Below are 113,910 nucleotides of genomic sequence, written 5' to 3'. Positions count from 1 at the left end.
ATATTAGTGCTATTAATAATTGGACCAAACTACCCCCACTTACAATATTTAAAAAAAGATAAATTTAATACGAGTATATCATTTGATTATATTTATATAATTGTATAAAAATAAAACTAAACCTGGTTGTTCAATATGTAATGTAAAATATATATATAATTTTTTAAACTTTATAATTTAGAATTTACGGAATTCCCAGGTTATATATTAAATGTATAAACAAAGATTTTTTTTAATAAACTGGGAATTAAATATATGTATTAAATACTTATTACATATCATATATATATATATATATATATATATATATATATATATATATATATATATGTACACAACAACATTCCTTAATAATCAATACACAAATAGGCAAACTTTATTGATAAAAAAATAAAATTAAAAAATCATCTCCCTAATTTTAGTATTTAGTTCAAAGTAACCTCAACAATAATCACTTTTTTATTTTGAAATTAAAAATAATAATAATAATAAATTTATATGTAAAGTTAAAAGTACCTTCCTTAATAATCACTTTTTTGGGGAGTAAGTGCAAAAAACACCCTTCTATTTTTAAAAATGTGCAAATAACACCTCTATTGTTCAAACTTCACCCCTCTAGTTTCAAAAAGTTGCAAATAAGGGCTTTTTGTCAGAGGAGTAGGTAAAAATACGAAAATACCCCCCAATATTCTTTATTCAATAATAATTAAAAAAAAAAAAAAATTTGGAGAAGTTAAAATTACCTAAATAGACATTGACCTAAACTACATCGTTTTAGGTAATGAAACAAAGCACAATTACAAACTACGTCGTTTAGTCATTCTCATTATACTATCATCTATCAACCATGCTTCATCACCACCACTGCTCACCCCCTTTCTCGCTGTTAACGTTATTGTCTCATCGGCCGTGCTCATCAATCCAGCCAACATCAAACATAGAACCTGTGTATGAGGGTGTGTACATGTATATACACGACCATATAACAAAGCAAAAAAGACCCAATTGGAAAATCGTAGAAAAACCAACTAGGTCGAAAGATGAAATGAGAATTAGATGTACCAACACGAAATTGTTCTCGCAACCACGCTTCTTTGGATTCAAATCGTCGTCACGAATGGTGATTGTAGCAGAATAGTTGAAGATAAGTACAATCACTGCACAATGTCCATTGAAGTCGACGAAGCTTTGTTTGCGCATCTTCATTGAATCCGGGAAGCATTTGTCAACGCCAAGTTTGGTTGCGCAATCGATGGTGGTGGTGTTGGGTTTCAATTAAGTTTTGTAAACAATTCAAATTAGTGACGGTGGTGGTGTTGGGTTTGATTAAGGCTTTGTAAGTTGTCTGCGATGATGGTGATGGTTTGATTTGGGGTTCCTGTTGGGTACGATTGGGTTCGTCATGGATCCGATTGGGTGGTGATGATGGTGGTAGAAATAGTGATATGTATATATATATAAATCCCGGCCCATACTAATACTCGCACTGTTTCCCTGTCCGCATCGCGCTTTTTTCGCCCCCTGAATCAATCTGGTTATGGGGCTTGATCGAAGTGACATTGCCTACAATTCAAGTGTTAGTGCACTTGGGCAAGCAAGAAAATTTGTAGACCGACAATCTTGGAAACAAACTAGACAAAAAATGAGATTTTGATAATTGTATATATATAGAGAGAGAGAGATCGGACTGCTCCGGCAATGGCTTCCTTTATCAAAACGGTGAAAGCCCATAATCTCCTAAATCGGACAAACTGGTGAAGATTCAGGAACCAAACCGGCAAGGATTTTCAATAACTCAACCGGCAATACGTCCATGACTTCTTCTATGTCCATCAAGCACATGAGCTTTACTTGTGTTCCTGCATATCAGACCTCACTTGTGTTCCTACATATCAGTGTTTGTATATATACATATATATTAGGCTGTTCATCCTCATATTGATTATGATTTTTATACTTTAGATAATTCAATTGATTCAAACCCAAATGCATTTTCTATTGTTCCTCAATAGAACTGATTTTAGAGAGAGAAAACAATTGATTTTAGAGAGAAGGTATTGGAGGAGAATGCTTGAAAAAGGAGAAAAAGGGTAGCGCAAAAGTGTGCAAAAAACCCTTGTATTTTCAAAGGTGTATTTTGGGTAGTGTAAAAGGGTATTTTTGATATTAAAGGTTAACTTTTGCTCACATGCACGACATATGCCAAATTTGTTAGTCAGAAGCCCTTATTTACAACTTTTTGAATATAGAGGGGTGAAGTTTGAACAACAGTGGTGTTATTTGCACATTTTAAAAAATAGAGGGGTGTTTTTTGCACTTACCCCTTTTTTTTGTTTCCCCTTGTGTTTTTCAAAAATATATAGCTTTTTTTGCAGTCTATTTTTCCTTTTCATATTTTAAAAGGGAAAGAAAATACAACTAAAGTTGTCCCTGGGGCACAATGAATGGAAATTTAGCTACGATTTTTGTTGGGTTTGTGGTTTGAAATTCGTGTACGAAAATTGATTTACTTTCTCATTTGGAACTTTTTAAAGGGCCTGGGCTTATGAAGAAAATTATTTCTCATTGGACTGCTTTATTTTATTGTTGTGATTGATGTAGTAATTATTTATTGGCAAGTTGTGGAATTCTTGTTCAACCATGTATTGTGTTTGAAGACTATAAATATAGTTGGGTTTGGGTAGAGAGATAGAAAGAAAAGATGTATAGAAAGAAAAAATGTCAAGAGCTGAAAAGGTGAGTGTTGTAAAGAGAGGATGTAGTGTATTTAATTACAGTGCTATGGCCTAAGAAGAAAGGGGTTCTGGTGTTTTTAGTTCGAAAAAAGAACAGTGAGTTGAAAATGAAAGGAGCGATAGAATGTGTGGGGTTTTAACATTCGTTGTTGTATGTTCTCTTGCTTGATATATGATAATGAAATCTCTCTCTCTATGGACCGTGTAAAATATTATGTAGTGTGTTAATGTATATGATTGTTATCTCCGTGTACGTTTGTGTGATGATTATGCTTCCACTATGTGTGATGAATGAGATATTTAACTCTTAACAACAGCGAACCGTAGGGTGGGTTAAAGAAAGTTGATGTGAGTCGATGGTAGGTCAAAGCCTGTGGTTGGTTCTAAATATCAAAGTCAAAGATTGGTGTGAAGTTTGTCAAAGCAAAAGGTTAATCATGGGTGCATGCTATGGAGATTCAATCAGAGTTAGATGATGACACAAAGAAAATGGTGTGATAAGACAAAGCCATGAGGAATAAGTTTTAGGGACAATCCAAATAATGGGTGCTAGTTCTCAAAATGGGACGAGTATGGTGTAAATAGTATGAATATGAGGCTTTGTTGCTTTGAGCCATAAAAGTCGTGTCGGTGAGTTACCTTGCGAGAGTAATTATGCACCGGTAAGTAAAAGTAGTATTGGTGGGTTGTCATGCGTGAGCAATTATGCACCAATGAGATGGAAAGAAGAAATATGGAGGAAGAAGAGGTTTGTTCGAGGTGGAGCTATGAAGGAGCGCGCAAAGACCAAATTTGAGCCAATGTGGAGATTGTTGAGTTTGTGGCTTGAAATTCTTGTGCGAAAATTTATTTTTTTTAATTTTTTTTTTTCATTTGAGACTTTCTAAGGGGTCAAGAAAATTATTTCTCATTGGAATTGTTATATTTTAGAGTTGTGATTGATATGGTAACCCCTTGTAGGCAAGTTGTTGAATTACTGTCCAACCAGAAATTGAGTTTGAAGACTCTATAAAGAGTGTTTGGATTGGGTAGAGAGATAGAGAGAGAAAAGATGTAAGGGACTGAAAGTGCGAGTGTTGTGAGGAGATGAGAGAGTATATTTAATTCACGTGGATGTAGCCAGAAAAGAAAGTGATTCCAGTGTTCTTAGCAAGAAAAAGAACAGAAGAGTGAAAATAAAAGAGTGATAGAGTGTGTGGCGTTTTGACATTCATGGTTGTATGTTTTTTATTTTTTATTTATCATGGATATAACTCTAGATTTTGGTCAAGCATAACACATTGCAAGTTAGGTCGTGACGAATATGTACCTTTTATTCCATTTGGTTGGAAAGATGGAAAAATAGGTGGAAAAATAGGTGGGGAGGGATAGATGAGGCATCTTCAAGGAAGAGAAGTTGTCTCCTTCACTTTTTGTTTGGTTGGATGGAATGAATAAGACAAATAATGGATGGGATGACATTTTTTTGTGTCTGGTTGAAAAGAAGAGAAATATAATTTTTATATATTTTTTTTACCAATATACCCTCATTATTAACATCTCACTGGGTAAAGTGATTTTTTTCAAAAGGTTAAAAATGAAAATTAAAAATTATTAGTTATTACGGTGCTTTCACTCTCCTCTTCCCTTCAAAATTGGGTGGATAACAAAATACAAAGAAAAGAGAGGTGAAGTATCACTCCTTACTTTCTCTTAATTTTTTCTTCCCTTCAACCAAGCACAAAAAAAAAAAAAAAAAAAAAAAAAAAAAAACTTTTTGAATCTCTCTTCTTATCCATCCCTCCTCAATCATTCCCTCCAACCAAACATAAAGTTAGTCTTTATCAATCTCATAAGATAGCACAAAACATATTACTTGACCAAATTTAAAGGGCTTAATGAGAAGGAATTATATGAATCATTAGCGAACTGTACTGCAACTCGAATAATTTGAAGTGAAATCATACCTTACACAACACGATTCTAATGGTATGTAGTATGTTACTGAATAATTGTATTACACATAAGGAAGCATAAATCATTATTTTTATTTTATTTTTATTTTTATTTTTTGTGTGTTTATGTGTGATAGATCATAAACCAATGCTCAACTACTTGCTAACTATGGAATATGAATCTCAAGAGTTATTGTCACCCACGATGGACCACCTAACTTTGATTGTTTAAGTAGTTATAAGTTTGGTCTGGTTAAGATAAATAAAAAAATAATAATAATTAATTGGTCTGGTTGATGAGTAAATTTAAAAAATTATATGTGATTAAATCAGTGGCCAAGCAAACCTCTAGGGAATATTAAATGAGAATGAACTGTAATAATAATTTCATGACAATTTTAGAAGAGTATAAAATACCAAAAGATATGCATGATTGCAGATGAAATGATTTGTAGTGTTACTATTATACTTGTTTTAAACACACGCTAACTTTTACTATAACACCGTGATTAAAATTACAATATTATAATAGGATTTTTATTTTTATTTTTATTTTTATTTTTATGGCACTATTTTTATTTTACTTTTCAATCATGTCAAGTTGTCATGTATTTATTTTGTCATTACTGGACTTAAAAGATGTAGAGTAATTCTATGATTGAAAATTGGAAGATACCACTTGCTGTCTTCAATTATAATTAATGACAAAAATTTTGACACGAAAATAAATATGCAACAATTCTAATAATATTCTGGCATGACTTTGGCATATAATGGAACAAATTTAATATAAAACCAATTAAAACAATGCTCAACCACGTGATTTTGTAAGGTGCTGATAATATTATTGCTTGAAATTGAGATTTTATAAAATGTTGATAATATTTTTTGAAAGAAATTTTTATCTAATTGCATATAAGGTCTATCCATAACAAAGACTTCCTTAATAAGAAAAGTTATTATTATTATTATTATTTTTCATATACATATGATTTTCAATATAAAAGTTAACGCTTACTATATGACCACTTCAATTAGAAAATGATCATCAAAGTTAAAGAAATTGAATTATTTAATAATTATTTTACATTTCCTTTCACTTTTTTTAATCATATTTTTTTGTTAATTATTTCATTAAATATAATTATTTTTAATTTTTAAATATTATATCTTGATTTTATTACAAAGATTATATATATATTTTTTAACCTAATAACTTAACACACTCGGTTCGACTTCCTGATTATTTTAGTTAAGTTTACCCAAAGTATGATGATACAATAATTCTTCACATGTTATTTACACATGAAGTAAATAAACAGATAAATCCACAAAAGACCATCTAGAAAATTGTGGAGTGTTGTACGAGGGAAGAGGAAGTCTAAAATATTGGAGAATTTGTATCTTGAATATATTCTAGAAAGTATACAAATATATTCTAGAAGAATATAAAGTTTAGTCGGTAACTATGAAGATATTTTGACGAAGAATTTCAAAATTGTGGAGTGTTCTAAGAGGATTAGAAAGTCTAAATTATTATAGAATTTGTATAACTTTGTATATTGAAAATATTTTAGAAAAATATAAAGTTTAGTTGATAAATATGAAGATATTTTGGTGGAGAATTCTAAAAAGTATATCTCAGCCATTAATTATAATCCATTCTATCTCTCAATTTGAGAAAAATTAAGATTATATATATTAGGAGGTTATAACATACAATGACAATATTTAAGAGGGGATGGATTGATGGGAGGTCTATATATAGACAAGGGTTACACCTATTAAAAAGATATGAAATTTAAGTATCATATTTAACAATATGTCCTCTCCTGTGATCAAATTTTTGCTCATTGCATCTCTATGGAAATAATTACCAAAGATGTTTAGTTATCTTGTGTATCCCAAATGTGTTAATCTCATTAATAATAATTTCACCAACTCAATTTTTGTTTGTGTGTGATATGATAAAAATAAAATAAACTTGTTTACTTCTTATCATGTGTTAATTTAATCAATAATTTGTGCCACGCTCATTATAATCTCAAAAAATACGACACTAAGTTTTTTTTTTTTCTTTTTTTTCTTTCAAAACGATTAGAATAATAAGAATTATTGATATGAAAACAAGCAATAGCATCAATAAAAATATAATTAAATAACATTAAGCCAAACATATTACCAAACTAAACAACGCTCGACATGTATAATGCACACATCAGCAGATTTTCGGAACTTGACCGTGATTAAAGTTTGGGAACAATTATGGATTCTGTGAGGGAGCTTCCTGACCCTCAAAAAGTCTAAATCCATGTCTGGTTACACATATGTAAATGATTTTTTCGAAAAACAATTGGTTATTTCAGATAAGTAAGAAAATGTTGCTTTTGAAATCTCTTTTAAGAACAAATTTTTTTTTAAGATAAAGTTTACTTTTTTACCAATTTACCCGTGTAATTTTCATATATTGACAATATTGTCCTTTATTATTTATTGGTCCTTCATTCTACCACTGTCACCTTCTACCACCGCCACCTTCCACCATCACCACCATTGCCACTGCCACCTTCCAACTCCGTCGCCATAACCTTGCACCACCACCTCCACCATCAACCTTGTACCACCACCGCCACCAACCACCGACGCCACGTACTGTACGTGACCTATTACCACTATCGTCATCGCCACCTTCCACCACTACCACCCTCAACTGCGACCTTCCACCACTGCCACCAACGCCGACATCATTACATTCTACTACCACCACCCTCAACAGCCACCTTCCACCACCACCATCACAATTGCCTTCTGCCACCACCACCACCACCACCAACATTGCCATCGCCTTCCACCATTGTTGTTTTCACACTTTTTATTGGAGGCATGCAATAATTGTTAAGGATAAAAGATATTATTGTCAACAGAAAAATAATCTAAAAGTTAATGTAAATATAAAAAATGTACTCGCAAACGTATGGATTCTTTCCAACAAAATTCCTTTCACAAAGGCTTATTAATGAAGGATTTTTAATATCAGAAAACTCCCCTAAACAGGGCCATGTTCTTTCAACCAAAGGGCTTTCACTCCCTACCTATTTTCAACCATTTATACATGTAGGAGTGCAACCAAATTCCATCCATAAACCTTACACAAATTACATCTTTTTGTACCATTTCACAACAACATAATCATGCAACGTCTATATAAGAAAATCAAAAGATACACATTTTCTCTTCCAAACAAGATTAATTTGATCTCATCTATTTGTGTGTATATATATATAAATAGAATAAATCATCAAACTTGTGTTGAATAACTCTATAAGATAAAATGCACTATTTAATAAGCCTTACTCTCATTGACCAACCATTTTATACGCTCCATTCCAGAGTTTGTAAACTGAGTTTTCTTTCTTTTATTATCTTATTATGTCAAACAATTTGACAACCTTGGATCTGATTTTAAGGCAAATTCAAAATATAAAGTGATGTGTCTTGGTCTAATTTATAAGTGAATTCAAAACATAAAGTGTTTGTAATTGATGTGAAAAGAATATATAAAGTCGCAAACACCTTTGTCATTCAAGCGATAGGGTCGCTCTCATTGTTCTTGTAAAGTCTTGGGTCATTGAGTGACAAGCAACTCAAGAGGAGGTCGATATTGTAATAATTTAATTGTATGGCTCTTCATATTATTTTATTTTATTTAAAATAATAACCTACTAAATCATATTTTCATGTCACAAGTACACAGATAGTTGTACCTGAACTATAACAGGAGAACCTAACTATCCACCTCCATCAAAAAGAGGAATAGGCCAACCTGCGTATATGATGACCCTCTCTGATCGAGAGTCGCTTCTGGAACGACCAATACAATGCTATTAGAAGCATTTTTGAAGATATAAAGGAGGCAAAATAGTAAAAAAGTCCCGGGTGAGAGAATCCATGCATATTTGTTTGCTCATGGCAATCCACTTGAATACTTTATCGAGTAATTGGATGAAAAATACATATTAATAGACTGGATTGCGTGACTTCCATGCCCTGTAAAAGGCTAAGCAATTTTCATTTATGTAGAAACGAGTTCTTAAAAATCCATTGTCTTCAAAATGCTAAACCCTGTTTTAACTATAGTCATGCACACAACTTATATAAGATTTGGGTTTTTGACGAGTTCGAAGCCCCCCGGCGTGATTTGACGAGTCCGAAGGGGGGACGAATTCAATCCTTTATTTTATTTTAAAAAATTTAAAAATATTAACAAGAATTATATATTTTTTATTTTTATATTTCAAAATTATCAGTTCTAGACATTATGGAGGATACCAGAGAATGACGTTGCTCATGAAAGGTATTAAGAAACTTAGAATTATTGAATTTCACTTGAATAATGAAAATAGAATGTGTTAAGTAGCAATAAGCTGTTGAAAGTGTTTGGTGCCTTTTATATTTTTAATATGTTTTTTTTTTATTTTTTATAATCCTGGCAATAAGAAAAATGCCATATGGCATCTACAAACGCTGCCATAAATGGCTATATAGAAGCAAACAAATCATGAAGCAACAAAAGAAAAAAACTGAAGAACAGACTCCAAATTTGTTGAGAAACAAGCCAACACGCAACAACGGAAACCACAAAGGGAGGAAGAGCAGCAACGGGAGTGACCTAAAGGTCAGGCCATCATCAAGGCAACAACTCCAAGGTTGCATCCACAAGGTGCCGTTGTCTGGGGGAAAAACCACACAACATCGCACAAGAAGGCAGAAACAACAAAACTCAACATAGATCAGATATCTAGTTGGAGATAAAATAACAGATCCACCCCGTCTAGCTAGAAAACCAGCTAAACATGAGCAGATCTAGCAAAACAACAGCAAAACGGCGTGAAACCACCCACCAAGCAAACTTATTACAACACGCCGAGTTTTATTAAGCAGTGCATGGCAAGGGTCAATACCTCCCCACTCCCATCGAAGGGAGTGGGGAGCAAACAAAAGGGAGATAACGAAGGGGCGGCGACTGAAGGGTTAGAGAGAGGCGAAAGAAAAAGTTAGAAAGAGAAGATGTTTTTTATTCTTTTTTTTTAATCTGTAATATATACACATACATTGTGTTTATACTCCAATAGTTCAGTTCCTTTCATTGGGGCTATTTAGATTATTGTTATTGAAAAACCTACCTAATAAAACAATATGGGTAAAATAAAAATAAAAAATTACAAACAAACAAAACTCTTGAACTATCAACTATTAATAATAATAAAAATAAGGGATCAAATCACATAACTCTCCTCCATTTTTAAATTTGTGCAAAAAAACCTCCCTAAAATTTAACAACTCCCTCAACTAAAAAACGTATCACATTGCCCCCATTTCCGTTAAACTTCCGTTCAAAGTGAGCACATGATAGCACCAACACCTTGTTATGCTCCTGTTTAATCATTTTTTGCCGAAAATGTCCCTCAAACCACCAACACCTTGTTATGCTCTTTATATATGCCGAAAATGCCCTCACATATTAACATATACTCTCTATAGGCTCTCTCTCCCCTTATGTGTTTCTTTCAACTCAGTCATCATCGATTAGTAATAGTATTTAGTAGTCCTTACATATGGAAGATAAATACGTAGAGTGTGGTCAAGACCATTCAGATCGATTTATATCAGCTAGCAGTAGTTGTTCTCGTGACGAAAAAGAAGAAGAGGCAGAGATGCCCTGCTTCTTCAATTCTTGGCCCGATCTACCTGACGATATGATAGTTGATATCCTTTATCGATTACCGAAAAAACCTATAATTAGATTAAAATGCATCTCTAAAGTTTGTAGGGGTGCACACGGTTCCGGTTCTCACGGTTCCGGCCGGAACCGTTCATGATGGTTCCTTGAAAACGGAACCGGGTCTGGAACCGTGAAGCATGGAACCGGAACAGGAACTGAATCGTAGAACCGGTTCGGTTCCATGAGAACCGTTAACTGTTTGATTTTTTTCCTTTTTGCAGTGTTGTAAGTTGTAACACTGAAATGTTTCCTGAATTTTTAACACTGAAATGTTGTAACTTGGAACTCAGTAGTAGTGTTTCATAACTTGCATTACTTATCATAACTTGCATTACTTAACAGAATACAAATTAGACAATATCAAAAATATAAATATAAATAAATACAAATACAGAAAATAAAAATGATACTTAAACTACTTAAGTCTGATAATCTTAATTATATAATATTACATTCCATACTGATATCTGAATAACCTTTCAAAATAAAAAACTGATAGTTTGAAATTCTAAATACTAAATTACAAAAATAAAATACTAAATTACAGAAATAGACTATTAGTGCACTTCTGCATAAACTGAAAAAAAAGCATTATGCTGCTGAGTGCTGGCCTGCTGCTAAGAGCTAGCTTTTAACTTCAAAAGTTCAAACTTCCAGTAGCCACATCTACAAAAGCCAAAATAACATAAGTTAGCTCACTTAGCATATGTTGTTGCTGTTGCTGCTGCTGCTAAGTGACTGTTCGACTCCCAGTAGCCACATCTACAAAATCCAAAATAACACAAGTTACACAACTTTCATAATAATTTCAATAAAAGCAAAAACTTAAAAATAAATTTTATATAAAATGAATTGTACCAGATTCAATTGCTTCAATTTCAGCCATAGTTTCTTCCACTTGAATTGGGACTGGTGAAGAACGCAACCAATCTTGTCCACAAATTAAGCATTCCACAAATTTGGGACTAAGAGAACTACGAAATTGATCAAGAACACGACCTCCCGTACTAAATGCGGACTCGTAAGCAACAGTAGAGACGAGAATGGCTAAAACAACCCTTGCAACTTGAGAAAGAATTGGTAACCTCACACTATTTACCTTCCACCAATTCAAAATATCAAAGTTTAAACTAATCTTTTCACAAGATTCCTCCAAATATTTGTCCACTTCAGTTTTGCCTTTAACATTTTCTTCTTGTTCCAAATGTTTTTCAAACATTGACAGTGAGACCACATCACCTGGTTTGTATTGGTCAATCTCCATAGTCTCAAAATTTATAATTTGAGATGAAAATGAACCAACCAACTCAACCTTTTCAAACTCAGCAAAAAGACGATTCAGGGTATCTATTATCTTTCTCATCAGCACATTTACCTTGGTTGGATCATGAATTTTGGAGAAACAAAACCTCAAATACTTCAATTTACAACGAGGGTCTAATACATTTGCAACAAATACCAATACATTCAACTTCTCAATGTTTCCTCAATACTTATCAAACTTAATCTTCATTTTTCTTGCTATTTCACATATAAAAGGATCCAAACTTTTGGATCATTCTACCAAGCTAGCTTCAATGCCACAAATTTCACTGAAAAACAAATTAGAAGTGACATACAATGAAACAGACAAACGAACAGTGGCATCATAGAATTTTTGCAAGATTTGAGTAAAAAAGCGAGCATCATCCCAATCCTTAGGTGTAGGAATTCTATCATTACTAGAAAGTTCTAATTTGAATTGATCTTCATATCCTAGCCTTTCAAATACTTTTTGGAATTTGATTGCAGCCTCTAGCATTAGATATGTGGAGTTCCACCTAGTTGGAACATCTAGGCACAAAAAGCTTTTACTTGTTATCTTCTCCTTCTCTACACATGTTTTAAAACATTGTTCTTTTTGTGGGGAACTCCTAACATATTTAACAGCCCCACGAATTCGAACTATTGAACCTTTTAGTTCATTTAACCCATCTTTCACAATTAAATTGAGAATATGAGCACAACATCTAATATGAAAAAACTCAGCACCCAATATAAAAGTTTTATTATTCTCATAAATTGTGTGCTTCAAATATCCAACAGCAACATCATTTGAACTCGCATTATCAACGGTAATAGTACCTAACTTCTCAATACCCCATCCCATTAAACATTCTTCCACGGCTTAACCAATTGCCTCACCTTTGTGACTAAAAAGTGTACAAAAGTTTATTATTCTTTTATGCAAATTCCAATCACTATCAATAAAGTGAGCTGTAATGCACATATAAGACAAGTTTTGCAATGAGGTCCATGCATCTGTAGTGATGCAAATCCTTTGGTTTGGCTTCAACAACAAATCTTTCAAATTTTGTTTCTCATTAAGATACAATGCAAGACAATCCCTTACCACGATAGTGCGTGACACAATTTTGAAATTAGGTTGCAATACACTACAAAAGTAACGAAAACCTTCATGTTCTACAAATTTGAAAGGCAACTCATCTATAATTACCATTTTAGCAAGAGCTAGCCTACATTTTTCTTGGTCAAAGTTCCAAACACCAAGGCTACTGCTATCTTTATGTGTCCTCGAATGAAACGACAAAATCTTTTGTTTCTTGTCTTTGCTATATTTGGGACAACCTTTATTAATATGCTTTTTTAAAGCACTAGTCCCATTCTCACTCACCCACTTAAATTTTGTCTCCCAATACTTGCATCTAGCACCATCTGTATTCCCATTTTTATCAAATTCTTTAGTAAAATGTTGCCACATAGGAGACTCCCGACGCTTTTTTTTTAGAAGGTTTTTTAACTTTTTTAAATACCTTTTTAGAAGAAGTGCCAATGGGTTGAGGATCATCATGAGTATGCTCACTGGAGGAGTTACTTGACAGAGACACTGTTGACATCTGCAGAAGGTAAAAATAAAGCAAAAGTTTGATTAGAAATTTAGTTTCAAATGAAGATACACTGTAAATCTGTAAATTTAGTTTCAAGTAAATTTAGTTTGATTCAACAAGGATACACTGCAAAATGTAAATCTGAAACCTAATTATGTTATCAAAACAGGTGCAAATGAAAATATATGGAACAAACAAAAGAATGAACACTGTAAAATGTAAATCTGAAACCTAATTATGTTATCAAAATAGGTGCAAATGAAAATATATGGAACAAATAAAGAATGAACACTGTAAAATGTAAATCTGAAACCTATTTTCATAAACAACCTGATGCAAATATATGGAACAAATAAAAGAATGAACTCTTGCACCTTAGATTGATATATGCCGTACATGAACATCAATTTTAGACTCTTAATATTGGAACATACTTAACAATTTGTTTATGTTTCACTTAAATTTAAGAAAAAAAATTCGATGGGACACACTTCTACGGTTCTGCCTATGCATGAATTTATGTTGACATTGGAAATGTATTGGATGATCCCAAATTTAAGTGTCAGAAAAATTTAATATCCATATGGTTTACTTTTCTAAAATCTAACTCTCAAGAGTCAAGAATTCAAAAAAAAAAAAAAAAAAAAAATTGTTTACAACCAACTATAAAAATAATTTTTTAGCTGAACTTTCATAAAATATATATATTTTTAAAAATAACAACAAATAACTTTTTGTTAATTACTGGAAAAAAAGAAAAAGAAAAATTACCTTCACAAGCTTGATCGAGGAAGATGATGAAGCTGGAGAAGTCGTGTCGCTGACTGAGATGGTGCGTGGGTGATCGGAGAAGCCGTGCGACCATGTCGCTGTCTGAGAAGTTTGGAGAATTCACTTGACTCAGAAATCTGAGATGGGAGTGAGGATGAATGAGTGATGAGAAATCTGAGATGGGAGTGACAGATCGATCAAGGACTTACCAAGTAATCTCAGATCGGAGACGATTAATGATGAAATTTGAGATGGCTAGGACGACGAGGACTGCATCGACGAGAAAGCTTCAGAGTTCAGATAAGACTTGAGAGGAGGCGACTCAGTCACTCAGGCGAGGGCGATGAAGACTGAGGAGATGAGAGCCTGAGAAGGCTGAAAGGAGACGACTGAAGTGAAGGTGATGAACGCTTAGGGTTCGTCAATCGTCACTTCGTCTGTAATTCTGTATAGATGAGAAATAATGAGATTGGGATTTGAGAGAGTGAGATATTTACTGATTTAGGGCAAAATAAATGTTTACGTGTCTATTGTCTAAGCCACACGGTGATTACGGTCCAGCCAGCCTTATCTCTTTAGGCTTTACTTTTTTTTTTTAATTATAAAATTAAATATATAATACATATATTATGTATATATATATATATATATACACACACACACATATATATATACGTTTTTGGTTCCTACCGGTTCCCACGAACCGGAACCGGAACCGTATGTATACGGTTCCTAAATTCGGAACCTGAACCGGAATCGTGAAAAACGGTTCCGGTTCTCACGGTTCCAATTCTCGATCCACGGTTCCGATTCTTTTGTGCACCCCTAAAAGTTTGGTGCTGTTTGATTTCTTACATTTGTGTTTCGACGCCTCTCCCCAACTTTCTCTTTGAAGTATCCAGCCTTTTGGATCCCGATCGGAATCATTTTATGAAGTATTCTCTATACCAGTCGTGACAACAAATGATGGTGTTGAATTTGTGAAGTCGTATTCAGATGTTTTGTCGTTTCAGCCTACTCCGTTAGATATTCAGGTGTTGTAACGGGCTGTTACTATTCATTTTGACGTCTTATGTTCCTAAAAAGTAACGTTTGTAATCTGGTGATGAAACAGTATGTGGGGATTCCAATAGACCTGACCCACCTATAACCTATATGGCGATTCTGACAGGCTCGACCCACTTAGAACCCATGTTTGTTGCATTGAGTTTTGACCCAATCGAGTCCATTTGTCAATTATAAGACCGTTCACGTTGCTTAATCGGCTCTATTTTCATCCATCTATAACCTCCCAAAGCTGCATATTTGTTTGTTTGTATTTCACAAATGGAACCAATTTATCAGAAAAAGAACATATCTGTTTACTTTCAAGAACAGAACTGAATATTAACATGAAGGCGAAACTAACACCAATTTTTTGTTCGTCTAGGAATAAATATAGAGAAAACTTGAAGACGAAGGCTCTGGAAGATGAATCACCATTCATTTTTTGCAATTTGAGCGGGGTTTTTATAGAAAAAAAGGGAAAAATTGTTTTGACGCCTTACCAATTAGTTGAATGGACCTCCCAAAGTTATAATTGTAATTTGTAAAATAATAATTAATACGTTTTTAAATTTCACATTACATAATAAGGTTAAATTTGTCAATTTACACCGATTTAGCAGATTCAGACGGAAATGGGGATAATGTGATAATTTTTTTAGTTGAAGGAGTTGTTTAATTTTATTGGGGTTTTTTTTTGCACAAATTTAAAAGTAGAAGGGCTTATGTGATTTTACCCCTTAAAATAAAACCCTAAACTGTTGATAAAAGAAACTATAAACTATATAAAAGATAATATTCCCCTAGTATTATTCTATTAAAAGCGTAATAGAAATTTGTTATGTGCATTGCGCATGACTAATATTTCAGCTTTTGTGACTATTACATGCTTCACCCCATTGTAATGCTCTAATATTATAAGGGGTACAAAAAAAAAAAAAAATGAACTATTAAGTTTATGCAACAAAAAACCCTTAAAACTATAAAAAAAATCATTAGTCCATAGGTGTTATCTGAATATTAAATTATTGATTTACTTATTAATTAAATAAAGTTATACTGATCTCTTTGTGATAACTCATTAATCTTATCCATACCAACCCCTTGTGTCTGGTGGTAATTCTTCACCTTCTAATATAAAAGGTTGTAATTTGGAAATGTTTAACCGATTAAAAGGTCGTGTGTCCTTTTTATTTTTGTTTTTTAATTTTATATACTTATGATACAATGGACCCAATATTACTTTACGGGAGATTATAACATCACATTAAGAAAAAAATTCAAGGATGTTTTATGGGCTATTTGGAGATGATGAGATATCCAATGACAATGTAGGTGCGATGTTAGCTCAGGGGTAGAGCGTGTATTTGTTTGGGATTTTTGGTTCATGTTCGTAACCCACCGGTATCATTTTCCCTCCACCTTTAACATCTAAACTCCCTAACTCTACTAACATCTAAACTCTCTAACCATTGCCAAGTCAATATATATATATATATATATATATATATATATATATATATATATCCAATGACAATGGTTACAAATATATATTATATATCCAATGACAATGGTTACAAATATATATTTTTATTTTATTTTTTTCTCTCAATTTTTTAATTGCAGTTCTATATATATATATATATATATAATTTATATATATATCCAATGACAATGGTTACAAATATATATTTTTATTTTATTTTTTTCTCTCAATTTTTTAATTGCAGTTCCCTATCAAAATTTTGCAGTCCAAACCCTAAATTTAGGGATTAATTATATGGAACTGATATTGATACCCAATGCAATGGACCTTTCTTTTTAGAAGTAACGACCCTAGCAAAATTGGCCTCTGACTCATAGCTTTGGGGACTGCAATGAGCCTGATTTAAAATGCTGACCCTGGATGGCGCGGCCATTGAATTGCACTACTCTACAAGAAAACAATTGTTGTGTTAATTCTTTGGGTAACTCGGGCTCTAAAACTCTATATTAAATCATAAAAATTAGTAATTCAATAGTATTTTTTTACTTTCTAAATAGAAAGTCGGAGGACATCAAAGTGTTCTTTGGCCAACCAGGGGGCTGTGAATTTTTTTATGGTTTAATACAATTCTGAGCCCCCTGGTTGGCCAAAGAACACTTTGATGTCCTCCGACTTTCTATTTAGAAAGTAAAAAAATACTATTGAATTACTAATTTTTATGATTTAATATAGAGTTTTAGAGCCCGAGTTACCCAAAGAGGAATTTTTTTTTTTCTTCATCAAATATTATTATTTAGTACAGTAATACTTATTACCTTCTAAAGTAGAAAGTTGAGAGTTGGGAAGGCAAAGTTGAGAGTTGGGAAGGCAAAGTTTGAGACGACTCACCAATATGACACGAGTTAACTAGGTTTGAATTGACCTTAAATTGGTTCGGATCATAAACGGGTCGACATGATTAACCCGTTTAATTAATTTTGTTGTGTTTGGGTTGAAAGTTCAACTTGAGTAACCCGTTTATACCCATTTAACTATAAGTATCATAAACAAATTTTTATTTAACTTCCAAAATAATATCTTATAATTTATTCTTTTGTAAATTATAAATTGTTTAGTAATTTGGTTGGATTGAAATTTATTATTATTAATAATTTAAATAATATAATATTTTATTTTATTAAATAGGTTATTAAACGGGTTACACCTTTAACCTGTTTAATAAACAAGCTGAGTTAGTGTTGAAGGTATCTGATACGATTATTAAATGGATCGGTTCGGATTGAACTCTTTAATATAATACTCTTAAATCAATACGACAGTATCTGACACGATCATTAAATGAATCGGTTCGGATTGAACTCTTTAATACAATACTCTTAAATCAATACAACACGATTATGACTTATGAACACGAATTGTCCCCCAGCCCCGCATTAATTCAAAATAACTTACAAAAATTAGGGTTAATTATGCGGACCCTTCTTAATTTGCAATAATTGATAAAAGTTTGACAGCATCTGTCAGAATTGGATCCAAACAAAGCCTTAAAAAAGTGAAATATCTTATTTACCCTTTAATATCTTATTAGTTTTTGAAATAAAATATCATAAGATTGTTTCCAGCCATACCCTTGTTTTTTTTAACCTTAATCACCCATACGTCAGTAACGTGTTAAAACTGGATTAAAACACGAGGAAACGCAATACTTTTTACATAGCCTACACACACTAATATTTTCCGAATCTTAGATTTAAATATCTATATATAAATCGACGTGTTAGGTGACAGAGACTGCTGTTGACCCATTCACTTTCTGGATCTAGGGTTTTTTTACTCGAGACAACTGGTTCATCGTCACCCCAACAACCCTAGCCAGAACTGTTTCGGATTATCATCAATTCCAATCGACTCAGCAATCCATCATCGTCGAAGCTTTTTCATTCATAGATCTATAAAACCCTAATTTTTCTTTCTCAACAACAGATCAGTAGTACTGTATAAATCTGCAAAAATAGACGACGAATTCAACAGAAATTTAACCGGAAACAAATCATAGATCTGTACACGTTGATTCCGAAACAAAAATCAAAAGAAAGAGATTTGACTTTTTTTTCAGAGAAAATATGTATGAATCGGTTGTGTATGAAGGGAATAAACTAGTTGGAGAAGTAGAGATTTATCCTCAAGATCAGAATCAGAACGGTGGTGTTGTTGACATGAGGGTCAGAGAAATTCGGGTCTCTCACTTCTCGCAACCGAGTGAGAGGTGTCCACCACTTGCTGTGCTTCACACTGTTACCTCCTCTGGTGTTTGCTTCAAAATGGAGTCCAAAGCGCTACCTCAAGACTCGCAGCTGTACCTCTTGCACTCATCATGCTTTAGAGAGAACAAGGTATTGCCCAACTCCAACCACAAAAGTAAGAAGGAAGAAAAAGAAAAAAAAAAAAAAAAAAACCAAATTTCAACTGAAAAAACTTAAATTTAACTTTCAGAAACTGGAAAACAGTAACAGAGGACTCTGGACATTTAAATGAACATATTTCAGTGAACCCTAAGATTATAGCGCAAATCTGGACTGAAAAATATGATACTTTGGACATCTTAATTTTGTAGTGAATTTTGTCTGTGAACCCTAATGTTATAGCATAATACTGAAAATTTGATACTTTGGACATCTTAACCCTTATTGTTATAGCACAAATCCGGACTGAGATTATGATACTTTCTTTGGACACCTTCGGAAGTGAACCTTAATGTTATAGCACAAATCTGACTGAAAATATGGTACTTTTGGACAATATTAATTTTACAGTGAAATTTGGAAGTGAACCCTAATGTTTTAGTACAAATCTGGACTGAAAATATGATACTTTGTAAATCTTAATTTTGCTGTGAATTTTGGAAGTGAACCCTGATGGTTATAGCACAAATCTGGACTGAAAATATGATACTTTGGAAATCTTAATTTTGCTGTGAATTTTGGAAGTGAACCATAATGTTATAGCACAAATCTGGACTGAAAATATGATACTTAGGACAAATTAGTTTTGCGGTGAAATTTGGAAGTGAACCCTAATGTTATAGCACAAATCTGGACTGGAAATATGATACTTTGCACATCTTAATTTGCCATGGTTATGATCTTCAAGAATATATGTAGAATAAAAATAGTGTATTTAAGAAGCCCTAAAAATTTGTTTAAATAATTTTATCCTCACGTTGCGGGGAAAAAAAAAAACTGGAAATGGAATTCGAGAAGATTGTCTCAACAATATTTCTTGGGTTTGATTCAGAAAGATTTTGCACAATTTAGTTTTTTTTATTACTCCACCAAAATGTACCCAAATTCGTGGTTCAAGAATAAGCTTGTGTAACTTGTATTACCTTGATATTTGGGGCATTAGAATATAAATTCTTCAATTATTCTTTTTACATTTTTTTTTTTTTTTTGCATTTCTGATCTTTTACCTTTCCTTTCCTCAATAGCTTGTCATATGTAACATGCACATCTGCAGACATCAATATGAATCGATAATCTTTTATTCACTTATTCATACTAGCTTACACACTTGGTACCGATAATTCTGCCAAACTTCTGTGGTGATATTGATATCTGTGTGTGCAGACTGCAGTAATGTCACTAGGCGGGGAGGAGCTCCATTTGGTTGCCATGCCTTCTAGGAAGAATGGTGAACACGCCCCATGTTTCTGGGGATTCATAGTTGCATTGGGGCTTTACAATTCTTGTCTTGCATTGCTCAACCTTAGATGTCTTGGCATTGTATTTGATCTCGATGAAACACTCATAGTTGCAAACACAATGCGCTCATTTGAGGATAGAATTGATGCCTTGCAGCGAAAAATTAACACTGAGACAGATCCACAACGAATTTCTGGTATACTAGCAGAGGTTAAGCGTTATCAGGATGACAAGATCATACTGAAGCAATATGCGGAAAACGATCAGGTAGTTGAAAATGGGAAGGTGATGAATTCTCAGCATGAGGTTGTTCCAGCTTTGTCTGACAATCATCAACCTATTGTCCGCCCAGTCATAAGATTACAGGACAGAAACATTATCCTGACTCGCATTAATCCGCTGGTATGTATATGTAACAGGTTTTGAATTTCCCTTGTTAGATCCTAGTTAAGTTCTATAACATATATATAACTTTTATGTCTCCTTAGATTCGTGATACAAGTGTTCTTGTGAGATTGAGACCCGCTTGGGAGGACCTACGGAGCTACCTGACTGCAAGAGGTCGAAAGCGTTTTGAGGTCTATGTTTGCACAATGGCTGAAAGAGATTATGCTTTAGAAATGTGGAGGCTTCTTGATCCTGACTCAAACTTGATAAACTCAAAAGCACTATTGGATCGTATTGTTTGTGTCAAAGCTGGTAAGTTTGAAGATAAATGTGTGTACTTTCTTGGTTAATCTGTTAGATATCTTCCACTTTCCTGCATCAGATAAATGAGAGCTGAAAAAATGTGTTCCTATGATCTTTTGCTTGTCATAAACCTTTTATCTACGCTGGTCTGAAATAATGTATCCTAAGTATTGATTTTACCTATTCCCTCTTTCTAATAGGCTCAAGAAAATCATTGTTCAACGTGTTTCAAGATGGAATCTGCCATCCTAAGATGGCGTTGGTAATTGATGATCGTTTGAAAGTGTGGGATGAGAAAGATCAGCCTCGGGTGCATGTTGTTCCTGCATTTGCTCCATATTATGCTCCTGAAGCTGAAGTATGTACTGCGTGCATTTGGTTATGTTATTGCATTATTCTTCAACTGAGAATGGGTTATTCTTTTGTTCTTTTTCAAAGGTATAACCATTTCATTAATGACATGTTATTCATCATAAGTTTATTTTGTTTTGTAGGCAAATAATGCTGTTCCTGTATTGCGTGTTGCGAGAAATGTTGCGTGTGATGTTAGAGGTGGTTTTTTCAAGTAAGAAAAACACTAAAAAGTTAGCACACAAATATACACACTGGGACATCACTGACCACTATTGGAGTTATTCTCGAGTTTTTGTTAGTCAAGTTTATTCTTTTGTCATGATATGACATGTTTTGGTACAGAGAATTCGATGAAGTTCTCTTACAAAAGATTCCAGAAGTTTCTTATGAAGATGATATCGGACATATCCCTTCTCCTCCAGATGTGAGCAACTATTTGATTTCAGAGGTTAGCAAGGACAAAAATTTGGTTCCTTTGGCTACTCTTAGAGTTGCAGTGGAAGTGTCAAAGTTGTTAATACCTGATGCTTATCATGTCCATGTGCAATGAATTTTTTTGGGTGTAAATAGATTGTTGACTGTATATTCTGTTACAATTTCACTTGTATATATATATTTTGGTGTGATATAATTTTTTTGCTGCTCAGGATGACGCTTCAGCTATGACTGGGAACAAGGGTTCTCTTTGTTTTGATGGCATGGCAGATTTTGAGGTTGAAAGAAGATTAAAGGTAAATTATTTTGTTAATCAATGTCCTCATACTCTTGGTTGATGTTTAAATTTAAGGATACCTTAGGGATTTAATAAATAGAGGTCAAAAGGTATGTGTAAGGCTCAGGGGATTCTTAATTTTCAACCCAAAATTGTTGTTACATGCTTTGTCTTTTATATACGATCTATAAGTTAAAAGATCTTGCATCTACATGTGCATGTAAGGTGATATCAGTTTCACTTTTTATCAACTTGGTCATTCAGGATGCAATTTTAGCTTCGTCAACGGCCTCTTTAACAGTCAGTAATATGGATCCAAGAATTGCTCCTCCTATTCAGTATACAGTAGCATCGTCTTCTATCTCAATTGCACCGTCAACATTGCAAGGCTCAATCATGCCTTTCTCCAATAAACAGTTAACTCAGGTGACTTCAGTAGTCAAGCCATTCGGTCAAGTTGGCGCTCCAGAAGCAAGCTTGCAAAGTTCCCCTGCTAGAGAAGAGGGTGAGGTACCAGAATCTGAATTAGATCCTGATACAAGGAGGCGGCTTCTTATTTTGCAACATGGGCAAGACACAAGAGATCATGCATTGAGTGAACCTCAATTTCCGGCAAGACCCCCAATAGAAGTTCCAGTTCCACGGGTGCAAGCACATGGAAGCTGGTTTCCAGTCGAAGAAAAGATGAGCCCAGGACAACTTAACCGAGTACCACGAAAGGAATTTCCTTCAAATTCAGAGGCAATGAATATTGAGAAACACCGACCTCATCATCTGCCTTTTCTTCGTAAGATGGATAGTTCTATTCCATCTGATAGAATTCTTCTTGAAAACCAGAGATTGCCAAAGGAGGTAATTGGTATTTCGTGTTGGTTTGACCTTATGGCCTTGAGAGTATTTATGCTGAAAGGTGAAAAGCATAATTGTGACTGAAAAGCGTATTGATCTTATTGTCATATTTTGCAGGTTCTTCAAAGAGATGACCGATTGAGATTTAACCATTCAATGCCTAGTTATCATTCATTCCCAGGTGAGCAGTAAAGTATGTATAATTGCTTATTGAGTTCGCATGTATAATGGATAGTTCCATGGAGAAGTCAACGATAAGAGTAATATACCTCCTTTAAATTTTTTGTTTCCTTTTGGTCTATTGTGGGTTCTTTAGCATCAGTAAAACAGTTTTCTTTAGATTTTTTTAATGCTTTGGTAGGAATGATCTTTTGGGCCAGAGCTGAATCACACAATTTTTCACTGGTGTAGGTTTTTTTTTCTTTTTCTTTTTCTTGATAAGTAGGATTGTATTAGAAAGCGTTCCATCCGGCAAGAGCTACACAAGGCCAAAAGATTTGTATTTGCATTAAAAGTACCTTTTTTTTTGTTCCCAAAGATTTGATAATCATCCTCATGTATTTGCATGAGAGCTTTTATTTATTTATTTTTGGCATTAATGGATTTGGAAATGGTCTTTTTCTTTCTTTATTTGCTCAAAATTTTGATGAAGCATAAATAATTTAGTCATAAGTTGTATCAGGTGTAATGGTTCATAGGTGGAAAAAGTTTGTTTTGCCAGTGTGGGCATGTGTTCTTGTGCATGTTTATGTCGTTATGTGCTTATGTGATTACATTGGAATAACCATTTCTCCCATTTTCTATGTTAAGATTTTGCCATCATGATCTCAAGTTGTATAATATGGGTATGAGTGTTGGCATACATCATGAGTATGACAAGTTGGATTTGGCTAAAACTCTTAACACTGTAATTTATGAACTAAGGCAAGTTTTGGAATATGTTTTTGTTTGTCTAAAGTAAACTACAATATAGAAGTAATTATGTGATAATTTTAATTTTGTCACAAAATTTCTTGACTTGAGAAGACTTGACTAAAGATAAATAGAAATAATAGCGAAGAAGAATTAAGTTTTTTGATGCTCTGGATATTAATATTATTATTTTGGTAAGTTGTTTCATTAAAGAGCACTCAAAAGGGGAGCACATGGCACATGCCAAAGACAAAAACAGATGCTCTGGATTAATAACAACTGACTCTTTTTGTTTTTTTTTTTTAATGAAGAAAAATTAAATTTTTAGCTTCGGATCCTTAGAAGGGTTTACATCAGAATTATAGGAGTATAATGAGGAAATTTAAAATCACATCTACCAAATGTATACTAATATTACAAGTGAGAAAGCTTTTTTGTCTCCAACTTGTTTTCTTTATTATTAGATTAGTTAAATGTTCTTCATCTAAAGAAGCTAAGCCAATAAAAGGTTGAAATAATCATTAAGTTTTGATGATGCCACTTCAGCCCACAAACAACACCCCCACCCCCCGCCCCCCCCCCCCCCCCCCGGGCGCGAGTCCCACTCCTTAATTTGTTGTCTCTCCAGATGAGCTACAGCTTATGCAGTACTGGTGTAGCTTTAACCTTCTACCATAAAAGGAAAATTAAGAATCTATCCCCTATTTAATCTTGTTTTGTTAAAGAACATAATAATACTTATTTTTTTGTAAATAAAATATTGTGATGCGATGCGCCAAATTTGATTCCCCCCCCTCCCTCCCTCCCTCCCCAACACACGCACACAAATTTATGGAGATACGGAAAAAACTTGCCGCATTTTTCACCAACTTGATGTGGATCCTAGTATTCTAGGATTGTCCTGTTTTAGTGGATGGGGGAGGTATTCAAGAGATGGCTGCATGGGCTGTTGAGAACCAAGATGGGCCTTTATGGGCCAACACACAAGATAGCCTTAGTAAGCCAAGTGCATGCTGGTTTTGTCTCTAGTTGTAGTATGTAGAAATATTTTCCGTTGGATAACGTCTATAATCTCTACTATTAATCCTTTGTGTACCTTGGCATCCCTAATTATCTACTCATTTTTTCTCAATCCGCCATTATAGTAATTCATGTATGGTAAAAAATTGGTAAAAACTCCATATAGATGATCTTTTGAATGACACATATGTAGGGGTGGTATTTGCAGATGTTGTTGTAACAACATCTGATGGTCCAGTTCCATTTAATTTGCAAACACTTACTAGTAACTGAGTGATGCGTGATAATTTTTTTTTCCCAAGATGTTAGATTAGAGGTTAGAGGGGGAGGGTTGTAGGCGGCTCGAAACGAGGCTCACACACCAAACCGTGGAGCTTCTTACCAACTGGGACACAAAGCACACCTAAATAATAAATTGCTATTACCTTTTCAATAAATGATGTGATATGATTAAGAGAGAGTTTTATTTAAACTCTATTTTAGAAGGAATTAAGGAAATAACTTATTAGGTTGATGGGTGGCAAGCTGCTGGCCCCACCATATGCGTGGAAGCAAATCAAGAAGTTAAAGGCAAGGTTCGGTCTACCTGCCTGATACCAAAAAGATAAATAGATAATAAATAATAAGAATTGACTTTGATATTATCTATGAATATATTAAATAGAATTGACTTTAATTTTCTCTATGAATATATTATATAGAATCCTAAGAAGGATAAGTAGAAACAAAAGGATTACTATTTACACTCGCAAATCTAATTTGAGAAACAAAATGATCTTTTTGTTCTGGGAAACAAGACAATATTCATACACAAATCTATTGTATCATTTCATTGTCATGGGACACAACCATGTTGATTTGATGCCTTATTACAAAATCCTAATCGTGTTGAGTTCAGCAACCTGTTTGGCTCGTAGATCCAATTTTTCGAGAAGCAACCCAGTTTTTGAATTTTTTCATTTTAACATCTTACACAGCTTAGGTTGTGCCTGCATGAATTTGGGCACCATGCACGTGTTTGTGTAGTTATACAATGTGAATCATGCCTGTTTCCTCTCTTTTTTTGCAAAGACCTGTAGGTAAACAACATTACATTGTTATGTTCATTAATCTTTCATCAGTAAATTTGTGGTATTGTATTGTATTCTTGAAACTATATTATGAATTAGATGTGATTAACGTCCCATCTCTGGTGGTGCTTGACTAATCAAGATGTATGTCAGTGACATGACCCGTGAATCGTTTTTGGGGAACTGAAAGGTGGTATGGCCCACACTACATGGTGGGGATGCGTTAATGATACTTCTAAATGGGAGTAACATATAATTAATAAGCATATGATTAATAAATTATGGTAGAATTAAAATGTACAAGTGATTTTTTCACATTTGGAAATTGTTTTATTGGAAAAACCATGTATAAATGCAGAATTTAGACTTTCCTATACAAGTTGAATTATTGGAGTATTATGGCTTTCCCTAAATCTTCCTATCCAAACATCTTCTTAGATTTCATTTTTTATTTTGACGATTATTTTAGACAAAAGAAAATTAATGGTATTTTTGGTAGGAAAGGAGAGGAGAGGAGGAGGAGAGAAATTTTTAGAATTTCTTCAGTTTCTCTTCTCAATCAAACAAAGAAATATATACATTTTCTCTTCCATTTTTTTCGCTTTTATTTTCCTTCTCTTCACTTTTCTTTTTCCTCTACTACCAAAAAGTAGAAGAGAAAATCTAATAAATCATGCACTCACTCTTACATTTTCTCTTCTCAACAAACAATAGAAAATAATATTTTTCGCCTTCTTTTTCCTTCCTTTTCCCTGTTTTTGTCCCATTAACAATCATAGGTAAGGGGAGAAAAAAGAAAAAAAAGAAAATTGAAACAGTAAATTTACAATTCTTGTAAATGTACCATGTTTTGGAATTTGTTCCCGACATGCATAATGCATATTAGCAATTTCTAGTAACTGTGATCAGGTAACGGTTAACTTAGATTCATGCTTTTTCTATAAGTTGTATTTTCTTTTTCTAGAATTTCCTAAAGGACAATACTTACCTACTCACCGGTGAGTGGGTCTACTAACAGCTGATGTGGTCTAATCTTATACCAACACATTACCTGTAGTTATTAATTAAAAAAGTTGAAAAATAAAGGATTGGAAGCGGGTCAATCTGGGTTCATTTTCCTTATTTATTACTTTCCTAATTTTGTAAAGGATATGTGTGCATTTGTGATTGGACAACATCAACTGTTAGTACGGAGTACCTACTCACGTATTGTCCTTTCCTAAATTTAACCCTCCATTCCTGTTGTATGCTTTGATTGCTGTATCTGCATTAGTGCAACATAGTCAATTCCCCCACCTATATCGAAGACACATTATAAGATACATTATGCCTATGGCCCTATACTGATGCTACATTTTCTACTAGGCCTTGCTGTTGATGATGTTGTTCATAGGGATCATCAGCCGGTGCAGTACTGCAGCTTAATCGAAACATTTTCCTGTGTATTTTCTGATAAATGTGAGATTTATAGATCCAAGTCATGGAGGATGGGAGTAAGGAATGCAGAAAAGAAGAGTGTTAAATGAAGAATCATTAATGGATGCTTTATGAAACTTCCCACACTAATCATAGAGACTAGAAAGCAACTTTAGTTGTCCTGTAGAACAGAACATTTTGCCTTTGGACTATGGCTTAGAGTTGAGCAGCATATTTAGATTAACAAACCAAATATTACTTTCTACGTGGTTCTTCAGCTTTTATGACCTTCTTTTGGTGTCATATTCACATCATATTGAAATTATTCGGTTATTGGCTTTCCCTGCTGATCGATTTATTTGTATGAACTTATGGAGACGTTAAAATATATTTTGGAGCATTTTTCTTGGTGATCCTTGTCGTCTTAAAATATTAAGCATATTCAGTGTCTATTAATCCATTTTTTGATGTTATATTGGGATATGCGTACTATATACTTCTTGTTTTATTTTGAAGATGATGATGTTCCCTTGAGTCGATCATCCTCCAGCAACAGGGATCTTGATGTTGAACTTGGACCAATTGACCCATATGCTGAGTCACCTGCTGGAGCTTTACAGGATATTGCAATTAACTGTGGAACCAAGGTATTTATAATAATTCTTTTCTTCCTTCCTTTCCCTTAAGGTGGGTGAAAATAACAAGGTTTTATAGTATCTGAATAGTAATCTCAGCATTATATATTTTTGTTATAGTTTTCTTATATTTAACTTAAGTTCTATCACATGCCTATTATGAATACTTGTAGGTGGAGTTCAGGTCAGCTTTGGTTTCAAGCATGGCGCTGCAATTCTCTGTTGAGGTTGTATAAACTTTCATTTGATATTTGTTTCTTCTACAGAGTTCTACAACAGTTTCAGTACTGTGGAAATTTCTGTAGCCCTAGTCATAATTAGAGTTGATTTGCACCTTTTCACAATTGTTTTATGAATCCTCTAATTATGTGACTCTGTTAGAAATAGAATTCATGATAATCTCTGCAGTCTGATTTTGTTGCCAATCTTTTTTTTTTTTTACTAGTTGGTACTCACACACACACGTCTCCACTGAGGCTCGAACCCCTGACCTCTCTTTGAGAAGTAGGGGCTTGGTACCGCTAGACCAATATCTGTAGTTAGAATTACGTGCTTCAATGAGCTCAAGCTATATTGCTGTATTTGCTGACTATTCTTTTTGCAGGTCTGGTTTGCAGGAAAGAAAATTGGTGAAGGAATTGGTAGGACAAGAAGGGAGGCCCAGCATCAGGCTGCTGAGGGATCTCTTATGAATTTGGCTGGTAAGTGCTTTTCTTGTTGTCTTTATTGGCACTGTTTTTCTCGGCCGGTAAGATTTTCCAGTGCATTCCGTTATTGCCTATGATTCAAACTATTTGCTGTCTTAAATTTCACTCTGTGGGCACGTCATTCTTTCTGCTCATTATGTTTTAGGGAAGTGGCTTGTGATTTCTTTCTTGCTGGCAATTCTTTAGATGAACGAACCGAGTATTATACTCGTTTAATATAAAACTTTGAGGTGACGCTCCATTCATTTGGAACATTTGCTAAGGGTTGAGGGTTATATTTGTAATTCTGAACATATCAATTGAAGTTTCAATTCGACTCTGTGGAGGATACCATGGTCAAGTAGAAGCATTTACTTCAGGATTTAGGAAGAGTCAATTATGAGAGAATTTTTGAAGTTCTAGTGATTTTATTGCATGAAGAAGGCCAAAATGTAAGCTATCCTGCAAATGCAATTATGGAAGGAGTTACCCCTTCCTTTTGTGAAATTGGCTTTGGAACGAAGTGCTTCCAGAAAGTCTTCTTACGCTACTGATTCCAAAATTGAAGCATGTCCTTATGTAGGGATCCATACTCTTTTGGGGCTTCAATGGGTAAAAATGGGCATTTTTTTTAGTTGAGAAAATTTAATTTGAAGCAGCATGAAATGTTCCCCATGTATAGAAATAATTTTTTTTCGACATTCTTAGATGAGTCAAGCTTCTTCTTACCTGAGCTTATGCCCCAAATTGCAGTCCTAATTTGGGCTAATTTTAATTATACTTTACTTTTTCCTTAATAAAATTCCCAATTTGGCACATTTTTATATGGTAATTTTTTGAGATGGTCTCCTTTGATTTTAATTTTCTTCTCACTCCCTGCTCTTTGGGTGATTGCAATGATTCTGGACTATGTTTTTGCAGATAAATATCTGTCACATCTTAAGCCTGGTTCTAGCTCTCTGCATGGGGATGAGAGTAGGTTTTCTAGTGCAAATGACATCGGTTTTATTGGTGATGCTAATTCTTTGGGGTATCAGCCAATGCTCGAGGAGGAGTCTCTGTCATGTTCAAATGCATCAGAGCCACTGAGGGTTTTTGATCCAAGGCTGGAGAGCTCCAAGAAACCAATGGGTTCAGTCTCTGCATATAAAGAATTTGTAAGATCTCACTAACTTGAATAATGTTGTTTTGCATGTTTATACCTTCTTGCTGTTGTGATTGAGGTTCCTGGTATTTGCGTGTTGTGGATCTCTACTTCCCATTTTTAAGTGCATGATTGAGGGACTTGGTGTAGCTTTCCAACCTCAGCCTCCATTTTCAAGAAGATTCTATACATATAAATATTGATGATAAAGTTTGAGAATTCATTGTTCTTAATTACTCATGATCTAACATTCAGGTTTAATTTGAACACCTAACCCAAAACCCTTCTCCCCATCCCCCGACCTCCCGGATTTGTCTGCTAAAGAAAACTCAATTCAGTAAAAAAGCTTCAGACACCATATTCTGTCAACATTGTGCTATTTAAAAGCTAATTTTTTTTCCTTGACAGAATGAAATAATTTTCCTGGATTTTGTACCGCGTACTTTGTTCGGCTATGTATGCTCTACGTCATTTTGGTGGTGAGATGTCTTTGGATGAATAATCCAAGGGCCAACTTTGTGTAAAAGGTTTTTAGAACATGATGTGACAAATAGATTCTCTAATGTTTCATAACTTTGATCTTAAGCAGATTGCTTCCTGGCAGGGCTTTTAAGAATGACATCATCTAAATGTCGTGGGTTATTTATATGATATTTAAGGAGTCAATTTTCCCATTCATTTTGTTAATTATTCTGTTTGGCATCGTGTTTTAGGTTGAAATAGATGGGCATGTGTTGAGTAAGGGAATTGGTTTAACATGGGATGAGGCTCAGATGCAGGTATTGTTTTGCCTTCTACTTTTATGAAAGTTCTGTCTTTCTTCTTTTCATGGTCCATGCACTTCATTCTTTCGTAAGTACTTTGTGTTCTGAGAACTGAAACATGTTTTTTCCTTAGCCTGCAGAAAAGGCTCTGGGTAGTCTAAAATCCATGCATGGTCAATATTCTCAGAAACGTCAGGGTTCTCCAAGGTGAGTGCTTCCACTGGTTGCTAGTGTTTGGTAGTAGATTGTTTCTTAATGGCCGTGCTACACAATGGGGATAGCCCTCCTGCTGGCAATAAACTTTCCCAACTCGTGTGATGGCTGCATTGGGTCCTCGAATCCTGGTACAACCATGTAGAAGTTTTACAAATCAGGCTAGTTGACACCTTTGGACTCTTGCAGCTCATATGGTTGCTTTTATTGGGGAAAAAGAGAAAGGAAATACATACACGCGCGCACGCACACACAAACACAGAGAGGCACAAGAGATTTCAGATTTTTTCTGAAGCTTTTTTTTTTTTTTTTTTTTTCGCTTTTCATTCTTAAAAAAAATAAATAAAGGTCAGGTTCCCATGTCTTCATTGCTAAAAGAGGTTTCCAATGTTCCATTATGTTTAATTCAATTCATTGTTCTGTGGTTAAATTATTTTATTGCGGTTCAGGTCATTGCAAGGAATTCCAAGTAAAAGACTGAAGCCAGAATTTTCCCGAGTTCTGCAACGAATGCCATCTTCTGCAAGATATCCAAAGAATGCTTCTCCTTTTCCCTGAAAAGCGAGTACATACCTTTTTGTCCTCATTTTCTGGTGTTGAATCTGTTAAGATAGATCTTTTTCATTTCCAAGGAAGCAGCAGCTATTGCAAACCAGTCCTGCCAGTTGATGGCTTGTCTTTGAGACTCTGTACACCAATTCCATCAATCGTATTGACCTAATTTTAAAAAATTCAGAAGCGAGAGACATGCCTGGCCTGCAATTCCTGTTCCAAGATGTTCATTCTTCGGAACATCTGGGGAAAGTTGTATCAGTTTTCCGCTTCTCAAATGCTTAAAAACATTGCAAGGCAATTAGAGACGCATGCAGGCCCCAATTTTTCCGTGGGTAATGGCATGAGTCCTAGGATTTTTAGGAAAACTAGCAGGCATTTAGTTTAGTTTCGAAGTTTTGCTGTATATTCAGGCTGAAACAACAGAATATGGTGTTGAATGTATATTAGCAGTCGGCAGTTTTTACTTCGTTCGGTTGACTAGATCTCTTCTTTCTCTTGTGAGAAGATCAGAATTTTGTCAAAGTGAAATCTGTGGTAATCAAAATTTGTGTAGTGCCATCGTTTATGTTGAGCTGATGAATATCAGTTTCTCATTTGAATGATCTGTAAGTTGGAAGTTGGAATGTGTTAAATAGGAAGAAAACCAAATGAATGACTGTTTAATGGGGTGTGGAATGGTTTCTAAAGCCACTGTTTTATGTAAAGGAAAAGATAAATTGAAAAGCTGCAACAGGGGCCATCTCAATTGGGAATTAATAACTCTACTGACCTATTTCTAAGAAGGTATTATTCTTGCCCTATTTTTACTTGAAAATTTTACAAAGACTACTTGAAAAATGAGTCATGCCACTTAAAATGGAAATACTATGTCCGGTTATATGGAATTGACGCCTTAAAATTAGAATTGGTGGAATTAAAGAAAATTTTGGTTCAAAGTTAGAGAAAATTGAACTAAAATTTTATTTAATAACACCAAATCCAATTTGAAAGTTCTAATTCTATGCGGTCGAACATAACTAAAAGAAAAACACTAATTGACGAGAAGAACATTGGGTTTCACTGAATTCATCTCCTGCACACTTCGATTAAATATTTTCATTTTAAAAAATATTTTTGTTTGTGGCAATGACACACTTTGGTTCAGCTTGGTTTCAAGAAATATTTTTGTTTAAAAGTACAAGACCACCAAGCTCTGTCAAATAAGAAACATAATACAATTTTGTTCATTGATAAAATTAATAGCTTTTTATTTTTTTTAAAGTATGACTTCTTGCAGGTAAGTTTTTTGAACTCATTATTGAATTTTTGTGGGTAAGATTTTTCTAGATTGAATTTAAATTAAATTAGTTATATAATTTAACTTCAGAATATAATATTCATTGAAACTTAAAAAAATATAGAAAAAATTCAAAACTAATATTCATTGGAAGTCTTATACCATTAGTCATATATCTTCTCTCTCACTCTTTTTCTTTTCATGTATGTAATAACATAAATATAACGATAAATTATGATTTTAATACATAAATGTAGTGTGAATTTTTAGACCTTTTAGAGAGAGAGAGAGAGAGAGAGAGAGAACTTGAATGGGATCTACATTCTTGTGAAAAATAAAACTTATTTATATTATTTAAAATCTAATAAGATTTTTTTGGTGTTAAAAACTAAATAAATGAAAGGAAAAAAGGAGAGGAAAAAGTGGGATCTGTCAAAAATTTTAAATTAGCGCCATGGTTGGATGTTTTTCAAAGCAAAAGAAAAACGCGACGAGGCAAGACGTTGACAGAATTAAAAAGTCCCCAGACAGTTGGAATCTGGTCCTTGTCTCCAAGCGCCCAATCACCAAAACCCTAACCTAATTCAGTGTATTATAGTAGTGAAAGAGACCCAAAATTCCAAGTCCGATTCCTTAATCCACTAACCCCACCAAAAGCATCCCTCCAATCTCTCTCTTCCCTCTCTACACCATCACTTTCTCTCTCAACAGTGGCTCCTGTCGCTCTCACTTGCGACTTTCCTACCACTTCCTTTACTCTTTCTCTCTCTATCTTTCTGTATTATATATAAATTAAGCTTTTTGTCTATATTATTCGGATGAATCAATCCTCTGGTGCTAAGGACTCTGAAGAAGAGTCTCCAGTCAATTCTTCGGCGGCTCTCGAAGTGGCCAAAGGGGAGGAGACGGTTGAAGCGGGAGGAGGAGGAGGCGGCGGCGAAGAAGAGGAGGAGGAGGAGGCGGAGGAGGAGAAGGCGGACGATCCGATGGAGGAGGATTCGGTGAATCCGGCCACTGTTTTCTGTATTAGGCTCAAGCAGCCGAGTTCCAATTTGCAGCACAAAATGAGTGTTCCCGAACTCTGTAGGAATTTCAGGTAACTCTATCTAGTATTGAACGAGGGAAATTTGATGTGTTTTGCTCAATTGTTGGATTTTGATTATAGCTTAGGTTGCTTGATTATCCAGTTCTCGCATCTCTATGGTGCCCTAAAACGGTTTGACTGCCATATAATCTGTAATTCTTGTTTTGTTTCTAAAATTTAATAAATTTTTTGGTTTTAACTGAAAGCGAAATTGGAAAGAGAAGGTTGATGGATAGTTGAACACATGGCTTCACACCAGTGGTAGACATGGGGCATAGTTCCCATCTAACACTAGCTTACTTTTGAATCGTGATGATCCTACATAGCTTCTAGAGGGATTTGTTCAATATTTTATGTTTATACATCGTGTCTTAAATTAAATTTCAAGTCACCAACTGAAAAATGCTTTTGGTATAGTTCCCATTCAATAGCTAATTAGTTGAAACGCCTCTAATATGAGATTCCCTAATGATATGTTTGCAAGCTGATTCCAATTTATTTTTAACTGGGTTGTGTTATCTTAACCCAAACCAACTTTAAGCTAATTGGCTGGAATAGGGTTGAGTTAATAGGTTCAGTTTTTAGGACATACCAGGATTGGTTGCTTATAGTTCTATTTTTGCATGGTCGGGCTTATACTTCATTTTCATCCTGGTTACTGTCACCAGAACCTTAAGTGATCATGCTTGAGGCTGTATGTCTTTAGTTTGTGCAGTTGTTTTGGGCCGTGCCACCTGCTTTTTAATGAAATTTTACTTATATATAAAAAACCACCCTTAAGTGATCACTGCTCCTTCATGTGTGAATATGAACACATCTAATGGTCGCTACTTGCACGTCCTACAGTGTGTGAGTTGGTCGCTCTTGAACGAGGAGTTTAAGATTGGTTTCATTTAGTATATTAATAGCAAGGAGATAAAGTAATATTAAGAAATTAGAATCAGCCTCATGAATATTCTATAAGACCTAATCAATTCAGATAAGTTAGATAGGGATTGCAGTTTCGTAGAGAGTTCCATGATTGGGAGCTTGCGGAGGTTGTTGAGTTTTTGGTCTTGCTGTACAGGTAGGAGGTGGAGGGTGCAGGGATGGATGAGATAGTGTGGGTGGGCTCACCGAGGGGACTGTTTAAGGTCAGGGTGTTCTATCATTTTCTGTGGGTGATCCCAGGTTATTCCTTCCCTTGGAAAGCGATTGGAGGTCGATAGCTCCCTTGAAGGTGGCTTATTTGCTTGGTGTGCAGCCCACGGTAGCATTCTCACCCTTGACAATCTTAGAAGGAGAGGACAAATCGTGGTTAATTGGTGTTGTATGTGCAAGAAGACGGAGGAATCAATGAATCATCTCCTTATTCACTGCCCGGTGGCAAGGGATGTTTGGTGTATGTTTTCGGTTGCTTTTGGCATGTTTTGGGTGATTCCTATAACCATGGTGGATCTGATTGAGGTTTGGAAAGGGTGTCTAGTGGAGAGCCGAGCCAAGGTTGTCTGGAGGGCCACTCCCCTTTGTCTTTGATGGGGTTTGTGGCACGAGAGAAATATGAGACATTTTGAGGGCAAGGAGACTCCTATTTGGTCTCTCAAATACACTATATTGCACACTTTATTCTTTTGGGTCAACGGGCGGAATTGTAAATCTTTGGGGGATCTTTTGGATTTTGTGGATAGTTTAAAGCTTTAGTTGTCGCCTTTGGCGTTTTGTGTATTCCTTTGGGAGCGCTCCCCTCTTGAGCGTCTTTCTATGAAATTTTTACTTACCAAAAAAAAAAAAAAAGTTAGATAGGATCACAGGGACCATTCTATCCAACCCTGGAAGCCAATGCTTTTCCTCAAGTTGGGGATTGATCTCATCAACTTCCTTTGCCCACATATTTCAATCAACCAAAGGTTTTCTCCTTGGATCATCTTAGTGGCCTCATGCAGTTTGGCTAAAATTACTTGTCAAAATGGGTGATCAGTTATCTCATGAAGTTCAGTCTTCTCATGTTCTGGGGCTTTGAAGAGCATTAGAAAGGATAAGAGGAGTTAAACAAGCCATATTAGACTCATGGTGTAAATGGATAAAGGGTGAGACTGTAGCATTGCTATTTGTGCAAGGATGGCCAGTTAAAAGTTCCTATATCATATCTATTCAGGACTGTAATGGATAAGGAGACACCAGTAGTTGATTATGTCAGTTTTTCAAATTGTAGTACAGGATCCTCGTTTAGGACACTACAGCATTAGGAGTTGGAAATAGTGGAGGCTTTTTTGGTGTATGGAAGGGACGGACACAAAAACTCAAGTAAGGGGGGGCAGTACAGATTTTTTTATTTATTTATTTTTTTAATATATTTTTATAAGTAAAGATTGTATAAAGAAGCGTTCAAAAGGGGAACGCATCCCTCAGAAAATACATAAGGCTTAATAGGGTCTCTAAACCCTCAGAGAGTCCAAAAAATCAACTATCTCCCCCACGGATTTACAATATCTCCCTAAAAGCCAACAAAAAAGAGTGCTAATAATAGAGAATTTTGACTCCCCCATAGGAGTCTCCTTTCCTTCGAAGGACCTCCTATTTCTTTCAAGCCATAAACACCACCAAATGCAAAGAGGCGTAACTCTCCAAAAATCACAGACTTGGGCCCCCACTATACAACCTCGCCAAGCCTCAATCAAATTTCTGGGGTATCTGGGCATAACCCACTGAACCCCAAACAAACTCAACATTAAGACCCAGCAATCCCAAGCCATGGGGCAATGCAAAAGAAGGCGATCAACCGTTTCCCCATCTCTCTTACACATGTAACACCAATTGACAAAAATAGTGGGGCATAATAGTTAAAAAAAAAATCAAGGGGGGCAATTGCCGCCACCCCCCCCCCCCCCCCCCCCCCCCCCCCCCCAAGTACAACATAGGTCCGTCCCTGGTGTATGGTATGCCTGCTCTATACATAATGGATGGAGGATTGTTTGAGGTGGGCTACATTTGAATTGAAGGAAGTACAAGGTGCACTTTTGTTAGAGGTAACAGGGTGTTGAGGTGTGGTGGTTCCTCGGTTTGCCTTGGAAGGTTACTTCATGCCCCTGAGTTCTTTTGAAGGAAGCTTTGACTGGTAATTTTGGTGAGAGGAGTAGAATCTTTTGAATCGGCATTCTACATCAAAGGGGTATAGATACTGTCAATCATCAAATGCTTTAATTCATGGTGCCTATGGAGTTGGAATCCCTTTTTTTTTTTTTGGTCGATTTGGTTAGATGGAAACTAATTGTGGAAAGTGTAAGGAAAAGAAAGAGAAGTGAGTAGAAGGAAAATATAATTTTCAACATATTAGCTTGAATTTTTTTCAAGTAAGTTATGAGAAATTACCATTTCATGATTTGGAATGCATGAAACTTACATGACAAGAGAGGTCATTTTTGTAACTTCATAATTTTTTTTTAAGAAATCAAAATTTGCATGTCATTTTATTAGGAGTCTTTTTTGGAAAGTTAAATGGTTATGGGAAATTACTTATCCTCAAAATTTTCCGGTTCCTGTTATCCAAACTCCTAAAGTGTTTAAAAAATTCGTTTCTTTGCCTTTCATACTATTTCCATCTAATCAAACATCGTGTTTGGGATTCTTTGGGTTATTAGTAGATCAATTCTGGAGTAGAGCTCTTATTGACTACGTAATTTTCACATTAGGGGTAGCCTCAATGACAAAGCACATCATCGTCTCTCAACTTGGCTATAAAGAAGTGCATCTTGTTGTACCCGGGATCCTTGTTATTATTTCTAGACTCAAGAAAGAGGAGTATAGATTTTTTATTTTCAAAATTGCAGGCAAGGTTAAATCTTGGACCGAAAGAGCTCTATTCTATGCAGGAAGAGTTTTCAACTCGTAATGCCAGTCTTTGTTGCATTCAAACCTATTAGTCAACTATGCTCATCTTTTTATAAGAAAGTCACAAAGACCATTGAACAAACTTTGAGAGCCTTCCTTTGGAAGGGCCCCGACCTAAAGACCACTAGTGTCAAAGTTGCTTTCTAATACAATCTTACTTATAAAAAAAAAAAAAGTTGCTTGTCATTCTACGTGACTTGAAAGAAAAACGCGGCGAAGTAAAAAATACAAGTGAGTGGAACACGTCTTTAATTGTGAAGCAACATGGAATGCCATGCAAAATGATAATTAAATCATTTGGACCACGGGGGTGAAAAGTGAACCTATCTTATTTCAGGACTAACTTTTGTAATTCAAAAACCCCTGGTAATTGTACTTGGGCTTGGAGAAAAATATTTAAGCCGTGAGATAAGGCCAGAATTATATTTAAGCATATCATAGGATATGACACTAGTTATAAATTGATAATCTTTTTGGTTTCTTTCTAAATTTTAACTGTACAGTGTTTAGTGATAAGTGAAGTCTTATTCACTTAAAATTTTACTTCATTTTAAGTGACACTTATTATTTTAAGTGATATCAGTAATGCATCATCAAACACACTTAATTGCATAACATAAAGCACTTAATTTATTCAGAATTAAGCACAAAATTGAGTTATCGAACAACACCTATATCCAATTCTTGGCTTCAGCTGGAGTTGAGCTTCCCTGATTCTATTTCCTCTAATCCTTTATCTAAAGCTATGAATTCTCTTATTTTGCTGCACTCTTCTGTTTTTGCCTCAGTATTTTTACTGCCTTTTGTATAGTTTCCCAGTAATTTTGAGCTCTATAGCTATACTTTTGTTAGGCATATGGGTCATGCATTGGGGATTTCCTACTCAAAACTTGGGTTGTAATGTGTTGAAGTGTTTTAAGCCATTTGAGTACCACCTGTGAAGACAAGGCGGACACAAATTTTCAAAGAACACAAATAGAAATCTGCATCCTAGATCATGTCTCTAGCGCATTGGTTAAGTGACCTTAGAAATGATCTAGATTGATCTTGGAGAAGCTCAAAGTTCTATTTTAAATGTGTTTTTTAAAAATGCTTTTCCTAAGGTAAGGATTTTAGACAATTTTCAAAACTATCTTTTTAATAAACAATAGAATGCATCGATTGATAATGCAAATTTCAAAGAGCATTGATCTATAGGTTGATGGATTGAGGGAGGTCTGATTTGCAGGATTGAATTATTGAGAGCGTCAATCGAATTGTTGATTGGTTGAAGCAATTCCTGAGGGATTTGATAGAAGGCTCGATCGATGGACTTGTTACATATATATATTTGGAAACTCTACCAAAACAGAATCTTACAAAGATTCAACTTACTAAATGTATGGGATACCTATATTGGCTATAAATATGGGTTTTATAGTCAGTCAAGGTATGGAATTGAAGCTTCTGATCATCTAGAGAGAGAGAAAGTCCTTGAGATAGTAGAATTTTCCATTGCTCAACCTAGGGTTTCATTGGACACAATTATGTGATTTAGTGTTCATCAAGGAGAAATTCATTGATATAGTTCTAATCAACCGATTAGATTTCAGTGCAAATGGGTGAACAATCACTAGAGAAGTGGATCAGAAGAGCTGAAGTCTGTTGATAAGAGAACAGACGGCCTGAAGACTTGAGTAGAGAGTTAGGCATCGTCTATGTCAAGAGGTATCTAGGAAATCTAGGGAGTGGAAACTGTCAACCTGGTTGTAGTTTCTTTCTCGTATAGTGGATTGGCCTTTCTAGACTAGATCCCATGGTTTTTATGGTTTAGTTTTTCACGTAAAAATTTGTGTATGCCATACTTCACTTTATTTTTCTATTGATGTATGATTGTGGAAATGATGGATGCAAATTGAAAATTAACAGTTATAAACAAATTTCAAATCTCAATCATCCATAACTAATTAACTGAATTTTAAACAAGGATTAATGGTAATTTTAAAACTTAGTTGCAAAATAATATCCGTAAGACCTATTTAGCCCCCTCTAGGCCTAGTTCACCGCTACACATCAGAGCCTAGAGTAACGTTCTCATGAACTATCAACTCGGCTTCTCTCTCTCTTCAGCAGCTTGTATGTTACAGCACTCTGTTTTCTTATCGTGATCAGCTTTAGTATTGGCAGGGTTCTGCTCTAAGTGGGGAATCCTTCCTGCAGTCTGCCTACTACTGATGTCCATTTTTCGTCTTTTTTTTTGGAATTATTATTCTACCGCCCTTCTCTTTCTCTGGCCTTTCCAATTCTGTTGGCTTCCTTTCCCATATCTTTGCCCTGTATATTAAATGTGAGCTGCTGCTCAAACTTCAAAGCCTGTTGTTTTATCCTTCGTCTTTTCTCTTAAGCTGCTTGCGAGGCCCTCCTCGATGCTTTTGGCCATTTGTCATGCTCTTCTACTACATATGCCTAATGTGAACTGCCAGATTGTACTTGCTGTTGTTCCCTGTCTGTTCTTTTGCTTGCTGTTGTTGCAGGCTTGCAGCAATGCTTGTTGATGTCCATTCTCTGTTGTGGTGAAGGATTATGTGCATAGGAGACTTTTTAATTTTCCCTTTGCTTAGTTTGTTCTTCTCCATATAGGTTTGTTAGCCGTCTTGCTGTTGTTAAGATGGCTACCTTTCCTGTTTCCATTGTCTTGTACGGAGCATGCTGTCCGGCTTCTTGTATTCTTTCTTTGGTTTCAATTAATTCTCAATTACCATGAAAAGAATTATGCAGTACAGTGTGAAAGAAATTCTGATTTGTGTGGCAAGTAGCCCCGTTTTGCTTTTGGCATGTACTTGGAAGAGAGGAATGAAAACATTTGATGGGATGGTGCTGTTGATTGTCATTTAAACATAGGATGTGTCACCCTAAACTTTTGGCTTATAGGGAGGTCCCCGAGTTCATTAATTTTTTTAAAAAAATAATTTTTAAATATTTATATTTAAATATATTTTTTCATTTCTTGATTCAATTGTGTATACAGCATGTGTAAATGGGATGTGCGCCCTCTGGCGCTTTTGTCTGGATTGCTTTCACCTATAAAAAAATGCTTTCCAACATCTGTGGATGTATAGTCATCTTGGGAAAATTATAGGCATTCCTTTGTGGAGGTGGCTAGCTTCATTTAGATTTAGAGATTGGTGTACTATGTGGCACAGGCTGTTTGGCCTGGAGTGGAGTGATCATAGAGTAAGAATTTACAGGGAACCTTTCTCTTGCTGTTACTCCTTTAGTTGGGTGGCCTTTTCTTTCTTTCTTTCTTTCCTTCTTCATTTTTTCTTTTTTCCTTCCAATGGTGGGGACTTGGGAATACAGGGCATTATTTTTCTTTAGCTGATTATTTCTTATTTGTTTATAGATGGACATTCTGTCCTATTTTTTCTTTGTTCCCTTTCCGTTTTTAATTCAATTTATATCTGTATTTTAGATATACTAATAATTGTAGTACTCAACAGACAACTATCTTAATGTGCCCTTGTCATAGGTATTGGCATGCTCAGTTCTTGCGCAATGAGAACCTGTCTTGCAGATACCCTCTCATCTCACCTGTAGGGCAACATCTCATGCATGGTGTGATATCTACCACTCCATGTCGTGTTTTCACCGTTTAACATTTTGGACACCTAAACCATTTTAGTTGTGTACATACCAATGCAACCCTGATATCAGACTGTGTAGCCGGACAATTACTTACAAACATCACACCGGTTATCTATATGGAGATTGAACCTAGCCATGCGAACAAAAAACTGAGGGGATGTGTAACCTATGAGATTTCTTGCTTAAAAACTCTAATTATCCATTTTTTTTTTCTTTCCCTAGTTGGTACTCACACATACATGCCTCCACTGAGGTTCGAACCCCTGACCTCTCTTTGAGAAGTAGGGGCTTGGTATCGCTAAGCCACTGGCCTGTTGGTTTATAATTATCCATTTCCTTTGATCATATGTGAATATGTGATATTCCTAACTTAAAGTGATGCTATCTTATCTTTATAATTGTGTGCATTCTTCTTCTTACATTTCTAAGAAACTATTGATTTTTTTTTCTTTCTCATTCCATGTTTTTTCCCTTTTTTTACTCATTTGTGCAGTGCTGTTGCTTGGTGTGGAAAGCTAAATGCTATAGCATGTGCATCAGAAACTTGTGCAAGGATTCCAAGGTGAGTATGTCACATTTAGGTACCCTTTGTTTTCAGCAAAGCACAGTGAGTGCAATGAATTAGATTTATAGACAAGATAATTTCGTTGAATAATGCAGGTTTGAGTGTATGTTGGTATAAAGGAGCTGATTTTGTTGAGTCTTTAATGGTGGTTGTTACCTGATGAACTTTTTCATTTTGTATAGAAAATTTACGCAGCTGCTTGTTTCGCTTTGTAAATACTGAAGCTTGTTAAGTAATATGATTTATTACTGATAAATGTAATATTGTTCTTGTTCTGTCTCTTCTTCTTGTAGTTCTAATGCAAACCCACCATTTTGGATCCCTATACATATTGTGATCCCGGAGCGACCTACTGAGTGTGCAGTGTTCAATGTCATAGCTGGTATTATTACTGAAACTTGCTGGTCTTATCACATCATTTGGTTGCGGAACTTTTGTCTTGTTGACAGTGTAGATCATTTTTAATTGGTGTCTCGAATAGCAAGTGTCCTATCATGGTAGGTAGAATTCCAACTTTCTACGCCAATAAAAATTGCATACTCAAAGATACTGATCATCTGTGCTCTGTGTAGCAAAGTAGTTTCTCCTATCTGGCTTATGCTTATTTTATTTATTTCAACTGTATTTTTTTTCCTTTTTCATTTTGTTTTGGGACTCAGAAAAATGTCAGCAATTCACCAGTACTTCTGATCGGCATTTTAAAGCTTTGAGAAAGGAGGGTTGTGTCAGGACAGCTGACAAGAACCTCTTAGTCAAATCTTATGCATTAAACAAAAAATGATAATGTAAGAAGCTAATTCTTATTGCAAAGACAACCTACCCTGTCAAGAGAGCCTTGACTACCTTAAATAGTTTCCTTTACGTGCACTATCACGGCATGTAACTGGGGCAATAAATTGATTAACCACATCTGCTGTAACAAATTAAAAATCCCAGACCAGTCTTGAACTCGAGTTCTCAGACCCCTATAGCCTTATTGTAAGACATTTGGCTTGGAAATTAAAATAGCATCTACTGCTATAAGGTTGCTTTAAGATTTATGAGTTCTAAGTGGGGCCCAAGTTTGTGATTTCTGGAGGGTTTTGCCTTTGTGCATCTGGTGGTGTTTATGGCTTGAGAGAAATAGGAGATCCTTCGAAGGAAAGGAGAATCCTATTGGGACGCTGAAGTTCTCCATTTTTAGTCACCTTTTTTTTTTTTTTGGGTTCTAGGGAGAAATAATAGGAGTTTGTAGATTTGTTGGGATCTTTGAGGGTTTAGAGGCTCTATTTGGCCTTGTGTAGCTTTTGAGGGACGTGTTCCCCTTTTGCATGCTCTTCATACAATCTTTACTTATATGAAAAATAATTGTTGGCCCAGTGAGAGTCAGTATTTCATCGGAAATTTTTTCTTATGAATTTTCTATGCTTGGACTTCTTTTCAGCAACTAATAACATACAGAACATGAGTTAGTAACTACCATCACAAAATATCTTCCATCTGTTCCTAGAAATGGTTCGGGTGGTGATCATATGTGGATAAGGTACAAAAGGGATCAAAGAAGGATACTCTATTTGGAAATTTAAGGCCCTAGCTGGCTTCCTATGCACATGGAGTTCATACTTATTGTTGGGGAGGGTGTTGCGTGAGGAAACTAATGCTGCGTTTGGTGTGCAGTAATGGAATGGAATACCCATTCCAACCATTCCTTTGTTTGGTATTGCAATTGAAAGTGGGAATGGTCATTCTACTTATCAAAAAAAAAAAAAAAAAAAAAAAAAATGGGAATGGTCATTCCATTGGAATGAAAATCCATTCCACAACTAAACTTATGGAATGGCCATTCCATTCCCAAGTAAATTTTTTTTTTTAAAAACCAAGCTCCCAAAAAATCTTCATGTTCTAAGTCCAAAAACCGCCACCACCGTCTTCCACCACCGCCACCACCTTCCACCACAACCGCCACCGCCTTTCACCACCGTCACCTCTATTGCCTTTCACCACTGTCACTGCCACCACCACCATTGTTGCTGCCTTCAGCCACCACACTGCTGCTGCCTCCATTTCTTTTCAGCACAGCCACTACCTTTGACCACCACCGCTTTCACCACCACCACCACAACCACTGCCGCCTCCATTGCCTTTCGCCACCGCCACCGTCACCGCCACCGCCACCGCCACCGCCAACATTGTTGCTGCCTTCAGCTACCACACTGCCGCCGCCTCCACTGCCTTCCACCATACCCACCAACTTTCGCCATTGGTCCATTACCCATTCGACCACTGCAACCTCCATTGCCTTCCACCGCCGTCACCGCCACCTTCTACCACCACAACCTGCACCACTGGCGCCTTGCACCACCATACCACCGCCGCCTCCACTGCCTTACACTAGGCCTGTTAATGGATCGGATTCGGATCGGATTGGATCGATCAAATCCATATCCGATTTGTTAAGCAAACGGATTATCGGATTTGGATCACTAACGGGTTCTAGGATTGAATGTCCATTTCCTATTTAACTCGGATCGAATCGAATCGAATCGAATCGGATTCGAATTCGGATTAAAATATTTACTAACATATATAATTATAAAGTTTGATGAAGCAGAGAATTGCTAATATACAGAATGCTACATAATATAACTATGCAACCAAATGAATATAATGATAAATAATTAATATATATAAATTTAGTAATATATAACTAATATATAAAACATTGATATATAGTATATTGTAAATCATTTACTCTTTGTTAATGAATAAAGAGTATGATATTATTAGTATGTATATTAAGAGATTTATTAGCATATGGATGAGAACACCACACTATTGTATATATAACATTATAATTTTTTTTTTTAATTTGGGATTTTTGGGTTACCTCTAATACAATTTTAATAGGAGTATTAATATATATATATATATATATATATATATATATATATATATATATATATGTAAAGTTATTAATAAATAATTATATATAATTTTAATCGAATTGGATCGGATTATTAACGGATCGGATCAGCATAATTCATATCCGATTTGTTAAGCTAACGGATTATCGGATTCGGATCATAATCGGATTATCGAATTTTTTGTTCATTCCATATCCGACTAATTAGATCGGATTCGGATCTGGATCCGCTCCATTGACAACTCTACCTTACACCACCACTGCTTTTCACCATCATCGCCTACCTCACTAACACCTTCCACCACTACCACCACTGCTTCCTCCACTGCCACCATCTTCCACCAACACCATTGCCGTACGCCACCGCCGCCTTCCACCATTGCCACCACCATCGCCTTCCATCACCACCGCCCACACTACTATCGCTTTCCCCCTCCATCACCATCTTCACTGTCATCCAACACCACCACCACCACCAAATCTTTTATAAAAAAATTATAGAAGAATTTTATTTTGTTAATTTAATTTATTTGTCACTAAGGGGTATTTTGGAGAATTCAATTTAAATTCATTCTATTCTAAATTTTAAGTTGGTCTAACCAAATACTAGAATGGTCATTAATCATTATCATTCCATTCCTACACATTTCATATTTGCCACCAAACAATAGAATGAGAATGACCATTCCATTCCATTCCCATTCTCATTCCTTTCCCACTTGCATTCCATTCCATTCCATTCCTGAACGCCAAACACAAAATAAATGTTCCAACATCTGATTCCTTCAGTTAAGTAGTAATATTTCCAAAAAAATCCTCATCAGCTCAGCAAATGCATGCAATTGCAGATTTTATTAGTCTTCTAAAAAATTGATTGGTAGTGCCTGATTATTCTGGCCTTTATGATGTGCAGTGATTTCCTTCATTGCATGCTGTGAAACCAAGACTCATTGATGCGCTGTTGGCATGAGGGCTGGGATGGAGCACCCTACCCTACCTTGCTCCATCATCATCCCAACCCTGCCCCATAACTGTGAAGGTTCTGCTTTCCAGTCCCATACCCTCTTAGATAATTATTCTGAAGTCTATGCCCTCCCTGTGTGTATGTGTATATATTTGCACAGAGGGAGAGAAAATATGTAGTACTTAAAAGCATGATGATACTATAAATTTGTAAGGCTATATAAAATGCAGTGGGTTGTGTTACCTTTGGGCGATCACATGCAAGAATGAAGTAGAGATGATTATATTTTGTAAGATCAAGAAAGCGTACCTATGAGATTGACGGCATTGTGGGATGAGGCGACGCAGGGTTAAGGTTAGCTGTGGAGAGAAGAGTGGTTAAAGAGTAACTGAATTGGAATACTTATCTTGTATATTATACCTATATATGAGGGTTATCTAGTAGTTTTTTTTTGGTCCTAAAATTTGAGGGCTATTTTATTTAATTACATATATATTAGTGCAGGGTGAGGTAGAGGCCTCTTAAACCATCCCGACCCGAAGCGACATGGGATTAGACCTCCTCCCTCCGCATCTGCCCCAGCCCTGTTTTATTTAATTAATATTTGAAGTACAGAAAATTCCAGAACAGGTTGAAATTTTCGGATAAAGCACTTTTCTATGTTATAAAATAAGTGAACGAGTCTCACTATTAAGTCCTCTGAGTTGGCCTAGAAGTGGTTAGCAAAGCTTTGGAAAGGTCAATTACCTACTTTGTCTAAGAAAAGAAAGTCTCCTAATTAGTTCTGGTGTACTTTGTTAACTATTGGTTAGCTTTTATTTTCTGGTGGAACTATGCTGAATTACAATGATTTGGGACTTTTAACACGAGGCTTTAAAACATTCATTTTTATCTTATTTTATTTATTTATTTTGGTTGTTTGGTGGTGACTGGTGATGTAAAACTTAATCAATATCTTGATATTTGTTTGTTTTAATTTTGTTTTTTGATAAGTGATATTTGGTAATTTTAATGCCTGAGGGCCTGGGCGGTTTAGTTTACAAGCGTTCACTATAAATTTAATTTCTTTACAATCACATGTGGTGTGGGATGGGAAACGACTAACACATGGAAAATGTGCTTACCAACCGACCTAAGATGACAATTTATGGATCTGTGGGTCTCTATTAATCTATTAAGCCATTGACGTTGTATCTCTCTTTTTTTTTTTTTTTTTTTGTGATTATAATTATTAGTTTTATTTGAGGCCAAATCAGAGTCGGGTTTCAGTTCTCAGCTATGCCTTAATTTGATGAGCAGCCTGTGATAATTCACAGCAAATTATTTATTTAGTCAATTTTTCCATAATTTTTGTATAATCTTGTTATCATCACGGTTATTTCTATATTTGTTGTTTTTGGGATTATTGTGGCATGGAGCCCTTGGATGAATTGAAGATTAAGATTTTCATAGCAATCTATTTTGCAATGCTTTATAATGATTACTCTTATATTCACATTGGTTTCTAGTTCTTCATATTATGATCAGTTGCATTGGTCACCTTTGGTAGATTCTCCTCGCGATTCTGTTCAGTTCATTGAATGGTCCCCTACTTCTTGCCCTCGTGCCTTGCTAATAGCTAATTTCCATGGGCGGATAACTGTCTGGACTCAGCCTTCTCAAGTAAGCTAGGTTTCTGGACTAATCTCTCCAAGTATTTCAATAGTGGCCTTTGTTTCTTTTGTGCATCTGTTGATTCACCATAGCAGAAGTCCTTAACATGGCTTTCCTATTCAATCCAATGAAATATATTGGCTCATACACTGACTGCTTTTTCATCCTTTTTCTGGCATTTTCCCATAAGCTAAAGAACTCCACTGAAATAATCACTTTTGCAAGATTATTAAATATGCTTATTGAGCTTTCCTTTTGGTCTGACTATTCAGGGGCCGGCAAACCTGGTCAGAGATTCTAGTTGCTGGCAGCGTGAGCATGAGTGGCGGCAGGATATTGCAGTTGTTACAAAGTGGCTATCAGGGGTGTCTCCAGTATGCAATTATTTATCTCTTCTGGTTACTTGAATTTGAAAACTTCTTCATTGTCAATATTCACTTATTTCTTTTGTTCTACTTCTAAAAATTAGTATAGGTGGCTTACATCAAGATCCATTGGTTCCACAAACTCAAAGTCAACTTTTGAGGAAAAGTTTCTTTCACAGCAGCCTCAAGCTCCAGGTTTGTTCTCGTGTCTGGTTATTAAGAAAGGCCATTAGCTGTTGTTTGTCCTAACGCTGCTTGCTGCTAAGGGGGGTGGACTGTATATAATCTGTATATCTAACAGGCATTATTTATATGTTTTGGCCGTCCTTATACTAAACCTTCTTTTCCAAGCTTGGCACTTGATTAAGTGTTAACGATTACCCAGCCCAGCAGCTGGTCAAGTTTTATTTTTGCTTATATTATTAACTGCTGGTCTCTAATTGTTCTTGCATGGTTTTGCAAACAATTATATTGTTTTTTTTTTTTTTTTTTTTTTTTAACACGGGGAACTAATTGGTCAAATTAAATGCAAGTTAAGATTATGCAGTATTAGATCCATTTATATGCTGCTGATTTAGCTGTGTGGATGGTTACTAATCTGCTTTTGGGAGTTATGTAGAGGACCTGGGATGGATAATCTTATTATTGGCACATCATGATCAGCCTAATTTGTTCTTTGTTTGGCTGAGCACAACGGGTACACGAGGGGGAGTTGTCTGCAATTGTAGGCCTTGTGGCTCATGGGAAGGAAAGGGGAAAGGGAAGATGCGGAAGGATTACTTGGGATGTGCGTTTTCGGTGACACTTCATGATTGGGAATTGGACGATGTTTCTGACTTTCTTGATCTGCTGTATAGACAGATGCTGGATGGCAGAGGTCCGGACTCCCTTTATTGGGTGCGGACTCCCTTTATTGGGTGCCTTCTACTCAGGAGATTTGAGGTTCGGTCCTTTTTCTGTTGCCTCTGGGGTTTCTCGGGTTGATTTCCCTTGGAAGACGGTGTGGCGATTAAAGGCTCCCCTCAAAGTGGCATTTTTTATTTGGACTGCAGCTTGGGGTAAGATTCTGACACTTGATAACCTCATAAGGAGAAGAAGGCAGGTTACAGTTAATTGGTGTTGCATGTGCAAAAAGGATGGTGAGGCAGTGGATCACTCGCTGTTGCATTGCCCTGTCGCTCACGACTGCTGGAGTATGATCTTTGGCTTGTTTGGCGTGCAGTGGGTTATGCCCCAGACGGCGAGAGGTTTGATTGACTCTTGGAGAGGGTGTGGGGCGGGTTCACACGCTTGTCTCTTTTGGAGGGTAGCTCCCCTATATGTTTGGTGGTGCATTTGGTAGGAGAGGAATAGCAGATCTTTTGATGGGGATGAGTCTCCTACAGGAACTTTGAAATTCTGCATTATTGGCTTCATTTTTTGTTGGGGTATGGGCAGATATTGTACATCTATTGAGGAGATTGTCGAATTTCTGGCCTCTTTGGGTCCTTAGGACCCTCTTTTGGCTTTGGCTTTGGCCTCTGTGTATTCTTGGGACGCGTTCCCCTTTTGAATGCTTTCTATACTACTTTACTTATCAAAAAGAAAAGAAAGGGAAGATGCTACCATTGGTTAATGTGTCACTGTTGGGTTCTGTTGATAATTGATTCTTGAAGAATTGAGCAATTATTTTAGGAAGCAATGCAATTTTCCACTTGATAGAAACATGGATGGAATATTTGAAGAAGGCATTGAGGTTGAATCGTGGTAGTGTAAGGATAAAAAAAGGAATTATCCTATTATGTATTTATGCTCCCTGGCATAGGCCACCTGTGCTTTCATTTTTACTTCATCTTGCTATGTAGACAGAAATATGCTTGTAGTTTGGAATGATAGGTCTTTCCTGTTCACCCTGGTGATTTCTTTTTTAGTTGGCAGGTCTCAGCTCTTGTCCTTAGGGCTAGATTTTGATTCTGGAGGCTTGATCCTTTCACTACTGTTTAAAAAATTGAAGCAACGAATCAACACAGTTTCTCATGTTGAGCATTTTGATGTTATTTACTCTTGTCAAGAATTAAGTATTGTTTGGTTGGTTTCTTCAATCACTATGTTTTTTCTGCGTGTGTGTGTTTTGTTTTTTTGTTTGTTTGGTTGGGGGGGGGGGGGGGGGGGGGGGTTTATTTCGGTTGTCTTTGGATTGTATGCCTTACCTGTTTAAGGGTGGTGGAGAACCTGAAATATTGACCTTCGCAGTTTCTTTCATGGGCTATACTGCTATGCTGACTGATCTTGATATGAATTAAAAGTGGAGCTGTATCCCTGTACATTGTGTATCGATTTACCTGAGGAGTTATGGCCATAATTAGGTTTGGAAGTTGATGGGTGTTTTACCAATCGCATGGTCAAGGGTTCAAGAACAGGTGTTCCCTGACTGGCCCATCACCAAATAGAATTAGGCCTCTGTGATGGCCGAGGATCTTTGCAGGCATAGACTGTGGTGGGCTTAGCTTGGATCAACATGAGCTTGTAATCTCCTTGGCTCAATTTTTTCCATTCCTTCAGAACATGTGAAGTTTGCTGGTTCCAATAACTCAGAATGGGTGTATAGTTTGGGATGCGTTCCCCTTTTGAACGCTCTTTAATACATTTTACTTATCCAAAAAAAAAAAAACTCAGAATGGGTGATTCTAAATCGTTGCCATTTAGAGTCCAAGTTGATTCATGTAGCCAGTTGAGAATATTGTTTCTTTTGTTTTCATCAATTAGAAATTACCCCATAGGTTTCCCCTTTCTTCTGAATTAATTTTCTGTCAAATTCAAGCATCACAATATAGTCATCTGATGCAATCTTTGGTTTTTGGTTTCAGCTGGATGGCCAAATTTTCTGTGTGTTTGCTCCGTTTTCTCTTCAGGCTCCGTGCAACTCCACTGGTCGCAATGGCCTCCTGATCAGAGTGGTGCAGCATCAAAATGGTTTTGCACGAGCAAAGGGCTCTTGGGAGCTGGGCCTAGTGGGATCATGGCTGCTGATGCTATCATAACAGATACCGGTGCTTTGCATGTGGCAGGTGTTCCAATTGTAAATCCATCAACTGTAGTTGTTTGGGAGGTCACACCTGGTCCTGGAAATGGATTTCAGGCAACTCCAAAGGCAAGTGCTAGCAACGGAGTACCACCTTCACTCAATCCTCCTTGGGATGGTTTTGCTCCTCTGGCTGCGTATTTATTTAGCTGGCAAGAATATTTGCTATTAGAAGCAAAGCAAGGGAGAAAGCATTCATATCAATATTATAGCGACACAGTATTACTTCATTGTTCACCAGTGTCAAATTTTTCTGCATATGTGAGTCCTGAGTCTGCAGCTCAATCAGCAGCAACCACTACCTGGGGTTCTGGAGTTACTGCAGTTGCTTTTGATCCAACTCGTGGCGGGTCTGTGATAGCTGTTGTGATAGTTGAGGGTACTGATTTCTACTTCCACTTGGAGCAGAATTTTTTAAAAATGATTTTCTTTAATAATATGCTGAGATTCTGAGAAAGCAATTGTTCTCTTGCCTTAACATTTATATTGTGCAGCATGCATGCGTTTGCAGAGCTTCGTCAAGATAGACAGTGAAAGTTTGTCGATTTATCCTTTATGTGCAATTAGTTATCACAATTTCATGCAATGCACTGTTGTAGATGTTTTAATTTCGTCATATGTTTTGCACTATGGGTTTCGTCTTTAAAAACCTTTTAAAAATGTAAAGTTGACCTTGTGAAGTTAGTAGTTGTGGTCGTAGATTTTGCGAAGCTCACTTCACTATCTTATCTGCCAAAATTCGTTAAAAAATGTATAACCAAACCAAGTCACTTTCTCTCATGCATTTCCACACTTGTCCTGCCCATTTTGGATTATTACATCTTATTTAATATTAAGGCGCTGGAAGATTTGTTTATTTCACCTTTCTTTTTAAAAAAAGGTTTGTTATTAGGTCTGTACATGTTTCTTTAGTTTTGTAAACTTGTTTTGTATGTTGTGGCATGTTGTAGCTACTATACATTGATTTGACTACTATGAAGTTACTGCAAAGACGCGTTTCAGTTGTTCTTCCACATAAGCATATAATCACATTGACATAAATGAAAGACAATCTATTTTTGTTCTTCACTAAACCGTTACAAACTCATTTAATAGATACGGCTTTGATGTTGACTTTGGGAGTTTGAAACTGTCAAGTGTCAATTGCTTTTTCTGATTGTTACTTTTCTAGAAGTTAATCATGTATTGATTTTATTTATGCAGGGCAGTACATGTCCCCATATGATCCAGATGAGGGACCTTCAATCACAGGATTGAGAGTTCAACGCTGGGAATCATCTCTGCAGCCTGTTGTCCTCCACCAGATATTTGGAAACCCAACTTCCAGTTTTGGTGGGCAGCCACCTGTGCAGACTGTTTGGGTGACCAAAGTGAATAAATGCATTCCACCAACTAATGATTTTAAAAGTCACCTAGCAGCTTTGGCTGGACTAACCTCTGATGCCCGAAAGACATCTGATTCTGGTGTTGAGAAGGCAAAAAGGGTCAGTTTTGATCCCTTTGATCTGCCAAGTGATGTTAGAACTCTCGCTCGAATTGTGTATTCTGCTAATGGTGGTGAGATTGCTGTTTCATTTCTACGTGGTGGGGTCCACATTTTTTCTGGAGCAAGCTTTACTCCTGTTGATAGCTACCATATCAATGTTGGTTCTGCGATTGCTGTTCCTGCCTTCTCTTCTACAAGCTGTTGTTCAGCATCTGTTTGGCATGATACCGGGAAGGATCGTACTATATTGAAGATAATTCGTGTTCTTCCTCCTGCTGTTCCGAGTAGTCAAGTGAAAGCAAACTCGTCAACTTGGGAACGTGCAATTGCAGAAAGGTATTCCGTAAATGTGGTTCTGTATACCTGTCAGGAGTAACTTTTGTATTCCAGGTAGCAATGTTAATTAATGTTGCCATGTCAATGTTACTGACATGCGTCTGGTGGGAGTTGTTTGGTGTTTTTTGTGATGATGCTTTTTTTAAAAATGAATATTTATTGAACATCTTGTTTTGTCAAAGCAGGTTTTGGTGGAGCCTTTTGGTCGGAGTTGATTGGTGGGATGCTGTTGGCTGTACGCAGAGTGCTGCTGAGGACGGCATTGGTAAGATTTCTTAAATTAATTGATATGGTTGTGTGATTTATGAATCGATGATATTGCGTTAAACAAATTCTCTTAATCTTAGTGTTTACCCAACATTGAGCTCAATAGAGTGAAGATCAAAATGTTTCAGGTATAGATACTTATCATCTTTAAGGTTTCAATCTCAATGGCTTTATAAGAATATACAACTCAGAAGAGTGTTTGACCTCATTTACCACCTCCAAGAAGCTTACTGCTTTCCGATCTTATCATGATTAGAACTTTTGAATATACAATTTGGGGTATTTTCTTCCAATAGGTAGTTAGTCTACCACCATAGATTAAAATTTTGGCTGTGACATGATGTAACCGTCTCCAATCCCTCCGAGTTGATTACATTCTGATTTATAAGTGTGTAAAATTCACGGCATTATGTTTATGTAATGGTTATGGCTGTTATGTAATGGCCATAACAGCTGGTATATAACAATATCGATCCTAACAGTAATTTTTACATGTGTAATGACTAGAAATGATTAAAGAAGAGATTTTTGGGCAAACCCAACCTCTTTTTTCCCCATCCTTTCTTCAGATTTTATTCTTTTTTGCTCTCTTCTAAGGATCTCAAACTCATATTGGAGGCTACATCTACTGCTTTGGGGGATAGAACAACAAGATCTTATCTAAGCTATCAGCTTAATCAATTCTGTCATATGAGGTGCTCTTTGAGGTTTAGTTTTAGATGTTTATTTAGGACGGTGATTAGGATTGTCAAGACCCCACTTCTTTTGATGGTGGAGTGGAAGTCATGAATCAATAGGGTATTCACATATTTGGTTATCTTTTTTTATTTTTTATTTTTTATGTTTTTTATGATCGATTACTTATAGTTGCCTTTTAAATTATATTTCTTGTGTTGGTGAAATGTTCTTCATAGAAGATGGTTTTTTGTGTTAGTGAAATGTTCTTCATAGAAGTCCAATGTAATAAATAAAACAACTTTCTAGGTGTCATATCATTGACAAGAATAATTAGAACGATATAAATATGATAATATGCTGTCAAAACAAGTGTAACATTGATGTTTTAGTGGGTTGCTATAGTTACAAAAAATGCATCGTCGGGCTAACAAGCGTGAGATTCGAGTTTTAGTGACAAAGTGCTCACTTTGGCCAAAATAATGCCAAAATTTAAGTCTATCCCTACTCTCTCCTCCCAGCACCTTGCACAGGAGGGAGCGGAACATATATTGGGTAATTGCCTTTTGTAGTCTACCAATTCTTATTGCGCATTGCCCGAGGCTTTTCATACTGTTACTTTACAATCAGGACTCTTGCATAACTGGTACTGTGATCTGAAACTGTTCTACTGGTTATAAATATATAAAAGATAGAGAGGTTATAGTTTTTGTGCATCTTATAACGTACAAAGTTGTGCTGAACTTCTATATTGTTGCCTCTTGAGTATTCTTTAGCAAGATCATCTTCTTAATTGCTTCTTCCAAATAGTGTTGGTCTAATACGAGGAATGAGGGATAGTGTTGGTGCTCTTTTAGGTTTGCCCGCAGTCACTAGATCTTATTTCATCTGTGTATATTTCCAATTTGAAAATCTTTGGTCAATATTGACCATCCTTTGTTTTATGTAGTTTATTTGGAGGATTTGAGCTCAATGCTCGATGATGTATCTTTTTTAAGTGTTATATAGAATTTTAGGGAAGAGATAATATTTTTGTGAAAATCTGTATATTACTATATTAGTGAAATGAGGACGAAGATAGAATTTATAACCACATGCTGGTGATCATGGATCCAGAAAATTGCACATAAACAAAATCTCTTCGTATTTTCATTCATATATACCCTTGGTTCGAGATGAACTTCACCACTTGATGATAAGAGTGTTTTTGTTTTGTTTCAGTTTCACTGAACAGTGTTATCGCAGTGTTGGATGCGGATTTCCATTCTCTTCCTTCCACTCCGCATAGACAACAGTATGGTCCTGTATGTTTCCTCGAACTCTTGCCATCTCCATGTTCCATGGTGTTTATGTTGAAATAATTAGCTTCATTATAGAAATTTGATTATATATACTATTTATATTATGGACACTGGTTTGTAGAGTTTCTTCTTTTATGTTATACTTGTAAATTTCTTTTTCTATAAATAACATGCGGCGTGCTTAAGTGATTAGTTACTTGCAACAGTTATCAGTAATCTAGGCTGAGCCAAGTCTAACCTTACCTTCCAAAGGAAAATGTTCTGGCCTAGGGTACATAAAGCTGGAGTGAGGGCGAGAAAGCATCTGTTTTCAAAATGTGCCTTAGTCCAGAGAATTAGAGCATCTTTGGATTTGCATTTATAGATTTTTAGTTTTTGTTTTGAAGGTCAATGCGGGCCTATAATATCTATATAACACATATCTATAATGTTTGTAATACTTATGAAGTTCCTCAACTCTGTTGTCTCAAGGGCGAGGAATTTATGCAAAGGTATAAGGTAGATTATAGTGTGTGCATACATATAGTTTTTATTTGGAATCTCATGTCTCTTGGTTTAATTAAAAATTTCCTTAATAGTATACATGAGGTTACAGTATGCATATTATTGATGCATATTATGTGTATTGTGGAAAGGTAATGGATTTAGTTTTTCGCTTAACATTGTCATGAATCAGTTGAGGGCCATAGTATAAGATGGTTGTTACAATATTGAGGTGCTATGTTTAAGACTGTACAGCAGGAAAGGTGACCAAAATAACATGAAATTGCTCCAATCTGCCATCAAGGCATTGAGCTTGAATAGTAAGATTGTGGATTTGTGGGATTTCTTTCACAATCTGCTAATCTGTAGGATGGTGGCAGAATTCAAGCCTACCCCCAACGGATTAGGTATCTAGGTTCTAATCCATCCAAAAATTATTGCTTAGGGTTAAGTGCACTAAATCCCCCTAAACTATGACCCAATTGCAAGAAACCCCCCTAAAGTAAGTAAAACCTCCTTGACCTATCATTTTGTTGCACTCTGTGACCAACCGTCAAGTAGCTGTTAACAGAAAAACGAAATTACCATTTAGCCCTTTTTTTGAAGGACTTCATATTAGTAGATTTTTGTTGTTGAGATGTTGATTTGGATATTGTAATTTCTATGTCCAATAAAAATTGGACAACTCAGAATTATTTTGCTGAAGTGGACAAAAATATTCTCCATCAATAAGAGAATGACAACTCACTGAATGGAGAATTATATATATATATTTAAGATCAGCAGCCATGTCCATCCGGCCACCACCACCCCTCCTCTCTCTCTCCACCCCTCCTCTTCCCCTCACTAATATTTCTTGGTACCAACAAGACATTGAAGTAGATGAAAGGAAATTGTGAAATTATACCATCAAAATACCAAAATGGGTTCCAATTTGAACATGTTGTATATTGGGGTTAATTGGATTTGGTCCGTAATGGGTCTCTCTCCATTGATGGCATCATATGCTGAAAACAAACCCAAATATTGCAAGCCAGAACTTGGTCTTTAAGTTTGGCAGAGAAAATAATGTTGGGGTTGATTGGAATCAAGATGCTGTTTTGTTGTAAAAGAAGACGATGATGGAAGGAACGGAATTACAAGCAGGCATGGTGGATTTTGTTTTTATTTTTTTCTAATCATAACATGAATTGGGTGAAGTTATTTTTACAGGATATGGGTTTTAAAACCCTAGGCATTGCCACACTTTCGCAATGGATTGGAGGTTGACGAATCTCGCCAGCAAAAGAAAATCTCAGGATTGGAGGTGGCGGCCATGGATGTTAAGGTGGTTGGAGAGAGAGAAAGGAGGGATGTATATGTAATTATGTATATGTATTTGTATATATAGTATTATGCTTGGCAAGGGTGAGTCGTGTGCTGAACAAGATGAACAGTGAGCATAAGGCTGTGTTTGGGCATAACTCATAAGCTTATGCTTGGCAAGGGTAATAATGCCTTTTAAAAGATTAGTTGGTCACATGACTTGCACAGTCTGTTTACTGTCGTTGAATTAACAGAAAATTAACGGAATGTGATTTTTTGCAACAAACAAAATAGTTTAGGGGGTTAAGGGTCATAACTATAGTACAGGGGGGTTTCTTGGGAGAGAGAAAATTGTTCAGGGGGGTTTAATGCACTTAACCCTTATTGCTTATTTTGTAACAAAGGTGTTCTATGCTGATTTACTGAAAAAAATGTGTTCTATGCTTCCCCTGTTGGAGAATAAAATATAGAAGTACTATATATTTCTATATTTTTCACCCTATGTGTAATTTAATATGGTTTCATGCTAAAATGTCATCTGATGTCATATTATGATCTTGTCATTGTGGAAGTTATGGTTCCATCATAGTCCAACTTTTTCCTCACAGCTGAATGATCTCACAGCACCATGAATATCATCACGACTTGTCTCAAACAAGAAAAAGAAACAAGCTTGAACCGCTAACCATCTTTCGGCTAACCTAGCCTCCTCCATCCCTCGGGACCAACAATGAGTAGTACAGGAATATTCAACTGTTGTCCATCGACTACGCCTTGGCCTGCTTCATGCTATCTAAGCATTGAAAGTATCCATATGAAAACCAAGTCATGCTGACAATTCGACATTGCAACTCACCCCACCTTTCAAATGCAAAATTTGAGTTAGATTGCTTACTATGCTTTGATTTGGTTTACTTGATACCCACTACCTTATCTGATAGGTTTTTCAGAACCTTAGGCGTGACTAGGGCTGGCTAAAGCATATGACTGAAAAATTCAGAAGTTTGAAACTTTTTGGTTGGAAGATCTGTTTAAACCTTATGATGTTTTCTCCTATGTAAGGGGCTGATGGGGTGAGGACTGATCCCTAGGCTTTGATGGAGAGTTAGTGCAATGTTGCGACCTTGACCTAGAGGGGGGTGAATAGATTTTGTTCAATTTTAAAAAATTGGATTTTAACTTATGTCAATTATATTTAGTCACACAACAATGTCATTTATTGAAATATTGAGAGCAGAAATAATTAATCAAGTGACCACACATTACCACATGATTTTTCAATGGACAATCCCAAAGGAGAAAACCACGAGACTTGGACCTAGTCCACACAAATCAAATCCACTTTAGGTGAAAGAAGTGTTGACAGTTCTCAAATCCCAGAACCTCCTAGATACCTCTTGACACAGAGTCACAAACTTGTCAACCAAACTCACGCATTAAGTCTCCAGGCACACAACCTGTTCTGTTAACAAATCTGCTCCTCACACGATCAGTTTGCCATAATCACTTTGATCTATTTGGTTAGTCATTCAGGTGTTGTGTTTGTAGTGCAAAAACACTTTGGTCCTCTGTGTAGCACAAGGATTTTGATGATAAAAAATAGTTCACCATCTAATACAAAATACTAGATAATGAAAATAAAAATATGCTCTCTAAATAATGTATAGAGATCTGTCTATTTATGTATGTGTATGTGTTATGAGAGCCTAGAGGGTGTTTATATAGTGCTTGAGTCCAAAGGAGTTAGGGTTTATTAGTTATAATTAGAGAAAGAAATCTAAACTGATTTAGAGAAGTTTTCAAAAATGATTCGTTTACAGGTTGATCAAATTGAGCTATCAAAGGACAACTATAGTCCAGGGTTGATCCATCGAGATATTTTGGACTTCAATAAATGTTTTCGTGAAATTGTCATCGATTGATGCTTATTGTTTTTGTAAGAAATTTCTTCTTTAAATATATTATTCCAAAAACAACTTCATGCATTCAGAATATATTTTTCATGAATCAAATTGTGTATGCTGTCCCCTAAAATGGGTCATGAAGAGAATGCATGATTATGAACCCTAATTGGTGAGTGAGTTGTTTAAGAGGTAATTTTAACATTTTGCCCTTTATTTATCTTTAATTCCTATTCTACCCTTGGGCATATGTACCACCACAAACTAACTAAACTAACTTTTGAAAATAAAACATAAGTTGCAGACTCTGCTTTTTGTTACGGAATCTACCAACACTAAGTTCAAAGCCTATCAGGGGCCAAAAACTTGTGAAATATTCAAGAAAGTTCACTTGAGCCTGTAAATTTTCTTCCGTTGCTGGCCCTTGGAGCCTTTGCAATAGAAACAGGAGGTATCTGGAGATTCTGGACCAGGCTGGCCTGCTATCTGATGCTCAGATGCTGCCTATTGTTTTCTTAATTGTTCATATTTTCTGTGGGCAGAGCCGCACCCTGATGGGGTGGGGTGGCTGTGTTGGATGCTTTATGTTAACCCAAAGGTCCCCGACTCATCTTTTGTGCCTAACTTTTGTCGATGATCAGTCTTGGTTGTCTTTTTCCCATTCATATAGGTTCCCTCCAACTTTACAAGGCTGCAACAACACACACACACAGTGTCACTTAAACATGTGTTAACGAAAGTACTTTCTTACAGCTCTGTTTCTGCTCTACTAAACTTGATTCTGTTCATCTCAGAGTCTAGACCGGATAAAGTGCCGGCTGTTGGAAGGTACTAATGCCCAAGAGGTTAGGGCAATGGTCCTAGACATGCAAGCAAGGTTGTTGCTGGATATGCTGGGAAAAGGAATTGAATCAGCTCTGATAAATCCTTCAGCTTTGGTTGCTGAGCCATGGCAAGCATCTGGTGAAACCTTATCTGGCATTGATCCTGAATCAATGGCTGTTGAACCAGCACTAGTTTTAAGCATCCAGGTTTCCTTTTGGCTCATTTTTCATTTTATTTTTACTTACTGTTTCCCCTGTATAATTCTTTCGTTTCTTTTTAACATAAAATTTGAAATATATTACCTTTCAAAAAAACAAAAACAAAATTCAAAATATATGATGTCTTGTGTCATTCTTTAATTTTTAAAACAATTAAACGCAGGCTTATGTTGATGCGGTCCTTGATCTAGCATCACATTTCATCACACGTTTGCGACGTTATGCAAGTTTCTGCCGTACTTTGGCAAGTCATGCTGTTACTGCAGGCACAGGTGGCAACCGGAGTATGGTGGCTAGTCCTACCCAAAATTCTGGATCGACTGCAACGAGTCAGGGTCTGTGCACGTCTTCTGATTTTATAATGTTAAAGGGTTTCTTTTACAGTGCCAGTTTGATTTCCATTAATTCACATCAATACAATTTCCTTTCAACTAGTGGAATATTGTACTATTCTTTACCTTTTCTCCACTTTTTCTTATCATGAATGTGCCATTTAACTCATTTTTTTCAAACAATGACTACTGTGATTGCCCAGGAGGTCAAGGTGGTACAGCTAGTTCCACTGGAAGCACTCAGATGCAAGCTTGGGTACAAGGAGCTATTGCAAAAATTAGTAGCACTGCTGATGGTGTTTCCAATTCCACCCCAAATCCTATTAGTGGTCCTCCGTCCTTTATGCCAATAAGCATTAATACAGGAACATTTCCAGGAACTCCAGCTGTTAGGCTTATTGGGGACTGCCATTTCCTACATAGATTGTGCCAACTTTTGCTTTTCTGCTTCTTCTTCCGTCGAACACAGTTGCCCCGCTTTATTGGAGGTTCTCAGAGAAATGCTGATACAACTACGCAGAAACATCCGTCTAGTGTTCCGGGAAAGGTAGAAGAGATCAATCCTATGCCTACAAAATCAACATCAACTATGGTTAGGTCAGAGGAAGTCCAGGCAGCTCGGGCTGGTCAAGTCATCTCTGGAACTAAAGGACCCGAAGAAGGTCCTGTTAGCCGGTCAAGATTAGGTTCTGGCAATGCTGGTCAAGGTTACACATTCGAGGAGGTAAAACCTGCTCCCGTTATGATTGAACTTCGGACTTTGCAATAATATAAGTACCTTCAATAACTTTTCAGTTTCATTATGTGGCTAAAGGCTTTTGTTCAGTTCATAAAACTCGCTCTGAGACAATGATACACCAGCAAAAGGGGAAAAAAAGTGGGGTTGGTGGGGGAGGGGTGCTTGGGGTGTGGAAAATCCTAGGCACTTGTGGTGATCATATCCTTTAAACAATTAGTGAGGACAGCCTAGTTTTGCACTGGGGTTCTAATACGATTGGTCTTGCTGCTATGCAGGTGAAGGTCCTTTTCCTCATACTTATGGATCTCTGTCGACGAACCGCGGGCTTAGCACATCCCTTGCCAGTTTCTCAGGTGGGGAGCAGCAATATCCAGGTTCGCCTGCATTACATTGATGGAAACTATACCGTCTTACCAGAGGTTGTGGAAGCATCACTCGGCCCACATATGCAGGTAACTACCATCAGCCATCACTCATCAGCAATAAACTTTGTGGTAGACGACTCTTACTGGGAGCATTATACTACATGTCAGTCACACTTGCAGCGTGGAATTTTTTCATTTGCTTTTTTTAGCTTTCAGCTTTTTCTTTTTAATCTGCTTGCTATATTATCAGACCACACAAAGATTTATTCTTTGTAAATTGAAAGTGGTTAGCCGATAACCACTTTGTGGGTATTTTTCAATTGCAGTCAGGTGATATTCTTGTAAAATGCATACCTTGGATCTGTACATCTCTCTTTTTAAATCTGTAATTGTATCCGGAATTATTAGATGGATCTGGAGAAACTCTGATGATCTACCTGCTTTCTGTAAGAAAAAAGAGGAAATTATTCTACCTGCTTTCTGTAAGAATCTTATATTGCCATTCAGTGGTTGGATACTTGGATATGTAATGGAATTTTTCATGCATTGGCATTAGATGTTGTGACTTGATATTGACCTAGTCCTGACTCATGGTTTATCTAAACTGCCTTAAATCTATGTTTGAAATTTTAATGTCACATTTTGTTGGTATGGAATGCATCAGCTTTTGAAATTTTCTTTCCTTTGGCTAATGGGCTTTCCATACAGAATATGCCCCGGCCTCGTGGTGCAGATGCTGCTGGACTGTTACTTCGTGAGTTAGAACTACATCCTCCGGCTGAAGAATGGCACAGGCGGAATATGTTCGGTGGGCCCTGGTCTGATTCAGAGGATATGAGTCCTATGGATGACACTTCCAGGTTTACCTCTTTAACTGACCCACAGGAGCTGAACTATTCAGAAAATTGTGATGTAAATCATGGAGCCCATGGCTTGTGGCCAAGGAAGCGCAGGATGTCTGAAAGAGATGCAGCTTTTGGCTTGAACACTACGGTGGGTCTGGGAGCATATCTTGGTATAATGGGATCTCGAAGGGATGTTATAACTGCTGTGTGGAAGACTGGTCTTGAAGGAGTCTGGTTCAAGGTTTGATATAAACTCTGCTACTACTTTTTTTGTTGGTTTCTCTGGCCTCATTGTCAGTAGTTCATTATTTTATTTGCTTTCATCTGTTTGATGATTACTGATTAAATGCTTACAAACATGGGAGAAATTTCGAAACCTGTCTCTCGGAGGATATTGTATTGGTTTGCTTTGTCTAGTTTTCTGAGAAATGAAAAACAGAAAAAAGTTTGAGCAATTTGTTTGCTGTGGACTTTCAATATCTTTGTTTGAACAAATACTGCAGTGAGCTGTTCACTTTGCGAGGCAATGAGTTAAGTAATTATCAATTTCATTCAGTTGATTTTCTGAACTACAATATGTGTTGAGGCAATTAATATTTCCTGGATTGTTTCTATCATGCATTGGAAGTCATGTTACTTTAGTTGTGATGTTACTTTAGTTGGAAGTCATGTTACTTTAGTTGTTATTATTTGGCAGCATGTAAAATGTTTGGCATGGGAGGCTCCTCGCTAGACCTAGATTATAAGTAGACATGGTAGGTTTATTATACAAGCAAAGAGCCTCAATGCTCTCCCCCCCCCACCCCCCCACCCCCCCCCCCCCCCCCCCCCCCCCCCCCCCCCACACACACACACACACACACACACACACACACACCCACACCCACCCACCCACCCCTACACTGAAAAATAGGAGGGAGAGACGGGGGGGCTCAATGTTTCTCTGATTTATTTAAAATTCTTGGCCTGAAATCTACATCAGCAAGGTGTTTCTGTTCTTATTGGCTTCTTGTTTGTTGTTTGTCTGAAACCTGCTACAATTATTCCAACACTTGGAAATTTTGCTGAAGTTAAACTGGTCTTTGGAAAATCAGCAAGGTGTCTTACTGCTTGCATTGCTTGCTTTACGCCAGTTCTCTTTTGGTTGAAATTTTGTCTTTTTGTCTTTGCATTCTCCTCCCTTTCTAATTCTGTGTAGTTTTGACCTTTTTGTAATGCAGTGCATAAGATGTTTACGGCAGAGTTCAGCTTTCGCTTCACCAGGTACCAACAATCCACCTAATCAGAATGACAGGGAGAGTTGGTGGATCAGCCGCTGGGCTTATGGCTGTCCGATGTGTGGTGGAACATGGGTTCGAGTTGTATAGAGGATTACATCGTGTCTTTTCTGTTAAAGGTGGGTTCGCAGCACTCACTTGAGGAAAAGTCCTGAGCTGGACATTTATATAGTAGACCAGAAAATGGTATAAGAAAGACGAAGTATATCTGCAATGAAGTTATTTCTGCGGAAATTGATGTCATGCACTTAAAGGTCTTATCCCTTCTTTACTTGCATACATACTGGTGCAGTAATTCTCAGACTAGAGATTCTCTCCTGTTCATCTGGTGATACCTTATATTGCCTTTTTACAGTGTATGAAAGGACTATTTTTCTTGTTCCATAAATTTTGTGGTCTTTTCCTACTTTTTAGAGTTTTTAATTCTGTAGCATAATGACTAACCGAACTCCATACTTTGATGTGGCACTGCGTTATTGGTTACAGATGAACTAAGGGGGAGATTGATCTTCATTATAGTCAATACTTTGTGGCTTCTTAGGAGCTACGACATGATGGTCGGGCCTTTAAAGCACATAATCCAATGACATTACTGCTACTCTCCGATGGATCTTGATTTCTAGTCACAGGAGAGGAGAAAAAATGACATTAGTATTCTTCCTTTAGCTTTACCATAGAAAATTTGAAAAGTAAGTTTGTTTGGGAACTTCTAGAAATAACATCATAGGTCATACTTAAATTTGATATTAGTATTCTTTCCTTGTTCTCAAAGGTAGCTACTACCAGTTGTACATCACATTGGTTACTGAGATTGTCTTGGAGAACGAAATAACAAAGTTTAGCTGAATTTACATGCACGAGCAATATAGGTCATTCTTGCCCCTACTTTGTGAGAACTCTAATTTTCACTTTCACCTCGAGGAAAACTCTGGATCTTGATTATGTTCCTATTTCCCTGCTTAAAGGTCTTCATAATGTTTTGCAACTGATCCAGTGTGAATTATTGCCTTTTGCTGAACCTATATTGTCAACATTGCAGGTTGTATATTCCTGTGCATAAGTTTAATGGATTGATTCTGGTCACCACATGCCTGATAAATCAAATGGATATGTTCCGCTTAGCAGTTGCTGGTTGAAGCTAATTTACTACTACAATCAGAAGCATGATAGAAGTTCCTGAAAATTCTTCCGAAGACAAAGTATTGCATAAACACTGACATTGCGCTGCTGCTCAACCCTGCAGATTCCTGTGGGGCTCGTTTTGATAGGTTTGATGCGTTGACAAGAGGCTGCTTTCTGAAGTTGTGGAAGCCCTTGAGATCATGCCATGACAGAACTGTATGCTCACTTCTGTTAGTTGTCGGGAGATTTTCTTCACTAGCTATAACTTGTAAGGAGGTAGAGCAGTTGTACATTATGAGATACTATACCTTAGCATGATCAAGTGAATGCTGGTTTTGAATATATTATCCCATTCAATATTAGTCTCGCTTATAATATAGTTCAACAAAGTAATTGCTCTCACGTTTTGAACCAGTATCCTCCAATGCTATCTGTAGTCAGGTTTTTTTTTCGGTGCATCAAATGTGAAATATTTACTCGGATAACATTAAAAAGCTTGTTATTAAAATATGGATTGGACTAAAAACCATAAGCCCAAGTCAATATTGACTTAGGCGCAGTGTTATCTCTCACATCTGAAGAATGCCGGTTGACTCATATACATGGTTTAACATATTGGTCTATCAAAACCAGTCGACTGCTGAATGTTTCTAACAGCTATTTTTCAAAATGGACTATAATTACTCCTCATATGGATAATTTACTAGGGAGATTTACTACTTATTCTGTTTCGTAGCTAGTACTTATATACATGTCTCCACTGATGTTTGAATCTCTAACATCTCTTTAGGAGTTAAGGATCTGATACTGTTAGGCCACTGGCACTCAATGAGATATACCACTTATGCATACACTTGATCATATCTTATTGGTAGACACTAGATAAGCATTGAGCTTAAAAGATGAAACTGTGAACTAATCACTTGAATATCATTCTTATCATTCATGGTAGTTTTGAGAATACTCTTGAAGATCATTCTTATCATTCGAAGTAGTTTTGAGAATCCTCTAGGCATCTTGAGGCGTGGATGTAGACTTTAACTATATGTCATACTAAGCCAAGTAACATAAAAGACATGTTAAAATTAATGTCTTGCTTTAATTATTATTCATGTATCTTTAATCACTTCTACTTGTGTGTATGATCAATCTTACTCCACCCAATTAATCATTAAATCACAAACATATGAATCAACCTAAGCACCCCTTACAATTTCAGGAGGAGTGCTAATTGTAGTCACGCAAGCGATTGCCTATTACAGTCACAGTTAGGATTGGTTAGTTTAAAATGCATTAATTACTTTGAATTTCTATTTTTATGAGACTCTACTAACATTACTTTTTAGACAAAAATACCCTTTTAAATTATGTCTTTCTTCATCTCTCCTCTTTTAATCGATTGATATAGAGATGTGTGCGTAATATATAATAATAACTAGTAAATTAGTTTTATATACAGATATATTTCTTTTTTGGTGAAATTTTTTTTTCCTTTTCTTTTATTTCTATTTTTTGTTAAATCCATTTATACAAGGATAGTTGTAAAAAAAAAAAGTAAAAACAAAAAGAAACACACACATATATAATATATATATATGAAAAAAAACAAAAAAGGAAGAAATATATAATCGATTTTTTTTTACCTTTCTTTTTTATTTTTTTTGGATTTTTTTTTCTTTTATTTTTTTCCGAATCCATCCATCTCTTGTGAATGAATTATCCTATCTATATTTTTTTTTCTTTTTAGATAATTTAAAAGGGTATTTTTGTCTAAAAAATAATGTTAGTAGAGTCTCGTAAAAATAGAAACTCAAAGTAATTAATGTATTCAAAACTAACTGAGATTGTGAATGCAATTAGCTTATTAGGACTGAATGTATTATGATATTTTTTCTATTACGACGTTGTTTATACTCTCGTTAGATATTCATTCAAATTTTAATAGACATTTCAAAATTATCAAAAAGGGGATAATTTAAAATATCATACACGGTAGGTTATTTTGTATGAGTTGGAATCTTCTCTGTTACTTTTGAATATATATAAATCATGTTTAACACATTTGTTAAATATTTCAAAACAATTTTCATGGAACAAATGTATGAAACAGCATGTAAATGCTTAAAACTATAAATAATGACACATTCGTTCCAAATTGCAACCCATGTCCTATTGAATAGAGATAGAGCAAATGTGTTGGGAATAGAATTGCGCTGGAAATTTTTACCCTACCATTGGAACAACCGACTCCGTATTGGTCCCATCCCAATTAATTGACCAAAATCCAAATTGGTATGGTCAATACTCAATGGTGGTATATCTGTGCGTGCAAGTTCAAATGAACTTTGAGCGCACTCATCTATGTTCAATTTAGTGGATATATAGTGTGTGTGTGTGTGTGTGTGTGAGAGAGAGAGAGAGAGAGAGAGATGAGCAGCACGCCAGGTCCGCACTCGTTGGCCTTCCGGGTGATGAGACTATGCAGACCGGCGCTTCACGTTGAAACGCCTCTGCTGTTCGATCCCTGCGATCTCATCGCCGGCGAGGACCTCTTCGACGACGACGTCGCCGCCGCACACCTTCCTCGTCTCCTCAGCACTCAGAACGTCAACACCAAATCCAACGACTCAGATCTCACTTACCGCGCCAGATTCCTCCTCCATGATCCTTCCGACGCCATGGGCCTCCCTGGCCTCCTCGTTCTCCCCCAAGCCTTCGGGTGGGTCCCCTCCCTCTCTCTCTATATACATATATATACACATTTATATGTCATATATATATATATATATATGTTGATGAATCTGATTGTGATTTGATCTGTGTTGTTGGTTGGCAGGGCAATTCATCTGGGGGAGACATTTTGCAGCTACATTAGTATCAACAACAGTTCCAATTTTGAAGTCAGGGACGTTATAATTAAGGTGATTACTCAGATACATTGTTGAAATAGTACTATTTAACTGATTAATACGAATTCTTTGTGGAGAATTTAACTGAAATTAACTTCCGAAGTTCTTTGAATTGGGAATTATGATACCCATTGAGTAAGACATTGATAAAACACAATACATTCTTTATTTTTTACTTTTAATATGAGTAAGAATAAAGTGGTGGTGTAATGTTAAAAAACATGAAATTGTTAACACTAAAAATATGTTGATAGCATATTTGAAGCATGAGTCACTGCGTATTGTAGCATCGTTGGTCTGGTACTTAATAATGGCTTTTAGTAGCTTCAGATGACTATTATAAACCCCTTGACTTCTATTTATTGCCACCATTGGCTATGACAAAGCATGCAAGGTGATTGATTGCGCTATTGGTTTCCTTCCAGTTGTGGTACTTATACATTGTGTTGTTGAGCTTGACCCTGGGATTTCTACTGCACTATGGCCTTCATATAAGCCTTTTTGTTGGCACTTATGCTATTTAATTTAGCGTAATTTTAGTATCTCAATGTGTCATGTTTACATTTTTCTAGTAAAAATTTAATCTTTATAATAATTACAAAAAGGAAATATAAAGATTGTAAGAAATTAGACAGAATAGACAAATAAAGAATAAAAACAAGGAGAGAAGTTTATAAATGTAAGAAAATATATATATATATATATATATATATATATATATATATATATATATATATATATATATATTGTTTAGTTTCTACAAGTTAGTGTCAAAATGGAAGTCTATCCTATTACACAATTCATTCTACCCTCTAAAACCATAAGAAATTCAAGAGAAAAAACTTATCTTAGTCTCCATATGTACATGGATTGTACTTGCATGTGTTGGAAAAAAGGTAGTTTGTTACTATTTGTTTGCTAGCATAAATTTAGATTCCTTTGATACAAACACAACACTTGAGCAGTGAGTTGTCGATTTATTGCAGGCAGAAATTCAAACAGAAAGACAGAGAATAATGCTTTTAGATACATCAAAATCACCCGTTGAATCAATACGTGCAGGAGGACGTTATGATTTTATTGTTGAACATGATGTGAAAGAACTTGGTGCACACACGTAAGTTATATATCACTAGCTTCTCAAGATTTTTCTCTTTCTTGTCTCCTTTTATTCGTAAAACAACTGTATTGTAATCTGACCATGTTCTGTTGCTCGACCATCTTTAGGCTGGTCTGCACTGCTTTGTATAATGATGGGGATGCTGAGCGTAAATATCTTCCGCAATTCTTCAAGTTCATCGTTTCGAATCCACTTTCAGTCAGGACAAAGGTATCACCCTATGAGCTAGGAACAAGCCAAACAAATTTTATGTTAAAACGAATTTATTTTTATAGATATGACTGTCTATAACTAATGCCGGTGGAATGTTTTCTGTCTGGTAAACATATTTTATTCACATCATTGTTTTGTGTTTTATTTGTTTTTTACTAACATGATATTTATTTCTTTAACTTGTGCAGGTCCGCGCTGTCAAGGTAGGTTGATGATGGTTAAATTTTTTTGGGTGTAAGTCCATTAATCTTGCCTAGATATACATGAGGTATATTGGATTTCCAAAAGTGAAATGGGAAGCTTTCATGGCCTTTAAACTTTTGGAATTAGTACTTCAGAATTTGGGTAGGAGATGGGTTGCCTGCTTGCAACATTATTGTAGGCCATAGAAGAAGGTGTCCTGATATTTCCATGTTCAATATTTAAAGGTTGACTGAACATTTATACTCTTGCTCTGAGCATGATAAAAGACTTTCTCAGCTGCTTGGATTTCTATTTGATCCTTTTGTTTGTGCTTGAAACTTTCACTTCAGTGATACCTTGTTTCGTGTATACATTTCAGCATGTCCAATAGGCTAAGTGAAAATTCTTGTGAAAATTATTTAAATGGTTTTTACTGTTTCCATCTTTTATTGTTTGTTTTGTTTTGGAAATTATGTTTTTTAAGACAGCAAGTCCATAGTAAATGTTCGCTGAATGGTCAGTTTAAATTTCATATGTACTTTGCTGTAAGGGATTGAAGCTTTGAAATTAATTATGGCGCCTTTGAAGACTTATCCGTTCTATGATAGGCTTGATAGCCACATCCCCTTTCATCTCAGGAAACTACATTTTTGGAGGCTTGCATTGAAAATCATACAAAATCGAACCTTTATATGGACCAAGTTGAGTTTGAGCCAGCTCAGCATTGGAGTGCAACAATACTTAAAGCTGATGATCACCATTCAGTGACTGATAAGCCTAGGTGGTGCGACTGATATACTATTCAACTATTATGTATATTACAGCTTTATTTTCATTAGAAACGTGCTATGCAACTTGGTTTTTGTGTACTACCTCTATTCTTATTAATTTTTATTTGACGTTAATTTGTTTTGGCAGAGAAATATTCAAGCCACCTGTTCTCATCAAATCTGGGGGAGGGATTCACAACTATCTCTATCAGTTGAAGTTGTCTTCGCTTGGGTCTGCACAAATGAAAGTTGAGGGAAGTAATATCCTCGGTAAACTTCAGATAACATGGCGCACAAATTTGGGTGAACCTGGGCGGCTGCAGACACAGCAGATTCTTGGTAGTGTAAGTGATCGTTCTTATATACAATCTGAGAGAGGAAAGCTTCATTTTACTGATTGTTGGCATATTCAAACAATTTCCTTTCTGCATTTCTGATATATTATTAAAATAAAAAAAATTGAAAGAAAAAGTTATCACTGTATTGTTCATGTGATTTGTCTTTTTGTGTTTGTGCGTGCTTGCGGTCCTACAAGCTTAAAGACAGAACCTGAGGAAGTGGGACGGTCATAACATTGCTGAAGATTGTTGTGAATTGTAGCTGGTCATATGGTAGACAATCTCTCATAATTTTAGATTGAAGTCATGGAGTTTTAGGTTGCAACTGGAATCATATTGCAATAACTTAACTCCTAGAGATGTGTGTGCATGTATTTACACATTCCTGCAAATTTAGAAGAGGCAATCTTTTCTTTTCTCTCTCTCTCTCTCTTTTTTTTTTTTGGGGGGGGGGATATGAAGAGGTAGAAGGGTATTCTGAATTTGTAATCCTCTCTCTCTCTCTCTCCAGAATATACAGAATACCTGAAGAAAGGCCAAAACCAACCTCTCACCAAAGCTCACTTACATTTCTGTTCAATTGAACTCTTTGAAAAACCTCTCTCATTGGAGGAACACTGGTGAAAACTAAGTTAAAAATATTTTGAGCACTGCTCTCAACAGTGTTGGGTCACAAGTTGCCAAGATCCCTCTGTAGAATCTTTGAATCATTGCCTGCTCAACTTTGTGGCCTATTACAAGCTGACTTGCATGTTCTTATCTGCTCATTTGGATAATGTAATTGAATTCAAGATATATTACTCTCTCTGAGAATTTTCGAACCACCACTTTTTAAGTTTGTTGCTTATTACGAGCTGTTTAGTCCTTTCTCATCTGTTGTTTAGAGCTGTTTGGAGAATATTTGAGCTATTGGTGCTCTACTTTGTGGCTCACTACAAGCTGATTTGTGCTTTCCTGTCTGCTTCTTAAAAATGCAACTCAAATTCCCACCTTATCTTCCTTCACCATTCTCTCTCCTCGTTAGTTTTCCCCTTAATGCATTAGCGAGGTGGGATCAAAGGGCGGCAGTAGAAGAAACTAACATCTTTCCTTCTTTCAGTTAGGAAAATTAAGGTAAGTGAGCCACTTGGTTCATGGAATTGCTAACCTTCTCCAAATGTGAAGTCCTTCTGTAAGATTATTTTTGGCACATATGCATGTTAAATGGATATCTTGTTTAGCATCTGATATATTTCTTTCCTGCAGCCCATCACAAACAAAGAGATTGAGTTGCAGGTGGTGGAGGCACCATCTGTAATCATATTGCAAAAGCCTTTCTTGGTAAGTTTGATTTATTTATTGCCTTCATAGAAGAATCACAAATTACTACTACGTATAAGCAAAAAATTAAGAAGCAACTTAAGTGAAGAAATACCTTTCTACATGTTTGAACTATGATGCTCCTTTTACTTTGATCTTTATTTTATATTTTTCTATGGGGGCAAATAACCACAATCCTAATTCGATGGTCAATGGCCATATTATTTGTTTAGTCAGTACGGTTGTTTAAAGATAGATCTTTTTCATTAAATTTTGTTATGATAATGTTATTTTAATAGTTATGCATATGACAGTAAGAACATTTGCGGTTTGTAATAGAATAGAGTGGAAAAGGAGAATTCATGTGGCCAACTCCATTCGTTTGGGATAAAGGTGGTGATGATATTTGCAAGGCTTTTGTTTGATCTTGAAAAAGAGCTGCAATGCCTAAAACAGCAAGATATAGAGCAAAGTAATTATGGTATAAGTCTGCATTTGGCAAGTCAAAGAAATCTTGCCCTGAAACTGTGGAAAGCAATTTAATTTAAAAGCATTTAAATAACTTGTAGAAGTGAACCAGAAATATCAACTGAAAACCCCTTTTGGCCTTCTTGTTTTTTCTATTCATCATCTCTCAAGCTTGAACTTGGTCTTTTTAACTGCATCTGAACCTTTGACCATGATAACCCTTTACTTGTCACTTAGTGGTTAGGGTCCTTGACTCCTTGTGTTTCAACTTCCAGGCTATTTGCCAGCTCTCAACTCCTCACTAGATCGATAGAAGGAAAGCGACTTCACTTAAATATTTTTTTATAGCATTCCTTTTTTCTTTGACTAATAACATATGCTGATATCTGCAGTCATCCTGATTGGGGATAGTTTTCAGTTAAAAATTATTTTTTTCAGACCTCCACAATAGCAAATACGATTTTGGAAGTTCATAAAACTTGTAACCTGTTAGAAAATACGATTTTGGAAGTTCATAAAATTTGTAACCTGTTCTTTGTATTTAATATTTAAATCTCCTTTTACTTGCACCACAATTGTACTCATCCTTAAGTTTCAATTTTTTTTTTTTTTTTTGGTTCATGCATTTTTCATTTATTAATATCTTGGACTATGAAATGCTTGACTTTTGCTGGTGGCTCAAATAGATGCTGAAAGTTGTAATTATTAGGGTTCAACAAAGTCATGTAATTATTGGTTTTCCCAGCATCATGTAATTGTCAAATTACTTTGAGCTTGAATAAATCTTGTGGAAAATGTTCCAGTTTATTATTTGGAAATACATGTTCATTTTTTAATTTTAATTGCTTGGTACCTATCATACTTGAGAATGCAACTTTGTGTAGATAATGCTAAGGTTAGGTGTAATGGGCTGGCCACTTGCCATCCGACCCAAAAGGATGGTGCTGCCTACCCACCCTTATAAGCCCAAGACTCCTTGTCTGTACCCGACGTAGGACAAGACTTCTTTGGCATTCTTTCCCACCCCAACTCGTTTCACCCTCGTCGCAGTAGGGGCACCCGGTAACGACCTTGACACGACCTGCACATCTTGTCTGGGCCCTTGGTGTGAAACCAGACAAGGGACTGGACTAGCTCTAATACCACTTGTGACGGGCCGGGCGCTTGCTTTCCAATCCAATAGTTTTAGCTGTTAGGTGGTGATGCCTTCCCGTTCTTATAAGCCCAAGACCCTCCCGATCCGTACCAGATGTGGGACAAGACCCCTATGACATTAGGCCTCTACCTAATTTGTCTTCCAAGTATTCTCAACTAATAGGTACTATAGTGTGGAGAGCTAGGAGAAGGGTTTTACTTCATTCCCTTTCATATAGATTTCTAATTGTGTAACTTTTTGTGCACACAATTTTCTGGGACATTACTGCTGAAGTGGTATGGACAACATCTGCTCTTCTCAAAAGAAGTTGAAACAGTCCATCTTTGAGACTTCACGAGGAGTATTCCCTTCTAAGAGATTCCCCACACTACATTGAGTTTATTGTACAATTTAATAGGACATCACGTTTTAAGTGCTTCCTAGAAAAATAGATGCCAATTTACTTACTGATCGGAGCCAAAATAATCTATTCCTGAGGTTGCAAAAGAGTTTTTTGCGTCTATGCATTTCCAGGCAGTGTTACCTTGACTACTTATGGTGAAAGACATGAACACTAAAAATAGAACACTTCTTCCTCACAAAAACTAATGTTGAAGCAGAACAATGTTTGTTGATCAAATACCCTACTATGTCTTAAAATGATAGTGATTGTGATTAGTGATAGAAAGATTTGCAACAATGAGGCTAAATATACTCTACATTTTGTTCTTTTTATTGTTATTCTTTAATCGTGAATTTTAACATCTGTTTAGTGCCATTGTAATTGACTTAGATGGTTTTGTGCTTCTGTAGGTACGCTTGAACCTTACAAACCAGACTGATAGGATAATGGGCCCCTTTGAAGTTTGGTTATCGCAAACTGATTCACGTGATGAGAAGGTCGTTATGGTTAACGGGCTGCAGACAACTGTAAGGCATTTAAGTGGCTTTCAATCATTATCTGTATTTTCTAAATCTATCCTAGTTGCTAGTTGTCTGGTAAGGCTTTTATGTTGTAACAGAGGTTTTATTTGGCACATGGCTCAGTATTGCTAAATTTATCACCCACTAGCTCAGACATTTCTTGTGTCATAACTGCTGGTGGCAATATTCTTTTAATAACATTGGGGTTGCATATATCTCTGGCAAGTAGCTTGCCTAGTTTCTCTTTAAAGCCACAATGAACTTGTGCTCTTAAGGTTGCTTCCATGTGCTAACTGTGATCTTCAAAGACAACCCCCGTGACTTACATGGAATTGACATGATGAGACATACTTAAAACCTGGAAACAATATAATTGAGATGCATCTTTTAGTCTTCCCCTTTCTCATGCTCATTGAAAGTTATTTAAGTAGCTGATGTACTTATTTGACACCCACTTACAGGCTTTACCACGGGTGGAGGCACTTGGCTCTACGGAATTCCAGATGGTATGTATAATGTTTCTAAAATATACATATTAATCCATTTTGTTTTTCAGAGAAAGTTTCTGTGAAATTTTCAGCCTATTGTAATCTAAATTATAACATAATTGTAGTGTTTTTGGGGAAAAAATGAGTTTATATGGAAACATTTTGTCTACATATATTTTGCTGCAGTTCGCATACTTTGGTTGCCTAGGTAACAGAAATTCTCTTGTGGAAACTAGTGAGATTTTCACACTAACTTTTTTTTTCCTAGTTGGTACTCACCCCCCCTCCAAGGAATTGTTTGCACCCAAGAGGAGTCTAACGTTAGACATGATGCTATTTTCACACTTCCTTTGCAATACTAGGACTTGTCATATCACGTATGCCTGTCAAATAGTAGTGGCTTGCGGCAAAAATCTGTATAATATCATCATAATATGTACTGCGGATTACTTTGAATAAATGTTTACTTCATTGCTCGTTGCATTTTCAGTTTGTGATTCCTCAGTGGTGGCTTTGCTTTTGCAGAATCTGATTGCTACAGAAGTTGGGGTTCAAAAAATTACTGGCATAACAGTATTTGACACAAGAGAGAAGAAAACTCATGAACCTTTGCCAGATTTGGAGGTTAATTTTCTGTATTTAGCTTGTAGCCAACTGGCTTTTCAAATGCTTTATTTCATTGTTTCTTAAATCAAGTTCAACAATTTTTGATCCCTTTAGAGGAGTGATTTTGCTCGAATAGCCCAAAAGTGATCCTAACCAATCCATATATGAATAGCTTTTTGTGTTGTCTTCCCCTTTCAAATCTCGAATCACGAGTTAAATGTTGGATTGCCATTCTGATCAATTGTTCCCGTGTAATGCAGATATTTGTTGATTCGGACTGATTTGTTGGCTAGTGTGACTAGATTGCTCTGCTGAGGCTGATTTGCTTCCTATTCTGCCTGGGGATCGATCATTCGTTGAGCGATACAGGTCACATGATATGCCCCGTCTATTATTATGGGCTATCAGTAGATTATGCTTGTCAGAGCCAGTGGATTATTGTTTCTTCACTTGACAGATCTCTGCACCCAAATACAACCGTGACTGGTGCTAACCCAAACCAGTCACCGATCATTTTCATGAAACTGTCCTGGAAAGCAGAAAAATGTCATCCAAATTATACAAAACTACATGATATTGTCTTATAGGATTCTTTTGCATTCCAATAAATAGTTTTTGTGATTGATGGCATCTTTGTTTCTATTGCATTAGCGTTTCTTAGGTTGAATCAACCTCCATCACATGTTAAACTATTGCTCGAATGACTATCCATTTTGAATATGAAATGGAAATGTTCTTGTCCATGCATGAGCTCTCAGCATTTGCAATGCTTATGTACATCTATTGGTGAAAAAGATGATTGTAATCTTTGTTTCTAGTGTAATTATAACAAGATTGTTTGTTTCATGTCATTGTAAAATGTCACTATTGCAAACTCTCGAGTGGTTCGTTCTGGAGATTGATATTTCACCAACAAATTGCTGCTTATTGTCATAGAACTCAGATTTTTACAGCATTCATAGTCATCAAGTCCATGTCACAAGGCTCTACCACAACCTATTGAGTGCGTGATATAACAACATTGTCACTACTACTCCAACAATGAAGGCTAACAAATGAGATTTATCACAGTGGTTTGTGCGCGATTGCGTTACGTTTGTCTTTGCTTTAGCCATCTTTTCTTCTGGAGGATCAATTGTTGGCTCTTTCACTTCTATTGTTGGCTCTTTCACTTCTAACCCTCTTCGACGCAGGTTGTTCGGCTCTTTTAACCCCTTTGTCACCTCCGTTTGGGACAAATAACGACGGTTTACGTCTTCTGGATTCTCAGTAACCTGCCTATTACAGTCCTGCCAAGAAATATTTATGTCAACATTTTAAGTCCAGCAAAAACAATGCAGAGTTTCAATTTTTGCACATTGGTCTGTAAGTAATAATTCATTAAAATGTTCACAATCCTCACCAATAGTCCAATATTGACTAGACTAGACTAGACCAAATGCATGAGATGCAACCATATGAGATGATGGTTGATATATAGGACATGCATGTCCATGCCTTTGTATGCAATTAAAAGAATAATTAAAAATTTAATCCTAAATGTAGTAATCAAAATTAAATTATTTGGTGCATAGAAGTTTCTTCATCTGATTTGTAGTGAAGGCCAACATGATGAGTTTGATGACAAGAAAGTTATACAAAGATATCTCATGCTTTCAGAAATAGGCAGTTCAATAAGGATTGCAAAATTGCAACTATTGAAGTGTGCCTTAGTTGTGACATAACACTAATCCAAACCGAACCATGATAATTTTGTGTAGCAATTGGAGAGATTGCAAGCAGAGATTTTGTGTGCTTGGGGTGCACATGAATTCATGATTTAAACTAATTTGAAATGTATTAATTACTTCGGTTTAAAGTGGGACTTAAAAAGTGTCTCACAGGTCATCAATGACCTTAATTGTTTCACTTTGAAAAGTAGACCTAATAAGTGGGTCTGAATATCATTACTCTTTCAAAAATAGTGGAACTGTTAGTAGTGTGGTTTGGTTAACGATTTAAGAATCAAAAAAATATGATGAACTAATCCAAACTGAATCAGATTTATATATTTCCTTTCATTTGGTCGGTTGGTAACCTAGGTAACCAACTTGCAATTGATTTGTGCCACAGGAAATGGAAACTTCTTATATTTTTCCTCTAAATTAACAAAATGAAATCGAAATTATACAAAAAAAAAAAAAAAAAAAAACGAAAAGAAAAGAAAAGAGTGAAACAACACAAGGCAAGTAAACAAAACACTAATGCAAGACCAAAAGACAGCAAAAAGAATGTGCAGGTGGTTTGGTGATGTGAAGTCCCATTTCAAAATTGAAGATGAATAAAGTTCAAGCTAGAGGTCCCCAAGTAGCCCAATTGGCTTCACTTCCAACCCTTGGCATGCTGCTATTGACTATCTTTGAACAGGTATCAACCTTGAAGTTGGCTCCACACATCACTCCCTCGCTATCTATCCTTGGCATTGCCTTCAATTTGTTCATCGGATACTCAAAGCTCATCAGCCCTCCTTTGCTATGGTGCATGCACCCTGTATTCACCCAATTTTAAGGACACTATATCTATAGATATATATATATATAGCTTATATGTGAATGAATATGTTTACATGTATGTACACAATTTTATTACTCCTATATTGTTCGGTGCTTGGCATAAGAGTAAGGTTGCTCCATGTGATCTGGAAGTCATGGATTTGAAACCTGATCCGCCCCACACCCCGATATAAATCTCATGCACTGGGCCAACCCTTTTATATTTTTCACTAAAATACATGTTTTTAGTCTCCGAACACCATTCTTTTCCTTTATGAGGTATATTTGTAAGTTTCATTTTGTTAACTATAATATTGCATTTGGCATGCTAAAGGGGCTTGTATGTGAATATATTTACATGCACACAACATCCTAATATTGTAACCATAATCAAACCAATGTGCCTAATATTGATTGTAAGTCAATATTGTATATTAAAAAATTAACATGCCTAATATTCAATCACCACACCATTCTTTAATCAAACATGTCTAATATTCTCTGTGTCTGCCCCTAAAATGAAATCCTGACTCCGTCCCTGGACCCAAGTGAGTTTCATTATGTCGAATGTGCATTTGCCTACCCTCCAAACATCACACATTTTCCTCCCAACGGACCTTAACTAGTGAGAACCAAGTAGGTAAAATGGCTTTTTGTGTAGCTTTGATATATATGTATGTATATATATATATATATATCACTTGGTAATTTGTTGTTATATATGAACTTGTTTAACAAAAACAAAAGATAACATACCAATTGGGAAAGGTGCAAATGATTTAGCACAGCTTGCTTTTATGACCTCCAAATTGTCACAAATAACCACTGAGCCATCAGCACCTATACCCCAAAAGAGTTTCACTCCTTCATCAGAACCCTGTCAATCCAAATTGGTCAATTGTTAGTGAATGAAAATGAAGTTACAAAAAGCTCCCTACAAATTTATACATTTTTACAATATATATATATTTAGGGTCTTAGAGAGAGAGAGAGAGAACTTACCAGTGCGGTGAAGACAGTTCCAACCTTGGTATCATAGACCACAAATCCAAAGCTGCCATCCAGGTCATTGAGGACCTGATGGGCCGGGTATGGGCCTCGATCGCGGAGGGTCCGGTATGCCTCAATCACAAACATTGCCTCATTGGCACTCTTTGACAGTCCATATTGCTTGTTTAGAGCAGATAGGTTGTTTAAGTCCCCCAAAAAGATGCAGTATATGTCATCCATGCCACAAAATAACCTGCATCATAATTTGTTTATTTTATAAAAGATAAAAGAAAGAGCTTCAACTAAAAAAAAATAAAAAATTCTTAAAGATATTAGGTCAAATTGCACTAAACCTCCCTCTACTATCAAAAGTTAAAGTTTTATTTATTTATTTATTTATTTGTCAATAAACACCTTCAATTTATCAAAAGTGATAAATCACTCCCTTGTGGCAGCGAAAAGTTAGACTTATGGTGTTAAAATGGTCATGTCCAATGCACATAGGTGATTGTTTAGACAAAAACACACGAATGCAACAAAACCCTTAATTTCTTATCTGTAAAATTAATTGTGAAGGGTAAGTGTACATATATAAAGGTATTTTCGTCAAAACAATCTATCCATGTTGGTGCTCATTCAAGTTTCATGCATACACATAAACACGTGTGAGTGATGAGATCCGCGGTAATATTCTAAGATGAGATCCATCTCATAATATTACATATTATATATATATATATATATATATATATATATATATATATATTACATATTACATATTAGTGATTGTGATTACCTGTGATGACTTGAGAGTGATGGGTCAGGTGGGGCAAAAGCAAGCAAGGCCTTGTCTTCAAAACCAACAGAGAAGCTGTTAGTGGGATGAGAAGATAAGAAATCTTTCAGAGTGTCTTCAGGAATTTTGGGCTCAACGGAGGGCTGCAATGAAGCTGGGCTATTCAGCTCTTCTGGTGGATCAACCAAACCCTTCTTGAATATGCCCAACATCTTCTCTCTCTCTCTCTCTCTCTCTCTCTTTCTTTCTATTATCTTCCACAACAAAACTTATTTCTCAAAAACGCTATTTGTAAAAAGACATGGAAACACTGCTTAATTGGTGAAAAAAATTTGTAACTCACTCCCCTATGTCACATCACATGTTGGTTATATATATATATATACATACCTTGGGAGGGAGAGAGAGATAGAGAGAGAGAGTTATCCAAATTTGTTAGTGGATGGATTTTAGAGAGAGAGAGACAAGGGCACAAGACACAACTTAGTTATGAATCTGTTATTATTATATAAAAAGGGAGCGACTTACATTCCTAGACATGAAATGTGATCTTTTTATAGGTATGTAATATATAGAGTAGTACTATATTTGGGGAGTGGATATTGGAGTAGCAAGAATTGGTCACCATCAAGTTTTTCCACAACTAACGGATGGTGACATTGAATTTTCTTCATTTCTCCAAATAAAATGATGGTGACATTGAATTTTCTTAATTTCTTCGATTCAAATAGGCAAAGTAATAGTAGTAGTATTTTTCTTGGCTTCCGAATAACACGTGTCGTTGCATACTGGAGAGTTTCAATACACCATAAATGATGGTTATTCCCCCCATCAAGTGAGGTTTATCACGACCCATCACGGTGGTATTAATTATCACCATTGATTGTTGTATCGGACATCTCCTAGGACCCATCACAACATTGTGGTGGTATCAATTACCACCATTGGTTGTTGTATTGGACATCTCCAATCTCTCTAGAGATTATAGAAAATAGGGTTAAGTGCAAAACAATCATCACTAATTATGAATATAGTACAAAATAATTTCTATGCGGTATAAAATCTCCTATGCTATTAATTTGGGAGGAATGCTAAGGACAATCGCTAAGGCAACTGTCCATTCACAGTCACTATTCTTATTGGTCAGTAAAATTGTAATTAATGAAAACATTAATTACAAGTTTTTAACTTTTTATGCAATGTTAAAACTATATATATTTTTTTATAGACAAAACTGCCCTTTTAAGCCTTTCATCTCTCTCCTCCGTTCTCACTTTTCAAACATTGAATTGAACCTCACTTGATGAGGTTTACATATATAGATATATGCATATATACATACACACACACACATATATATATAAAGCATTGCTTTTCTTTTCTTTTCTTTTTTTCTTTTTTTTTTCCTTGCTAGTTGATATATATATATATATATGCAATCCTCTCAACCATAAATTCATATATATATATATATATATATATATATATATATATATATATAAAGGTTAAACGACACAATTAAAAATAAAAGAGAAGAAAGAATATACTCCCATATTATTAGCTATATATATATATAAAGCTGTATATATGCATATATCTATATATACATATAAAAAGAGAGGAAAGTAATGCTTTATATATATATATATATGTAAACCTCATCAAGTGAGGTTCAATTCAATTGCGTAAGTTTGGAGTTTGAAAAGTAAGAACTGAGGAGAGGGATGAAAGGCTTAAAAGGGCTGTTTTGTCCAAAAAAAAAAAAAAAAATAGTTTTAACATTCCATAGAAAGTTAAAAATTTGTAATTAATGTCTTCATTAATTACAATTTTACTGACCAATAAGAATAGTGACTGTGAATGGGCAGTTGCCTTAGCGACTATCCTTAACATTTCTCTTAATTTGGTGCAATTACTCCCCTGTTTGCATAAAAAGACATTAATACCCTCTCTAATATAAATTTCTGGGTTAAGTGCAAAAAAATCCCCCTTATATAGGGCTTGTGCAGAAATAATCTTTACTTTTTAAAAATGTGCATTTTAGTTCATAAAATTAAAAAAAAAAAAAAAAAAAAAAAAGTGCAAATAAGCCCCTCTGATAACTTTTTGGTCAAAATTCACATAAAATAAATTCAAAAACCATATTTTGCCCTTTTCTTTTCCGATTCTACCCTTCTCTCCTACGCTCCACCGCCTCTGCCCCTTCCTCTCCCTCCATCACCCCTACAAGCACCACAGCTTTTAAAGCCGCCACCACCTTTGGGGCCTTCGGGGCTTCTTTCTCCTCTAAAGCCCCTTCCTCCTTTCCCTCTATCACCTCTACCACAACCGCCTTTGCCCCTTCCTCTCCCTCCGTCACCTCTACCGCCACCTCTACCGCCACCACGACTTTTAAAGTTGCCACCGCCTCTAGGGCCTCTGAGACTTCTTCCTCCTCCGAAGCCCCTTCCCCCTCTCCCTCCATCACCTTGGCCGTCTCTGAACCTTCCACCACCACAACCTATAAATCAATCAACCAAATACAAAAGAAAAAAAGAATAAATTATTTAAAATGGTAATTTTTATATTGCCTAATTTTAATATTATTTCATTTATATTAGAGAGTGTATTAAGGTCTTTTTATGCAAATATGGGGTAATTGTACCAAATTGATAGTATAGAGGGGTAGTAGATGTCTCGATAGTCAAGTGGTTAGTGTCTCCGGTGGATTTTTAGAGTGTTGTACTTTGACTCTTTGCACTTACTAATCTAACTTTTAACCTTTCTTGCCTTGTAAAAAAAAAAAAAAAAATAGTATACAGGGGTTTTATACCACATAGGGATTGTTTTGCACTATATCGATAGTAGAAGGGGATTTATTTGCACTTTTTTTTTTTTTTTTTTTTTTTTTTTTTTTTTTTTTTTTTTTTTTTTGAAATGCACATTTTCAAAGAGTATGGACTATTTCTGCACAAACCCTATATATTGTTTTTTTTTACACTTAACCCGAGATAATATATCATTTGAAAATATGTTTTGCTAAGGGTTAAAGACTTACAATTCAGCTTAGCTCAAAATAAATTTAAAGAAGTTTTAAAGTTCATGATTTCTAAATATATATATATATTGAACTTTAATAAAAAAAATAAAAAAAAATAAAAATAATAATAATAAAAAAGGCAAAAGAGCAAAAAAAACCCTTCAAACTATCTCATTGTTACATAATTTCCCTGAACTATTTTTAGAAGCAAGTTAACTCTTCAACTATCAAAAGTAAGCAAAATACCCCCTTAAAGGCCACCGGAAGCTAATTTCCGACCAACTGAAGAACACAATTACTAATTTACCCTTACTTTTAATTTATTATGAAAAATCAAAATATATGTTATTATGGAATGACCACTTTGCCTCATTTGCAAAGTGGTCATTTCATAACAACATATATTTTGATTTTTTATAATAAATTAAAAGTAAGTTTAAATTAGTAATTGTGTTGAAACTAGCTACCGGTGGCGTTTAAGGAAGCATTTTGCTTACCACACAAAAAAATAAAAAATTAATAACGCAAAAGTTACAAGTTTAATTCCCGAGAATTGAGACACTTCTGAACTGTGTATCCTACTCCTTGGCAATGATGATTATTCTCGTATTGGCAATGATGTACTTGTTGCATGAGATCACACAATAATGTATAAAAATAAGATTCATCCACCAAATATATCCATTAAGTTAATTAAAAACACCTCTATTATAATTCTTCTGTTACATTGATAATTATAACATGTGAAATACCACAGTTCTTTCAAAAAAGACAGAAAAGGTTTATTTGAAAGAACAGATCTAAATTAACACGAAAATGTTATCCATTCAATTACAAGCATTCAAAATTGTACATTTGGATTCTTAACCAAAATAAAAGTAGTAATGGCAGGGTGCATGTGTTTTATGCACCATAATCACACTTGTAATATCTTTCTTCTGGGTAGTAGACGGCAGTCACAATATTGCTTCCGAATTTCCTGCCACTTAGTGCATCCCTAGCTTTAGCACAGCTACCGGCATCAGAGTACTCCAAGAACACCTGCAATTTGAACAAATAATTTAGCTACTTCGACCACATCAAAAAACAAATAGACTTGAATCCCACGTACTCTGTTGCCACAGTTTCGTTTCCTAGAACAAATAGACTTAAATCCTTCATGAATCAATTTAGTAACTTGAATCATTCATATAGTGTGTTGCCACAGCTCCACTGCGAGCAAGGGATAATACAAATGTAATGGAACATAAATTAAGCAAAAAGTTTATCACCCTGTTTAGGACATTCATGATGTAACAAGATTTCACAATGTCATTCAAATGCAGTAACATGGGTATTGAACAGTATACCGTCTTACTTAACCCTTCCTACTTGATTTACAGGCAAACCATTGTCTCTTTCCAACATGCAGTCAAGGAAACTTGCATGGCCTTTAGGTTGCTATTGTATGACTAGTACAGTATTCAAAAAACAGTGACCAATCAAACAAGCGGAAACGTAGAGCAGGGAAATGATTTACCCTTGGACATCTCATGCAACATGAATACCTGCACAACACTTCTTACAGCTTGAGGTTGTGTAGATTGTATCAGCAGATGACGCTTTAATTTTGTATTTTATATATATGTATATAAAGAGAAGAGGAGCTCCTGATCCAGTGTAGTAACAATCAATCAAAAAACCTAAACCTTTAAGACACTGGAATAGAAACTTACCTTCCCAACACCTAAAACCTGCTCTCCATTTGGATCTGGGCGGGGAATAACAACATTCTTCAAGTGTCCTACAATATCAAGCCAAGTATGAGAAGTTCTTGTCAGATTAGTTTGGAAATGTTGAAATACACAACCCAGATAAAGAATATAAGAGTGACTATCATGAGTTTAGTGGGACCAAAGAAAATTCTGTGCATATAGAAATCCTGTAGCAGTAAACACTATTCTTGTTCTAACCATTATAAGAAACATACATTGTTTTAGGATTGTATAATTACTGCTGTTATAATGGAATCAAATTCAAATTATCTAAAATAATGGCTGTTATTACTATTATTATTTTAATAATAATAATAATGATATTTCTAATAGCAGTTGATAAATGTCAAGCTTTTGAAATTGGTGTGCTAAATCCGGCATGTGGAGCAGAAGATATGACTAAGCTTTGGTTTTGTCAAAAGCTTCTTGTTACAACTAATAAATGCCCAAGCTCTACAAAGTTATGATTAATGATAGTGGTAACTTAAGCATTCAAAACAAATTTGCTTTCCTTATTTTCACTTAAGCTAATGAAAACGGAGACTAAATGATATGCGATGAAAATGTTGGAGAGAGAGGAAACTTCACAATTTAAAGGACAAGCATAAACACAACCGGTTATTAATGGATGAAAAATGTATACCAAACTTCTCGCATTCTTCTCTCATATCCTCTACTATTTCTTCGTACTCTTGATCATCCATTAGTTCATCAGCATTAATCACCTTCATGATACTCAAAACATGAGCAAGAATGAAATCTATCTACTGAAATCAAGCAAAGAAGTTAAAAAGAAAGAAAAAGGTTTGACGCTAACCATACCTCGGTCAAGCATAAAATGTTGGTTGGAGCCTCCATAGTTGTGATAGATCCTCCTAATATATCCATTCCAGGAAGATTCAAACCACTGGCTTGCAATGCCATCTTCTACAAAGTAAGGAATATAGATGAATAAGCCCAGTAATGGTCCAAACATACAGGGTGCTAGGAGGGGAAAAAAAGTTTAAAATATAGATGAATGATGAACACAACCAGACAAAGTTAACTAGGAAGGGAAACAGAGTTTTTACCTGCATTGCTACATGCTGTTGTGCCTGTGCTAATATATGTTCCTGCTCTGGTTTTACCTGCCCACTGCTGTAAATACAAATTGACAAGAAGTCAGAAACTGTAAATGAGCTCATATCTACCAAACAAGCATACTAAGTTTTTGTAAAGCCTATTTCATGCCTCATAGACTATAAAAATATTACCATAAATGCCACTAAATCAAGCAATATATCTGCAAACAAAACACCCATCACCTACATAGCATAAGCCAAAAGATTCTGACCATATTGCCAAACTTTAAGATTGGCCCTCTAAGGAAACCCCATCTTTTCTGGTTACCCAGCCAAAGTGGTTCTTGATGTATCTTCATTATTTCACTTATCAAAAAAAAAATGTATCTTCATTATTTAATCCAATAAATCCATCTATTGGAATTTTAAAGTCCCCAGAAATTTAAGTAACTATGAAATCGATGAGCTCATTCCTTAGTACATTCGTTTTTTTCTCTTCATCTTTATGGAAATAACTTCTCTCTTGGGTAGGTCAAGATTGCAACACTATTCTTTGGGGATCTGGTGGCTATTGAAGTTGGGGTTAAAAGCCAAGCGATGTGGATGATTGCTAGACCGGCTATTCTTTGGTTTATATTGGGGTGAAAGGAAGGCTGGAATTTTCGAGAAGCAACAAAAACAGGAAGTTGGGGGAACAAGAGTTTTGAAAATTCTATTTGGGTCCCAGTTACCAAATAGTGTGTCAGAGTTCCTTTGAGCTTTATTCTTTTAGATTGGAAATCAGTGTAACCTGGTAGTACCTTTAAGTCAAGCCTTTACCCTAATATAGGATCCCCAATTAGAGAAAAATTGAAACTTAATTTTGATCGCCTCTCTTGGAAACCCTGACCTATTGGGGAACCGGGAACATATAGAGACCACAACAGCAACACCATTCTCGCTCTTTGACGTCGCCTCTGCAGTCAAAGCTGAGATATTGGCATATTGCTTGAGGGGCTTCATGAAGCGCACATTACAATGTTAAACTGGCTACTAGCAAAAGGAAACACCTAGGTTCTCTGTTTGGTGGTTGGAAACGCCTATAATCAATTCATTCTGGACGTTAGGAGTATAGCCATTTATTTAGAAGCGGATTTCAAATGGATTTTTAGAAAGAATCACTCCTTTAATTTAAAGGGTCGCTAATCACTATTACTCCCTGTAAAATGGTCTCAAGGGGTGTCTCACGAGTAGCATTCATTTATTTTGTATTGTTAGTGGTTTATGGGGTCTCAAGGAGTGTCTCACAAGTAGCATTCTTTTATTTTATATTGTTAGTGGTTTTCTTGTCTTTCTTTGACGGATCTCCATCCTTTCCTTCATAGAATTCCTCATTTTCTATAGCAAAAAATAAAAATAAAAATAAAAAACTAAACAATACAAAACAAAAAAGAAGAAAAAGAAAAATGACAAGCTTTTTGTACCCATAAAGCATCTTTTATTATCTATCAAACAAATTACGCATTTGTTGCAGCAATAGATCATACGGATTTATCAAAATATTATTAAAACCCCAAATAACAATTTATTTGTATCGTAGAATGCCATCACCTAGTGTTGGTTCCCATTGATCGCGTGTGCAGGTAGGGCTAGAATCGCTAGATTAGGTATAAACATGATACTCGGCATTCTTCACATCAAAAGCTGCCCTTAGTCTCAAACCTACTTTCTCTGACGCTTAACAAAGACTAAAAACAGAATGGAAATTTAATACTAAAAACCTCATGTTTCTGATACCAATATATCTCTCAGAAGATTCATTATCTATGCTTTAGAATAGCAAAATTCTGACACAACTTCAAATTTTAATGATTTTGCAATCTTGTTCTCAAACTCAAATTAATAACTATCAGAAGCTCTGTTAGATTATGAAAATTACATCATACACATCTCATAACAGTTTCCAGAATGCTGGAAGGAGAGACATCAACATGTTATGACCCGTCTCCATCTTCTTCCCTACTCGAAATATAGTATCTACTCAAATTTTGCTGTCCAAAGAGAAACCTTCAGTCTTGTGACAGAAGTTCCAACCAGACTTTCTGTGCCTAGTAGCTAGAAGACTAACTTAAAGGATAGATAATGAAAATTACATCATTAGTATGAAAACATCATGGCAGTTTCCAGAATGCTGAAAGGAGAGGCGTCGACATGTTATGACTCGAAATTTAACATCTACTTTTTAGGTATATGTGTTGACATATTCGTACTTGAAACTAGTTTTAAAATTTGTCAAAGTGTCTTGAGTCGTTCGAATACATCTATTGAAGACAAGGACAACACAGAACTGCGAAGAAGATGCCAGGAATCACTTTAGACTCAATCACATATCTAGGGTAAGGTAAGTTAAGACCATAGAGACCAATTATGACCTAGGTTTGATCTTTAAAAGACTCAAAATATTGTCTTAGTCCTATTTATCAAAATTGGGGTTTCTGATATATTGATTTTCAAAACAGGAATTTTTGCCAAATAGTACCTTGACCAAAAGGTCTATTGATCGTGATTTTTGCAGAAAATATTTTGAAATCCAGAATGCCTCGAGCAATATCAATCGATTGAAGCTTGTCTAGTAGTGCTTGATCGAAGGGCTCGATCGACCAACCCTGCAGGCTTAAATTTTTGGAAACTCCCCTCTAGGTCTCAATCACCGCTCATACTCAAACACATAAGAACCTTGGGTTGGTCCCACAGAACTTCCAACTGGTATTCGAGAGTTGCTAATATAGAGTTGATTTTTAGGGAGAATTATGGATATTTAAAATCTTGACTCGATTTTATTAACTCCGATGATTGTTCTTTCTTTGATAATTTGTTGCACGATAATAATTCTAGTTTATCTGATACTTTTGATATTGATTGTGAAGGCATATAAATTTGCTTAAAGAAGATTATTTTATTTTTTTGATGCCTCTGTTCGGGTTTTCATGTAAAAAATTATTTTGTTTTTTTTTATAAGTAAAGATTGTATAAAGAAGCGTTCAAAAGGGAAACGCATGATGTAAAAATTAGTGTCTCTCAGCTTTATTTTATTTATTGCTCTATGAGTTTACATGATGATAAATGATACGTGATTAACTAATCAACTGATTTTGAAATAAGGATCAATAATTACTTAAGAAAGTTAAGTCACAAAATACTATTCCCAAGACCTATTTACTCCCAAGGCTCTAACGTCTCAGTGCCTTGGGAAGCAGTACCCAAAACTTTCGCTACTGATACTTTATCCAACGAGAGAACCTTCACAATTGTGACAGAATTTCCAGCTAAACTTGTCCCTACTAGCTAGAAGACTAACTTATAGGAACTGAATACAACAAATATTTTGGAATCAAGTTATCAAGAAAAGATGACAGCGTGATGGGGTGAAATAAAAAATGATGGTTTTCCCCATTAATTCAGGTTTTTCATTGAAGAATACCAACCTGATTGTAGCACGCCTGACAGTTAGTGTTTTATCACCCATTTTTAATCCATTAAGAGCAGCACAAGCAACGTCTATTGCGGCGGGATCCTGAAGTCAACATATGCCAGATAATTAAAATCTTATAATATAAACAGATATTAAAGATTGACAAAGCAACGATGAAGTTGCGGAGTATCAAATCAAAAGCAGAAAATACGAAAAGTTTTAGATACTAGGAGAAAAGTTGCCTCAGCTTGTAACTTCGCACCAATCATGGCATTGTTATGTTTTTTTAGTAAGTAAATATCATTGAAAGAGTGTTCAAAAAGTGAGCGCATCCCATAACAAACACCAATCATGGCTTTATTAGAGTTCAAATACGATAAATTAATTACAATCCCGGGGAAAAAATTGAAAACCAAGAGCTTTAACTGCATCTCTGACAGCAGCCCAAGGTAAAAAGTAATCTCTCTAGCCTTAGCTTTATTCACCTTATAGATGCAGAAACCATATCCTTTAGAGTTTCCTGTGTCTCTGTCCCTAACGAGGTCAAACCCATGCAGAGGTCTGCAACAAGCCAAATACTATATCAATAAAACATGTAATACCGTAATTGACAACATAACTAAGACAGGAAACATAGATCCTGTTAACTCATATAAAGCATGGGTCATTCATTAGTGCAGAAAGAAACATGAGAAAAGGAATTAAAGATTCAAGAAGAACAAGAAGAAGCTTTAACAATAGAATGACTACCCAAAAGACTCGAGCAATTCTCGAATCTGTGCTTCAGTAAAGTAGTATGGCAATCCACCAACAAATATACGGTCTGGACCCTCAGCTCCACCAATCGCACTATCAATGAGATCCAAAATCAGCACACCAGAGAAAAAAGACAACACGAAAAATCATATAAATCCTAAAGCAAATGGTTATAACAATGATGAATGATGATCTTGTGAAGAAAGAAGAATAGAAAGCAAATAAAAAATACAATCATCCGTCGTAAGGTCAGTTTTAATCCAATGAAACCCGAGACAACTATTGAGATAGCATGCACAAACATGATGGCAAGGTGAAGCAGTGGAGGAAGAGAGTAACTGAAGACATCATTGCAGGTCTCTCAGATGTTTAAATCTAATTTTTAGAGAAAATTAGAATTTTGAGATATTAGTCCTCTAAATCTCCTGTGTAAGGAGCATTGCTCAATTTGAAAATTCTTCTTATTTTCCATTTGCAGAGATTAGGCACTCCCCTCGTGATATTCCTTCTCTTAATTGACTCATAAACTGAGGTAAACTGCCGGGTTGTCCATGGAACTAATCCAATGTGTTGAAGGTAGTTGATCTTATTTAACTACCAAAATGGATGCTATAATTCCCAGTGGTTTTTCTTGGGAATGATATCCACTGCATTTAATCGCTGGCCGCGCGCGCGCCGGGGGGGGGGGGGGGGGGGGGGGTCGGGGGGCAGCGAATCCGCCCCTTGTTTCTCATCATTTCTAGTCTGGAGGAACAATTGGAGAAACTCTAGTCCTCGTGTAGTTTATACCTCCTATTACTAGTATCCGAATAAAACAAAAATACAAATAAATACAAAGCAACAGAACAGAGCATCCAATTATTACTCAACTCAAAAACTTAACAGTTAAATTAAATGTCCATTAATCAAAACTTGCTTTTGAGCTATAAATTTTAGAAGTATATCATCTTGGCAAAGTGAATCATATTGCAAAGTTTGAGGGAAAGAGATGTAATGTCAATTTACCCAGGTGTAAGTCCAACAGCAGCCAAGTTAAGGTGAGGACTTGCTTGGCTAGGACCAAGTGCTGCAGCTAACGAAGGGTTGTAGTCTGTAGGCCTTCGTACCCTCACAGAAACACCCTAGCAAGATTGAAAGAAACAAAAAAGAAAAGAAAAGAAGAAATCAGACAAAAGATCACCTATGCTTTGCACAGGTAAATTAATCCTCGTGCCAAAAAATTGAGCTACAAAACTAAGTTACAAGTTCCATAAAAATTTAACCAAGGTAATATAAAACGTGTGAAAACTCTGATTACTCAAACCCAACACTCAGTGAAATGGCCATCACGCATGCACTAATGGCATATCCAGCAAGTCAAGATTTTTGAAATTTCAGCAAAAACACAAGTCATTGTAACTGCCATAAATGAACAATGGAGTCATAAATGTTTCTTCAATTATACCATGAAACCGTCTGTATTGATACAGGTTCCTAATGTTAAGCTTTTATTATAATATTGGAGACAAGATGGAATGGTCTAAGTACAATATTATGGAAGTTATAATTGCAGCCTCAATGTGCATACTTTCATTCTCGCCATTTTCTCCAATCACACCTTTAATCATCAGAGAGAGAGAGAGAGAGAGAGAGAGAGAGAATTGAGCTTGCCTCAAACACAATCCCATCTAGAGCCATTGCATTACTTGCTTCTTCAACAGTTCTCATCTCCACAAATGCAAACTTCTTTTCATGATTAATGTACACATTTACAACCGCATCACCTATAATTAAAAATATAGAATCATTTATGATCTAACAGTAAACCAAGGGAAAAGGAGGGACAATGGGAAACATAAAAATAAAAATAAAAAATTATACTTGAAAGAGAAGAGTAAACTGACCAGGACAGGCAGAATTTCCTCCAATTGCAGTCATAACACCGCTAAAAAATGTTGCAATACTCTGCTTTCAGAAGAAAAAGGAAGAAAAAAGGCCGGGGGGAAGGCATCTTTGGTGAGAGTTCAAAAATCAAAACAGTTGCTAGAATAACTGCAACCAGTAAATCATGAAATAGCTTAGAACAAAAAATATGTTTACTCCATAACTGAATATTAATTTTGATGCTAGGATTTGAATCCCTGAAATCAATAAGACATTTGGCATGCTAAGTGAACTAAAGATGAGTATAAGATTGCTTATCACAGGTTTCAGAAGCCAGAGGAACCAATAATCTGTAGTGTCCGAGATGATAGGTTCCATGCCAACTTTGGCTACATTAATTTCTCAAAGAATCTTCTAGACACATTACTTGGGAAGAAATTATGTGCAGATAAAAGATGGAAAGATTTGTGTCCTGAAACTGAAGGTAGTGTGCCTGCAACACTTACGATTATAACATCATTTTAGTGCATTTTAAAAGAAAATCCCAAGACAAACAGCAGATATATTACTTGGGAAGAAAAAGCATATATCAGTGCTCAATAGTGGGTGCAGAAGACTATATTCTGAATTAGGTTACAATCCCCTTTGTTCGTGGTCTCATATGTGTAACCTACAAATAGGTGTGTATAAAGACTAGATTACAAATACAAAGTAACAACTTATAACAAACTTGTAAACCCAATAATGTCAAACTACGTTATAATTGAAAAAGGAGTCAACTTATATAAAAGGGAAAGGAAACAAACGAAAGAAAGATTAAACATACAGTACCTGAATCTAAAAATATCAGAACTACGAATTGATACAAAAAAACAAGTAAATATGAAAACGTCAACCCATGTCAATTATGTGGAACACAGCATATTTGGGAACAGAAATATATTGACACTAAAAAACCAAAAATAAATAATAACCATAGTGTTCCTAACAAGGAAAAAAATCCCAGTTTACAACCTGCTCATTAGCCAGAGGAGGAAGACCACCAACATATACACGACGTGCATGCCTTGTAGCCTGATAGAGAAAGGAGCACAAATACATCACTGGAACAATTTCAAACATAACTAACAGCATAAGTTTGAAAATTAATAATAATAATAATTATAATAATAATAGTCTTTTACCTGCTGAGTCATGGCTTGGGCTGGCATCAGTGGAAGAGCTCCAAACTGATTAACCTATAAAAATGCATTTAAGTTAGCAATGCTAGAATAGAAACAGTGAAAACGAAAACCGTCAGAATAAGTCATGAACTGGTTCCTTTGAATACCAATACCTGTGTTGTCTCAAAAGGTAACATATTTTGGAACATTCCTGGCATTGTTTGAGGACCACCTAGTTGTCCTGCATATTTAACCATAAGAAATCAGGTGAAGAAGGAATGAGGCATCAAATGACAAAAATAAAAACGTGTTGCTGCTACATGTTGAGAAGCAACACTTCCAGAAGCCTAAAACTATCTAATTATCAGAACACTAATGCATTATAAATAACACAAATAAAAAATATTTCGTACCTAAAATGACAATCATTCAGGTAATAAAATAAGAAATAAATATCATCACTGCAGATGCTGAGGAATTATTTGTAAGTCTACCAAATAACAACAGTTGCCGGTTGAAGGCGAACCAGATCCAGCTAATCGTGCATTGACTCCTCTGAACAATAAATCTACAGTGGTCACGTCCATGGGTAGCACAGTGGGACATGTAGCCCAACATTGCCGTCTTACCCAATGATAGACAAAAACACAAACAAACAACCACACCACAGCCAACAACACAACAATGGTTCTCAGTTCCGATAATAAACAATTAGATAAGAAAAATAACCAAAATTGAACAGAAAAGTAATCAAAAACAATTACCAAACTCAAATGCTACAATCTTCCTACATAATGATGCGGCACAACTGAATGCTAATGGGAACCTAGTTTACATATATACAGAAGAAAGACTAGATGCTAACCTGAAACTGCACCACCAGTCATCAGGGAAGCAACAGCTGGGGCCATGTCAAATCCACTTGTCCGCTTGCTGTAGACAAAGATACATGTGCAACAAGATAACTTCTGATAAAATAGTTTTCAAATCCAGAATAAAAATAGCATCATTCATCTTCCAATGTAAGTTTCATCAAATTAGTTATACGAAAATAGAACATAACTTTGTGTCAAATTAGAAAATAGGGATTCAACAAACTTACTATAACAAAAGCTACATATTAAAGAAAACATGATTATTTACAGGAAGAGATACAAGGAAATGAAGACTTAAAAATCAGAACAAAAAATCATTACATGGGTGGAACTATTTCGAGACCCCCACCCAAAAAAAAAAAAATTTGAAATCTCCCTATTTATAGGGTCCTAAAATAGTTAAAATTTAAAATACTAAAAGGAATTACTCACTAAAAAAATATTAGCCCCCACCCCCAAATAAATAAAAAAAAATTGTAAAATCCTATTTAGTAGGGCCCTATAATAGTTTAATTTAAAATATATTAAAAAGATTTACTTACCCAAAAAAATTACTACATTAACAAGTAAACTCCACAAAGCTAATAAATAATCTCAATTTGGAATGTTTTAAGTTTTATTTTTGAAAATCCGCACACGCACACATGCATATATATATAACCCATACTTTTCTTTTTCTCCTTGTTTTACCATTTTGTAACTTAAATTCTTTTGTCCATTTATATATTTATATTATACTTCTTTTGTCCATTTATATTATATATGCCCAAATTAGACATATTTATATATGGGTTATGAAATAATTTTTATTTACACATCATCTATCTTACTTTATTTTTATGTAAAAAAGTAGATGACTTCTATGTATATCATAATAAATTATAGTTTATTTATTTGTATATATATATATATATATATATATATATAATTTTCATACACTAGTCCCGCCCCCTACCCTCCCCCCCCCCCCCCACATATATATATATAATTTTCATACACTAGTCCCGCCCCCTACTCCCCCCCCCACACACACAAGTATAAGTTTCTGGATTTGCCCCTGATCATACAATAAGAACGCCAACTAGGAAGCACAAACACGCCTTGGCGAAGAATCCATGTCGGACACACCAAAAACCGTGTCTAGAATTTTTTTATTTTTTTAAATTTTCGGACACAGCACGGACACTCCGCGGACACACGTGTCTAGAATTTTTTTTAATTTTAATTTTTAATGCTAATATGTTTTGTTTTTTGTTTTGTACTACCCTTTTGTTATTGTAAATAGTAAAAGTCCTAGGTCAAATGATGGATGGGAATAGATGATAGTACACTGACTTATTTTTGTATCTTTTTTGGGGACTAGCTTTAGGTTTTTGTGAATGTTAAGTGCTAACAGTAAAGTCCTAAATGTTAAACAGTCATGAATGTCTATGCTTTTGTATTTGGAGTAAAGTTGCAATGATGATTAAATGATACAAGTTATTATTCTAATGTCTTGTTTTTTATTTGATTTTATAACTATGCAACATTGTTCTTTTATAGTATATTAGTTATGAGTTATGATTTGTGTTTTTTTTTCATTGTGAGGTTGATGAAAAATAGTAACACTCAGTAATTTTTAAAGTACTACATCATATATATATATATATATATATATATATATATATATATACTATTCGCCGTGTCCCCACCGTGTCCGTGTCCTAATTTTTTTGGATTTGTCGAGTTGCCGTGTCCGCATCGTGTCGTATCCGTGTCTTGTATCCGTGTCCATGTCCGTGCTTCTTAAAACGCCAACCTACGGTGGAGCATACAGACTCCCTATTTTTCAGATTCGCCATGTCAGAAACAGCAACACAGAAGCAAATAGAAAATTTCAGGCAGATAAATGACAGATTATTGGGTCATCAATCATCATGCTGTCTTGCCACCATGCTGGACAGTGGACAGTTGGACACTTGCCATTATGTCAGCATCCTCACTATATAGCTTCACGCTTCTATCTTTTCTAGGCAAATGAAGAGCCTAAGATTCCCAGAACTTGAGAAGGGGCTCACGCCATTTCTGCAAGCCAGCCAGAGTGCCAGACCTTGGCGAAAGGATTGGCAAATTTTTTAATTTTTCTCCCCTTTGAGGAAAGACAGGTTATACCATTGGGCTATAATGGCCCATTGATACAAGAATTGGCAAATTTAAGCACAATAAATGGAGGAAACTTACCATAAAAGCATCAACTTTATTTAGCAATATCAAAGCGCGCGCACACACACACACTCACATATATATTTCTATCCATCTAAATATATATCTATCAATCTATCCACATATATACTATATAAATGGAATAGAAATTTTACTTTCTAGTGAATAATTAATCTCTTTCAATATCTATTGGTCTATTTTACTGTTTTATTTGCATTTTCATAACCTTCTCTCCACTCGAGAATTTTAAATCAACAAAAACTCATTAATGAAAGACTTTTCGGTATACTAATCCATTTCCATCCATAACCAAAACTAATTAATGAATGGCTTTTTAGTTTACTAACTTGTTTCATCCACAACAAAACTAATCAATGAAAAACTTTGAAGTCTAATAACATCTCTAGCCACAATTCTATTCTACTAGTAAAATTCATGTGCAATGGACGTTTTAAGGGGGGAAAAAAATGACTAAAGAGAAATTCAGCGAAATCTATGAAGAAAATAAAAAAGGACTAGCCTGCCCCAAAAAAGCAGTGAGCATGTGTACCAGGGCGGATCTTTATGAATGATTTCTTTACTGTAGTCACGTCCTCATAAATAGTTCTATCCGATAGGCTAATTGCAGTCTCTTAGGTGACAGCGGACCTTTTCCGTGGGGAAGCCACCTAACTGCACGAAGCTCCTGCCATTGTGGCATTTGGGAGGGTCACATATACGCAACCTTACCTCGGTATTCGAAGAGGCTATTTCTCATTTCGAACACATGGCCTCCAAGTCACAATGGAGCAACCTTAACGTTGCGCCAAGACCCGCCCTCAATCTTTGAAATAAATCAGAAAACTTATTAAAATAGATCTACCAATATATGGTCAGAAAACAAAGCAAGAAAAGAAGATGCCTAATGGGTAAGAATGACAACAACGGTTTCAATTGTAAATTAATGGGGGATTTTTTGGATTTTGTGGATAGCCTGAGATTATAGCTGTCCCTTGTTGGCTTTTTGTGTTTGTTCTTGGGAGTACTCCCCTTTTGAGCGCTTTGAACGAAATTTTACTTTAAAGAAAATAAATAAATAAATTATCAACATTTTTTTATTGTTTTTTTATACATGAATAGATTGGGTATATATAGTTAGACATACCCAAATATAGTTAGACATAGAGAAAGAGCGCATCTTTTGGAAGGTCCACGACTTTTGGGATGAGTGTATCTTTTGGCAATTAACCAATGGACATTTTTAGTTGTTTCTTGAATATATAATAAACTTTGTATGTAGAGAGAGAATGTGATTTTTGAAAACTCGATCTGAGTTCTCACAATTGGCAACTGAATATTTTACCATTGCGCCCAGCAATGACCCCCCAATGCTCAAATCAAACTACAAAGCATAGAATATGTCAAAAATATCTAAAAGGGGATAGTCAAGTAAAGTCTCCAGAAGAACAAGAAGATCAACTCCAATTGAACAGTGACTTGAAAAGAACAGCTTTAGCTTTAGGATTCATAGCAAAGGCTTGCCGTCATCAATAATCTATATGTGATATATAAGTACCATTTCATCAATATACTTCCCCTTAAAAGTGAAAGGTAGCATTTGTTCACAAAAATGATCACCAAATTTACAAAGCTGATCAACAGAGTTGTGGAATCAAAAGGTTTTTAAAAGAAAGAAGAAGAGAAACCACCAGCAATTGTAAACAGTCCAAAAAGAACCACGCTATGACATTTGTGCAAATAGGTCCTACTCACACATTTATGACTAAAATGCCCTTAGCTACCCATTTAATAATATATATAAGAAATTAATATTTTATGAAATGACTAAAAAGGGCCGGTAAAAAGAACAAAAAAACCCAAAAAAGAGAGTTTCACGGCGGCTACCAGAGAAAGCAACGGGGCAACGATCAGCAAGGATTTAGGTGGCGACCCAACAAATTCAGGTGAAAAATGTACTGAACGGTGGCCAAAGATGGAGGACTAGCACAGCGGCGACAAGGATCTGGCGAGACAAACCGACGGTGCAGAGAACTTGGAGGAAGGCAACCTTGGTGATGTGGTGATGGCAGTGAGCAGACGGTGGAGGAATGGCCCGGCGGTGACAGCAGCGACTAAAAATGTCGCTATTCCGGTGATGGGCTGGATGAGCTTGGCTTGACGATGTATGATCTGACCGGCGATGGAGGGGTTTGTGGCTTCAATTGATTATCAGGATCCGATAGTACATCTCTGTGACTGCATCTGTATACTCTCTCTCTCTCTCTGTCGGTCTTTTATTTCTTTCAATTATCTTATTTGTTTTCTCTTTGTTGCTTTAATATCAGACACTACCACGGCCGCCCAAATTTACATTGCTTTCGCTGGAAACTGCAATTCCGGTAATGTAACAATTACAAAGCCCTTAGTGCAAAGATTCTCAATTTATATTTAAACCTTATGGTTTGAGCTTAGCCATAACTCCTGTTTGTTCCAGGGAATAACAGATCCCATGCTTTACATTGGAATGCTATTTAGTATGTTTCCATGGCATGTGGAAGATCATTATTTGTATAGGTATATTTTGTTTTATTAACATCTTTATCTCACTGGTGCAGCGGTGAGCGACGGCTGGTGCAGTGGTTGTGGACATCTGGCCAGCGAGGACTGAACAGCAGAGACACAACTTCGGCTAACTGACGGCAGCCAGCGAGTGGGGATTTGGGAACGGTGATGGCTGCCGTGACTGGTTCGGAGGCTCTGTTCTGAATTTTTCCTCAAATTGGTACTCCATGGAGGATTTCCATGCTTTTGTAGATTCCAATCTTTCACCCACTCAAATTCTCACAGTTAGACCAAAAATCAGCAATAACCGGTGGTAGCTTTAAACCCTTCTGGAATTTGGACAACCGTTCCAGACCAAGATACTGAAGTTGAAGTCTGGAGGTTGGTCCATTCCTTTAAAGACTTCCCTACCTTTGCGACACATATAACTACACATCCAAATCTGAATTCGTTTGAACAAAATCAATCCTGGGATTTCGAGACCCAGTTCATCACCGGTGCATCAAGACCTGTTATGGTCTCCAACGGTGGTGCGGCACTCCACGGCAATGAAGGAGGCTGTGATTTTGGGGTGGAGAGTAAGGTTAGGTAGGGGTATTTTTGGAAGAGTAAAAGGGTAAAATGGGTAGTATATTAATTGAGGGGTGTTTTTGCACAAATTGAAAAGAATAGGGGTGTTTTTTGCACACCTTTTTAAATAGAGGGCAAAAGTGCTATAAAAAGTATACTTCAGGTGTTTTTTGCACTTCCCCCATATGTTTGTTAGCAAATAATACCAATAAGGTTGACAATCCAAAAAAAAAAAATCAAACACATCAATGAGTAAAAACACTATTGTCATTGGTCTAAGTGAATAAACTGCTACTATAGCAATCTGTTTATTAAGAAAACAATGTAAAATTATAGCTTTTGTATGCTGATATTTATCTGTAACCTGATGTCTACATGAAACATATCCGATCTAATGTAGAAAACAAAAAGCATGCCAAGATAAATAAAAATAGAAAAAAAAAAAAAAAAAGAAAAAAAAAAAAAAGAAAAAGAAAAGAATCATAATCAAAGAGATTGAAGATGCTTAAAATCAAGCTATTCAAGACCTTTTCAAGGGAGAGCGAGATCTAGATCGCTCCTTTGATCTATCCTTTGATCGGGAACGTGATCTATGGCTACGACGCCTTTCTCTGTTTTGATCATATTCATGGTGCCTGCAAAAGTAACAGCTATTTATCAGAACTTCCAAGACAAAATTGTATAAAATACACCATATAAAATGCAGAAGCAAGGTGAATGGAAGACGTAATGCCTCCTCTCCATGCACCTTAGCTGCCGCACTGCTACTCTAGCTGTTACATTCCAACTTACTCAGTGCAATTCACCAACCAAAAAAATTAGATGTTATAATGGTGCCCAGATGAAGTTCAGGTTAAAGAAAGATACTTTTAAAAGTTGTCTACCTTAAACCTAGTTTTTTTAGAAGTAATTTCGTAGAAAAATCACAATGGATAACAATTGACAACAATTTCGTAGAAAAATCACAATGCCTCCTCTTCATACACCTTCATCATGCTTGCACATGCAACACTAATTGACAACAATTTGACGCCTCTACTTGAAATTATCCAACGTCAAAATACTTCCAACACCACTGTCCACCCAAAGAAAGCCACCTTAAGAGGGGCTTTTGTCCTCCGCACTGCTCTCCATGGAATTGACTCCCACAAGATTTGCATGACAACAAGGAAGTTGTGCTCCAGAAGACCTTTGGCGCCTTAGTGCGCCTTGGACCTTTAACAACTATGATAAATATACATCAATTCCAAACAGCCAGCCACCGACAGAATCCTTTCTTCTTCTTCCTCTTCTCTAAGCACTCTATGAGAAATCCTCCATGGAACAGCTAAGCAACATATCAGACCAGAAGGAAAAAAAAATGGTATATGGTTTTAACAACAAAATGATGTAAAGAAACTCACTGCTTCAAGGAAATGACAAACTATGACAAAAGGCAAAGGCAATGAGCATAAAATAATCTGTCACCTGTCATAAGCACGGTCCCTAGGATGGCCATGATCCCTATTTGTGTCCCTTCCTCTATTATTTCTCGCAATTCTCCCCTTGTAGTCCCTATTACGGACATCTCGACTGTTGTACCTGTCTTGATCCCTTTCTCTAGTCCTCAACCTCTTGTGGTCTGATTCACGAGATCTACTCTGAGATAATTAAACATAGTCAAAATTTTAGTGTGCATACATAACCAAGATCCTCAAAACACAAAGAGTAAGAGAAATGAGGATATACACTTCACAAAAGGAAATAATCAACAACAAAAAAAATAAAATAAAAGGAGCACAGAAAAGATTAAAGTCGCTTAAAAGAAATATTTTCTTAGTAACTAATAAGTCTAATATCATAACTACCAATTTCTTTGGACAACGGCTTCGATAGGAATCAATTGCCAGCACTAAGACATCACACGAGTAGACCATTTACAATTCTAGTATGCTTCAGTAGCAATTATTAGGAAAAGAAAACTGTATTTTCATAACATAAACAAGTCCATTTAGCTACTCGTATAATGACTGTTTTAGAATTATATGAAACGATGTTGTCTCTACATTCCGACAAGCACTTGAGGTGATGAGACTGATAATTAAATGATCGTTCCATTTGTCCAAGTGGCTCCAGTGTAAAAATGAATTTATTGCTTCACATGCTTTATAAGTTCATTTACATTCATCATAAAGTACGCTAATTGATAGAGATACACCAAGAGAAGCAGTGCCCGCTTTTAAAAACAACCAACTTCCTCTCTTAATGTAAAAAAATGCCTTTTTTCTTTGAGCAATGCTGTAAAAAAGGAACTTCAGTCAAAGCTTCACATGCAGAATGATGTTGCTCCTTATTTTCCAATCCCTTCAAAACAAAAGATCATCAACATTCATCCTAATTTCAAAAGTGCCAGCACAACACTTTTTTATGGAATTTCTTTCTAAACCTTGCACAAGTTCCTGTTAAAAATTAAGATTGTAGATCATTCTCATTTTTATGTATATCCAAATTGAGAACAAATGAAACTAGATAATTTGATAATGAATTTCTTTTTGGTTGGATAACTTAGAATGGAAATTTTTTAATAACCCTCAATGTGGCTCCTCTCTTAGCTATCTTCTTCACACAACAAATCAAAAGTGTCAAATTTATATATATATACCATGTACAATTTACCAAGTTTTTAATTCTCATTTTCCCATCATTTTGATAAAATAAACTAAACAATTCACCAACTCGAACACAAAGATCATAACAACAGCATTCTAAATTCATATAAAACCTATAACCCATTGGTTTGAATCACTGATACAAATCATCGTTAAAAGGTTTGTAAACCAATAATTCAATCTTTTAATCCTATTTTAATCAAACAATGAAGGAAAAAAAAAATGAAAGACCTTGTGATAGTGCGAACTTCGATCTTCGAAAGAATCGTAAGTTGACGATCCTCCATGACCTTGATCGCCTCCTTTGCTGGAGTATCTATCGCCATCGTTTTCATGTCGACTATCGGAACCAGACATCGCAGCTCGAATTCGGAACCCTAATCTATGCTCTCGCGTTTTTCTTTCGCTGGTTCTCTTTCACGAGACAATGGTTCGATCTGTGCCCTAATTGGGCATTGGCATGGTTAGTGTACTCGGTAGCTCTTTCTTCGTTGCCGCGAAATGGAAGGGTTGTTGTATTAGATTGGGCCCAAGACTGTGTCAAATATGAATGGGATGGCCTTTAGATTCTGATTGGGTTTAGTTGATGCAAAGATTATATGTTCTGCCTGTTTCAGTTCACAAGATAAAAGTGGTCCATTGAGTAAAAAATAAGGCCCAGTAACTGTAATTGTTTGATGAGAAGCGCGCTTTGGATTAGAGAACAAATATAATAAGAAAATTGGAGAAAGTATTCTCCTAATGAAAACTCCTGGCTTCTTTTCAAAACCTCTCACTTCTATTATAAAAAATAATAGAGAGTTTTTACTGGGAAGGATAGCATGTAATTGTTGTTCTCATTTAGCAACTTCTCTCTCCACTTTGGTTCTCAATTCTAACTTTGGTCTCCACGCCCTCTAAAAGTTCTATGGTATTCTAGAGTATAGTACACAAAACGTCACAGTGCTTGAGTCATTCATCAAGTAAACCCCATCATTATATTAAACGGTTAAAAGACCGAGGGGTCAGAGCCGACTGGAGGCTTATGTCACACCCCTCAACCAAGAGGCTACGCCACGCAGGCGCCACGCAAACGCGGTCCAAGTCCGTGACACTTAGGCGACTTAAACAGTCGTCTAAGGGTCCAGCCAATAAGAAGGCTCCAATTTTTTTTTTCATTTTCCTTATATGTTATAATCTCCCTAAAAAAATTATTTTTGAAAATTCATTGATACCGTTCAAAAAAAAAAAAAAAAAGCCTTCTGCCTAGGGGTGGAATTATTAATGGGCTAACCTATGCTATAGCCCAGGTCCAATTAAAAAAAAATAGTGCTACTGTTCCTATAAGTCCAGTAATAAATTTTTAGTACTACTCTTCATTTTCCTATCAGCACAACTATTTGTGTGTTTATCTGGGTTACATGCTGCTACTATCATTTTTCCTCGAACTGTTCCTGTGTTTATCTTTGATCTTCCCCTTTAAGCAAGAGCAAAAATTATGTTAATTAGAAACTACAATTCAAAAAGTATACAACTACTAGAAAGTGAGGAAACATCTAACTTTTCATTCAAATTAGGATATAAACCCATATTCCCTAGAACATGGACATAATTATTTCAAAATTTGAGCACCTTTATAAACTAATAGTTGAATGGATGTTAAAGATTCAATTGGAAAATTTGTTATTTTATTTTTACCCGGAAAACAAATTCCAATGGGTACTTTGATGGTGGATAACAAATATGTTCTTATTCCTGATTTTAAGTTAAGATCTAAACTTAATAAATTAGGTCTCTAGGTCCTTTCGGATTGAATCTTTGGTAAAAAATGATCCATTTCATGATATAGTTATTAAGACATGGAATTAAAACCATATTGAATACAGTATCCCCTTACCACATCTCATTTTTATAAGAAAATTGTCTAATATTTCACAACTTTTATTGTGTTCATCTTCAAATTTTTTTATCCCCCACTTTGCAATCTTGACTCTGCCCCTACTTCCACTTCCTTACTTTTTCAAAAATTAAATCTTGACCCTCATTTTTCTCTTTCTTTCCGCGATGCATTTATAGGCCTTGATCTTTACTTGGTGTTAAACCTTATTTCTAAAAATTTTATTCCCTTCTATTATTATTAGACCTCAATCAATAGAGAGATCTTAGAGCATCTCCAATGCTCTCTCATTTGAGCTCTCAAATTCAAAATATAAGAGTTGGGTAAAAAAAGCCCTCTCTAATAGGCTCTCAAATTTTGAGATTCTCAAATCTCCTCTCACATGTAGTAGCTGCCAAATTTTTTTGGCAAGTCTCTCATTTCCCAATATGATGCTGTTTGGAATCACAATCTAAAACTCGCATCTCTCTCTCTCCTTGTCTGTTGCAATATAGAGAGAGAAAAGTTACTGGAAAATCATCCGATCTGAACCAGAGGAAGAAAATCAATGACGAAAAAAGGGTTACTGATGGACCTCGATCTTGATCTTGACGGTTCCTGGCCATTAGATCATATCTTCGTTTCCTCCAATTGCAATTTAGGGCAAGTTTGCGAGTTGCAGAGAGATAGAGGGGCAAGCTTGAGAGTTGAAAGACAGCGGCTGAAGCTTGCAAACTGCGAACCCGAACTGGAACAGCGGGCGATGGAAACTGAAAGATATGGGTTTTGAACTTCCGATTCTTGTTAATTTTGTAGTTTGTAGTTGCACAGAAAGAGAGTGGCGGCAATTTCAGAGTTAAGAACAAGATAATAGAGATGGAGGCGACTGGGGAAGCTGAAATGATTTTCCCTAAAAATATATATATTTTTAATAATAATATAATCAAATATATATAATATACATATATATAATATATATGAATTTTCGAAAAAAAAAATTATATAATAATATAATCAAATATATAAATTTATACATATATATATATATATATATATATATATATATATATATATATTGTTCCTTTTTTGACCAGATATTTTAAATTTTTGTTTCTTTTTAATTAGGTTTAATTTTAGTTTCCTTTTAATGTCTACAATTGGATTTGTAATGTACCTAATATTAATATTACTGATGCAAATATGAATGGTGGAAATGGTGATTGAAAAAGAATGGTGGTTGTGTCAAAAAATAGCATTTTACATGAAATGCACCATTGGAGCAGAATTGCTAAAATGTAGCATTTTGACACTATAGCACCGGTGAAAATATAGTTTTGGCATGCGAAAATGGCTTTCAGCAGATGCTCTTACGTGACCAAAAAAAAATTATCCTTTGTCATCCATTTTTTACTCTCTCCTCTCTCCTCATTACACGAGTCATAATATTCAATAGGAAAATGATAGTGGGTCCGAACTTTATCACCGAATGAAAAACCGAATTTGACGTGACTCAATCCACGTCAGATTCTTTAAAGAAATTGTGTACGTTCTCTCTCATAGTTCAACACGGTTAAGAGTTAAAGTCTTTTCTTTTATCAAATTCAAATTTACTATTCTGTCAATCAATAATTTCCCGATCAACTAAGTTTACACCATCAAATCCCTTCTTGAGTATCATTTTATTGGATATTAAGACTTCCCTCCTCCTCCTCTTTTAATCTGTAATAAAATTGATAGCTCATATATATTTTGCACTAGATCACACTAAGAAAAACTTCAAAAAGAGGAAAAACAAACCCTCATACTCCGTCTACAGCAAATACCTCCACAACCTCATACATGACAGTATATTGTCTCATCAATAACAATAAATAAACAATTACTCTCCATCAATATCACCTATCCAACATTCAACCATGAAAATGAAGAGTTACCCATCAAACGAATTCAAACCCAGCGAGGAAATCTGTAATGACCCTAAAATGATACTAATTATAAAATAAATAAATAAAATCGGCATGACCTCTGCTAAAAAGGGGTCCTACAACAACCGGCTTGAATGCATAAAAATGCAATGGCCTCTATTGGACCTTCAAATTTTATTAAACCTGTCCCAGTACACAATGCAAATAATACATTTCGACATTCCTTTCATCTATTCATTATGCTTCAACATAGTTCAGCTCATGGTGGAACAACTACATGCCATCTAATCCAAATATCACAATTACAGTCCCAAAATTATAATTAAGATCAAAAGTCCATGTCTTACAACGTTTAGACAACTTATATTAAAGTTACAGCCCATGAATATAATTACAATAACAAGAGGCCATAAGTCTCAGTACATAATACAATATGCTAAGTTTTATAAAAATAGTGAGACTTAGATACAAAAATAGTAAAAGAATCTTCTAACCCATACGGGGCCTATGATGGAAAGTCATTCGCCACTTCTTTTCCGTGACCTGAAAAAAATGTTAAATAATAGGGTGAGCTTAAAGCTCAGTAGGAGGTGCCTAACGCATACCTTTTGAGACTCCGTGAATCCAAACAATAAATAGAAACAAAGTAATTGAGGTCATGCTATGCCGGGAAAAAATAACCACAATATCACATTTATAAACCAAGCCATGAATGGATATGCCGTGCAGTGGGTGCAATGTCGCTCCCCATTTTCTAAAACCATTTCCATCATTATTTCCAAACTATTAGTGAAACCCGTCCCATGGTGACCCCATGGCGGTACGAGAGGAGGATTGGCTACTATCCCTGACCCATAGTAACCCTGTGGCGTCATTTGGGTCCAGGTAACTCAACCACACTAAGGAAATCTCCCTAATCCCTTTTAGGCCTCACTAACACCACGGCCCTTAGGTAACCCCTAGGCGACCGGGTTTTCGCAAAAATAAAAAATCCTCTTCAAAACCTCTTTCCAGAAATCCATTTCATTTCTTTCAAATCATTCTTTTCCCATTCTTTTCCCAATGAATGCATATATGTCTTATGCATTTCAATGCCATGCCAATAAAGAAATTTTTATTCCTTACAAGTCAAATATTTACAATATGCATGCCTCATAGAAATTTACATCATGCTTCAAAATCTTAAAATTCAGCATTTTAAAGCACAATAGGCATGAAATTTAACATCACTTTAACATGGTTCTTTATCACATAACAACTAACATATATATACACATCTCATATACAACACATAACAAATATTGCATGAAATATACACCAATTGAGCATATTATAATACAAATTATGAAAAATAATTCACCAAAATCTAAGAGATTGTGGATTAAACACTCCTACCTTACTTAGATGCAAAATCCCTAAAGTGAGCCAAAAATTTGAAATCCCTAGAGTGCACCAAAACTGAAATTGCTTACACCCACTTAAAGATCTCGCTAAGCTCTTCGATTTGCCGCAAACGGCACTCAAAAATTCCCAATGGTGTGGCTATAATCTAAGCTTTTGTAAAAGGAAAATAAATAAATAAATAAAAGGCGGAAAGGAGAGAGAGAGCAGGTCGCGAGAGAGAGAGAGAGTTGATTGAAACAAAATGGGTCAGGAAATGACCCTTGATCACATGAAGTAAATAATAAGGGTGGGTCCCACCCACTTTTACAAAATAGTTTCTTAATTAACATTATATATATACATATATATATAGTGAAAGTCATAAACATTACATTCTCCCCAACTTAAAAGGATTTCGTCCCTGAAATCAAGCCATACCTGAGGGAAAAAATAACTCTGGATACTTGGAGCGAACCTCCTGTTCAAGCTCCCAAGTAGCTTCCTTAACTCCGTGATGCCTCCAAAGAACCTTCACTAGTGGTATCGTCTTGTTCTTTAACACCTTCTGTTGGGTGTCAAGGATCTGAACTGGTCCTTCCTCGTAGGACACATCCTCATCAATGTCCACATCAACCCAACTCAAAATGTGAGATGGATCCGGCTCGTATTTCCGTAGCATCGACACATGGAAGATGTTGTGGACTCTGTCCATCTGCGGTGGCAAAGCAAGTCTGTAGGCAACCTCTTCTACTCGGTCCAAGATCTCAAAAGGTCCAATGAATCGTGGCGATAACTTGCCACTCTTTCCGAACTTCATCAACCCCTTCCGTAGAGAAACCCGTAGAAAAACGTGGTCTTCTACCTCAAATGATAATGATCGTCGACGTCTATCCGTATAATTCTTCTATCGGCTCTGAACTGTGAGCAACCTCTGTCTGATCAGCTTAATCTTCTCAGTAGTCTCTATTACTATGTAGGGTCCTAAGGCGGCTATCTCGCCTGCCTCAGTCCAACAAACTAGAGACCTACAGGGTTTACCATACAACATCTCAAATGGAGCCATCTGAATACTCGCCTGATAACTATTATTGTAGGCAAACTCAATAAGTGGAAGGTGATCCTCCCAACTACCTCTTAAATCAAGTACACATGCCCGAAGCATATCCTCCAAGATCTGGTTAGTACGCTCCGACTAGCTGTCTGTCTATGGATGGAATGTCGTACTAAGGTGCAACGATGAACCAAACGCTGCCTGAAGTACTTCCTAGAACCTCGAAATAAACTTGGCATCCCTATCTGAAATAATAGCCACTGGAACTCCGTGCAACCTTACAATCTCTTTCACATAAAGAACACCAAGTGGCTCCGCGTCATCTGTTACCTTAATAGACAAAAAGTGAGTTGTCTTGGTCAATCTATCAATAATGACCCATACGGCTTCATTTCCCCTCCGTGATCTAGGAAGACCTGTCACGAAATCTATAGCAATATGCTCCCATTTCCACTACGCTACAAGCAATGGTTGTAACAAACCGACTAGTCTCTGATGTTCGGCCTTCACCTGCTGACAGGTAAGGCACTTAGCCACAAACTGTGCAACATCTTTCTTCATTCCATTCCACCAATACTGACGTCTCAAATTGTGATACATTTTAGTACCACCTGGATGAAATGCAAAGTGGGAAGTGTGAAACTCCCGTAAGACGTCCTCACGACATCCTGTGGAACAACTAACAAGTCTCTGTACCATAGACCTCCATCTGCATATAAGGTCCAATCTTTCACTATCTCATCACTGGAGATCAAGGTGTAAATGGCATCCAAATTCGGATCCTATCTCTGTAACTCAATCACTCGTCTGACAAAAGTAGGCTGAGCCACAAGACTAAACAAGAATGCCGACTCACAGCAAGCATCGTCATCAAAACACTGCAATCCCATTTTTGCCAAATCCTCAAGCATCTTCTATTTCCGAATAGCCAAACCGGCCAAAGTCCCACGAGATTTTCGGCTTAAGGCATCTGCTACCACATTTGCCTTGTCCGGATGATACTACAAGTCAAAATTATAGTCCTCTAAGAACTCAACCCATCGCCTTTGTCTATTGTTCAAGTCCTTTTGGGAGAAAAGATACTTGAGACTCTTGTAATCTGAGAACACCTTAAATTTCTCGCCATATAAATAGTGTCTCCAACACTTCAAGGTAAACACGACTGCCGCTAGTTCTAAGTCATGAGTAGGGTAGTTAAGCTCGCGAGTCTTCAATTGTTGAGACCCATAAGCTACTACTCTTCCATCATGCATCAACATACAACCCAAACCATCACGTGAAGCATCACAATAAATCACATAACCCAAGCCATGCTTGGGTATCATCAACACAGGAGCTGTAGTCAATCTTGTCTTCAACTCTTGAAAGGATGACTCACATACTTCATTCCAAGTAAACTTGATCCCATCTGAGTCAAACGAGTCATAGATGCTGCCAAACAAGAAAAATCCCTCACAAATCTTCGGTAATAACCCGTTAAATCAAGAAAACTGCGGATCTCAAACACATTCTTGGGTTGCTCCTAATTCAGAACTGCCTTTATCTTTGATGGATCAACCGATACTCCACCTTCCGAAACAACATGCCCCCAAAACTTCACCTCTTGTAGCCAAAATTCACATTTCTCATATTTGGCATATAATCGGTGCTCCCGTAAAATCTGCAATACAATACTCCAATGGATCTCGTGCTCCTCCCGAGATCGTGAATACACAAGAATGTCATCTACGAAAACTACCACAAACTGGTCCAAGTAATCGTGAAAGATGCGGTTCATCAAGTCCATGAATGCCGCTGGTGCATTAGTCAAGCCAAAAGGCATAACAAGGAATTCATAGTGTCCATACCGTGTAAGGAACGCTGTCTTTGGGATATCCTTATCCCTAACCCGCAACTGATAATAGCCTGACCTCAAGTCAATCTTTGAAAAATAACTGACTTCCATCAATTGATCAAACAAATCATCTATCCTTGGCAATGGATACTTGTTCTTGATGGTGGCATGATTTGACTTCCGGTAATCAATGCACAACCTCAAAGAACCATCTTTATTCTTAGCAAACAAGACCGGTGCGCCCCACGGTGACACACTCGGTCAGATGAAACCTTTCATCCTCAAATCATCAAGTTGCTTCTTCAATTCTTCCAATTCAACTGGTGCCATACGATACGATGTCATACAAATCAGCACGGTACCGAACATCAAATCAATAGTAAACTCCACTTCTCGGTGTGGAGGAAACTCTGTAAAATCCTCCGGAAATCTTCTTTCACAACATCATCTTCTTCGGCTAGAAAACTAGCCAAAAAGTAATCACCACGACTTCGTCCACGAACTCCATAAAACGATGAAGTGTGGGAATCACTTCGATCTCCCGCAAAAAAAAAAAAAAAAAACAGTCTCCCTCAAGAGTGCAAACTGTGACTCTACCTCTGAAACAGTCGATCGTGGCACGAAAATAAGCTAACCAATCCATCCCGAGAATGAAATCAAAGCTAGTCATCTCCGAGAGGATAAGGTCAAACACAAAAGTCCGCCCGGCTATCACAATAGAACAATCCTTCATAACTCGGCTCAAGGACACTGAAACCCCAACTAGCGTATCAACACATAACGTCCAATCCATGAAACTAACCTCTAACCCTGATGCAAGTGCAAATGATGATGATATCAAGGAATGAGATGCACCAGAGTTAAATAAAACACGGGCCCAAGAACCAAACACTGAAAATTTACCTCGGAGAACTGATGGACCAGAAGATGTATTGGCTTGTGCAAGTGTAAAGACACGTCCATATGGTGCATGTGCCTGAGAACTGCCAACCTAAACACCTGATTGCTGCACTGACATAGTAGGAGTATCCCTCTTAACTAGTCGTGAACCCTGAGAAGACATGGCAAGCTGTGGTAGTGGTGGTCTGAAACCTGACTGAACTGTAACCGACTGTGGCGGCCTCTGCTGTGACCCTCTGCCACTACCGGTGCCTACTCCCCCACTAGAACAATCCATAATCAGATGGCGCTGGCCACACCCATAACAAGCTCTAGACGAGTTCATAGGACATTTGGACTTGTAATGTCCAGGCTACTAACACTGATAACAAACAACCCCACTCTTATCTGACCCAGCTAGCATAAGAGTAGTAAGAGTGGATCGTGCTGCCTGCTGCCCCTAAAACTGAGACGAACCACCCCTGTTCCTCTTTCAATAAGGTCCCTCCGAAGATGATCCTGCATTTCTATCCTTGGCTTCCGCCTCTAACATCAATGTTTTTTCCACTGCTTCTAAATAAACTTTGATATACTGTGTTATTAACAACGGCCTTATTTTATAGTCAAGACCGGAAACAAACTTTTGAATCTTATCAACTTCATTGCTCACCATTTCTAGAGCAAAGTGAGAGAGAGACGTGAACTTGTTCTCGTACTCCTTCATTGACATATTACCTTGTATAAGGCCATTAAACTGGTCCCTTAGTTCCCACCTCTTGGGAGCAGAGAAATACTTCTCATAGAACAACTCCTTGAACCTATCCCAACTCATCTCTTCAATCTTATACTGATTTGTGATCGACTTCTACCAAAATTGGCGTCCTTGGAAAACTTGTAAGTGGCTATAATGATTTTCACATAATCATCCGTCACATCCATAGAGGTCAATTGAGTTTCAACTTGATCCGTATAATCGTCCGCTTCCATTGGATTCGCACCACCCTCAAACATCACTGGTATCAACTTGGAAAACCTTGAAATCAACTTAAGACGTTTCTGCGCTAGCGTCTCCTCCACTTGAACTTTCGGTTGTGGTACCAATTACGGAAGAGAAACAATTGTTGCCCTCAAGGCACTCTGCAACAAGCGGTTCAATGCTAGTCCCGCCAAACCTCCACCCTCTTCGACGGGTGCTTCAACATCATTCCTTCTGGTGGAAACACCTTTTGGGGTAATCAAATCCCTAAGAAGTGTATCTTCTTCATTTTACTCCACTGGATTGGAGCTAAAGCTTTCACCAACATCACCTCTTGTCTGCATAAAGCCAACACCTCTGGGTTTCTTTCGTGGCGGCATCATACTATAAAACAAGAAAACGGTTCAATAACGATAACACTAAGGTCCAACCGTAAACAACTTAACACAAAAGGATACTGCACAAACATTTAGCATGCAAGACTATGCAATTAGCACATTAGCATAAACATATAAACATGTAAGCAAGTAAACAGTTAAGCATACTTTTCAAATAACAAAACACTTTAGGAAATAGTCACATAGCAATGTAAACGACTCCCCAAATAATCCTAGGCAGACCTCTACCCGTCGTCCTAATGGTTTTCGAACCATTGCTCTGATATCAAATTTGTAACAACCCTAAAATGATACTAATTATAAAATAAATAAAAATAAAAAATTCGGCATGACCTCTGGTAAAAAGGGTCCTACAATAACCTGCTTGAATGCATAAAAATGCAATGGCCTACCTTCAAAATTTATTAAATCTGCCCCAGCACACAATGCAAATAATACATTTCGACATTCCTTTCATCTATTCATTATGCTTAAACATAGTTCAGCTCATGGTAGAACAACTACATGCCATCTAATCCAAATATCATAATTACAGTCCCAAAATTATAATTAAGATGAAAAGTCCATGTCTTACAACGTTTAGACAACTTATATTAAAGTTACAGCCCATGAATATAATTACAATAACAAGAGACCATAAGTCTCAATACATAATACAATATGCTAAATTTTATAAAAATAATGAGACTTAGATACAAAAATAACAAAAGAATCTTCTAATCCATACTAGGCCTGTGGTGGAAAGTCATCTGTCACTTCTTTTCCGTGACCTGAAATAAAATGTTAAATAATAGGGTGAGCATAAAGCTCAGTAGGAGGTGCCTAAGGCACACCTCTTAAGACCCCGTGAATCTAAATAATGAATAGAAACAAAGTAAATGGGGTCATGCTATGCTGGGAAAAAATAACCACAATATCACTTTATAAACCAAGTCATGCATGAATATGCCGTGCAATGGGTGCAATGTCATGCAATGTTGCTCCCTATTTTTCAAAACCATTTCCATCATTATTTCCAAACCGTTAGTGAAACCCGTCCCATGGTAACCCCATGGTGGCACGAGAGGAGGATTGGCTACTGTCTTTAACCCATGGTAATCCCATGGCATCATTTGGGGCCCAGGTAACTCAAACACGTTAAGGAAATCTCCCTAGTCCTCTTTAGGCCTCACTAACACCACGGCCCTTAGGTAACCCCTAGGCAACCGGGTTTTCGCAAAAATAAAAAATCCTCTTCAAAACCTCTTTTCAAAAATCTATTTCATTTCTTTCAAATCAATTTTTCTCATTCTTTCCCAATGAATACATATATGTCTTATGCATTTCAATGCCATGCCAATAAAGAAATTTTTATTCCTTACAAGTCAAATATTTACAATATACATGCCTTATAAAAATATTCTAGAAATTTATATCATGTTTTAAAATCATAAAATTCAACATTTTAAAGCACAATAGGCATGAAATTTAACATCACTTTAACATGGTTCTTTATCACGTAACAACTAACATAAATATACACATCTCATATACAACACATAACAAATATTACATGAAGTATACACCAATTGAGCATATTATAACACAAATTATGAAAAATAATTCACCAAAATCTAAGAGATTATGGATTAAACACCTCTACCTCACTTAGATGCAAAATCTCTAAAGTGAGCCAAGAATTCAAAATCCCTAGAGTGCACCAAAACTGAAATCGCTTACACCCACTTGAAGATTTTGCCGAGCTCTTCGATTTGCCGCAAACGGTACCCAAAAATTCCCAATAGTGTGGCTTTAATCTAAGCTTTTGTGAAAAAAAAAAAAAAAAAAAAAAAAAAAAAGGCGGAAGAGAGAGAAAGAGCAGGTTGCGAGAGAGAGAGGGGGCTTATTGAAACAAAATGGGTCAAGAAATGACCCTTGCTCACATGGAGTAAATAATAAAGGTGAGTCCCACCCACTTTTACAAAATAATTTCTTAATTAACACTATATATATACATATATATATATATAATGAAAGTCATAAATATTACATTTTCCCCAACTTAAAAGGATTTCGTCCCCGAAATCAAACCATACATGAGGAAAAAAACTAGGGCTGCAACTCGGGCGGGTTGGGCGGGTTTGAGGTATAACTTGAGCCTAACCCACCATCTAAAATGGTAAACTCAAGCCCAACTCTAACCCTATCCTCAACCTCAACTACTTAACCCAAGCCCAACCCATCCTTATACTTTTAAATTTGGGCTTGCAACTCGGGATTAGATTTCGGGTAAAAATTTCGGGTTACTCATATGATTAATCCTTACACAAAAAATTTAATATGATCTTGAATTAGTTTTAGATTAAATTACTCTTAAACAAGAAAAAGTTTAAAGACTTTTTGTTGAATTTTAATGAATTGCAAACAAATTTTTAGAAAATTAATTATTCTAAATGTCAACATACAATAAGTTAAGATTTAACAAAAGAAGTTAAAAAGAAAAAGAAAAAAAAAGTAATCATAGTTTAAAAATTATACATAATGTGTTTAAAGTAAAAATATATATGAAAATAATATTAGAATTTGGGTTCAGGTTGACTAGGTTGCTAGCACTTCAACCCAAGCCCAACCCTTATTAAGTTCGGGTTGAGATTTTTCAACCCAGGCCCAACCCTAATTGTAAAAATGATTGCCCAAGCTCATGAAAAATCGGGTTGGGCTGGGGTTGGGTTTGGGTTACCCAACCCAACTTGCACCC

The 113,910-nt window shown here is 36.0% G+C and overlaps 5 protein-coding genes across 18 annotated transcripts; 3 read left to right on the top strand and 2 right to left on the bottom strand.

Moving 5' to 3' along the window:
- Positions 1–18,421: 18,421 nt before the first annotated feature.
- On the top strand, positions 18,422–31,970 carry LOC132306063 (RNA polymerase II C-terminal domain phosphatase-like 1). Its single transcript, XM_059803261.1, has 16 exons — positions 18,422–19,033; positions 20,267–20,743; positions 20,830–21,040; positions 21,232–21,389; positions 21,526–21,596; positions 21,728–21,833; positions 22,033–22,116; positions 22,362–22,949; positions 23,064–23,127; positions 27,881–28,011; positions 28,173–28,226; positions 28,604–28,700; positions 29,607–29,842; positions 30,543–30,608; positions 30,727–30,800; positions 31,256–31,970. Exons 1-16 carry the CDS (start codon positions 18,764–18,766, stop codon positions 31,362–31,364), a joined length of 2,796 nt encoding a protein of 931 aa, XP_059659244.1. The 5' UTR covers positions 18,422–18,763; the 3' UTR covers positions 31,365–31,970.
- Positions 31,971–33,238: 1,268 nt separating this feature from the next.
- Positions 33,239–64,725, top strand: LOC132306042 (mediator of RNA polymerase II transcription subunit 16). Of its 9 annotated transcripts, XR_009481798.1 has the most exons (19): positions 33,239–33,733; positions 41,706–41,774; positions 42,071–42,159; positions 47,193–47,305; positions 47,569–47,670; positions 47,766–47,856; positions 50,508–51,101; positions 51,926–52,544; positions 52,730–52,809; positions 54,708–54,790; positions 59,271–59,507; positions 59,683–59,854; positions 60,055–60,575; positions 60,866–61,042; positions 61,664–62,041; positions 63,021–63,433; positions 63,564–63,766; positions 63,850–63,946; positions 64,117–64,725. XR_009481798.1 is itself a non-coding variant. In XM_059803247.1 (17 exons), the coding sequence occupies exons 1-16, from the start codon at positions 33,456–33,458 to the stop codon at positions 63,165–63,167; spliced, it is 3,750 nt and encodes a 1,249-aa protein (XP_059659230.1). In that variant the 5' UTR covers positions 33,239–33,455; the 3' UTR covers positions 63,168–63,196; positions 64,117–64,725. The 9 variants fall into 9 exon arrangements, 1 of the variants encoding a protein (XP_059659230.1); XR_009481800.1 differs by lacking the exon at positions 63,850–63,946 and having other exon boundaries at positions 63,021–63,196; XR_009481797.1 differs by lacking the exon at positions 63,850–63,946 and having other exon boundaries at positions 63,021–63,331.
- Positions 64,726–66,398: 1,673 nt separating this feature from the next.
- LOC132306009 (uncharacterized) lies at positions 66,399–75,503 on the top strand. Its single transcript, XM_059803231.1, has 12 exons — positions 66,399–66,918; positions 67,036–67,120; positions 68,095–68,225; positions 68,336–68,438; positions 68,630–68,644; positions 69,263–69,405; positions 69,543–69,738; positions 70,978–71,052; positions 73,448–73,564; positions 74,020–74,064; positions 74,572–74,670; positions 74,913–75,503. The coding sequence occupies exons 1-12, from the start codon at positions 66,629–66,631 to the stop codon at positions 74,931–74,933; spliced, it is 1,320 nt and encodes a 439-aa protein (XP_059659214.1). The 5' UTR covers positions 66,399–66,628; the 3' UTR covers positions 74,934–75,503.
- A 32-nt stretch (positions 75,504–75,535) lies between these two features.
- LOC132306025 (stem-specific protein TSJT1-like) lies at positions 75,536–79,548 on the bottom strand. Of its 2 annotated transcripts, XM_059803232.1 has the most exons (5): positions 78,970–79,548; positions 78,186–78,426; positions 77,940–78,060; positions 77,067–77,179; positions 75,536–75,941 (listed from the first exon to the last, which is right to left on the bottom strand). In XM_059803232.1, exons 1-5 carry the CDS (start codon positions 79,179–79,181, stop codon positions 75,639–75,641), a joined length of 990 nt encoding a protein of 329 aa, XP_059659215.1. In that variant the 5' UTR covers positions 79,182–79,548; the 3' UTR covers positions 75,536–75,638. The 2 variants fall into 2 exon arrangements, with proteins under 2 accessions (XP_059659215.1, XP_059659218.1); XM_059803235.1 differs by lacking the exon at positions 77,067–77,179 and having other exon boundaries at positions 75,842–75,941; positions 78,970–79,547.
- A 3,118-nt stretch (positions 79,549–82,666) lies between these two features.
- Positions 82,667–101,420, bottom strand: LOC132305952 (splicing factor U2af large subunit B-like). 5 transcript variants are annotated; one of them, XM_059803228.1, is made up of 18 exons: positions 101,104–101,420; positions 99,692–99,864; positions 98,752–98,859; positions 92,902–92,969; positions 92,210–92,277; positions 92,058–92,111; positions 91,888–91,947; positions 90,894–90,954; positions 90,661–90,773; positions 90,016–90,131; positions 89,005–89,103; positions 88,740–88,815; positions 88,268–88,356; positions 84,813–84,879; positions 84,565–84,666; positions 84,386–84,467; positions 83,704–83,771; positions 82,667–83,029 (listed from the first exon to the last, which is right to left on the bottom strand). In XM_059803228.1, the coding sequence occupies exons 1-18, from the start codon at positions 101,227–101,229 to the stop codon at positions 82,892–82,894; spliced, it is 1,668 nt and encodes a 555-aa protein (XP_059659211.1). In that variant the 5' UTR covers positions 101,230–101,420; the 3' UTR covers positions 82,667–82,891. The 5 variants fall into 5 exon arrangements, with proteins under 5 accessions (XP_059659211.1, XP_059659210.1, XP_059659209.1 ...); XM_059803227.1 differs by having other exon boundaries at positions 84,565–84,669; positions 84,813–84,876; XM_059803226.1 differs by having other exon boundaries at positions 84,565–84,669; positions 101,104–101,419.
- Between the last annotated feature and the right edge of the window lie 12,490 nt (positions 101,421–113,910).

The sequence above is a fragment of the Cornus florida genome, unplaced genomic scaffold, assembly GCF_030987335.1.
Source record: "Cornus florida cultivar Cherokee Brave unplaced genomic scaffold, ASM3098733v1 CherokeeBrave_3.0.0_Hap2_Chr01, whole genome shotgun sequence".
NCBI lineage: Eukaryota > Viridiplantae > Streptophyta > Magnoliopsida > Cornales > Cornaceae > Cornus > Cornus florida.
Note: the sequence above shows the minus strand (reverse complement) of the source record. Positions and strands in the feature narration are given on the sequence as shown.

Bases quoted from the DNA above. Each gene is read 5' to 3' on its own strand.
- LOC132306063 (XM_059803261.1), top strand. From the start codon at position 18,764: ATGTATGAATCGGTTGTGTATGAAGGGAATAAACTAGTTGGAGAAGTA. The intron at 19,034-20,266 runs GTATTGCCCAAC...CTGTGTGTGCAG, and splicing joins CATGCTTTAGAGAGAACAAG to ACTGCAGTAATGTCACTAGG. The intron at 30,609-30,726 runs GTATTGTTTTGC...TTTTTTCCTTAG, and splicing joins GGGATGAGGCTCAGATGCAG to CCTGCAGAAAAGGCTCTGGG.
- LOC132306042 (XM_059803247.1), top strand. From the start codon at position 33,456: ATGAATCAATCCTCTGGTGCTAAGGACTCTGAAGAAGAGTCTCCAGTC. The intron at 42,160-47,192 runs GTATTATTACTG...CACCTTTGGTAG, and splicing joins AGTGTTCAATGTCATAGCTG to ATTCTCCTCGCGATTCTGTT. The intron at 52,545-52,729 runs GTATTCCGTAAA...TTGTCAAAGCAG, and splicing joins GAACGTGCAATTGCAGAAAG to GTTTTGGTGGAGCCTTTTGG.
- LOC132306009 (XM_059803231.1), top strand. From the start codon at position 66,629: ATGAGCAGCACGCCAGGTCCGCACTCGTTGGCCTTCCGGGTGATGAGA. The intron at 66,919-67,035 runs GTGGGTCCCCTC...GTTGGTTGGCAG, and splicing joins GTTCTCCCCCAAGCCTTCGG to GGCAATTCATCTGGGGGAGA. The intron at 74,065-74,571 runs GTATGTATAATG...TTGCTTTTGCAG, and splicing joins GCTCTACGGAATTCCAGATG to AATCTGATTGCTACAGAAGT.
- LOC132306025 (XM_059803232.1), bottom strand. From the start codon at position 79,181: ATGTTGGGCATATTCAAGAAGGGTTTGGTTGATCCACCAGAAGAGCTG. The intron at 78,061-78,185 runs GTAAGTTCTCTC...TTGGATTGACAG, and splicing joins GAACTGTCTTCACCGCACTG to GGTTCTGATGAAGGAGTGAA. The intron at 77,180-77,939 runs GTATGTTATCTT...GGGTGAATACAG, and splicing joins ATTTGCACCTTTCCCAATTG to GGTGCATGCACCATAGCAAA.
- LOC132305952 (XM_059803226.1), bottom strand. From the start codon at position 101,229: ATGTCTGGTTCCGATAGTCGACATGAAAACGATGGCGATAGATACTCC. The intron at 99,865-101,103 runs GTCTTTCATTTT...TAATTATCTCAG, and splicing joins GAAGTTCGCACTATCACAAG to AGTAGATCTCGTGAATCAGA. The intron at 98,860-99,691 runs GTGACAGATTAT...TTACTTTTGCAG, and splicing joins AGGGACCGTGCTTATGACAG to GCACCATGAATATGATCAAA.